The sequence below is a fragment of the Bactrocera dorsalis genome, chromosome 2 (genome assembly GCF_023373825.1).
Source record: "Bactrocera dorsalis isolate Fly_Bdor chromosome 2, ASM2337382v1, whole genome shotgun sequence".
Lineage (NCBI taxonomy): Eukaryota > Metazoa > Arthropoda > Insecta > Diptera > Tephritidae > Bactrocera > Bactrocera dorsalis.
The window spans coordinates 96,197,387-96,341,565 of NC_064304.1; the positions used below are offsets into that span (position 1 = coordinate 96,197,387).

The 144,179-nt window shown below is 36.5% G+C and overlaps 2 protein-coding genes and 1 long non-coding RNA gene across 6 annotated transcripts in view; all 3 read right to left on the reverse strand.

The window, feature by feature from the left end:
- LOC105231697 (fibrinogen C domain-containing protein 1) overlaps positions 1-796 on the reverse strand; it is a 1,241-nt gene extending 445 nt beyond the window's left edge. The window contains exons 1-2 of the mRNA XM_049449808.1: positions 520-796; positions 1-463 (exon numbers count right to left, since the gene is read on the reverse strand). The exon at positions 1-463 is cut by the window's left edge and continues 74 nt beyond it. Of these exons, the coding sequence (XP_049305765.1) occupies positions 1-463; positions 520-734 (678 nt within the window). The 5' untranslated portion in view covers positions 735-796. The remainder of the gene's footprint in view (positions 464-519) is intronic.
- An 11,300-nt stretch (positions 797-12,096) lies between these two features.
- LOC125776448 (uncharacterized) lies at positions 12,097-59,407 on the reverse strand. The gene is made up of 2 exons (XR_007421720.1): positions 59,007-59,407; positions 12,097-12,912 (listed from the first exon to the last, which is right to left on the reverse strand). It is a non-coding gene; the product is annotated as an uncharacterized LOC125776448 (long non-coding RNA).
- A 33,227-nt stretch (positions 59,408-92,634) lies between these two features.
- On the reverse strand, positions 92,635-110,046 carry LOC105231667 (V-set and immunoglobulin domain-containing protein 10). 4 transcript variants are annotated; one of them, XM_011213086.4, is made up of 6 exons: positions 108,192-110,046; positions 96,608-97,165; positions 94,974-95,231; positions 94,543-94,661; positions 93,610-93,823; positions 92,635-93,145 (listed from the first exon to the last, which is right to left on the reverse strand). In XM_011213086.4, exons 1-5 carry the CDS (start codon positions 108,268-108,270, stop codon positions 93,800-93,802), a joined length of 1,038 nt encoding a protein of 345 aa, XP_011211388.2. In that variant the 5' UTR covers positions 108,271-110,046; the 3' UTR covers positions 92,635-93,145; positions 93,610-93,799. The 4 variants fall into 4 exon arrangements, with proteins under 4 accessions (XP_011211388.2, XP_011211389.2, XP_011211390.2 ...); XM_011213087.4 differs by having other exon boundaries at positions 92,635-93,233; XM_011213088.4 differs by having other exon boundaries at positions 94,534-94,661.
- Positions 110,047-144,179: the final 34,133 nt, after the last annotated feature.

Below are 144,179 nucleotides of genomic sequence, written 5' to 3' on the forward strand. Positions count from 1 at the left end.
ATCATGATCACGAGTGGTGAACTTCATACCCACGTGCTCTTTCAAGCTATCGCTAGCAGTGCCTGCGTAAGTACCCAATATTTTAAGAGGATAGCCCTCCGATTCACTGCCGACTACAAATTCCGAGTAGCGCGCATAATAACTTTCACCACTATATCTCTGCAATTCAATATAGAGCTCATGCTGACAACTACTGGTGAGGGCATGTAGTTTTTCCAAACCAATCCAATAATTTTCATCCAGCACCCCGAAACCGTTCTTATACTCCCGCCAATCTCTATTAAAGTCCACAGCATCACTGACACGTCGTTGTATAACCAACCAACCACCATAGTCCACCTCTTCGTTACAGTATACGGCAAACGGTGTGCCACTAAACTTCTCCAATGTTATATTGTAAACACCACTTTTGAAGCTCTCAGCTGCTGCTTCCAAACAGCTTGAAGACACAGACTTTCGAACACTAGAATTTTACCAAAAATAGTAAAAATAATATTTACTATTAATAGATCGTAATACCTTTGCTGTTCCTCAACCGATTGCAGTTTGGTATCAATGACAGATATTTGCTTTTGCACAGCTTCCAATTTCTGAATGAACGTTTTAACGACATCTATTTGCACATCACAATTATAGTCATAAATCGTGCTTGAATCTAGCGCTTCACTGCAAACGTTCTTAGTGGGAAACCATAATAAATAATGTAGTAACAGGAACAATATGTAGCGGAGCATTGTAATTCATGCGATGTGCTCTAAGCGACTGTTTCGTTAAAACTAAGCTGGCGTACTCACTACTTTTCAATATTATCACCGTATTATACATGGGTGGGTATTACCTACATCTGTGATAACCTCCGAACTTCTTGGTTATCAATTCCTGCTCACAGCAAATCAAACACATTTTTGTGAAGCTCAGATCGTTGCTTCGTTTGAAAATATTTCCAGTGTTCAGCAAAGTTCAGACTGTTTATGCTTTACGCTTATCTTCGTCAAGGGCAAAACCAATAAGTAAAAACGGAAAAAAACTAAAAAAAAAAAACGATTAGAAATGTAGCATAAGCATAGTATATATCTCTGTTAATTTTTAATATACTTATATATCGCATTGGAAGTTAAGTAATTATTGATCGCGGTTAAGGCAACAAGTGGAATTACCACTCTAGTATAATACTTTCATATGTAGTTGATCTGTTGCAAGCCATTTCGAAAGTGCATCATATATTGATTTTTAGCAAATTATACTTCCAATCAATTTCAAGGGTTGCTTCTTATTTTTCGAGTCTCGAGAACAAAAATAGATTTTAATAATGGAAAATCGCTTTTGTCTTTTTCTATATATTCTGCATTAAGATCTATGTACCTTTACATGCGCTGGAACCAATTTTCGAAACACTTTTGCCACTTTGATTGAGGTGTCTCCAAAACAAGTGTTCTAAACTCATCAACCGCCGCTTCATTTTTCAAAAAACGTCTTAGTTTACTTTTCATGTACGGGAAACAAAAGAAATCATTCGGTGCCAAGGCAGTACTACAAGGCAGGCGCATCAAATCGTTGTTTTAAGTGCACAAAAATGCAACTTTGGAATCGATCGAGCTCGCATTGTCATCTTGAAGAATGATCCGTCTTCGGTGGTTGGTCTTCCCAATTTCTTTATAGGCAACTGTCATGCAAATGGTTTAAAATATTTTTACTGAAATAGCATTATAATAACATAAAATCAGCTTAAATCATAAGTTCAGATTTGGGACTTTCCATTTGACTTGCTATGATTAAGAAAATTTATTAAGCGGTTGTATGAAGGCTCAGTACATTTTTGATTTAGCTTTAACTGCATACTCGTATAGCTTTTAAGGAAATATTTTTGAAAATTAATAAAGCCTGGATACATATTTTAGTACAAAAATTGACCCTTTTCTTGGAGCTATTACAAAAAATACAACTAAGACTATGTAGAAAATTTTTTGTGAGGCAAAAGGAAAATTTTGCTGGGAACTGCTGAGAAGCGAAAAATGGAAGTATGTTGACATTGGCATTTTAAATTACCACTAATTTTCAGAACCAATTTCTGGCACCTTGTTCATCGGCACACGCTTGGAGTAATTGGATATGCTTGTATGTATCTGAGGAATTGCAAAATACTTCATAAATTCATTTGAATTTATTTTGAAACATTTAAGTAATACATTTGTACTTAATGTATTTCCTTTGTATAAGCCAAATTTCGCCAATAAACAAATTTAATTTAATTGTTTTAATAAAAGAAAATAAATCACATACGCTTAAGAGCTACCCGTACGTAGTTACACACATATATGTACATTCTAACATACAAAAACAAAGCAATGGTATTAGTAAAAAGCTGTAGACAGAACCTACTTGTACTCCTCGCGTCCCTTTCTAGCGCCCAACATTACATCCGTCCAAGCGCAAGAACAGCAGCAAAACAAGAATGCCGGATATGCGAGCAGCAGGAAACGGGAAACGGGTGCGCATTTAATTAGCAGCATTTACACCATAATTTTTTCATCCAACACTTTTTTTCGCTTCTTAGGAGGTTTTTTAATTTGCATTCCTCGGTTTGTTTGGCGCTTTCCGTTTGCTATTTTTTAACCAGCTTTGTTGCGGCATACAATTTGTTCCAGCAAAATAGGAAAGGGGCACATATAAAATGTCTGCGGAAATAGGATAATAAAATGCATTACAACTGTTGACACATTAGCAGCAGATGTGGACATGCCACCACCACAAAACGCTCGCCACAAACGCTGCGCACATTTGTCTCTAATGTTTATGCTTTTTTTGTGTTGCAGCTGACTAAAACATTTAATTGGGCGTAACTTTAGCGTTTGTGTTTTGTACCGAAATAACGCTTAGTTATTCACTAAATTGCTTTGCTGCAATGAAAATCGAGATTCAACAGAATTTCATATATGTATAGGCGTTTTTGTGCGATTTGTTGGTATAGCGCTTTGAATAACATATTTTAAGTTAATATATCAAGGGAATTGCCCAAAACAACTAAAAGTCTAAACTTCACCAAAAATATTTAATTATACTGCGAATACTCAGAGCCAAATTTGGATGTAACCCATAGTTGAATTCAGAAAGGTCTTTAATAATATTGGGGTAGCAATCCATTCTTTCTAAGCTATTGAAATGGATTAGTCTTCTTTAACAAAGCTGAAGCATCACTCTAACAACTCTGATTGACACTCCAGTGCATATTTAAGGGGCTCAAGGTATAGTCTATCATATTGAAGATATCATGACAAATCCATTCTTCCTAAGTTATTGAAATGGATTAGTGTTCTTTAACAAACCTGAAGCATCACTCTAACAACTCTGATTGACACTCCAGTGCATATTTAAGGGGCTCAAGGTATGGTCTATCATATTGAAGATATCATGACAAATTGGTTTCTTCCCTGTTGCCAATTTCACATATGTTTAAATAGATGACATATACATATTAAACATATTTATATGCATCATACCTTTCCCTTCCTTCTACTGAAAAGTTTTTGTTCAGCGACCTCTACTGATTGATAGCGCTTAACAGGAAATGTTTTATGGAAATTAAAAGCTGAAAAATATTGTTTAATCAGAATTGGAACTTTGATTACAAATTGTGAAATTTAACGCTTAGAAATTTCAAAGCGGTTCACTGTACAGAAATTGTAGCTTTGCAAAGCTCAAAAAATAGAACTTTTAAAAACAGGAATAACGAAGTTTTTCGCAACTCGCGTGGAACTTGAAATACGGAGCTTTTCGAAACTGAAAAGACTGAGCTTTTATAGCGCGAGGTTTCCATAATATACATGTATTCCCAATTATGTACATATGCCATGTTTAAGCATCATATTTAAACGTGGCAAGCTTAAAAAACCTTAAATGTAGTATATTTTACATCCGCTGAACCGCTGAAAGCATATATCGTTCTGTTTTCGTGAAAAAAATTTAAAAGACAGACATTTCTCGGTAGTGATTTTACCTATATGAATGCATTCAGCGACATCATACGAACAGTTTTATGGGTTCTACATATTTATACCACACCTTTCCCTTCCCTCTATTACAGAATTGTATATTCAGCGCCCTCTGCGGGTTAGTAGCGGTTCTCTACAGCAATGACGCCTTAATACCATTATACGGAAATTAAAGCAGAAGTAGTTATTGAAAGAGAGTTGGAAATTTGATTACACAAATCGTGAAAATAATGCTGATAAGGTAAAAAGAGCTAAAGTGAAAGTTTTTTCGCTAAACGGTATTTGTAGTTTGGCTAAGCTCAAAAGGTAGAACTTTTAAAATTTCGAAAAATCGAGCTTAGCTGGACTTTGCTTTTCACAGCTGGAAATACTGAGCTTTGCGAAGTTCGAAAAATTGAGCTTTTATAGCAGGACAGTTTCCATAATACATATGCATTCCGAATTATGTACATATGCAAGCTTCGAGCGTCATATTTAATGATGGCAACCTTTACCCTTTATATTTTACAACTACACTGAAAGCATACAGCGTTCTGTATTCGTGACATGAAGCTTTTAACTCAATTTTTGTAATAAATTTACAGATAATGCGACATATGAAACTTTACCGGTCAGAATTTCAAATTCGTACACGATTCGATTTCAAGTAACCTTAACTTTGTATTAAACTTAATCGAAAACTTAATCGTGGAACACGGTACCAATAAAGCTGGTTTTATGTAATGTCCCACAGTGACTGAAGCGTTGGCAAAGATATAAAATTCGATAATCTTGGAATAAGGACTTTTCCGTAAGCTCTGTAAAGCGAAGGCTTTAGTTTTAGAAAATGTACCTAAGGATTAAATGACACTTTTGGTTTATACATCAGTACAAATCAGAACCGAAAAATAGTTGCAAAAAACTTACTGAATACAGTTAACAATAAATTTTTATAATCATAATATGCAAGTACATATTTATGTGTATGCGAACACCATTATTGAAACGCAAAAATATACTTCTGATTAAAATAATTCAAAATATGATTGTTTTTGCTCGTCTTCTGTCAACACTTTTAGTGTTTTTGTTCATCCTTAATCACTTCTACGTAAAAAGCTATTGACTTTCGCAATTTAGTGCTATGCAATTTACTGTTATGTGTCTTGAAGCAAATTAGCAAAATAACATTTACATTGTGCATGTGTTGTCTTGACTTTCGAATGAGGTAGGCAGCTTCCACAGAGTTCAAGAATTCTATAAAAACTTTACTTGACAAAAATGAGAAATATGAACTGAGATCATGGTGAATCACTATTCCATGAAAAAACAATTTACTGTTATGTGTCTTGAAGCTTTCTTCAAGCGAAAATTAGCAGAATAACAAGCAGATTCCACAAAGTTTCCATAGTTCAAGACAGAGCTTCCACAGAGTTCAAGATTTTTTAAAAACTTGATTTTATCAGAAATATGAACTGAGGTTCACCATGCAATACGTAGTAATAGTTCCCTGAACCACTATTCCACGGAAAATGCGCTTGGTTAGCACATTTCACACTTTCAAATGCATATATGTATGTATGTGATTCATTATACGCAACGACGCACCACCAGTACTGGCCCTTGTTCGAAAGCATGCCATATTTATGCTTGTACTTTGTTACTGCAAGCGCGCATTCTCGCCAAGAAGAGAATGGGGCTTATTGAGCCGTGCACATTCTCCTGCACAACAACAACAATAATCATGACCCAACAGAAAAGCAGAACGTTCGTGGCAAATACATATTTACACTGTCGTTATAAACCTGCGCTGCTCGCCCTTTAATTCGTAAAGTTGGACTAGGGAGCCATAAAACTTCCGCACTGACCCTAAATGTGGCTTTAGTGCAGTCCTTACCGGGATTTATCACTTTACGGCTATTTCCTTTTGGCTGAAACAACTGCAACGCGTAAAAACTCACAGCAGCGAGTGAAGCATGGATTGCATTATCGCAAATCAGGAAGCTAATTCGATAGTTGACTTCAGCAAAGAGAAAGCTAGTTTTCCAGCACCCTTTAAGCCTTTACTTAAGCGTTTGCCGTTAGCAAAAACATCTCTTTACTTGCAGTTAACATTCAATTGAATTAATTGAACTTAGTTTTTCAAAATAAATGGAAATATAAGTACAAATACAAATACAAATACAAATACAAATAGAAATACAAATATAATTACAAATACAATTACAAATATAATTACAAATACAATTACAAATACAAATACAAATACAAATACGAATACAAATACAATTACAATTACAATTAAAAGTACAATTACAAATACAAATACAAATACAATTACAATTACAAATACAATTACGAATACAAATACAAATACAAATACAAATACAAATACAAATACAAATACAAATACAAATACAAATACAAATACAAATACAAATACAAATACAAATACAAATACAAATACAAATACAAATACAAATACAAATACAAATACAAATACAAATACAAATACAAGTACAAATACAAATACAAATACAATTACAATTACAAATACAATTACAATTACGAATACAAATTTCTATTTCTTTTCCAAAGTCTTAGTGCGATGATTTTTAACAATACTTATGTGAGGCTCGGTTCAATTATTACTCTTTGCATTTCTGCAGAAGACGAGCTTCTTTTTATTCGGTAGCTTAAACACTTAGTTGAGATTACTTCTCAATATGGTCACATCATTGCATAATTGCGTTAAGAACCACCCCATAAGATTCGTTACACCCCAAACCGGTTATATTAACTTTGCCACGAAGTGTCATCTGTTTTTCATTCTCTGCTTTTCTATACTTGCATAAATGTGACCTGGTCTCTCAGTTTTGAGACATCGCACTGGAATTTATCATATGACCTTTTCTTCCGAAGAAACTGCTTACTTAACGGAACCGCCGATATTGCACGTATTCACCATGAAACATTCATACAAACTGACTGATCAAAATGAAGTTCTTATATGGAAAACTTGTTTGATTGTAAAGACACCCTTTTGAAATTTCACGTCATGGCAACTTTACAATCCTCAAATACATTATTCAGATCGAACTGCTATAGCATACAGCTCATACAAACTAATCGAACAAAATCACATTAAAAATCTTCTTACACCCTTTTACGCTATATATACATATATAACTAATAGACTTGTGTGAGGCACTTTTCCTTCTTCACTATTCTTTGCAACCGAAGCTAACTATTTTTCTGTTTTTTTTTAGTATTTCTGTTAAAGGTATACTCTCTTTATACCAATTTCAGCCTGCTGAAAAGGGTCAGCCAGCAATTAGGTATATTCACTGCTACGGCCAATGTTTATTTACATACTTATTTCTGAAAGCAAGATTGTTATTTACCCACTCACTCAAAAGACCGACGCATACGAATCTACAGTAAAAGCTGCCACAGCAAAAGGACAAGTGACGGCGTAAAATAAATATTTTTAAACGAATCAAAGACAGTAAACGTAACCAGAGCTGTTAAAAAGGGATTAAAATTAATAATCAATTGAATTAATATATTTTTTAATTAATTCGATTATTAATTTTTTTCGAAATTCGTTGATTAATTAATGATTGAAAATTAATTTAATCAAAATTTAATCATGATTAAAGGGAATTAATTTAGTTTGAAAAATTTATTTACAGATTAAAAAAATTTAATCAAAAACTTAGTTAGATTAAAAATTTTGATTAATTTGGATTAAAGTGGATTAAATGGCAATTAATATTCCATTAATTTTTAAATTTATTGTTATTTATAAATCATATGGTGAATTTAATAATACAATAAATAAATAAATAATAACAAAATATAGTCATTACAATAATTCAACAAAAATTTAAACAAACAAATTTAACATTGTTTCAATAATTTCAACCATAAAGATAAAAAAGATTCAATTATTTGCTTTTAACAATACTAATTTTTCAAATGAAAAATCGTTCAAAGCATTTCTTCTGGCGCTATTGATAATTCCTGCGAAAGAGAACAATCTCTCCACAGGCGCTGAGGATGTCAGAGGCGTATTAAAATAGAGCGAAGCTTGTTTTAACAAGTCATACTTCTGCCATACTGCGCAATTTTTTATTGGGTCCGCAAGATATGAGTACAACTGCTCCCTGATAATGCTTTCAAGCTCTACTTTACTATAGCCCAAGCTCTGTGAAGTTGTCGTTTCCTCGTCTGCATCTATAATAATAGAAACTAGTAATTTTTAACGAAAGTAACTAATTTATATAAATTTACTAATCTCTTCCAAATCAAAAACACACGTGTATAAATAAGCAATATCCATTGGCGAACATATGTTTACTACTAGTAAACAAACAACAGTAGAGTTGCTAAATATTATTAATATTGCTTAGACTCATAATATAAGATATAATAACACATGAAATAATTTAATAAACTATTATTTTTTAATTAATGCAATATTAATTGGCATTTAATCCACTTTAATCCAAATTAATCAAAATTTTTAATCAAACTAAATTTTTGATTAAATTTTTTTAATCTGTAAAATAATTCTTAAAACTAAATTAATTCCCTTTAATCATGATTAAATTTTGATTAAATTTAATTTTAATCATTAATTAAAAAGGAAATAGCATTTAATCTTAATTTAATCAGTTAATCAAGTTATGAAAATACTTTAATCAAATTATTAATGATTAAGATTATTAATCGATTATTAACAGCTCTGAACGTAACTACAACAATATGCCAAGTTTTTATTATACTCGTACATACATACATACGCATATGTGTGTACTACATGTCGGGAGTCACAAATCAAATTAATGTGTTTTTAGGACGACATACAGTGTGACATATGCACGTGAAGCTTTTTGAGTAGTGCTTGTGTGAGATGCTTATAAAAGGGATTTGTCTGCTCAAGCAAGCGTGTTCATATGAATTGTTTGACCCAGACTGCGTCTGGCGATTTACATAAAACATGTTTTACAGTGTAGATCTACTAGTTGGAGATAAATAGCTTTGGAGTGAAACTTTGTGTGTTTTATAAATTAAACCGTGACAATAAGGTATACTGCGCAGCACTTGTGTGCTGATTTTATTGACGATGAAAAGTGTTTGCATGGAAGTGGCACGTGTAGCTGCAGGAAGATAAGATGATACAACCGCTGATATGAAGAACCTAAATAAATTATATATAAGTGCTAGTTCTCTTAAACATTTTTGCCTTTTTTGTTTTATATATCAAGTCCTCCGTTTTATTATGTGTCACACGTGATTTTACCATCTACGCCTGGAGAGTTGACTTGTTGTTCATTAAAGATTCACGTGATCAACTTTTCATGGCACCAAACTATTCGAAATTATATCACTCTTATTGGAAAACCCTGTATTCTCTAAGCTGGAGCACTGAGTAAAACCACACGCTGTTGTTTTAGCACAGGCCACGCTTCGGCCAGCGGGAAGACCAAATTGTAGTTAGCTTTATTTGTTGCTTCGTGTACTCGTAAAATATTTGCACAGTGTAGGACGGGATCCGCTTCAATTCAAAGCACTGTGCAGATATTGTATTTAAGTTCTGATAAATGCAAATATCTGTTAGTATATGTATTCAAGGCATTTATAGATAAGAATATGATTAACATCAGCATTTAATTGCCGTAATACTGTAAGACGGAATATACTTTGTTGTTGCATAACAAATTGCATATGCGATAAATGTGGACTACTCTATGCAAGTGAAGGTTGAATTTCGTTTTCGTGAAATTGTCATTCTGAGAGTGAGTTCAATTTATGTATGCTAGCTAGCTGCATAGCAAGCAATGGCTTATCAAGCAGACAATCGCAGTAGCGCCTGGAGTATTCTGTCTCTTTTATGCAAGTAGAGCAAAGCGGTTCGATGGGCAAATTTAAATATTTGATTGTTTTTATCTCAAAGCTGTTATTGTCGTAATCGTAGCGACTGAAGTGATTATTTTTATTTGAGCTCAGTTTTCAACAATTTGAACTCATAATAATTCGAAAAAATTGTTCGAAGATTATACTGTTGCCACAGAGAATAATTAATGTAAAATTTTGTCAAAATATTTCGTCAACAATATCAGTCTGTATGGCAACTACATGCTACAGTAGTCCGCTCAGATGTTATATTTTAAAAAATAATAAAAAAAAGTTTACCATATAAGAATCTGTCTTGCATAGTTCAGTTTTATGAGCAGTTATATGCTATAAAGTTCCTATCGGAAAAAATTATCGATAATAATTGCTATCGAATTTTGTGAACATGCATCGTCTAATAAGAAACTTTTCCACCCAAGGACTTGATTAACATCGGTCAGCTTGTATGACAGCTATGAGCTATAGTAATCCAATATTGACGATTCCGACTAATAAGCAGCACCTTAGGAAGATAAGACTGTGTGTGTGCCAATTTCAGATCAACATCTCAAAAAAAAAAGGAGTTTCTGACATTTCTATTTGGGTGCTACAAAATTTGTGGCGAATTGCATATATACTTCTCAGGATTCAGTGTTATAACTTTCTTTGATTGTTTTCAAATGTTTTTATCACCCAATCAAGCAAATATTGTCTACTAAAACTGCCTAAAGTAATGCCGAGAATTTGCATAACGTTTCCAATTACATTCCTGGATTGTGTTTATTTATTTTGTTTTTCATTTATTTGCATATAATAATAAAGCCGTAAAACAATAAAAGTAATATACGTGAAATATATAAGCACATGTAAATACCCCATGATGAAGCGAAGAAGTCCAAACTGCTGTACAACTGGTATGAAAGGAAGTTCGACTGTTCGGACGGCTTTTTGTTTGCAATACAAGCATCTGGAATTTTTCGTTTGTTGCTATTTTATGAGATAAGAGATTACTACAGAAAATGCGAATATAAATATAATAACAACAAATTTATTTGACTAGTTAATAACTAGTTATTTTGTGACTACTTCGGTTGCAGTTTGGATTATTTTTGGTTATTTTATATGTAGTAGAAAATTTATTTGAATGTATTGAAAAATCAGCCGAAACTAGTTGCCAACTAGTCTTTTTATGGCCACTTCGAAAGCAGTTCGATTTTTTTTTTCAAAACTTAGTAATCACATTTATTGACTGTATTAAGGAATACAAAAACACGCCAACACTAGTTACCAACTAGTCTTTTTATGACCACTTCGATTGCACTCCGAACCTTTTTTTCGAAATAAAGTAACAACAAATTTATTTTGCTGTATTAAAATATACAAAACTACTTCAAAACTAGTATTTTTCTGGCCACTTCGATACCAGTTCGAATTTTTTTTTTTCAAAATTTATTAACCACAAATTTATTGATAGCATTAAAGAATACAAAGATACGCCAAAACTAGTTACCAACTAGTCTTTTTATGACCACTTCGATTGCAGTTTGAAACTTTTTTTTAAATATAGTAATAAAAAATTTATTTCACTGTATTGAAAAATCTGCCGAAACTAGTTAATAACTAGAGCTTTTCTACCCACTTTGAGTGCACTTCGAACCTTTTTTTTTTCAAAATATAATTACTCCGAAACTCTTTTTCGAAATAAAGTAGAACCAAAAAAAATATTTGACTGCGTTAAAAATTCTCCGAAACTAGTTAATGACTAGTTTCTTTCTGACTACTTCGTGTTTTTTTTTTCAAAATTTAGTAACAACAATTTTCTTTGACTCTTTAAAAAATACGACGAAACTAATTACCAACTAGTTACCAACGAGTTTTTTTCTGCCCACTTTGACTACGGCTCGGCACTCCCTCTTATACCAGCATTTCAACGATTAGTATCAAAGTTTACTGCGGTGAACTCATACGCTGTAATTTAATGCTTTCATGGTATATATACATATATGTATATACACACGCTCAACCATTTACAAAGAGATATTTCAATGAATAATTGAGTACTTTTATTTTATTGCTCAACACAACTTTAACAGGCAATAAACATGAGTAGCATTGTTCTCGGCGGTGCGATAAAAAATTTACAAATATTTGTAATTCAATAAATGTGCAACAATTGCTTTCGGCTTTTATTACTTACCTTAATGATCAAAAACTTTTGAAAGCTGTGAACTGTTTTTAAGGTGAGCGCTTTATTCAAATGAAAAGGTAATTTTCCCTTTTATTTGTTTTATACATACATATTTACATACAGCAATAAATACAATAAAAAACGGGGTTTCCCTCACAAAAACAATTATTGCTTCCATAGCAAATGCCATAGCATAGTGATGTGCATGTATGTGTGTCTGCGCATACGCAAATTTTGCCCCAATGTTGGCATGCAAATGGGGCGTTCTGCTCTTGACACCCTTGCTGCGGTAACTTACGGCGAATGCCTGGAATTTGTCACAACAAAGTAAATTGCGCTTGACAATTATGCCTACATTGGTGCAAATTAACTAAGCTGCACTCGACAATCTCGGCATTCGCCACTGGACTGAATGCTAATTGACTGTACTATAGCCCTCAAGGGGCAACACCTTGAATCGCCTTGTTTATGCGCCACATAGAGTGTTTGCGACAGTCACGCCCCCACACAAATGCACATAGCGTTGCACACACTTAGCCCAGATTACCTTGGGTTGCATAGCTATGCTGCTAAATGGTCCACTGCCAGTTGTTGTGCGCACAAAAGAGGCGCTACGGCGAAACGTATTAATCAATGATGATAGATCGGCTGGCCTCCCGTTAGCAAAGATGCCGGGAATGTTCGACGCAGGCACTGCAGCACCGCATGATGAATGCGCTGTTCAATATGTTGACCACAGAGTCATGCTAATATGTTTGGCCTTCGTGACACTATTGTTATTGGTATTGCTGTTGTTTCTGTTGTGGAAGGTGATGAATACAAGCAATTTGATGCTTGCTTTATTGCTGTGCAAATCTCCTGAAAAGAGAAATTCAAATTTATTACAATCGAACATTCAATTGCAGTTGTATTTTAATACAATACATATGTATGTGTGTGTGTGTGTGTGGTCTTAAAGCAAGTTCGTATAACGTATTATCGCTATATTTGTATACAATAGAATAATTGGGTATTCTTAATACTAAGCTGTCTCTTTCAGACAATATAAATAAATGTAATTGGAGAAAGTTAGTAGGCTTATAAATAATTGTGCTGACAATAAACGTTTTGCACATACTATACATAGATATGTAAGACCGTACGCTTCAGTCTACCCCTACAAATGATACACACGCTCAGCGCACTCACACAACGAGTGCGGTTGCAAACAATGAAGCTTAATTCCGGCCAGTAATTTTGTCTTCTCTGCGTTAAGTCGGCAATTACTATATTTTTGACTCGGGCTTTCAGGTGGCCTACAATACACTTACCCTAGCGTCACACGAACAAAGGCATAACGCAGCTAAAGCAACGCCCAGTGCCGCTTTACATTGTTGTTGCTGACGCTGTCGGCTTAATTGCAGGCGTCGCCACTTCATTTGGCCGACGGCGACACAGAAGGAGCTTTTGTTGTCACTTAAGTTGCCAACACTGACGAAGCCGGCCGGGAGGTGTGAAGCGGCTGCTAAGGCGACAGCAACTGACAGGGCAGCGCAACTTTCCCGGGCATTCATTCATTCGCATTCCGTGCGCAGATCACGGATCTTTGTAAAGCAGTGGATGAGTGTGTAGAGAAGCAGCAAAAAAAAAAGAGTAAGCTTCCGTTGTACGGAAGTGCAACGAATGAAGTGTAAAACTTGTGCATTTCTTAATGAAACTGTTTTCTGTGGAAGGAAGAAGAGCGCAAACCAAAGTAAATAATTGTATTTTTTAATGAGAAAGAGAATATTGCGCACAATTACAATAATAATAAAGAAGCAAAGGTTACGTGTATCTAGGCGAGACGCATTGCCTTAATCTTGCAGCTTTCAAAGCAATGGAGAGATGAGCCTGCTGTTTGCAGTGTAAGATAGTTACGTACGGTTATAACTGTAAAGCGTAACACTAAACTGGCGTTAAGCTATAATTTTGAAGATCGACACATTCATTTGATTATTGTGTGTGGCCGCCAGCAAGATTATATTTTTGTTATTTCGAAAGTACGACTGAAATATCGAAAAGGCACTCATTGGATTGCCATCAGATAAAGGCTTTATAATCGTGCCATAAGTCGGCCCAGAAATTTGCTTCATACATTTATTCTTAAAGACACAGAGCTTTAAAAATGTTAAAAATTGAATTTGTTTAAGAACCATATAATGCAAAACTTTAAAACTGTGTAGGACTTTCGAAATGCTTGTTGCCGTCTCAATTTCATCTTTTCACCAAAACTGAGTGTAAATTGAATTTTCTGGCTTGACTGCTGGAATTTCGCTCACACAGCCATACATATGTATGTATATTTGCACACACATTTGCTTTTAAAATTTCTTCTATTTTATTTGTTTTGCAGTTTGTTTGTTTTCAAAGACGCGCCAAAGCAATGGAGCAGGTGCAGGTGCACATTGGCGTATGAGTGACATTAATTCAATGAAAACAAATATATGTGTGTAGAGACATATAAACGCTAATGCAAAATTGTATATAGGTATGCTGTGAAAAAAATAAAGAATTTTGTATTGCTATTCGTGTCTATGGCTCTTCTCAGACTTTTTAAATTTAATTCATTTAAATGCTTACGACTAAATTCAAATATCTTGAGTTTGCAACTCGAAACGAACACGTATAAATATACTACGTGTATGCAATTATATCGATTGTTGAGCAGAAATACGTGGTTGAACTCATTCGTTCAGAAATAATACTACAGGGTACACCCATTTAGACAGCAATCAAATACAAACAATAAAAACTATAGATACGTTTTTAAAAATTTAGAGGTGTATTTATGCATATTTACGAAAATATACAATAATATTAAAAAAAAATTAAAAATCAAATATTTGGAAAAAAATATTGAAAAAGAAAAATTTTGAAAAAAAAAATTAAAAAAAATAAATGTTTGAAAAAGAAAAATTAAAAAGAATAAATTGAAAAAAAAAGATTTTGAAAAACAAAATGTTTGAAAAAAAAAAATGTTGGAAAAAATGTTGAAACAAAATTTTTAAGAAAAGACTGAAAAAAAATGTTGAAAAAAAATTGATAAATAAAATTTTATATTTGAAGTTACGCGCGATCTCCTTTGACGTAAAAAATAAACAAGACGTTTTTTTTATTCCGTTCATCTTCATAGATGAAAGCTTAAAACTCCCTCCTAAGGGATACAGTCCATACAAAAGCCAACGGTAGAGAAATCAATCAAAGATTCAAAAACTAGCTACGTTAAAAAAAATAACTTAAATCTTAACCAAAATTTTTCTGGTTTTTGGTCTGCCTAAATTCGAATTTTAACCAGATGAAAAAATTGCTAGATCGTTTCATACAGAGCCATGCGTGGAACATGCATATAAAATTTATAGTGATTACTTAAGCAAATTTGCAAATTTGAATTATGTAATTTTCAAAAAAACATATAAAGATAAACAGATGTAGCAGGTTGAACTGAGCGGCTACACTTTCGAAATAAAAACAAATTTTAAATATTTGTTTGAAAATTTAGTTATGGTACTTTCGAAGGTATAGATTATTGAAATATGCAAAAAAATCTAATATTTTCATCATAATTTTACCAACGCCTCCAATGGAGAAAATTTGTATACCCTGAATTGAGTGTATTAAGTTTTCAACACTCAGAAGAGAACACCGGATACCCTACAGCGTCACGATAAGAGTTGATTAAACTCTATTCGACTTTCTGTCTGTATATCCGTGAACTAGTCACATCTAATAGATTCTTACATCTCTTATGGATCAACTCAAACATTATACCATGGACAGGGTTAATCAGTGTTTTTAATACTCTAGAAACAGCTTGACGAGCTAAGTCATCTATATGCATACGAACCAGTTCCATATTTTTTGAAATATCGTGATGAAACTTTGCATCAGCTCTTTTATTTCCACGAGGCTGTTAATTCGACGGAATGGACGATATCGGGCCTTTTTACCGTATACTTGTATGGAAAACTTTTTAATTTGATTAAATATCTTCAAGAAATTTGACATGAGATATTGTCTAAGACAATGATGCATTTTCCGAAGAAACTACATAGTTAAATCGGATCACTATAGCGTATAACTGTCATACAAAGTGAACGATCAAAATCATGTCTTTCTGTAGGATTTTTCTTTTTATTTTATGAGATGTATTTACGTTATTTCACTGGAGTTGTTTTCCAAGGCAATGGTACAACCTCCGAAAATATTGTTCGGACTATTGTAGTATATAGCTGTCACACAAGTTGACCAACCAAAATCAAGCTTTGGTTTGAGTGAATGTTATTATAGCTTCAGTGCAACCGAAATTAATGTTTTTTCTTACAGAGTATGAATATGATTATCATGCAGTTGTCATTTGCTCTTTCATATCATCTCTCTCAATCTCTTTTTTACATTTCAACCAAACTTATGTGGAATTTAATCTTCGCTATCTCTTTTGACTTAAAAAATAAAATAAGCCACGCGCACTTCTCTTTTGATTGTAGAAAATTTCAGGTGAAAATTCATAAATTGTTCATCAACAATGCAAATATTCAAGCGCTCTTCTCCAAACGCTTCCAGGCGCATAGCATGAATGACAAGGTATAAATTTATCTCTGTGATATAGCAGTTAAAGCATGAATACCGGCATTAACTCAACTATTGATCCGCATTATGTAAGGAGTCCTTGGCAAGAATCGCGTTACATGCTACACTGACTCGCGTGTTTTTCATGTTGCATGCAACTGCTGCTCGCGTGTTAATGTGTGTAAAACGGCAGACAGACAGTCGTCGCAATAGCAACGAATTGCAAATGCACAGAAATAACAAAAGCAGTTGGCGCTGGAAAATAAAGCTGCGCGAAGAGAAAACAAAGAGACTCGCAGACAATAACGGATAATAATAAACAAGCCACGGGACATAGAAACATCAATAAAAGTGACAAGTGTTGTTAGCGCTGCCGTTGCCCTGACTGACACTGTGTCACGGCTGTCGCTTGTCAGTGGCATGTCGCATTTCATACACACACGCCACATGTGCGGCACCAGCAAGTCGCCTGCTTGCCACCATTGCATATAATAATTGACGTAGCGTTCGCTATGACACTCGCCGTGTATTATGAAGTCACCTGTTTTGCTGTTTATTATACGAATAATACCAATACAAATAGTATGAAAATAATTCACGCAGGACGGCACACAGCTGCTATGGAGGCGATGTGTCATATTTGTAGCGGAAGTCACGGCATGCATAATAAAAATAAGTAAAATCGTATAAATCCAATTTATAAGCCATATGTGCAAATTTCGTATGAAATTAAAGGAGTTTTCTCCACTGTTGTCCTCAAAGCAAACAACAAGGAGGTTTGGTTGACTTTGACATACAATAGAATTTCAATTTAGTCGTGTATGCCGAATTAAAATTCTATTGTACATTAAAGAAATATTGGCATTTGGCAGCCTTGTCGCAAAGTACACGCGATTTGCTCGATGAGTGGCTATAAAGAAATTAATCACCTGTTTTATGTAGCTTATAAGCTACACTCGTCACGAAACAATTATGGCGGCAATTACTAAAATATACATAATAGCCAGCTAATTCCAACTATTAGTCACTTACTCTTTAAAAAGCAAAAATAAAGATATTTATTTATTAATTTGTAACTTGTACACATTTTATTGTGTGGAAATGTTATTCAATGCATCTGTGTATGGTACAAAACAGGTCAATTGGAAAGTCCCTCTGACACATAAATAGTATTACTAGAATCTAATCCGTATGACTTTTACTTAACCCTAACCCTCCGAAGGCCTGTGTATAAATTTGACAGCTGTCGCATATTTAGTTTGTGAATTATATCATTTTCAGTGAAGGAAATTTTGTTGTTCTGAAAAAATGGATAAAGTGGTATTACGCGTATTGATAAAATATTGTTTTTGATAGGAGAAACATGGAGTTGAAATAAATATTTGGCTTAACGACAAGTTTCCAGACCCTGTCCCAGAAAATCAACCATCAAGATTTGGTATGCTAAGTACAGACGTTGTGAAATGAGCACCGAAAGCGGTATAGGTAGTGGGCTTCCAAAAAATGTTGTCACCGCCGAAATCATCAAAAAAATCCAGAAACTAATAATGTATGACACTAAAGTAAAGATGTCCGAGATAGCAGGCACTCCAAAGGTATCAACTGAAAGTGTAGACAATATGATTCACGAATTTTGGATATGAGAAGGGTCAGTGAAAAGTGAGAGCCACACCGACTCACGTTTGACAAAAACTAAAAACCAGTTGATGATTCGTAGCATAATAAACAAAAGTTTTTGCATCGATATGTCACAATGGATGAAGCATGGCTTAGTTTTTTCCCTCTAAACTCCAATCGACAGTTATATAAGTAGATTGCACATGAAAAACGCACTTCAAAGTATGGAGAATCACAACAGTAGGCTGACAAGTTTAAGGAGTCGGTATTTTGAGATGCGCGAGGAATAATTTTTGCTGACTACCTTAAAAAAAATGCATTCAAGGGCGACTACTATTAACATAATTGGAGTGCAATTGAAAGAAAAGAAAGTACTGGCCCTTCCACCAAGACAATACGCAGTGTCAAAAGTCAGTGAAAACGATGTCAAAAGTACATAAATTATGCTTAGTATTGATTCCGCATACATTGTATTCTCCAGATATGATTCTTAACGACTATTTGCTGCCCTCAGATTTTAAAGAAAAGCTCGCTGGGAAAAAATTTTCTACGAATTATTTTATTTTATTTTATTTTATTTTATTTTATTTTATTCAGTTGATACTAGTCGGTCAAGATGCGAGTGAAATGCTGTAATCAATCGATAAAAACAAGGCCAACAAATAAGAGACCAACTGCAATTCAAAAGTGAAGTTCAACTTTAATTAACAAGAAACTATTCAAAGCTTACCAAAAAGGTAAAATAAATCAGAGAAACGTGTATTCGAAGTGGCAACAGAAATTTAACTTTTGCCACTTTGCGGAAACTTGCTTACAATTTGCCGCTGCAGAGACTCAACAGTCGGTTACATAACATGAAATAAGTCTGGTCGAACGCACACATTGACATTTCCCATAGCGTCGTCATTGATTACCGCATATTCTCCACTTCAAGCAATTAAGTTGTAGCAATTTCTGTGAAAAGTTGGTAGAGTTGAGAGAAAATATTAGATTCTCCCAATAAAACTGAAATAAGTCAATTTAAGGGAGAGCGTTGGTGTAGCGCTTGCTTCTCATATTATGTATACAAGTATGTATATGTATATATTTATATGTCAAACATTATAATTGCTTTGATTTTTAAGCAAAACTAATTCATTAAACATGCTCAAAAATGTACAATTATGCGCTTTTGGCTACAAAATTGCTTAAATGCTAAAAACAAAGTGTTGGTAATCAATCATTAAAAATTAAAAAAAAAAAACTTAAAAAAAAGTTTTGATCTGGACAGTATCTTCAGATATTGTGGTGATGCTATGGATAATAGTAAGTGCCAAATTTTGTACAGATATCTCGTCGGACAAAAAATGTTCAATACAAACGCTTTATTCAAGGCATGCTATTATATATAATGATTTGATCAGCGGTTCCGACGAATGACCAGCGTTTTGGGGAGAAAAGGATGTGTGTAAAATTATAGATTGATATCTCAATAAGTAAGGCAGGGCAAAGTTCGGGCATAACCAAAAATTACAATGATGTCTTTAAGTGTGGAAAAAGTTTACTCTAAAAATCTTGCGAAAAAATTCAAAATTCATGATTCGACAAAATCGTTAAGGAATAACAATCAAATTTGGTATTTTATTATAGAAAAAAATGTTTATATTGGGTAGTCGAAAAAGTTATTTTGTATTTCTTTTAACATTTTAACTACTTTTTTTATATTTATAATAATAAATAATATAGCTTCACATACCTTTGACGTTAAACTAAGGTACATCTAATATTATAAGTTCAGTTAATTCTGCCAAGTTATCTTACATATTGACCTAAAGGTAGTTTGGAAATTTTATATTAGGTATATGGGAAATAGTTGTAGTGTTGACACGATTTTAACTATTTTTGGCATTACTATATATTTTTAACAGAAACAGATACCGTCTAAGTTCTATTAAAGTATCTCAAATACCATCAACAATATATACGAAGTTAAGTAACCGGATAATTAATATATAGTTTTAACTAAAATATGTATTTTTTCACCTTAGATGATCCTATAAGGAACTTCCTGCTAACGTGGGCGCATCTTTTTTCACCGGGATCACCGAAAATGGCCCCTCAATGACCGAGTTCAAAAAATTTTTCCAAAAAAATTCTGAAAGTTGCATTATTCCAAAGTATGTTCCGTTTTTAATTAAAACAATGCAAATATTTCGTCTAATCTGCTGACAGCCTCAACGTGTTTTGTCGAAATTTATACGCCTTCTTCTGCCGCTTGCAACTCCTTGCTTTATAGTGTGCTAATTTCGTCATTCGGTGAAAGCTTACAAGCAGCTGATGTGCGATTAAGCGCTGGCAAAATAGCGGTGTATTAAAAATCTCTCATTAAATTACGGTGAACGGTAATTGACATTTATGTAAGTGTTATGGCTGACGGCGATAACAAAATGAAACCACCAACTGGAAGCAGCAAATATAAGCAGAGTTTTGCTTTTTCCTAGAACTAAACCGGGCGATGATGGGCAATTGTGTACAGCGCTTAGGCGGCGCACGTGGCGTATGAGTAATGGCCGGATGAGCTCAATTTTAGTGGCACTCAGGCGCGGAAGTTGTGCGAGTTTAGCTGTTTGTTGTGGGCGCTGCGCAACAAGGACACTCGCAAACTGTGTTGCGAGGGCACCGAGTGACACCAACAAGCAAAAGTAAATTATTTTAAAATTATATGCTTGGAAGAAAGAGCACTCTTCACTAGTGAAAAGATAATTTAAAAGCCTGCCGTAAAAATATAGTTATATGCTTTAGCTTAAAGGTCGAGTTTACAAGGAAACATATAAAGGCAAATATTTATTTAAAAAAGTGTAACTACATAAGAGACTGAGATGTTTTTATAAATAATATACTTTGTGAAAACTAATTCGCACTCTAAATATAAACTTTTCCCACATATAGTATACTATATATGCACAAGTGTATTAAATGCATACTCGTATATTTCTTCACTGCTGTCTATTACGTAGAACGCGTTTCGAACATAGGTAGTCATAAATAACACATATGATGAGAAAGTACAAAATATTTCTGGTCCAAAAGCAGAACTATATTTTCGTGAGTTTGGTTGCGATAAAAAATAGGTAATCATTACTTTAAGAATAGTCTCCCACACAACTCTATTAGGAAAAGCAAGAGTAGGCGCTTGGCATTTCTCTAATAGTCCAAGCTTAATCAGGCTGAAGAGAATTTCTGATGAGCGTGATCTCTTACGTAAAAAGCAATAATTATTGAAAGGCATCGCTAGTTAATTAACCCAATAAATCGCGTGTTACAAGCCTCATCTATCACTTGTTAACGCACAAATGTACAGTTAATTAAGTCATTCAAATTATTTGAATACAAAGCTGCCACACAAATATCCACCTTTACGTGTGCATATGTACTATATAAGTAGAAATATTCACTGGTTAATTCCTGCAACAGCGGTTGCAAGTAATTTGCATTTCGTTTCTGTTGAACCTACTCACTACTCACCCACTAACCATCATACGCATATTCAGGTGAATGACTAGTATTAATACTAGTATAGCACCTTTGAATTCAATATCACACCATATAACATGGTAGTTTGCAAATTAGCAGTTGTTGCATTTCCGGTAACTGAATAAATTAAATTCTCTGCACCAATTAGTTATAAATTACAAATCGGTTGAAGGTGGTTCACAATACTGAGAAAGTGTAACATAATGGTAACTGCAAATTGAACGTAAGTGCGAACTTCGTGTGAATTTTATTGGGCGTCCTTTCAATTAGAACTCCATGGCACATGGGTCTATAACGAAACGGTAATTGATTGTTTAACAAGAATCAAACGTTAAACTTAAATATAATAAGCACTTAACTAATTTAACTATAAATTTATTTCAATATAAGAAACTTTAAGAAAATTGCTTTTAATATATTCACCGAAGGCTTAAATTTACGAAGAAATTTTTAGAGTTGAAAACTACTAAAAGTGTGAAAATTATGATATATAGTATAACCCCGGCACCTATAGTTGACTTTTTACCGAAAATATCAATCAATGTGTGACATATATAATTTAAATTTAGAAATATATATGTATGTGTATAAAAAATAGTTTGAATCGACTTGATACTTCGTTCAACTCCCAAATATGTAGTTAATACAACGGTTTTCGAACTTCCGATTGAACTACATATGACTTGAGCTGGTATGTAAGGTACCTTAATGAAATTCAGGGAACCTTTTGTTAGAATGTGGCATTATAATAGTATGTGGTACTGCCAAAAATAGATAAAATCGGGTCGATACTACCCTCCACTACCAAATACTACATATAATAATTTTCGTTTATCTAATAAAGCTTATTCCGAATATTTCGGACATTGTATGAGTTATACACTCACGTGTATATATGTATAAATAATTTCTAGAATTCCGTTCCTCTGGTTGACGTTTAGCAAGGTATTTCCTTGGCTTTGATTCTTGCAAAGTTAAAAGAGTATACTACGCTCGATTGCACCCGAAATTAGTCCTTTCTTACTTGTTATATAATTTAACTGCTGTATATCCGCTTGAGTGCCCCATATTTCTCAAGTTTTTTTTTTTTTGAGGTTTGCCCTACAAAAATTATCTTATCGCTATAAGTCATTAAGTTCTTACCGGTCGTGCCTTAATCATTTCATTTTTTCCATGTACAAGTATTTGACATAGGGTTTTTTGATCTTTGGAATCAACTTTTAATTTCCAAAGCAAATAACCCCATAATTTTGCTTGGCAAATATTATTATAACATATTACGACCTAATAAAGAAATAAAAAATATGTTTATACCATGAACAGTTTGAATTAAATTTACACGAAGTTTTTAGCACCAAGAAAAAAATATCAGAGACCATGTAAGATATTAAGTTAAATGATAAACATGGCGAGCGTAGTCGATGCAGTCATGTCCGTCTAACTATCCGACCGTTTGCCCGTCTGTCTGTTTATACGCGAACTAGTCACTCAGTTTTTGAGATATCGGTCTGAAATTTTGTTCATGTTTTTTTCTCTCAAAGAGGTTGCTCACTTGTCGAAACTGCGAATATCAGGCCACTATAGCATATGGCTGTCAGGGAAACTGAACGATCGAAATCACGTTCTTGTACATCATCATTGTACTTGTATGTAATTTTTGGTTTTTGGGTTTTGGTTTTAAAAATATGCCTTTAAAAGCTATACGCAGTTGAATGTTTTCAGCATACACACAAGTGATGTTAACATTACATGTTGCTCATACGACATGGTGTACTGTGAGAGTAAGTATTATACATTCGGTATATAAGTTTAAATACCCAAAACTTTTTTAAAGCGCGGAAAATCTTGTATTAGAGAATTGTTTTTCCAATACTACATATTTGCTCGTGATATGAACATGGGAAAAGAAACATTATTTCGACGGTTAAAATTGAAAATAATGCGCTTGTTTACTTAAGTTTCTCTTGACCGAATCGCAAAAAGTAGATTACTGTTCCCTCCAAGTAAAGTGAGTTAAAAAACCTGGTTTTTATTTTATGAATATTTTGTTCCATTATAAATGCTTTTAAGCAGCGCTTTAACAAAAACAAAGATATGAAAACTAAAGTGACACTATTTTTATGGAATAATCTATGATCCTTACTATTGCAATCAAAATATAATACACTCTCGACTGCCTTGTAAATATGTAAATTATTATTGGCAAGAGAACTTCAATTCACTCTACCTAATTTAAGGCAATCGTTAGGGAAACATGCTACAAGCATATTTGCCAAACACAGCGAGCACAACACGTACGATTACCAATTTAGCTGCTATGGTAGAGCTGTCCATCAGCGGTTAATTAGTTCACCAAGGTAAGCAACGCTGCTTCGCGCACTGTTTGTTAACGCATACAGAGTAAAGTCACTGTCATTTTTGATGGCGAATGCGAGATTTTCCAACATTTTTGCTTGGCCACTAGTTTACCTGCTGTAGATGGATACCAGAGTGGCAAGCGAATGCGAAACAAGTAAAGATGAACCAATTAATCTTTGCATTAATCGCTGGTAGATTTGAAAGTTAATTTTCTTGCACGAAAATTTAAAACTTCAATATTCAACATGCACTAAGAATTTTATTTTAAAGTCAAAGCCATTTAATCTTTGCAAGCGCAGAGATGTTTTTCAGCAATTATTATATACACGGTATGCATTACCCCACAGACACTTTCATCAAATGCAGTCATGTAATGCATCTGTTTTTTAATACAATACTCGTAATTTAATTCAACTGACAAAGGATAACCGACGCGCCCGGACATACGAAAAGGGCTCCCACTCAGGACAAGCGTACGAGCAGGGAAACATCTGGCAACCGCAAGCCGAAGAGAAATTGGGTTTTCCAACTTAGCATGGCGCAGCGGGCAGGTCAAGCAAACTGTCACCCCACATTGCGCACCGTAACATGCACATGAAGTGAAGTGGAAGTGGTGAAAGTGTCAAATGTGCAGCAACATACACTTCATGCGCACTTACATGCTGACACAATATTTACCCTCGTTTTTCGAATGCCAACCAGACAATATAAGCATATGTAGGTATATGTGGGTATAAACAAACGTATATCCTGGGGCAGACAAAAACACGCATTTGTGGCACCAACTAAACGATTTAACCGCAATGCAACGTCTACCCTTAAAGTAAAAAATGTGATCTTATATGAGAAGGGTCCATGCTGCAATTTCTCTTATCTTTCACTATTCTCCAGCAACTTTCTTAATGCGTTATTTTCTTGTTTCTAAGCATAATATCCTTTGGCAGTTTACACTTGTTCAAACGTTTTTCGTTGCATTTTCTCTCCAATAAGCAGCAACTGATATTGCGTTTTTCGTTTCGCTTTGCTCTGTGACAGTGCAGCAAATAGTTTCTTTAAATGGTTCAAAGCAACACAATGCAACCGGAGGGTTGCATGCCAATCGATACAGTTTCGTACATGTATAGACCCTGCAGAGAAAGGCAATGGCTCACGCGTCTGTTTTCTTGCATGTCGTAGCTCAAGACTTGGGCATACGATTTCTGCTAGCTGCAAATGCAAGCTTTCTGTATGTTAGACTAGGCAATTGGTTGAGAATTATGCAAAATTGCCACAGTGCTGAGCGTCGAAATTTTTTAAACTTTTCAAGCTTTCTTGCGGGGTATGTACCGCACGCATTTGCAACTCCTCGGTGTAGCATGAGAAACTAGGAAGCCATAGCATGCTTCTGCTGAAAAATGGTAAGAGTTTGGCAGCATGCAATGGAGTATGTGGAAGATTTTATTTAGATAAGAAAATAATAAATTTTCAAAGACGGCATCAAACACATTCAAGTTATATATTTCGTGTTCAATATGGTTTCAAATTTAAATTAAATTATTTAAAATATAATAATTTATGTATATATCGGTCTGTGAAGCAAGTCTGACTGCCTGTTTTCAATAGATGATGAATTTGGTTATAAAATTTTTCATTGCTTTGTACAACTTATTGATTGGCAATAAAAATTTAAATATAAAATTAAATTTGGAAGCCAATATTCGCAAATCGACTGAAAATAGTTATTTGTAAGTTAATTTTGGATAGATGTATAACTTATTTAAGATCAAAGTAGCTTAAGTAAAACGAAGACTAAATGAAATCAGAGTAATTTTGAGTTCTATGATCTAAGAAAGAATTTACTGACTTTTGCGAGATTTTTGCTTGCATCGCATATCTCAAATGTCCTCTTCAGGAGCCACTCGTTGGTGTAGAGAACTGGTCTGATGTCCCCAAGATATGGAAGCAAAGAACCATACAACCAATGAAGATATGCCAACTGATGTAGTAAAAAGTCAATTAGCGTTGAGTACATTGAGGATATCGTGAAAGGAATAAAAGGTGTTCATTATATACTTGAAAACAAAGGGATCTTCATAATGAATAATAAACTTACCGGACGTTGAATGAGGTTTGTTGCGATTCGAGCACTGTTAACTTGTCACCATGAGGTGGTTCAGTAAGTGGAGTGCACCTGAGAGCGATGCCGTCGTTAGCTGGGATACTGGCAAGGTCTCTATAGCGGGTAAGGCTAGTAAGGTAGTCATAATAGACAAAAATCATAAAAAACACATACTTTTTCGACGATAAACGAAAGCTAAACATAAATTATTTCGCACTTAAAATTTTACTAGAGCAACGCTAGCGTATAAAACCTTAAATTTCAGCGGCAGATAGTAAAAATGCCAATGTTTGCCGATACTAGCTTGACTATATGTATATTAAGTACATAATTCGATTTAACGCCTTTCTTGAGCAGCCATAATTTTGCTCATGCTCTGGTAACGATGGCGTTTATTTATGGTGCCGCCGCCCGGCAACGCCTCGTGTGTATGGCATTAGTCCATAATAAAATTTTATGCCCAAACTGTGGCGCAGTGTCATTACACAAATGCTGTCGGCTATATTGTGTGTATGTGTGTATGGATGTATATGTGGTGTGTAGTGGTATTGGTGGCAATCTTCTGCTTGTCAGTTAAGTTTGTATATCTCGCTCTGCCTGGGCATATCTTGGCCTTTATTGTTTTGCTTGGTAATGAATATCATTAGGCATCGATGAAACCAAAGCGAATGACATAAAAGTCGAATACGATTCGACAAAATCGAAGGACACACCGCAAATAATAGCACTATGCTAGCTATGCACAGATCGTTTTCGTATGTAAATCTTTATTTATATGCACACAAAGTGGGCACGCCTTAAAGTATGCCGCAATAATTTCCATATCCAACTGTCCGCAGCAGCAGGCCGAAATAAATGGAAAAGCAGAGTGTGAATTAAACGGAAGACCCTGAATAACTGAATGCCAAATTGTCACAAAATCGAAATCAAATACTATAATAGCAACAACAACGAGCACTTTAATCAAAGCAAGGAAATGAAATCAACGAGAATTCAATGAATAATTTTCGCTTCTGCAAAATCTGCAAATAACACAATACAACTAAATGGCGACGACATTGTCGTTGAAAAGTTTCGATGTCATTTGGCGGCTGCCAATGCCCGGCGGCACTTTGCGCACTCAATTGTTTTATTTTTATGTTGTGTTGGCACTTGTTTTCCACTTTCGCTTTCCCTTTTACTTTCACTTTCGCCATGTACTTTGCTCCAGTTGGTCTTCAAGGCTTGATAGCAACGCATACAGTTAACTCGGCCGCGTTCGTTGCTGTTGTGCTAACCACTCTTGCCCCTCAGTACACTTATAAGCGGTGTGTGGTTGTTGGCGACTGTGTTGAAGTAAGTCGGCCAGCAGCGAAATCAGATTACCGCTGACAGCTGGCTGGCTGTTCCCGTTGGCTTTGACCCACAGAACCACATAAGTGAATTTGTGTGTTGCCGGAACAGTTACCGTTCATTGCTCATTTACTAATAAACTTCATATACGAATCGATATAAAGGAGAGTTGTCGTTGCAAAGTTGGGGTGTTGAGTTATGAGAGCCTGTGCCTTTGCTTTAATATAGTTGTCAGCATTTTCTATTTAAACTCAATGCAGAAATATTTGCAGTACACATCACGAGTAATTAAACGAATATTCATTACATTACAGTTTAATAACTTTAACTAAAATCTCTGAGTTTCCGCTTTACTATCTACTCTTTGACCAAGAAACATCAAAATTTGAAAGCCTGCATACTGTTAGAGATACCGATCAAGTTAAAGGATAAAAGCCAAAATTCATTGCTGGCAAAGCCAAAATATTTTAATTATGTAAATGTAAAATTTTGCAGATTCCATTAAGCAAGCAATAAAATGCAGTTCACACACACACACTTGCAAATATGTAAACAAAACTGACATGCTGAGCAAATATTAGTAATTCATTAAGCCGCATCAAATTGTGAGAGCAGTTAGTATACGTAAGTTAGTTGATATGCTCAGTTTAATTGTCCGTCTTGCTTGTAGAATATGTTGAAAATTTACAACTTTGTGTTTATCAGTCGGCATTATTTCCATTCCATCGGGCTGCTCTGCGTCATAAGTTTGCAATGTTAAATATAGAAAATATATCAGTAAATTGGAAAGCAAACATTGCAAACGTAACGGGCGATCATAATAGCATTGATTTTAGTTTGTTCAGTCGAATTGTGAAATTCAGTGGTACATACATATGTATGTAGTCGAGAACAAAGTTGAGCTATCGCTGTTTAGCAAATTGACTGCGAAACAAATTTCACGAAGTTCATGAACTGTAGTATTTAAATTCACACAGATTGTGCTGAAACATATTTTTGATTTTTAAGTCTAAACATTTTTCATTGGTTTCCACATTTGATTTCGTATTTTCCGTTACTCGCGCAGTTAGGTGCGCAAAACCATATTTCACGATTTACACAGACGGACTAAAAGCATTTGCATGCACACATACAAATACTGTTCGCAAAGTACCTTAAGTCTCAATTACCGTTATTTAGTAATTTTTTCGGCAAACAAAAATATATTTGAAAGTTGCTGGGTTCATTATTTTAAGTTCAATTTGAACACAGGTTAAATAGAAACCATTATTTGAATAGACAAATGAGCCTGGGTTATTGTTGCTAAGTCTTATTTCCAGCGTTGTTACTACTTTTTCTTTTGATGTGCTAGAAAATAAAATCAGCAGAGTTTACTTATTAATTATGCTTCCTGATATACGTGGTTTGACAATTAAGTAATGAGACTGATTTTATTGCCGCGCTTGTGGTAAACCTGTGACCTTGAAATTCCCTTTATCTTTTTCCGGTATCCCTCCCCTTTTCAATGATATATGCACGATCGCTCTTGCTTGTTTAGTTCGCCTGCTGTGTCAAGTTGAGTAGACGTGTGTTTGTAGTGCTCGTCACGAAAATGGAAAAACGAAATCAAGAGCAACGCGTCGAGATAAAATTTTGCGCCAAATTGGACGAAACAGCTTCGGAAACGTACGCTAAATTGTAAGAGGATCCTTCATCAAGATAACGCGCCGTGCCACACCGCCCTAAGCGTGTCCCAGTATTTGGCCTCTAAAGGGATCGCTATGTTGCAACAGCCGCCTTATTCGCCCCACATGTCACCCTGTGACTTTTTTTGTTTCCTAAAACAAAATCGGTGGTCAAAGGAACCTATTTGGGGTCGATTACGGACATCCAGGCGGCCGTGACTAGAGTACTCGCGGACAACCCAGTTCCAGAAATGTTACGACGCATGGAAAACGCGCTGGAATCATTGTATAGCTGCCCAAGGGGACTACTTTGAAGGGGATTGCAGAGTTGTAGAATAATTTTCAAATAAACGGTTTTTATGGAATCAGTCTCATTACTTAATTGTCATATCTCGTACACACGATTGGTTCGATTTTATCCATTTTCAGCACAACGGCTTGCTGTCATCACAAGCATATTCTCCCAGTTTCAAAACTAGAACTCACAGAGTGACCGATATGTTCGATGAAAAATCAAGAATGTGCCCTTGGGTCCACATATTTGGTATTATGATTTTTTCGTCAAACTTTCAACCAATATCGTGCAGAGTTTAAATGTGAAATCGTTACACGCACTAATGGCTATTTTGGAAATTGACTTTAACAACTTTTTCGAGGCTTGGAAAAAACGTTGGCAAAAGTGCACTGGTTAGTTAGTGTTACTTTGAGGGGACAACATATATTTTGAAGAAAAAATTACTATGGCGCACTCAGAGTATGCCAGGTTGTTCAAGAACTTTTGCCGTATGATAAGAAAAACACTATTTTATGATTCAAAATAGGCTTTATGCTTCAATATAATCTCCATGAACATTAATGCACTTGCTTCAACGATCCTCCAATCTGTGGATCCCATGCCTGAAGTGAGAATCCGTAAGGTCTGCAAAATACGCTTCAACAGCCGTTATGATCTCTGCATTTGATGAAAAACGCTTGCCACGCGTACATTTTTTGAGTTCTGGAAACAAATAGAAGTCGCTGGGGCCAAATCTGGTGAATACGGTGGATATTCCAACAATTTGAACTTTAATTCATGGAATTTAGTTATTGTCAAAATGCTTTTATGAAACGGTGCATTGTCCTGATGAAAAATCATTTTTTCTTCTGCAAATCGGGTCTTTTTTCACGAATCTTTTCCTTTCAATTGGTCCAAAAGGTAACAATAGTATTTATAATTAATTGGTTTACCATTCTGCAAGTAATCCACAAACAAAATTCCTCTCGCATCCCAAAAAACTGTTGCCATAACCTTTTTGTCCGATTTCCGGACACGAACTCGTTTCGAAGCCGAACAAACAGGTTCACACCACGCTTGGCCTCTTGTTTTGATTCAGGATCATGGTGATAGACCCTAGTCTTGTCTGTAGTGATGAAAAATTTACTTTGTCCTTCTTAAAACGCTCCAAATGCTACTGAGAAAGTCGCTTTCGAATACGCTTATGTTCCATTGTTAGCGAATGTGGCACCCATTGTGCACGCAGCTTTCTAAACCCAAAATTTCACTTGAAATATAGCTCACACTGCCTAATGAGATGTGTAGAGTCTCTCTTAAATCTCTCTCAATCAATCGACGATCTTCCAAAACCATACCCTGCATTTTGGCTATAATTTCTGTTGTTGATGCGCTTTTTTGACGTCCTTCACGTGGATCGCCTTCAAAGACATGTATGACCACGTTTAAAATTCAGCAACCCATCTGTTTACTGTTCTAATTGTAAATGAACTATCATTATACACTTTTAACATTCGTTCGTGATGTTCCACCTACCAAAAGTAAGAATTTTATCACTGCACGATATTCAATTGTTTCCATTGTAAAAAAAAATACTGTGACACGGCGACACTAAACGGCTTGTAAACAAAGAATGGATTGATAGATTGAAAAGAAACTTCACATACGTTCATATGAAGAATGTACCAAAATTTTGGCCCTCTCTTATCGAACGACAAAACTTATTGAACAATCTGGTAGATATATTCATATACATTTATATTCTGCTGAATTCTTTGCATCTATCTAGTTCAAAAGAGTTTGCATTCTTAGTAAAGCACTTATGCATAACGGAAACTAAACTGCTATTGAAAATCCGCATAAATTAATTAAGTGAAGATATAAAGGCGTTGTAAAGGCTGCTCAGTGCGGGAATTTCGTTTTCATTTGCGAAAAACTTTGAGTTTGCGGCTTTGGCTTGAGATAAATGCCACAATGAAGCGGTTAAAACTGATTCGTTTCGTTTTATTTGCTTTTGCTGTCATGTTGGCGTCTTTCACAACCACCCATGACGGTGAAGAAATATAGCAAACTTTAATGGATGTATGAAGTTTAAAGCGAGTAAAGCAGTGTTTCAAATACATATGTAAGAGCAAATTATTCGCTGCTTTTAAAAAATGATTCAGTAGTTCTTAAAATTTCGTATTTTTGGACATTATTAAAGTACAAATATGAATTTATATGTTTATACATACTTTATGAGGAAAACTACCATATGTATATGAAGGTGTGTAAGGAATCAAAATGTCAAAATATATTTTGATTTATTATTAACTTCAAGGCAAAGTGCAAATAAGTTCAACTCTTCTTATATGCCCCTCAACTTTTTGATTTATGCCTCTTCCAGTTATTTTGGCCAGCAAAAGCTCACAGTTTGCTTACTCATGTATAATATTCATGCCTTAAGCTTGGTGTCAAGACATCGGTTTTGTGGGAAAAAATGTTGCATAACAGACATTGTGCTTACAAAGTTGTATGTGGTTGAAGGCGCAAACATGGCTGGAAAATAAAATAAAATCGATTTTTTTCTTTATGATATTTCGACAGTTTATGTCTTAAATAATTGAATCGAAAAATTGATCTCAAATAGTATTTGAGTTATATAGTTCCTCACTTTTCGAGATATTGTTCGAAAATTTCCCAATTTCCCTTTTCTCCCAAAGAAGCTGCTCAATTGTGGAAGCCGTCCATAGCAGACCAATATACATAGATTATAGCTGACATAGCAACTGAACGAGAAAAATCACTCCGTCGTAAGCAAAGCTTTTTTATTCGAAGACTTATTTTCATGAAATTAAGCACACTGATTATGACTCGAAGCAGCGATGCAATCTCCAACGAACTTCACTTTAATTCCGCCATTTTGTCAATTTCGACGTAGCTAATAAATACGAAGAAATGTTACTTTTACATACGAGTACTCTTGTTGCTAACTATCTACAAGAAAAACTTTTGGAAATCATACGACTTTGACTTCCGCCGTTGCTGTGATTTTTGTTTCCGCTCCGTCAAAGAAATCTCGAATTTTTTCGAGGAAACAAGTTCGTACATCGAATTATGTGCAACCAGCAATGAGGCTTCAAAGCATTTCTTGCACTCACAGCACGCACACACGAACTCAATGTGCACAAGTGTAGCATATACAAGCACATTCAAGAAAAGAAAGGAACCGGAGAATTAGCGCAATATAATTGCTGCCGCTGCCGAGAGCATTGCAAAACGAGTAAAGTGCTGCGAATGAGATGCCTGCAATCGACGCACAAGAGGGCGCCGCTGAGGCATTTGAGTTGCGGTTGACCGCCTCAAATGCTTTATTACCATCAATTTGTTTTTGCGCTCGCTTTGCCCTACCAATGCAATTCCACTACAGGCAGAGCGTGTTCGGCGTGAAGCCAAGAGTTATGCCGTGTAAGCAATTGCAATAAAAATCGCGCGCACAAATGTATTTGTGTCGGCCAGTTTGCTATTTAATTGCGGTTACGAGGCGCAGTCGTTGGATTTTCATTGCAATTTTAATGCTCGCTATGATTTAATTTGATTCAATCTGGCGCTTTGAGAATGCGCACGAAAGCCAACTTTTTTTTCACAAAGCAGTTGTGCAAGAAAATGTAATAAATCGTCGTTGAAGCCACGCGCTGTTATATGTATGTGTGAAGACCTAGCGGCTAAGAGGCGTGATCGGCGCCGGTACGCAATTAAATACCGTTCGCATTTTGTACGAAGTATTTTTGCTTTCACAACCGTCAAAGGAAATATTCCAGTCATGATTGGCAAGTAACGGTTAGTTGTTGTACTATATATTATAGGAGTACATAATTATGGCTTTAAGTTGTATGAGTGTTTACAAATGTCCTTAAAATAATTGAAAACATCAACTTATGAGGTGTGGAGAGTTGGAGTTATTAACGAGGCTTTTCACCAATACGAAAATAATTTAGAAAATCCTTTTAGAGGTAATAAGAAATAATTTTAGATTTTTTTTTGAATTTCTAAACTAAATACCGCCTTCCACAGCTCTCAATATATACATATTTATATACTATAGTACTATAAAGCATACATATTGCATATTTTTTTTACTTCTTTTTTCTTTTCAGAAAATGTTCCATATTAATGGGCAAGCCAAAACTTCACATTTTAATTTCACAAATTACGCATGTTTAGTAAAAAAAAAATCCGCAAGTTTAGTATTAAATCTAAGTAAAACTTCTTTGTTGAATTTCTTGTTGGTTATGATTATTGCCTAATGAGATAAATGTAAGGAAATTATGACAATTAAGAGAGAAATTACCAATTCAGGGCGTCTGTACTCTAAGTCATCAGATAAGTTTGTACTAGATTCACAAAAATAAATCAAAAAACAAAAAAAAAAACACATTTTCATGTATTTTATTAAAAATCTTTATTATCGCCTTCAGAATAAGTAGTCATCTGATCCAATATAAACATGCTAACGTTTGATCCCATTTTCTAAATACTTGTTATAAGTTACGGCAGGGATGGCCAACAATGCCTTTAAAAAATTTATATTTGTATGGTTTCGACTGATTTTTGGGGAGTCATTCACTAGATTGTTGTCATAACTAATGTTGCTTTTGCTGTATCTCTTTTGTCACCTCTCCTGAACGTCGTTTATAAACTAAAGTTTCAGACCTTTTGAAACGAGTCAAAGTATGAATGGTGTTCATACCCACAACATTAACCAAAATGTATAGAGTCTATCCATAAGAGTTATTAAGATCCTATGCTGTCTCTTTAATGCCAACACCAAGATTTTCTAACTAACACGATGATCTTAAGCAATGCTTCTTCAACTAGTTCATTAACAGAGGTTGCCGACCCGCGGCTGGCACTTTTGACAATCTCATTTGCTATTTCATTTCCGAAGTTTCTTGTAGCCTGGAATCCGAAATATATGCAACCGCTTTCCTGCAGCCACTGCGTCTAATAATTCATAATGCTTGTAAGGACATTTCTGACATAATGTGATATGAGATTGTTGCTGTTATTGCTGCCTGGCTATCCGTATATATTATATTATTTTTAGTTGTATGATGTTTCTTGCGTTAGCTACCACGACCGCTTTCCCAACTGCAAAGACTTCTACCTGAAAGATACTGCAGTATTCTGAAAGCTTGAAAGATCGCCTGAGATCCAGCTCCGAGCAATAGATTCCGACTCCTATTTCATTAACCATTTTAAATACATCGTGAAATAGATGTTGTAAACTTCACTGGTGTGTTTCAGGCTTCTGCGCCATCTACCCTCCTTTAGTGTGACTTTAAATCTTCTCTCGCAAATAAAGCGTGTGAATATGTGGCCTAATAAGTCTACCTGTAAGTCATCTTCTTCTACCTACTACGACGGTGCACAAGCGTAGTAGACGAAAGACTTCAATTTACTCCGAGACACTTGCGTGCATGTCAGCTGTCCGCAATGTTATTATTGTTATCGCTATTCCACATGTCAGCGTTTCAGTCAGCTGTCTCGCGCTCGTTAGCATGTCACTTTAGTTGTTGTCGCATTTTGGCGAACACTTTAAAGGCTTTCACTTCTCCGATTACAACACTGAGCCGAAAGCTACGCAACTGTATTGTCTGAGTCTTCAGTTTGAGTTTCCTACAAACTTCTTCAGAAGAAATCGCACACCCTTTGCGAAGGTGCTTCCAATTTGCCTCAAGTTTGTTCGTGCAACAGGTGGCGAACAATGTGTAACACGCACCCATAGATAAGGGTGTGTGTATATTGCAACGAGGGGCGCCGCAATTTCCTTAGGCGTCGTGTATGACTAAATAGCACGTTAAAGCGAGCAAAATTACTTTGTTGTAATCAGAGTCATGACAGCCGTTACGGTAAGTACGTTGGCTGCCTTTATTATTTTATTTCAGTAATAGGTAAAAAAAAAAACAATTATCTTTATTGTTTTTAAAAGTATACTCCGCATTAAGATATTTTCTAAAAATGATCACTCGAAAGTATTCGCGTTATCATTCCTCTTTTTGGCCGATAAGAATATTTTAAGTTACTATAAACAACACAAATAGTGCTCGTATATCAAAACGTTCTGAGAAAGTGTAGTAGCAAAAATGTTAAACTTTACGATACACTTGCGAGTTGCCAAATTGCAACACCAGGGTTGCCAAATCCCGATATACAAAAAGCAGCCTACGTAAAGATGTTGTCAAATGTTGCATGAACCACAGTCAAGAGAGCCACATACGTGACATTCGGAAATTGGTTTGGCAACTTGATGAAAAAACGCCACAATTTCATAAGCAAAATATAAATTTCTACATTTTTTTACAAATTTTATAATTGCTTTCTGGTTATTTCTTACATTGTCATAAATAAGCCAGAGAACCTTTCTTTGCTAACGCACACAGCGAGCTGAGATAGATTAAACAGCCTGTTGCGAGTAACAATTAGCAACAAAAGGTACAAAAGAGAACATCGTCAAGAGCATGAAAAAATATTGAAACCCCCTAGAGTAAATGTTAATGGTAAAAGCAGGTAAAATTTGCGAAGCACGCAGCTCATCAGCTTAATAGCAGCAGTACTTGTGCTGGCAACAGTGGCGCCGTAAGTCAGCAGACAGTGAAGCAGTAAAATGTCAACAAAATCCCACAAAAAGAGCAACTAACATGGCTTGCATGACGCATCCTCTGCCTCACAGCTACAGCGCTATTCATACGTGCAGTGATGCATTTGCATCAGGATGTGTTGCCAGCAAACTTTTGACAACAATTGTATTCAGCAAACAGTTCAGAAGTTTCCGCATCAATATGCAGCTGGTGTCATGGCATTTGCTAGTCCAATGCAAAAGAACCAGGCTTTTAGAGACAAGGCGCACACATCACCTACCAACGCCTGTTGCATGCGCACATCGCACACCGCACACCACTCATATGCTAATGCGCTCGTAAAGTAAAGCAACTTATCGGCAAAGTTTGCAAGCGTCAAGCAATTTTCGCTTTTCCCTCTACGATTTTGCTTTTCAACCTTTTTACACACGCCCACACACGCACGTGCTCGACCAGCAAAGCAAACTGCAGCACCATTGACTGACACTCTACACCAATCTCTAACTTATGCTTAAGCGTATGTATGTATGTGTATGAGTGAAGGTGTCGGTGTCGGTGTGGATGTGAGTGTGCTTGGGCACTATTGGTTACATTTGAGTATGTTAACACGGGATTACATGCACGCAACGAGCATGTATTATTTGTACTTGTATACTCACATGCTCACATGTGCTTGCCCATTAGGGTGTCCTAATGAATGTGTGGTTTCTAAAAAATTGCTCTTTTGTTTTTGTAAGAAGAAACCTGATGTCTCAATTTTTTCTTCAAAAAATTATTCAATCTAAAAAAGCTTTTTATTTTCAATTTAACCCATGCCTGGGTTAGGTTATATTACTCTGGTTCGCTTCCATGTCTTATATAGACCTACAGGTATTTGTAATATCAGATGGACTAAAGTTGAAAAGTACGTCTTGCAGAATGCCAACGCATTTTGTGAAGTTTAAAAAGACTTGATGTCTAATTCCGAGACATTCTCCAGTGCGTTGACTGCGAAGCTCCTTGATATCTAACTCCAGTTCAAGATGAGGCCAGACATAAGCAGACGAAGTGTTCCATCGTCTCTATTATGCCTATCTCATGGCCCTGATCCGTGTGCTAGCCTTTTCGAAAATGTCATTGTATTTCGCTGGTTGGCTAGACAAGCGTTTAGATATATGTTAAGAGTTCCGCTGGTTACCTTCATTTAGCGTCATTTCAAAAGTCTTATCTCCCAGATATACTATAGCATAAGGGTATGTGGTAAACTTATCATTCGATCCGCTGCTTACTGAGCTATGTCCGAATATTCCTGTAGAAAATTCACCTCGCGCTGCTAATCATGAAGCTGATTTCGCTGCCGGGATTTCCAATTCTTAGTGCTCACGTTTTTCGGTGAGCTCCAAGTCGTTGTATTCGCTTCAAAGGTTTCCTGTAAAAGTTTTACAGGCAGCGGTCCACTGTACCAAACCACCGTAAAGTACGATTGGCTTGACTACCGATGTGTAACTTCAATGCATGAGAACAGGTGAAAAGGGCCGTATTGATCTAAAATCTCCTTGCATGCGTAGAGGCCTCTTCTGGCCTTTTCCCGCTTTCCTCCATTGGTAGTTTTATCTTCCCCGTTGATCCTCGAGTGTTTTCGTGACTGGATTATTTATCAGCTTATAAAGATCCGTCTTATCGAAATTTACCTCTTACTCAAACCAATTGAATCTTGTCCCTAATGTAGGTATGGCTGGGAAAATACCATTCATATCAGGGGACTCAAACGGTTCGAAGTCGGTGAGTGCCAAAAGTAATATCTCCTTAGTTTTTTTATCTGAGAAAACGTATTCCACCCCATTTTCTATAGATTGGAAGCTAGTAGCGTCCATACAGCCTGTAAAATGCATTGACTAAGTCTGCTGGTGATACCTCATTGCATCTAATTCACTGTCCACATTTTTGACGTATTAGACAAAGAGTAGTTGTGGGCTTGGATAGTAATTTCCTAAGCCTAGCTACCTCGGTTGTCATTACTAACTTGCAGCAGAAGCTCTTACATGACTCCTTTTTAGCTATGCGAATTTCTTTTTAATTATTATTGAATACATCTTTATATTCTCAGCAGCAAAACTCCTCATCTTGACCAGTTTGAAAAGTTATTGCACACTTTGTCTAGCGTTACGAGTTCCTTGTTTCACCAAGATGGCTTAGACCACGCTTTGCATGTGATGAAGTGCACGTGATGTGATATCTTCCAATTCCCTATTACTATCTTTCTATGCAAATTTCAGTTAGGATTCTTATTTTTGGTATAACTAGATACTGATGCAGAGGCTTGGACGATGACAACAACCGATGAGTGGGCGTTGCGAGTTTTCGAGAGAAAAGTTCTGCGAAAGATTTATGGTCCTTTGCGCGTTGGCCACGGCGAATATCGCATTCGATGGAACGATGAGCTGTACGAGATATACGACGACATTGACATAGTTCAGCGAATTAAAAGACAGCGGCTACGCTGGCTAAGTCATGTTGTCCGAATGGATGAAAAAACTCCAGCTCTGAAAGTATTCGACGCAGTACCCGCCGCGGGAAGCAGAGGAAGAGGAAGACCTACACTCCGGTGGAAAGACCAAGTGGAGAAGGACCTGGCCTGCTCGGAATATCCAATTGGCGCCACGTAGCGAAGAGAAGAAACGACTGGCGCGCTGTTGTTGACTCGGCTATAATCGCGTAAGCGGTGTCCACGCCAGTAAAAAAGAAGAAGATACTGATGTTTAGTACATCATCGTCTGTAGCCCAGATATCTTAATTTCCAAAGCTTTCTACTAAATCCGCCGGTTGAGAAAGAGCTCGCCAGATTTCATCTAGCTTTTACGCGGATTTATCTGAAAAACCTTCAATGATTCACTTTTTCAATGAAAATATTCCTTTAAAATTTTACATCAATTGAAAGAGAGTTCACATAGTACACCATGTCGTATAAGCAACGCAGAATTTATAGGAAACTTGTAACGGGTGATTTTTTTGAGGTTAGGATTTTCATGCATTAGTATTTGACAGATCACGTGGGATTTCAGACATGGTGTCAAAGAGAAATATGCTCAGTATGCTTTGACATTTCATCATGAATAGACTTACTAACGAGCAACGCTTGCAAATCATTGAATTTTATTACCAAAATCAGTGTTCGGTTCGAAATGTGTTTTATCGACAAATTTTGTTCAGCGATGAGGCTCATTTCTGGTTGAATGGCTACGTAAATAAGCAAAATTGCCGCATTTGGGGTGAAGAGCAACCAGAAGCCGTTCAAGAACTGCCCATGCATCCCGAAAAATGCACTGTTTGGTGTGGTTTGTACGCTGGTGGAATCATTGGACCGTATTTTTTCAAAGATGCTGTTGGACGCAACGTTACGGTGAATGGCGATCGCTATCGTTCGATGCTAACAAACTTTTTGTTGCCAAAAATGGAAGAACTGAACTTGGTTGACATGTGGTTTCAACAAGATGGCGCTACATGCCACACAGCTCGCGATTCTATGGCCATTTTGAGGGAAAACTTCGGACAACAATTCATCTCAAGAAATGGACCCGTAAGTTGGCCACCAAGATCATGCGATTTAACGCCTTTAGACTATTTTTTGTGGGGCTACGTCAAGTCTAAAGTCTACAGAAATAAGCCAGCAACTATTCCAGCTTTGGAAGACAACATTTCCGAAGAAATTCGGGCTATTCCGGCCGAAATGCTCGAAAAAGTTGCCCAAAATTGGACTTTCCGAATGGACCACCTAAGACGCAGCCGCGGTCAACATTTAAATGAAATTATCTTCAAAAAGTAAATGTCATGAACCAATCTAACGTTTCAAATAAAGAACCGATGAGATTTTGCAAATTTTATGCGTTTTTTTTTTTAAAAAAGTTATCAAGCTCTTAAAAAATCACCCTTTAGTAAGGCACAGAACATTTGATGCATACATTTAACTTTTGAAAACAGGGTTTTATAAAAAAAAAATTAAGAACTCTTTTGTATTTGTTTTAGAATACTATTTTCTCAAGGTTGTAGATTTACCTCATTAATATTAATACAAGATATCAGAAAATCCCACATAAAGTACATGGTCAAAGTATTAAAAAATAATCATTTATGAATAGAGTAATTGTTTTAAGTGTAAAACTAAAACTTGAGTTGCCGTCAAGCAACGACAATCAATTTTGAAAATAACGTGCACCCTAATGGTCATATGAATGTCACCAAATAACTTGCGTACGCATGTCCAAATCTAGCTGACTGCGCTTGTGCGTTGCATATGACAAACTTTTGCAATTATTACTTCTCTAATTATTAATTAAAGTTTGTTTGTTACTTCTTTCTCTGTTCAAATTTGCTGTTTGCTGTCCGCTGTTGTATTATTGCTCTGCAATAGCGCATAATGTCAAAAATTTTTGTGCACAGAGAGTTTAAATTATGCATCTGAGGCCATAATTGATTTCAAAATAAAATGTGCATTAACAATAGAAATCCTTCACTAAGCAATAGCAAGTTTACTAAGTACAAGCATTTAGTTAAAAGTTTCATAAACAGTACCAAACTTTCGACTCTAATCAAATCGATGCACAGACTCTTTAACAGAGAGAAGCGCACTGGAGATTCGTAAGTCTATGGAGCAGGCCTTACTATACTCATACATATACACAGCTAGGAGGTACGGTACGCCGAGAAAGACAACTTCAGCAAGTTCTGCAAGATTTTATTAACAATCCCAGCGGCTTCGGGATACAAACGGCCCCAGTCAAAGCAACTGAAGAGTCAAAGCTGTCAATATGGCGGCCGAATGGCCCGTTTATAACCAGCATTTCTAAGAATCTTAGTGCTCAATATCCTTTAATCCTTATAATGTATTGGTATACAGACGAAACGTCAGACTGAATTGGACTACTTACTAAACTGTCAGTGCTCAGGGGTAGGTTTCAATGCATTTTTGAAGCTGAGGTCTATGTCATTAGTTGATATGTAGTGAGGAACTATCACAAGGAACGAATTTTCATACTCAGTGATATTCAAGCGGCACTTTAGGCAATTTGATCCGTTGAATTCAAATCAACAATGGTTGTGGGGTGCATCAAAGTGCTTAACGGGGTTTTCACTTGAAACAGTAATCTAATTGAATGGATTCCCGTGCAGAAACCAATCAGTGGAAATAAGTTGGGCGAATTTCTGAAACCCTTCTTCGCTGAGGGTCCACATTTTAAGAAAAGAGCTACGGAAAAAGGTAAGAAGAAGGGCCTGTTGAAGTTGACATTGGCAACAAGTGCCTGGGTTTCGACAGGCGAGGTTGTTTCATGGTTCAAGAAACTTATCGTCATTCCCGGAGACAAAATAAAGTAGCTTGTGGGTCACTGTTGTCAGGCTATCGGGCAGTTGCATTGGGTTTGAGAGCGTATTGCAACCATTAAACCTCTTTTATTTGAGTGCGTCAAGGGATGTATTGTAAAAACAAGAGACAACACAGTAGACAGACGTTCGCCGTGAAATCCCATAAATTTTATCTAATCTAACCAGCTCTTTACATATAATATTTAAAATTTAAAGCAATTACTTGCTTAATTGTTTGAAATTGTGGAACAAATATTAAATACGAAGCGCTTCTATATAAATCGACCAATTTTACGTTTAAATCAATCGCAATTTTGGCGCTTAAAGTTGCTCATACGCCATGCGCAACGCTTCCTCTCCCAACGGATATGGCCAGCAATAAAACATGCAGTAAAACGCTCTTATATTTACTTATATTTAATATAACAGTGAAATTGATAACTTTCACTACAACATAGAAAAGAGAAGTACACGAGCGAGTGCTGGCATTCTGGCTACGGTTTCAAGCAGCTGGCGAGCAATGACTGGAAGACTCTCACAGAAAAATACGCAAAAATGCAAGTACGCCCGAACAAGGAAAATAGCCTTCAGACGCATATTTTATTGCTGATTCTGGTTACGGGGTGGTAAAATTCCAAAAACAACTACCGCAAACTTCGATTTAAAGTGAGCAACTGAATAAATATACAGTTATATCGAACCTGCGGAAATACATAGACATATTTTAATTTCCTTTTTCTATAAACACTAAAAATTATCTCTAGTACTACCTAGACTGTATGTTATGCCTTACAAAGCTATAAAAGCAAGGAAATATTATAAAAAAAAACCAAATTCAGGTAGAACAGTGCATTCTAAGCTCATGGAAGGTGACACAACGAGTTCTGCATTTGAGTTCGTAGACTTATTATATCGTGCCACTTATTACCAAAATCAAACTCTACAAGTACCTCATATTTTCCGTCCTGTTGTATGGTGCGAAGGTATGAACAATAACAACAATGCCATCGATGACATGTGCTAAAAAGTAAACCCCTACTACTCAGACCTTTCTCGCTTCTTTGCAAGAAGTCTAACACTCTCCACCACTAAATATCCACAACGACGTTATTCCCAAACTGAAGGAAATATACAGACCCGACTTTAATATTGCAGTCGATGACGTTTAAATTCCAACTGACAATAATCCTAAAATGAAAATGAAGGTGTGTCATAGGACAGTCTATGCCATATCACTTGTCAAACAACTGCGATAATTTTCAAAGTACCGTCTCAAGATGGGTGATGGTGTTGCGAATAGTATGCTCAGTAGGCCGTTTATCTTGACCTGAAGTTGAGGACAGCACGCGAAACACATTCTTTGCAGAACGTGAATTTTCGTAATAAATTTGAACGATTTTTAGATTTTTTTCAGGCGTAAGTCTTCCATAATGAAATGCCAAACAATACTAAACAAAAATAACATGACAATTTGCCACGTCTAACCCGTCAGCTGACAAAAAAAAACTATTGAAAAAAGTGACTCTAAAGGATCACCGGTTAGAATATTTTTAAACAATATTTACTACCTTACATATAGATTCAACGATAACTTCTTTAAATACGCATAAGGTTAATGGGTAAGGTGGAGAAGATGACGTTTTGACGAGAAAATAGAGGGAGGATATCAACTCAGCGCCAAATTCTTATATTAGCTTATTGAAGACTCCCTAAACAAAATTGATAGTCAAAAGGTAATCAAAGACCTTTAAATTTTCACAGACGTCGTTGATTTGAAAAAATATGGATAATGCTAGTAGCAGACGGGTTATTCTAGCTTAGAGAGTTCCTTTAAATCTTCAATAGCAGCAACATTTGCCAATCACATTGACGCGAACCTTAGAAAAAAAGTAATAAAGTATGTCATTGGCCACAGTGTGACTGTGTTCACCTTTTTGACTATAAAGACCTTTTCTGTGCTTCTGGTTAACGGCGGGAGAAAATTCGTGTCAAGCCTCTTTGTATTTTGTTATGCTTTGAGCATTTTTTTGGGCTTTGTAATGTAATGTTTTTATTGACCGGATCTTTCGGCAGCACTCATTTTTGCTTTATGCATTAAAACAGTGTTAAAAAATTCTTTAGCTTTAGTACATATTTCACCGTTGCATTGGCGTCAGCGGTCGCAAAGTCAAGCAAGCTTTTCAGCAGTAAAGGAAAGGAATGTCAGTGGTATATATGTATGTATGTATAGAAAACATCTGAAAATGTGGAAACTTAAATAAAGAGAAACTCAAATGTAACTGAATCACTATTTTGTGACGACTTGCAACACCTGCGTTGTATTCAATTAGCGAAATTAGATTTTTGAAGGAAATCACAAGATTTGTGTAGGAAATGGCATCAGCTTCGTAGATCGTACCAGCGGTAAATACAATCGCACAACATGCTATATTTTGTTCCGGAACATAGCAGCAACGAATACAATCGACTTTAATAATAAACTAAGATTTTTAAGAAAATTAAAAAGTACTTTAAAAGGCGAGATAATAAACGCAAACCACCGCAAGAGTAATCGTAATTTTACACTGTTATTTTCAAAGTCATCAATTATCTTAATTTGCCTAAAATGAGCCCCGAGCTGCCAGCGACACAGTACCGTGACGCGCAACACTCTGAGCGCAAACAAACACTTAGCAAGTAATTAGTGTAAGACATTTAAGTAAACAGCTCCAAAATCTATTAGAAAACGCGTTGTACAAAGCGTCTCAATATTTGACTGGCGTTGCATGCCGCCAACATATGAGCGCGCCACTGAAGCGGAACAAAAGTTATTAACTTGCGTCAACAGCGACATTAACGACGCCTGCCGAGCATATTTACATACACAGTTTTGTGCCGAAAGGTCGCCAACGAAACTTGTTAAGTGAAGCGTAACTATATAAAGGAAGTGGAAGGTCAGAAATCAACACGTTTGTGTGTGTGCATGTGTGTATGTGTGAACATGAAAACTTTAACTTCACTTCACGGTGAACTTGCCAGTTAAGTCACTCACTTTCAACGGCAGACATGTTAGGCCGCAGACTTTCGAAGAAAATACATGCTGTTAAGAGCACTTGGCGTTCACCGTTAATGTTGCATATAAACTAACCTTTATCAATGTCGGTTGGAACAAAACGGTCTAACGTGACGTGCACAATAGCGCTTAGGGTACTTATACTTATGTATACGCAAGCACATCCATACATATGCACACGTAAGGGACGAAGTCAGGAGTTCACGCGGTGCGATGGCATATATTAAAGTTACGTAACTATTTAATGCGCACATACTGAACTCTTGAATACCTGTGCACTTGTGGGTGAGTTGTTGTTGCCGTAACACTTTGTGCCTTTGTCTGTCAATAAACCGCCAATGGCTTGTGGGCCGCGTAGGTAGGGTAATGACAGGCACAAAAGATTTTCGAATCATACTTGCCGACGCTTTCCTTTATTATATATAACTGTTGTAATACAGGGTTTGTTGTTGGGTTTGTCAGTGTGCGGCGTGTATGCACAATTGCCCACAGTGTTTGTGGTTCGCATTTAATTACATATCACAAACTTAAGATTAAAATGTACTGAGTTTCGTAATAGTTTGACATTAATCCCCTCTTTGTGTTAAACACCATGATATCGAGCCGCAGCATAAGCTTTAATAGTTTCATATCATATACCGCGTACTGACACACAAATATTAAATAGTGGGCACCGAATTTAGCAAAAATTTAATTTATTTAGTTATGCAGAAGGAAGCGTGAGAGATGCTATAAAATTTAACAGAACTGTGTCGAGAATATTGCTGCCGTTGGCGCACCAATTGAGGGAGACACAAATCAGTCTCTCACACGTCGTTCTCAAGCGTTGGACATCTCTGTGGCGTCATTGTGGCGAATTTTGCGAAAATATTGAAGCCAATTGACCAAGAATCGTCATATGTTCGTGAATTGGGCTAAGCAACAACTTGAAAAGGATCCGGATTTTCATCGCAAAATCATCTTCAGCGATGATCATTTCTGGCTGGAATGGCTTCGTCAATAAGCAAATAATGCATTATTGGTCAGGCAGCAATCCACACGTACTCCATGAGTGACCATTGTGTCCAGAAAAAATGACGGTTTGGTGTGGTTTATGGGCCGATGCTGTCATTGCGCCGCACTGATTTCATGATGATGAAGACCAGCACCTTACTGCAAATGGGAATCGTTAACGCTCAAAGATAACCTAATATTTTTGGCTCGAATTTGATTTCGATTATGTGTGGTTTCAACAGCACAGCGTCACAACTCACACATAGAATGTCGCAATCGATTTGATGAAAACCAAGTTTGGTGAATGTGTTATCTTACTAAATGGTCCGGTCAATTGGCCGCCTCGGTTGTGCGACTTAAAGCCGTTAGACTGTGGGGCTACGTCAAGTCTATGGTCTATGCCAACAAGCCAGCAACGATTGACTTCGTACGAATATCGAACGTGAAATTGCAGCAGCATAGGTCGATTTATGCTTGAAAACCGTCGGAAATTGGGTTCATCGCCTGGACTTCAGTAAGCGTGTCCATGGTGGCCATACAAAAGTAATTTCGTTTTTCTAACAGTTATGCCGGATATATTGGTCAGTGTATGAGTTATATATAATATTTCTTTATATTATATTGCTTGGATTTTGATCGCCCCAGAGGATAATTTACACCTTAAAGAATTTCTCTGTGTCTGATTCCTGCATATTGCAAGAGTATAAAATGTTCGGTTGTGCCCGAACTTAGCTCTTTCTTACTTGTTTATACATTATGTTTTCCACAATAAGCTGCTCTTTTGTCGGAATCGTCAATACCGAACGACAATAGATACAATATGTAGTTCCGATACAATCTGAATGATAAATATTGTTCCCTTATATGGAAAGACTTCTTACTTAAAGAAATAGCTTCCCGAAAATTTGGTACGGATTATTTTTTAAATCAGTGAGATGGGGACATTTTACATATTACATTGGAACATTCTAGCTTCGGTTCATTTTCCATTATTTTGCGTAATTTACTTTAACTTAATTACATGAAGACTACTGAACAAAAAAAAGAATTGTTTACAAGGAAATGTTGCAACTAAATACAATTGAAATAAATTACATTGTTTCACCCTCCATTATTTACCTTGACCATACACAATGCTTTAGAATACACCAGCCTCGGCCTCACACTCTCCAATTCCGTTGCTTATTTTCTTTTATCTTCGTGAAAATGTCAATTAAGTCATCAAACGAAAGGGAGGGTGCTATGAAACATGTCGTACAATGATCTGGTAAAAGTTTTCAGTGTTGCACCCTCCTTTCATCTGAAGCACAATTTCATAGCCTTAGAACTTGCGCTGTGACCGTATATAGTAGTCTAACGTTAGATAAAAATTATGCAAATAAACGAGAATATGAAATTTATGCTCTTGAACGTACTTAAAATCAAGAAAAATAAAACCGGAGTCAAAAGCATAAAAAATGTGTTATTTGCCTTAGCATATTTGTTGTAGCAGCAAACAATTCCATGCGACATAGCAAACAAAGTAACAATGTGCACCCGGCATTTTGAGAGCTCGTCAATGGCAGTTTGTGAAAGTACTCAAAAATGCCAGAGCAAAAGACTACATATGAATATAATGAATACATTGAAAATGGGGTCTAACCTCCTATTAGACCAAGCCATACACACCCCCACACACACATAATTATATAGAAACAATGCGAGGACAGGACCTGTGAAAGCTTTAAGCTTATGAAATTTACACGTGTGTGCCGTCGGCGTTATTTCGAGATCCCATAGGTGTGTCTTAAGCATATTGCTGAAACGCCATGCGACTCGTTATACAACCACTAACACACACACACACACACTTTTACACATGATTTACTACACTCGAAAGATTGACAAAATATCCATGGCATTTGCGGGTCACACAACGGCATGCTCATATTTGACCTGACCTACAAATTGCCGTTGCCAGGATTCATTACACGCACTGCAAAGTGAGAGGCAAACGCCTGCCCAAACGCCCACTCGCACATTCACTCGCTAATATACTCGTGCTTCATATGTATGTATGTCTACCCCTCATTCACTCAGCAAATGCCCTTGATACTCGCTGATCCTTGGCACTGTGCGCCTTTGCTGCCGCCTGTTTGCACTTGGCAGGCGTCGTTGCTCAGCTCATGCTTTGCATATTTTACTCAATAACTAACTAACGTCGGTTTTATGCGATTATTATTGGCCCCGCAGCGATGCTCGAAGCTCAAATCTATTGCGAAACGTCTGCTTTATACATATGTACACAGAAGCTGTAATGTAATGGCAGACGTAGGTAACAAAAGCCGACGACGACGGCAACAGACGAATTGAGGCAGGAATTCGGCAGAGCACTTCTTCTCTTACCAAACTGTTCACATAAATTGCGACGAATGCTTTCGTTTTATTGTTGTCTTTACGTTTAGACGCGTATACGTCAAGGGCAAACGCACGTGCTTGAATGTTGCTCGGCGTCTGTAAAGGACAAGGTGGCAACATTTAAATAAAATTGAAAATAAAATTAAGGCATATATTTCTTTAAGAGTAGAATTTCAGCGCAAAGGCAAAAGTGATGTATTAAAATACAGCTCGAAATAAGAGGTCCTCAGGGAAGACTGTGTAAATGATTAATAGTTATTGCGTTGCATAATTAAAAGGAATTTATTTCAGCTTTTACAGCAATATTTCTTTTTTATGTTCCATTTCAAAGAACAACAACAGGTTTAAAGTTTTCAACAAAGATTTACTAGCTTGAAGTCGAGGACGACAGTTTTTTGTATATTTTCTAAAAATATTTTTGAGACTGTACATTAAACACAAAGCGCTCATTTGCAGCTACATATGTATGGCGGATGTCTGTTAAAGTGGTGCATGGTACGGGACCCACAAGTTTTCAGAAGTCTCTAAAATATTATTGGGTAGTCGAAAAATCCTTTCGTATTTTTGATCAAAATTCAACATAATTTTTTTTATTTATAATGAACTTTAATGAACCAAATTTGCACCATTTTGCTCGACTGCTTTTTGCCATTTACCGCTAGAGACATTATTTCGTCAGTGTAAAACTTTTATGGTTTCTCGGCGAAAAACTGCGACAGGTAATTTTCACAGGCTTATATTGTAGGCAATTTTACTCCATTAAGTCCCTACTAAAACTAAAGAATATCTCATTTAGCACTTTCGCACAACACTTTGCGGATCATTTGAGCAACGCTAAAAATTGTGATGCTTTCTCAAAGTTTTGACCCCTTTCAAAAGGTCAGATATAAATATAAATTTTGTATGATGTAGCAAATGTAAACAGTTCCCGAGCAAGCGACCCACAATCCTATAATAGCGGCAACAAGTGTTGCATAATCAGAATACATTGTTGATATGAACATATGGCAACCTTCATAATCCAACAAGAGTCACGAATGCAGCATATTTTATCACCAAAAAGGGACATTGGCTAGAAAGTGAATTGCTAAGCTATGGTATTCTGCCTCTTTTCATATTTTAGCGCAAATCAAAAGAGCTAAATTTATATAAACACCTCTTCTGTAAACATATACATATGCATATGTATATTTTTTACTGTAAAATAAGTGGGTTTATAGTCTCGAAGGGCTTTACAAACGAATGGCCATCTCATAATATCATGGCAATGAAAGAAGTCTCACATTAGAATGGAAATGAAATTCGCTGTTTAGCCAATAGTTTACCCTCTCAAAAACATGGAATTGTGGAGTGAGCAAGTTCTTTCGCTTAAGAAAAATATACTCAAACGAGGTTTTGTATTTGGCTAAATAATTGACTGATTTTCTAAAAGCGCACAGAGGTACAGGTATGACAGTCAAGAAAACCAGAAAATATATTACAATAATAGTCTGACATTTAGCGTCGATATACCCTTAATGTGATGAAAACATTGAGGATTAGTACTTTTATGAAGTTGAAAATATCTTTACCATGCCGCCAAACCCTTTGAAACCACTTTCAGTGCAATATTTCTTACATATGCACCTGTCGTTATGACCACATCATTTGCTGCAAACATCCTGGCTTTCAAGCCTTTCTAGTTGGTTTTGTTCGATACCGAGAACTAGTTAAGCAATTTTATTGTGCAGCAATTAGTGCAATTACGTCGAAAATACATCTCTCAGTATGAGTCGAACAAGACAATGAACTGAACCATTTTCAAGCTAAAGCATTTTTCTACGGAAATTGGTTGCACAAATATGCAAATGAATTTAGATCGACGTCTATGCACACGCAGGAGCTGTTGTTCTTGACAACGTAGCTACATACGAAAACATAATTGCTTCGTCCGCACGCATCTCGGCTGCCTAAATGAGGTATCAAATCCATCAGAGCAATGCCAAAATACATGAGTGCTGTATTGTTTTGCAAATGTGATGGATTTTGAGACAGATCAAGGTCGACGTTTACATTTCGGTAATTGCGGTAAGCAATTAAATAGATTCCTGCGAATTTTACTCAAGGAAGTGTGGAAAAACAATATTGTAGGACAATTAATGCATTAGTCATACAAGAACGTTTTGTGTTTTCTGCTTATCGATAATTATGTAAAACCATTATTATGAAAATTACTAACTAAAAATAATAATAACTAAAAATTAATGTTTTTTTGTAATTAAGAATGGTGAACATATAATATTTGACTAAGCAGGCCCACAAAGACATAGACAGCATACAGATAGTAGGCGACCTATTACTGAAATCCTGCATTACAGCCACCTAAGACAATGTTGGCGAACTATCAGTGTGACAAAATGGCTTCAAAACAATCAGGACCAGCTGTTGAACACGTCATCTGCAACGTGGAAGAAACTCTTCAAAAGAAGAACTTTTCGAGGTCAATAGATCTTAAGGGGTTACACGGGTTCCCTCGGGTAAAAAACAGCATTTTTTTCCCTAATACATAAATATATATTTTTTTCTAATATAAAAATAGAAATATTTAATTAAAATTTTTTATTGTTACAAACATACACTATTATCACAGAACATCTGAAATATTTAGAAAAAACAAAAATTTAATCTCGGCCATTGCGACGCCATTTCTGGTGACCCCTGGGAAAGAAGATACGTCCGCGTTGGCAGGATAACTTCTTACAGGATCATCTGAAGTAAAAAATACATTCTTTAGTCAAAGTCTTAACTTAGAACCTGGACGAAGGAAAAACATTGAAAATTAGATTTTTAGCAGACATTTATACAAAAAAAAATAAAATTTCAGTGAAAATTCTGAGATATATATTTTTCAAATAGTTGTAATCGAAAAAAATCCTTCATCCAAGTCTTTAAGAATTTTATCGCAAAGGCATGTGTAAAATGCCATGAAGATCGCTTCTTCAAAAACACAGTTTCTCGAGACCACAAGTTCTCAAGGCTAAGTAGGCTTAATATACTCTGTTCGGGATATATAAAGTAAAAAATAAAGGCGTGTGAAAAAACTTGACTAAGTTGTCTTATATTGTCAAAAGTTGTCTTCTTTTTGTAAGTTAAATATATTGCTGAAAACAAAGAGTTCGCAGCTCTCTCCGCACTGACAGTAAACATGCCATTTACATGCCATTTACATGCGTCTGCTTCAGCTTATTTATGTCTTGACATTCGCAAGGTAAATAACCGACATGTGTCAGTGCCTTTCTCATGCTTGTCGGGCTTAAAATAAAAACATTTCAATTACTTTCGCATACCCGATGCTTGTGTGTGCACAAAGCTCGTATTTTATGCATGCATATCGCTTAATTGACCCAGAGCTTATCCCCTTGAGCACTTCTATTTCATAGTCACGTGCTTGGTAGCTGGTCAGAGGCTAGAAAATATTTGAAATTTTAAAGACTTCTGTAAGCCTTAACACGCCGCTACGCTAAGTGCTATGAGCAAAATATAAGACTTTTTAGAGAAATTCTTAATTTATTTTTCAAAATCTGCGTAATCTCCCGCTTGGCCGGACCTGTGTTAAAGTTTGTTTAAGTCTTTGAAACAGTTGTTAAAGTCAATTTCAAAAATAGGCTTCAATGCGGATAGCGATTCGTGTTTAATGCCTTCAATTGACTCGGTCTTGGTTTCCCTGGAGCGGTCGTTTGAATTCGCTGAATAGCCAGAAGTCACACGGAGCTAAATCAGGCGGACACAATAGTTGCGGTACAATATTGATTGAAAATTTTTCGAAAAACTCACGAAGAACCATTATCGTGGTGAAAAAAACCAAGGGTTGTCGGCTCATAATAATGGCATCTGTTTACGAATCCTTTTCCTTGTGAACAGTTTGGCCTGTCGGAAAGAGCTCACAGTTCACCTTATCTCGATAATCGAAGAAAACTGTCACCTTAAGCTTGAATTTTGAGTTGCTTTGACGTCGGTTTTTCGGTTTCGGCTCACCTTTTCCACAATATTGGGCCGACTGATCGTCTGTTTCCGGGTCGTATGCATAAGTCCAAAACTCATCGCCAGTAATAATACGTTTTATGACATTCTGGTAGTCGGAAAGCATTGTTTCAGACAGACGTTAATACAACCTTCTTTTCGATAAAACTCAGTCATTTTGGAGCCAATCGTGCTCTCAATTTTCTAAAGCCGAAATAATCCTTCAAAATGGGTTTCATTGATATTTCCGATATTCCAACTTCTTTGCTGAATAATTGCACTCAACATAAAAATCGCGGAATTCACTTTATGAACTTCTAAAAGACAAGCATATACTAAATAGTAATGACTGTTTTGCTATGGCAGTTGGCACATATATCACTGACACTCATACAAACTTAAAACAAAAAGAATATTTCGATGAATAGCTTTTCGCACGCAGCTTAAATTAAAAAGTCTTTCTTTTTTTTGCCCACAATTTTTTTTCTTTGTAAAAACAGTTTTTCATAAATCCTTAAATTATATTTAAAGCCGCTTCACATGAATATTGGAAAATTTTAATTAATTTAAGAGCTTTTGGTGCTTCAAACTAAACGTGTATTCATATGAAATCTGTGCTTAAAGTTTGTTTAACAAAGCATTTGCTGGCAAATGAAATAAAATGCTAATCTACTTTCATTGCTTTAGTATTTTTTGAATATTCATAAATAATATTTGCAAATACATTTTGAATGGTTGTCAGGCTAAGCAGATTTTCGTTATATTCAACTATGAAATCCGATAAATTTACGAATTTGAGTTGGAATAAATACTAGCTATTGACTTTGGACTTAATTGAATAATTGATACTTGAATCGAAGTAACTTACAGCACGGATTCGATATACTTAGAACGTTTGATATTAAAGCTTGACAAATTTAGAGGATAATTTTCAAATCGCTTTAAATATAGCTATATTAATATTGACAAAATATCTATCTAAATATATACATTTGTATAACAGATAAATAAAGTCAGTATCTGCTTACAGTACATGCTTTCTGTTTGTAACACCCCGCCCTGCCACATAATGCTGTTCCACGTGGTATAGCAAATATTGAATGAATCTGTTATTGTTTGTGATTTATTTATAGTCGCAAGTTCGGAAGTATAATTTAAAACAACATCGCATCAAATTTGCATTATTTTCATTTTTTAGAAAGTTCAGTTCTTCTTTTGTTTTGTTGATTGTTTACAACAGCACTATGAAGGTGAAGTGGCAAAGCAACAGCGTCCCACAGGCGCCGCTTTTAAGTGGCTGTCACCGAAGACATGCCGCTGTAGGGGATGGCGACCACCAACGCACACATCTACAAACTTATGAAGGACTTTGAGAAACGCTTGTGCGGCATTCAAATGAGGTTATAACTATTCAAGCATGTCGTGGTAACTGAGAAGCGTTTGGATAAAAGCGCTGGCGCCGTCAACATGCTTCTTAAAGCAATTTGTTTTGGATTTTGCCATTATTCAATCAGTTTATTAAGAATTCTTGTTAGAAAGGAAAATTTAAGTGGAAATGAATAAAAAAATTTAAATTTGTAGTAGTTGCTAGAATATTAGATTTTTTTTTGAATATTTGTACCTTTTCCTTCTTACTAGTGAGGGAAGTACGTGTAGCAAGTTGGTTTTTGATCATTTTAATTAGCGTATTTTTGGTTTTTATTTGACTAAACTTTAATTATAGCCTTTATAAGCTAGCTATATTTTATAGCAGCCTGATTAGATTATATCGTTGCTTTGGACAGTAATCCATGACACAGTTCGTGAGGATGCATAGTCAATTAAAAAAGTTTTCCATAGAAAGATTTGATTTTGATCCTTAAGTTTGTTTGACAGCTACATGCTGTAGTGATCCGATTTGACAATTTTTTTCAGAATTATAGCTTTGCCTTAGATAATATTCTTTACCAAATTTCGTGGAGATATCTCATCAGATAAAAAAGTTTTCCCTACAAGAACTTGATTTTGATTTTTCAGCTTGTATGACAGCTATATACTATAGTGATCAGATTTGAACAATTATCTCTGAGATTGTATCGTTGCTTCAAGCAATGATTCATACCGAATTTCGTTAAGATATCTCGTCAATTAAAAAAGTTTCTCATACAAGCACTGCATTTTATTTGATCAGTTTGTATAACAGCTACAAGGTGTGTCCGGTCAATAGATGTTGTAGTCGCAATATATGTTTAAATATTATTTGCGTTTCATTTCAACTTTGATTTCCGAAAAAATATAACTTTAAATCTTTAAATTTGCCACCAATCAGCTGAAGGGACTAATTACGTACTAAGTAAGGACACAATGAGCGCAAAAATAGTAGATCCACCAAGTAATGCTTGCTCGGAACAGCAGCGCTTAGCTAAATAGCGGTTACGAATTGTTGCCTATTTTATTTGCTTTTATTATATACATACATATAGTCACCTGAAATGCAAAATAACATAACATCACTTTTCATGAGTTTACAGGTTAAGAAAAAAACTAATAATAACGAATAGAAATCACCCAAATTGAAACAAAATTTGAGTTTTGGTTATAAAACGGTTATATTGGTTAACAATATAATTAATGAAACAAAACTTTAGTTTTCGTAATAAAATGGTTATACATATATTGGTTATTATATCTGACAGCGATTTTTGATTTTTTTTTTTTTTTTGATGATACGCTGTTTTGCATTTTAGGTGACATTTTTATTTATTTCACATACATACATGTATGTGTCTACCTACATGCATATGTATACACTTGGTAAATACACTTTGATGAATTTCAAATGCGCGAGTACGAACACATTCAGCTAGTTTCATTTTCAAATGTTTCCATTTAGTTTTCAAGTACACAAGCAAGCGGTTACAGTTTTTCAAAACATACTACCCCCGGATATGTGCTTTCAGCTACTCTCGGATGTGTAAGTCTGTGAACACGTTCTAATGTGGCCTTTGTCTGTATTTATGAGCAAAACAAATCTACTTGTCTGGTCGCAAGGATTTAAAAATTTATTTGCTATGCTGCCGACGTAGTAAAACGAAGACTGCAAAAATAACAACAAAACACAGTCGGTTGAGATTTCATGCAGGGGCGCACGCTTGCGGCACTGCTTGATTTGGCTCGAGAGTTATTTTAAAGGGTGGAAGCAATTCTCTACGTACAAGTATTATTATGACCTTGGGGAATTCAAGTAATGTAAACATGAAAGTCGATTTATTAATTTAGTATGTTATAAGATACTGTTAGTTAATACCAAATACGCGTAAATGTTGAAGTCTTGTCTTGTCTCAGCCGCCCCAAACTCATACAAGTCCAACACCGCCTTAAATAATATATGTATATCTACAACCAGGTATTAATGTACATGTTTTAGGAATACACTATAAAATTTGTTACGAAAATTTTAAATCTTTTTCGAGTTACAAGCGTTCTCCGATGGCTCTAAACAAATCTGGTCTTCTCCGTTGATGAAAAAAAACCTTTAACTTCGATTGCAGCGAAACTGTAATACCCATCACAAATACATACAAAAGGTTTCTCAGAAGAACTTGATTCCGCTCATTTGGTTTGTGTGGTAGCTGTGTGCCACAGTGATCCAGTATCGGCCCTTCCGACAAATGAGCAGTTTTTTGGTGAGAAAAGAACAGATGCAAATTTCGGATCAATAACTCAAAACTAGGAACTAGACAGTGTAAGAACAGACATCAAGCTGATTGATGGTGATTGAATGATTTGTTTCCAAGTAATCATTACAGTAAATTCGAAAATTATCTTTCGAAAAGCATTATCATAAATGCGGATGAAACTTATTGAACTGAATGGGTACAATTTGGAAAGCCATAACTCATAAACTTTTTGAGCTATCAACTTACAATTTTAGTATGTTGTTTTTACATGTTTGGCCCATGGAAATATGAAAGAAAATGTGATTATATGAAATATCACATAAGGTGTGGCCCGTAATTCTTAGTACACTACAAGCACTCCACTTTAGGTTTCAACAGCAGACCTGTAATGCTTACTAAGCAAGGCAACTGTTGTCCTCAAAGAGGGTGATCTCACCTGCCACTACCGCCACCGCCGCTCCATCAACCCCAAGCAACGCAATTTCAACAGCAGCCCGGCTTCTCGCTGAGCCTCTTGTAGGATTTGCATAATTCCTTATGTAATACAGTACATACGCTGCCGCCGACGCGGGCTCCTATACTGGCGATGGCATACTATGCTAAACGATTTTGTTCTTGTTGTGCTTTGGCGCTGGATGCATTTGCACATATGCCACTCGCCTGCCTATTTGTCTAAGGATTCACGCATTTTTCACCGTCTCGTTTGCCATTAGTCACGTCACTCAGCTGCTGCGCTCAGCACAAAGCCAGCCAAACAGCGATATGCGTGCGCTGTGGCGAGGGACGGAATACGGAATATGTTGCGCGGTTATTGTGACTAATATCGCCGCATTTGTAATGCCAAGCAGGCTTACTCACACTGAAGCTCAAGCTTTTGTGTAGCGTGTGGCTTTGTTGTATTTGTCTGCTCTTACATGCCCGCATTGCATCATAAATATTCTGCAAGACGTGTAAATTTCCGCACTTAGCGCTTGCGCTCGCGTTGATGACGATATTGTTTTACTGGAGTTATTGGCTTGCATTGTCTGTCACTGATTTCCATTTCACAATTTTCAATTTGCGCGCACAGTTATGCGTTCTGTCTCTTGGATTACGCCTCGATTTGCTTGGCAAATTGATTTGTGAATGGTGTGTGTGTGTGTGTTGTTTGAAACAACAATCGCAACCTCTTATGTTGACGCACTTCGATTTGCTCCTGAGCGCAAGTTTTTTGTTGTATGCCATCAGCCTTGCTTGGTACTTACTGCCGATATAAGACCGCAGTCGCACTCTTGTCACGCCTTCGTTGTTGCGCTTACTGATTGCTACTTGTTGATGTTGAAAGGCAAAGCACTGAGAGTGGAATTTATTATGCTTTGTCTACAAATTGCATAGAAGGCGCGTAAAACGGGCAAAATACGAGGTATTGATTATTTTATAGTAGTCTCTTTAGCATAAGGAGCGCCATTGCAAATTGATGAACACATATTCATTACCGGGGAATTATACGAACGCAGCATATGGATGGCGCTGCTTCTTACTTTAGATTTGTGTGAAGAAAAGAAAGAAAGTACCAGCGTCTATCTCATAATGGATATACGAGGGCTGCTATATATATTTCTGCCTAATAATGAAAATATGCGTATTTATCAATGAAAATGGTTTTTTTTTTTTTCGTTGGATTTGGCTCGTCTTGGAAGACCCACACGGTCGATTGCTGTTTTGTTTCTGGCTCATACGCATAGATCCATGATTCGTCACCTGTGACGATTTTATAAACGTCTTTTGAAGCACCGCGATCGTTTTTCTTTTCGTTTCGTTTTCGTTTTCATTTTTTTACACCAATCCACACGAGCCTTTTTTTGAGCGATTGTCAAATTGTGCGGGATCCAACGAGAACGAACCTTTTTTACGGCCAGGTGTTCATGCAATATCGAATGCATGCTGGTGTTTTTCAAAACGGCTTCCACTCTCAAAGGGAGAGTTTTGAAGATACTTACTTCCAATTTGTAGAGAATATTTCTAAAGTTATTCGCTTTCGTTTTTTTAACTTCCTTTTTTTTCTATAAAAAAGGGCCAAATTCGATATATTTTGTTCAAGTCGCCGCAATTGTGTCAAAATTCAAAAACAAAAACTCTCCATAGCGCGATAGCGAGTTTCCTACAGATTAATAATCTTTTTTAAAAATTTTCTATATCGAAATTGCGGCCGCAATCGCGGATATCGAACAGTATCTTTTTTCTACGTGTCATTTCAACAATTTAATAACCCAATAAATAAATATAAAAAATAAAAATTTTGTATTTGCCATTAATGTATTTATTTATAAAAAAAGCAGACTGATTGGTTAATTTCATAAATAAAAAAAAATCGCGAAAATCGGTAATTTTCGGAGGGTCACACTGAGACGATCACTTAATACTAAAGTCATAGATTGTTTTATTGTAAACACCTTTTATCTACAACACTCGAAGTTTTTACGGAAATCGTGTTAATCCATTTTAATGCTTAGAAAACCCTCTTCCCGAACTCAGATCGCTCGTAAAATAATTTCCTTTAGTTTTTGTTATTTAATTTTTCATTTGCAACGGCTCTGAGTCGACAATGATTTGTTTTTCTTCTTTCAAAAATTATCTTACCTGATCTAGTATAAATGTCTCCAAACTGAATATCTATGAGTATATTTTATGAACTTTATCTAACCAAGTATACCTATTGTATACCTATTAAACGCCATTTATTCGTTTCTATAAGTTATATTATAGTTTATTTATTTTCTTAACAATGCAACTGGAGATATTAGAGATTTTGTGCTGCAACACAATCGGAAAAACGAGAAATCTATATACATATATTGGCAAAATCGGAAATTAGCAGCTGATTTAACAAAACCTTAAGGTTACTACTTCAATTTGCCACTGTCTGGTACTTGGGATAATACAAATTGCAACAAACTTCAAAATACATAGATTTTAGAATATACTTGTAGTTTCACAAAAACCAGAATTAAAAGATAACTATTTTTGGTTCAACTTTTTGCAAATTTAAAAAGGAAAGCTTTCCAATATTAATATGGCAGATTGGCGCAGCATTGTTACAATATATCAGAAGAAGAGTTGCGAACGGAAAATGAATCTTAAATAATTTTAAATAGGCACAAAAGCATTGCCTCACTTAGTATTGTAATCTCCCAGATATTCATAAATATACATACATACTATACGTATGTAACATAAAACATTGGCATGAACCAAAAAAATTTAATTTTGAACAACATATTAAGCACCGCTTAGAAAGGTACTAAAGAGTAAGAGTAGGCAACGCCCCATTTTATGACTCTCCTTCGCCAAACACTCCACATGAGCTATACACAATTTGTATAGGCATTAATTATTCAATGATTTACATATGTATTTATAGATACGTATACTCAAATATATTATATATAAACATATTCATATATAAATATGATGCTTACGAGTCAAGTGTTCCCTATGGGCTGTCGAAGAGTTGTAGCCATGGAACATTTCTTACTAAACTTTTCCGTTTAGTATTCATCGAAACTGTAGCCGATACCGACTCCTATGTATAGTGATGTATTTGTAGAGATTAATTTAATTTCAAAATGTTTAGATTTTTAGTGTAGGCTGCCAAAAAAATCCGTCTCAAAATTTAAACATTAAATTTAATCTGCGAAAGACTTTTAAGACACAGTTTGACATTTGCCTCTCGACACAAATTTCGTCTATTTAATGTCACAAACCATTCATTAAACTATGACTACACGTTTAAATTTGAATATCTTCGCACGATGACCTACGCGGAAGAACTAAATTGCCGGCGAGAGCATTCTGCGGAAGGCGCAACAACAAAATAGAAGACAAATCTTATCGGCCGCAGCTTACAGAGAATGTAGCAAATGCACTGAGAGCATTCACTGCTTTCGAATAATGTTGCTAAGGTTCAACAAATTAAATGTTGCTATAGGTAGCGTCGTGCCAGAGAGACTAACGAGAGCGGCGAGAACACATTTTATTTTCTCTGACGACGAGAGAATAGCGAAATATTGCCGCTACATTTCGGAGTAATATTACTGCAACAATTCGGAAAAATTTATCCAAAAGCAACATGTTGCTGAAGGAAGATTATGGGCTATTCCTATTGGTAAGCATACGATATACGAGTACATAAGCTGAGCATAATTTTTTTATGAGCATCATGGAGCATGCAAGTATTTTTCATATACATAAATGTTCCATAGCCTAGAGTGATCGATTTAAGGGGTTATGTACAGTTAGAAAGACGAAATAGTGAAAACCGAATAAAATAAGAGAATTAAGAAGCGTATTGTCACCTAAAATGCAATATAACGTATTATCAAAAAAACTGTAATTGAGTTTTTTATTTCATAAAATTTTCAGCTTCCACTGTCACATATAACCCATATTTAACCAATACATAACCAATATATAACCAATATATAACCAATATAGTAACCAATATATAACCATTTTATAACCAAAACTCAAATTTTGTTTGAAAATTAGTAATTTCTAGTATAATATTTTTCCTTCGCCTGCAAACTTAGGAAAAGTGCTGTTACGTTATTTTGCATTTTAGGAGACGATATACCTGGGCATAGAGTGGGCATTTGCTTAGCGTATGAAGAAATTCTAATCCTAGAGGGCGAGCCTTCATGACTTTTAAAAAAGTTTAATGGAATGAAAATCCTGATACACCTTGAACCAGGATTTTATTGCGACAAATCTAAACTCTACTTCGTTTTATGACAATCTTCGTATTTTTGGCTCACTTAGTATGTACCATACATATCCTTTAATCATATATATATGTCAAAATATCCGTACCATATCCGTACTCTGTATTCACATAGTTATTATACATAAATATAACACACATGAGTGCCACAGTGATGAGTCAAACATTACCAATTAGAATTAGTTTCTTATCAGTATGCGCTCTTCACCATCCACAATCGTATATGTTTCCTTTGAAAACAAATGAAAGAAACTTATAGCTATGCGCTTAAAATAAATGTGACAAATATTGAAAACTCAATTTGCTCCTTATCTCGATTTATATGAAGGTTAATGAGGCTTTCAAGCTTAATTTAGTAATTTGCAATTACAAAAACACTTTTGTATATAATAGATATAGATATGTATGTTTGTGCATGTGTACTTAATAAAAAACTCTGCAAATATACTCATAGAAATATGCAAATCGCATTATTGGGTATTACGAGTTCTGGAATTATTATTGGTACTTCAACCACACGTGTGCAAAGCCGCGCACGCCATCATCCGCATTTTCATGCGTGCTACTTTATGTATGCATGCTTTCGTGTGTTTGTTATATTCACACTTGAATCGCACATAAGCAGTGCGTGCGTATTAGCCCCACAATGTGTTTGCACTTTTCTTTCAGTGGCATTTTAAACACACACTCACACAAGCACTCACATCTTCAGCCGCCTACAAATATTCGCGTGCATGCTTTCACATTTCTCTCTACCCGCAACGATTGGCCTGTTTACCTTTATTTATTCATGCCTCCGTATGATGAGATACCATTTCAAAACGGTTGTTATGGAGGTGGATTCAAAGTACACAACATTTGGTGGATATATACATATATACATATATATATATAATGTATATTGAAATGAACGTGTGTAATCATTGTGTGTTGCTTACTTATGCCCTTCCTGACATGCGAAGAACACACTCCAAAATGGCTTGATCATGTCAGTTTACTGAATCAGTAATTTACTGTGTTAAAGTTCTCCGTTTCAAATGAGCTTTCAGTCCTTGCATGCGACTAAAAAAATTTGAAAAAATTAACTTAAGTACTTACGGCAATTCAAAAATTTAAATTTATAAGCAATGTATTCAGAACTCTCTGTTTGCCGAATTATAGTATATAGGCTTTACTGTTATTTAAAAGCAAGACTAAATGTTAATTTAGCTATAAAACACTTCAAAATAAAAAAAGTTTTCATACAAGAATTTGAGTTTGACCACTCATTCCACTCCACAATACTGATTTCGGGAAGACTTATTGTCAAATAAAAAAGTGTTTCATACAAAAACTTGATTTTATCGGTCAGTTGTTTTGGCATATATTTGTTATAGTGGTTCGACAGCGGCAGTTTCGACAAATGAGCAGTTTCTTGGGGAGAAAAGGACTTATAAAAACTTTCAAATTAATATCTCTAAAACTAAGCGACTATTTCGCGTATATAGAGACATTCGAATAGACGGACTCAGCTCGTTATAAACTTCTCATTTACTGTGAGATTGACTCAACCTGGACCATCATTATCACTTTGTATTAAACTGTGTGTTGCAGTAAGTTATGCTAAGAGAATATTGGAATTAGGAGATAGGAGCCGGAAAGATTTTGGACATCGCGCTATTCTGAACCAGCTAAACCCAAGGAAAACTATCTCCTCTCAAGTTTAGATAATAGACGTTTTCGCGTAAGGTTACCTTCTATCCATGATTGGAGAAGAGGTTTAGTAGAGGAGAAGTGTACTACCTCTCTCTTTAACGATGGGTGAAAAATGGACTACGGAGCAGAGGCTGAGGTATGCACAAATGATCTTCACATCTCTTATCTTTCAATCTAAATTCAGGTGGCAGCTTTCGAGCGAAAGTACAAGGCATAGAAAAGGCCTGTAGAGTTCCATAGAATAACTAGCGGAGAATGCACAAAATAACCACCTACATGAATTGTTGACGACACAGGTTAATTCCAGCGTTTGCAGGAAGACTTTAAGCTCACAGGCAGGTCAACTCCACTTGTCCATAATTTGGATCTAACAGCGGACAGGACGTAGAATTTGCCCGTGGTAAGGTATGCGGTCGTAAGAGGCGACTAAAATCCATATGCACTAAGCCTGTATTTTTGGCTTGCCTAGAAACTTTTGCAAAGTCTTTGTCAGAAGTGATGCTAAAATATTCAACTTGAAATGATATTATAGACTTTGGATGGGATGACTTTTAATTAAAAGACATTTGAAGTTCAAGCGACTAATATCACCAGTCATTGAGTTTGTGGGTTGCTCAACTGGCAGTAGCAAAAGCTACAAAGTCTGACAGGAGACTTAAGTCTGATACCACGGGGAGCAGTCAGCCCTTGGAGTTCGCACCAATCTACTCATTAGGCTTGACCCTTTGGAGAGAGTCGTAGGCTTGAAAAATTCAATCCAGTGTGAAGTCGTACTGCGGCCGGGTGCCGAACTCACAGCTTGACGGATATAAAGTAAATAGTTTCATTGAAATAGCAAGATGAAAATATCCAAAAGGATTCTGGATCAAAATGGCGCATCCAGTGCTAAATGAGCCCTTGGTGGCAGCTCACCTACTTTCCTATCTATAAAGTTTTTGGTTCGAAAGCTATGTATAAGATTTCTACTAAAGGGATCAGGGGTTGTTTTATTATCTATTTCGGCTGCTCAAAATTCAGCAAAATTGAACGAAGTAGAATACTACCTTCATTTTAAGAAATCAATCTAAGAAACATGCGATGAACTCGAACTCAAGTTATCGCGGTACTTTATACCCAAACTCAAATTATTGGATCATGAAACATGCTTGATTATGTATAGTATATAAGTATGCAGAAAAATATGTAAGTTTACGAGATGAGCTTGTGTGTTCTAAAAGTCGCTTAACCTTATTTGATGTTCCTTATTTCAGAACACAGGACTACTAACAAGACAAGCATTTTACTTTTCAAACTGAAATTATCAACACACACAAGCAAGCATGAAATGAGCACAAATTTAATAATATAACGGAAAAACGCTTAAATTTGAATCACTAAATTATGTGTTGTTTTTGTAACCGCAATTGTATTCCTCATTGTTAAGCCAACAACTGTCCTTTCGTCAGTTTGAATTAGCAGCACAGTAGCGGTATAAAATAATCGCAGCGCAAAGCTCATTTTAATAAATTTGCCGATTTTAATTACAAACAAACTTTGTTGTTTCTTTTCCCAGTTGCTGTTGCTGGTTTAGCAGCATTTACCGTACATACTTGTACATTAGCTCGCCCAGCAGCACCCAAAATAAACGAAATGACGGCGCAAACAAAAACAAATTCAACCACAACAAAAGAACAGACATCCACTGACAACATGAATGGAGCTCCATTTCGCCAAGCCAGTTTCCTACTCTCTCCACGTTTTTAGACTCTTTACAAAGCGCGGCCTCTACAAATACGCCGCGACTGCTAAAAACCTCAAAGACAAACGACGACGACGCTGCCAGCAACAATAGCACAGCAATCATTGTAAAAGGATTAAACACTTAATCCCCAGCAGTCAGCGCCGCGGTACGTGGGTTCTTAGGCATCCATCTACTTACGACTGCGGCACTTGAATACGTTTTGTCTTGTTGTTGGCACCAACAGGACCTTTTTTGGGCGCTGCGTATGCGGTGAATGCTTTGTTGCGCTGGCATCTCTCTGCACCGTGACTTTCCAAAGCTGGCAAAGAAGTGGTTTGTCTTTTGTTTTTCCAAATTATTTCACTCCCGACGAGCGCCGCTGGATGACTAAATATTTTAATGCCGACTTTGTTGTTGACTGGTTACATTAAAAAATCAAATTTGAAAAAGTCAACCGAAACGCACACTTGCCTTCAGCTGCCACGCCATCTGTCGCGACAAAGCCACAGCCACAGCGAACATTGTCATTAAAATTCCGCCAGCAAGCGTCAAAGAACAAGAATAAAAAGATACCGTGACTTTGCAGAAGCAAACGCGCCAATTGTTTTGCAGCACAATCGCTTTTTGCCATTTTCCCCGACCAGTACAATGGCAGTGATGTCAGCATTTCTAAATCCAATCGCAGAAGCAGGTTTGGACTTGTTGGCTGCTTAAGTACACGCGCACAACTTCTTTACCCTTGCTACTCACGCACAGCTTCTTTACCCTTGCTATTCACGCCTCAAGTTCGCCCATGCTAGCGTGTCAATCAGCCATTGTCTTCAAGGTCCTTGAAGTGTCACATGGCTAATATTTGAGCAGCGTGCGGGTGTTGCCTCAATTTTCCACAAAGTTTCAAGTTGATTTTGGATATATTATTACAGTCAGATTTCGGTTAGACAAACAAGATAGATGACGGATTTGGTTTCGCATTGCCTTTGTATGCAAGATTTGGCAGTACTTGGAATTGTTTTGCATTTCTATCAGTCATCACATTGCAAGTAGCATTAATTAAGTTTATGATTAACCCTTCAAGTACTCGCTTTAATTGTATTTGAATTATAATTATATTGTTTGAAGTAGCTAAGCGACTGCTCGGATATCCAATATAGATAACACATTATGCAATGCTCAACACACCGGATACAAAATGAGTCGGTGGTAAGAGAAATGCGTACTGTTGAGAGGTTGGTACTGCATAATGGCGACAGCGGAAGTAATAATTGGCTAAAACAACTCAAAATTGGCCTCAAAAGATCATAGCCAATAGAGACAGAACTCTTTAAAATTAACTCTTTCAATTTTGATATGTGGTAGTCTGTTACCAAAGCGAGTTGAGCGGTCGATACCTTTCTCCAAGAGTATATTTTATTGACTTGGAACCATAAAAATGCTCAAAGAGCGGCACATCTCATTAAATTTAGGCGATACTACCTCGCTAAAAACGAGTGAAGCGGTACCAAACTGAGTGATGTCGAACATTGTGAAAAAATGATAGGAAAATTAGTCCAATTTTATATTTATTTAGAAGCAATCTAATGCTCGATGAATTTTGTACATCCTTGTCACCTCCATTTCACACACAAAATTGAACTAATAATTCTAAGGGCAAGAAAAAACACTAACTTTGGTTGTTCCCTATCTATAATTCCCCTCACAAATTCAAAATTTTCCTTACAGGACTTTGATTATGATCGTTCAGTTTGTATGACAGCTATATGCTATAGTAATCCGATCTTAGCAATTTTTCCGGAGTTTACATCATTGTCTTAGACAATAACTCGTGCCTGATTTCGTGATGATATCTTATCAAATGAAAAAGTTTTCCATACAAGCTTTTGACTCCGCTCATTCAGTTTGTATGGCAGCTATATGCTATAGTAACCCGATTTAAGCAATTGCTAAAGGAAATCGCATCATTGTTATAGGCAATAAATCATGCTGAATTTCGTGAAGATATCTCGTCAAATAAGAAAGTTTTCCATAGAAAAACCTTGATTCCGATCGGTCGGTTTGTATGGCAACTATAGCGTATAGCATTTCAATATCGGCAGTTCCGATACATTAGCAGCTTCTAGTAAAGAAAAGTAGGTCTGCTAAATTTTCTATCGATAACTTTAAAATTGTGCGACTAGTTCGCGTATATGCAGGCAGACAGTACACCTTGTCGTATGAGCAACACATAATTTACAGTAGACTTGTATAAGGGCTCAGTACAACAGTTGTATAACTTTACTCCCTATAACCTTTAAAGAAATGTTTTTTTTTTTTTTAAAATTTTGAAATTCTTTTTGGTAGAGACAAGAATTTGTTTTAGAATATGCTTTCTTCGAGGTTGTAGACATATTTTTAATACCAACACAAGAAATATAAAGAAATAACATTTTGGCACGATGTAAAATGAAAATAAAGAGATTAATACATGCATATTTTATACACATCAAATTTGAACGATTGTGCTCAGGCTTGTACACTTTGACTGGAAGCAGAATTCAATACAAAATACTTTGCTGTCTAATAAATTGAAAATCACTGCAAAGAAACCTTAAAAAGTTATAATTTAAAAGTTAAAATAGTCAAGAGAGAGATACTAAAATGTTCACAACAATTTAAATAGAAAATACCAATTTGAGTTTTTGCCAAAAGTTTATTTCCTTTTACAATTTTATTAAAATAACCGAATTTATAAATATGAAATCAAATAGCTCGGTATCACTGCACATATTTAGAATCCAAACGTGCTGCAGGACAGATATTTTCGAACTCAGCAACTAAGAAGAGAAACAAATTTAAATGTCAGCTTCTTCTTCTGAAATTCTGAATAGAATAATTGCATGTATGAGCCAACCACACAAGTGTTGCATGACTAAGTGCGTAGTTGAGGCAAAGAAAAACAAACAGGAAAGAGTAAACCAACAGCATATATATGTACAAAAGAGCAACGAAAACGGGTGAACAGTTACAATTATTGTTGTTATAATCTTCCAGCTTGCCACTTACACCACGAGATTGCATTTCTTGCTGTGTTGCTTGGAAGCTCTTGAGCAGAAAGCCATATAAGCAAAAAAAGACAAGCTAATGCGAAAATAACACAATTCATGTATATACAAGTATGAGTGTCGTGTTTATGTGTGTGTGTGTGAGCGTCTGAATTTGGCGTGTCTTTAACAATGTCGCTGCACCTGTGCACATGCATGTGGGCGTCGTTATGTGTAACGGTAAAGAAACTTGTATGCCATTCTTGAGCCACATGCTTGTAGTCTTCTTTGTCGTCTGCTATCCTTTGTCGAGCACTAAGGCCAAATGGTGTGTGAGTGCGCACTTGAGTGGCCATTTTATGACAGTGCAAAGTTGAGATTTTACTACGCCGTTGCTATATAATTACAGTTATGCTCATTGCAAACACTTTATATACATTATATATTTATTATATGGTGAAAGTCTGCAGTGTCATCCAGATAATTAAGAAAATATTTCAAAAACATGTACAATTCCTGAATGCCTAAAAAATTTGGATTTCAAAAAAGATGGATTTCGATTATTTTTAATAATTATCATTCTATGTGCTTTCAACTAATAATTCGTAGGATCAACATATAGTTAGGTTAGGTTATATTAATAGGCAAAGGCGAATAATATCACTTAGACGGAGGAGACGATTCAGTTTTTCAAAATCTGGGCAGTGGAAGCGAAAGTGTGTAAATATATCCAACTCATTTTTTTCATTGCAACTTTGACAAGTTTCGTCCTTCAAAATCATAAGCCTCATCACCAATGAGACAGTGTCTGGTTTAGACACCTATCATTGCGGCGACGTGAGCCATGATAAGAGCTATAAGTTCAATATATTCTGAGCGAGAAGACTTTTACGATCCCATAAGCAATAGCTGAGCTCGATGGATAGCTCTTACACACCTTAACTAGCAATTAAGTTCACTGTCTGTTAACACAAGGCCTGTATAGCAGTTCTGGTATCGAAGTGGCTGCTACCTACCAAAAAGAAACCGTACTTCGGAGAAATACATCGGTTGTTATCCTGATGGTTGTCACTGCTGACTGAAAGACACTAAAGTCGTCTGGCAGTCTGAAGTTGATTGAAAGAGTTGATTGGAAGCTTCCGACAGAAAATCCCCATCTCTCTCAATCATAACCCTTGAGCCTCGATCTATACATAGAAAAGCTCACAGCGCCTCTTTTTCATTGACTTCAACACCAAAATATCTCTCGGTAGTAAAAACATGGAGAAGATGCCGCTGAGACTAAGTTCCGTGGCGCAGTAGTGCAAATACTTTGAGTTGCAGCCGCAGTTAGGGAGGATTTCGCAACATCCCTCCCTGGCACACTTAATGTGACCTGTTACCCGAGTCTGATACCAACCTTCGCAGCAATGCATCTGCCGGCAATGATCTCATTTACAACAATATAAGGTAACCAATACTTTTCTCACTCTTACCTCAATATTGGTCCTTCTTGCAAGCTTTCTATCAAGGATGAGGCTCAATTATGAAGGAAAGAGTACCTTCCGGATTTTTTGCCTTCTGGTGAATAACTTCAGTTCTGTTTTATTGAATTGACTGTTTAGCCGCTCCTTTCCGCTCATGTAGATACCACATTGGTATACCCTTATGTTAATCCGTTGACGGTAACAAAAGATTTTCCTTTAATCATGTGAAGAATATTATCTTCATATCACGCGATAGCCTCGTCTTGTGGAGTTCTGAGGTCATTTACCACTACGATTCAGCATTAATAAAATTATCAAACTCTAAGCATTCATTCGGGTGGACTCCAGTTTCGTTTTCAGCACCAAGTATTAAAATGCTCATTTGAAAATACATGTATATCTAAAGCTGCAAGATTTAAGACTCTATATCGTCATCTAAAATGCAAAACAACGTATCATTAAAAACAAGATAGAAAATCGTTGTCAGATATAATAACCAATATCTAACCATTTTAAATCCAATATTCAAATTTTGTTTCAATATTAGTGGTTTCTATTATATCGTATTTCCTTTGCCTGTAAACTTTTGAAAAGTGATGTTACATTATTTTCGGATTGTAGGTGGTGATATATTCTAAATTCTGCCGTCAATGTCTTCCAAGAAACCATATCAACAATGAAATGGATTGCTTTTTATTCTCCTGGTAAATGTATCACAATATGAAATGACGGCCACTAATATTTGCTCGTATAATAATAACAGAATGTCGTACTTAATATATATGAATTAAGCTATTTTAAAATTTTCCCCGAAGTCGTAAAGAAATTCAACTAAGAGAGCATATGTATGTAATCTATGACGGTGGAATTTGTATTCATAAAACCGTTAAAGCCTGATGGCTTTTATATTTGGAGTTTGCTTTCACTTTTGCCTGCCACGCAGCATTCACATTGTGGTAAAAGACAAAGTGGTTGACTTTTACCACAATATGAAGCCTATTTCAGCATTGCGACAAGCTGAATTTTAAAAGCATTATACATTTTAGATATGCCTGTCTGTCGCTGCTAGGAGTAAATATAGCCAAATATGCATGCGTAATTGAGATTTTTCTTTTGCCGTCTTCCCAACGTATTTTATTGTCAACATGAAAGCTGCCAACACAAAAATAGCGTGGGCATAGCGAAGCCGCAGAAAAATGTGCAAAAACAAAGAGACTATAAAAAGTGGCAAATGGCAGCCAAACCGTTAAGTAGACAGCAAAAGTCAAGCGAAATTTGGGTGCACAGCATAGAAGTCATACGAATTAGGCAAAGCAGGAAGCACAACGCATGACGCACGCACACACCAATACCAAACGGGCAGAAGCTCTTAAGCATGTAGGTGTGTACACTCATACATACTAAAGTGTTGCGGTAGCGGCTGCTCGCAGAACGAATGTATATGCTCCTCAAATATCCGCTGCAAGTGCAAAGCTTGCGGTGCGCGGGAGCGGCACTCAAACTGACTGACTTTTACAGGCAGCGGCTTGAAGTTACTTAGACCATCACTTATTCACTTACCAGCACCGATTTTTTGGCTGTTACGGCGAGCTTTCACCACACCCCTACAACAGCCGTACTGATTGACTCGCTGCTTTATGGCCGGGTCGTTTGTAGTTTCTCTTTGTTATCTCTGTCTGCGCTGTTGCTGCTTTTTTTGCTCCGTTCTAGATATGGTACATATTGCAGGCATCTCTTCTTATGCTTTTCCTACGAATTTTTTATTGCCTACATTGTTGTGTACTTACGTACTTATCTTTACACAAATACGCTTATTTATAAGCCATGGCGTTGACATCACCACATACAAGCAATTTATGTGCACCACAATGTATTTCCATATAAACGCACATTAACTCCACCACCTAAGTACACATACGTACAAAGAAGTATGTAGATATTTGCGTGTGCACGCCGTATTATGTTTGTATGCAAGCGCTGCTAAGTTGTGCCTGCTAAAAATAGGTATTTTCGTATATGTATAATGGTATATTTTCCCACATGCTGCTATTTGCTGCTGATTCCAGCATTAAATGCCGTAGCATACATTAAGGCTATGAAGATAACTTACGACACACTGCATTTATTCTCATTTAAGTTCGTACGCTGGCTGCTTAGCTCTGCTCCATGTTCACACCTACTTACCTACGCACACTCAGCTGCCGGTGCCTGCTTCATCTTAGATTTAGTGGCATTGGAGGCCCAGCGTACCAGTCTGTGAGGCACACAACGGCGCCCTCATTAAGGTCAGTCTATCTCACACGCGTGTAGTTAAATTAGACATATCTAGGTTTGAGTACATGTACGTAGATATGTGTCCGTCAATGTCGTACCATATACATTTACATATAGTACATATATGTCGCCATGCCATTAACAGTAAGCAGATATGCAGAAGAGCATCTCCGTAACTTCCAGTGTTTTTGACATAATTTAATATTTCTGTTTAGGAATTGAAGTTGCAGACGTCCTGCGTGTAAATAATGCACATCATTCATGAATGTTATATCTGAAACAGTAAGCCTAATGAGGACAGATAATGTTTTCGTAATAAGTACCATCTGCCTGATTGTGGTCGGACATGCACAACGTCTTTCCTTAGCTGCCTGTCTTCAATATTTCGGAATTCCACAAAACTAATGTTTGACAATATGGTGGACAAATGCAAAAACAACTTTACCGGAAATTTTCACTTTTTTGACTATTTGTGTCGTTTACAGTAACTTAAAACATTCATCTCGGCCGGATTTTATAATGATTTTCTAAAATCAATTGTTGTTCCGGAAACTATTGATGATAAGATTAGTGTTTAGTATGCGCGAGAACGCGTTAACGACGAACCATGCCCAGGCTGGCCATCAACAACAACTGAAGATCAACACCTCAGGAAGAAAATAAGGGAAGGAAAATAAGGGAATTGGTGCTTGAGAATCGACAACTAAAAATGGAGAAACATACATGTTGTGCGAGTAGCATAATATATAGTAAAAAGCTTTGATGACTGAAGACTTTAATTATTCTTCAAATCTCCTTGCCAAACTCAATCTCACCTAGCACTAACACCGCGTCAATTCGTAGCGATTGCAAAGAAATTTAATATTGACTAAAGATAGTCGCTTTGCAGCAGTGTATGTTCTCAAACGAACACTCAGAGAAAAGAGTGAATGCTATGAAACACGCACACAAGCATATCACTTTGCATTGAGACTGCCTGCTTGGGCATCACTAATACGCACTGCCCCTCGCAATTACCGCTTCAAGCTGCAATTTCACTGCTGCGTAATCCTACTTTTCACAACTCTACTACAATAAAAGCAAAAGAAATTGATGTTTTGAGCGCAAACAAAATGAAAGTGGTACAACAACAACAAACTTGTAGACTAAAAGAAATTCACTTAGCGCTGAAGGAATATGCAATTGCATTTCACTGGCAGGTCCGACGTGAACACATACATACGATTACGTATGACGGCGCCGAAAAATTTTCTAGACACTCTAACGGTAAAAAACTAACTGAGCAAGGGGACGTATGCTCATGTGTGCATACACACACATACAGCATGCACAAAGATACATAGATTATATGTATGTAGGCGGAAGCAAACACGCCAAATACGTTTACGTTATACAAAATAGGAAGCGTAGGTGAATCGTTTCCGCTTTTTGCCTTTTGCGCGACAGACAGCTTTCGCAGTCCGTGCTAGTGCTGGTGAGAGAAGAGAGCATTTGTTGTCATAGCAACAGAAATAACGAAAACTCAATGGAAACCATTTGCCAGCAAAAGCGTAAGTGCTTCTTCACGTGCACTTTCCATTGCTGCACAAATACAAAATCCATGGAAAGGAAAATTGATTGGAAAAGTTGCAGATAAACCGACACATTAGTTGAACGTTCGACAACAAGTTTTGGCAGCTGTCAGCAGAAATGGCTCAGTAGGCGGATTTGTATCACTTTTATCGAACACTTTAAGTTTTTCAAGTTAAGTCACAGAACTCGAATGCTTCCCATGACGATTGGCTAGAAAAAGACTTGCAAACAGAATATGCACGTAGGAGTTCTTCGCTTATATGTGTCTCATAGATTTATGCATTTATGAACGTGAGTTCTTTGAATTCACAGATAGAACAAAATGCAAAGCTTGCAGTGGCGGCGAAAAAATTCAATTCACATTTTGAGCAAAAAATACGTAGCCGAGCAGAGTAATTGGTTTTACTAAGTACTGTTATGTGTTGCAGCACTTTTGATCTACACAGCATTCAATCATCACCTTTGCTTTGACATATAAAATCTTCAAATCCTTTTGACTCCGTTTGTGCTCAGATTATTTGAATAGTTTCACAAAGCACTCAATTCTCCGAAGGATCAACAAGACAAGTAAATTTAATGCTTGAACGGACCGTTTTCCAGCTGACGTATGTATGTGTGCATGTGTGTTTGTAATGTTGAAATGCTTTGTTATAAACTGCCGCTACTTTTGCTATCCAGCACATCAAAGCCTCAATAACTGAAATTAGTTTGCGAGAAACACTAGATCGAAAAGAAGTGCTATTTAAACAATTTCTGTAAATATTTAATGTTGCATATTGTGCAAACTTAAAGTAAGTAAACAGCTAACAATAAAAGGATATTAAAGTTATCAAAAATATTTAAATATGGAAAAATATGTCAACTTTGGTCGCACCGAAGCTGGAATGCCCTTCACAAATTCATGAAATTCACATTTTCTTACAAAAACTTGATTCAGAACGTTCAGTTTGTATGGCGCCAGTATGTTATAGTTATCCGATCTGAAAAATTTCTTCAGATATTGTAACTTTGTCCAAAAAAGTAATCTGTAGCAAATTTTGTAACGATATCTTCGCAAATGCAGAAGATTTTCATACAAAACCTTGGTTTTAAATATTCGGTTTGTATGGCAGCTATATGCTATAATGTTCCGATCACAACAATTTCTTCGGTAACTAATTTGTTCTTTTGGAAAATAATACATGCCGAATTTCATGAAGATATCTCGTCAAATAAAAAAGTTATCCATACAAACACTTGATTCCGATCACTCAGTTCGTATGGCAGCTATGTGTTATAGGAATCCGATCTGAATTATTTCTTCAGATATTGTAGCGTTGTCTTGGAAAATAATCCATTGCAAAATTCATGAAGATAGCTCATCAATTAAAAAAGTTATTTGTAAAAGCTTTTGATTCCGAACAAAATACCCTGTTTAGATTATAAAAATCGCCTAATTAATGCAAACCACATTGTGTCATCAGAGCTGACAGCTAAAATTTAGTGTTATTGCACACATTCACATACACGTTCACCGTTTTTGACCACACACACTAATTTGTGGTGACTAAGTGACATTTGCATTCACACAAAATCCTTCTGAACTATTTCACATTTGAGGAGCATTAAAGAAACTTGTAGGAAATTTCAATGCGATTTACTTAATTCAACAACAGCTATGCAAGTACTGCATATAATTGGTGTCTCAAAATTAAAGCAAAATTTAAATTTGCCGCCATTCCAATTAATCCTCATAGTTGACGAAGCTAAAAAAACTATTCCGCCCATATTTTGTCTACAGTAGTGACAAACAAATAAAGGATGGCTGGTGTAATTGAAGTCCGCATGACTCACCGAATAATACTCTGTGAATACTGAGTGTATACTTTAGTCTCATATAGTTCCGAGATATTTATATTAGGATGTTATCAAAATGGCACATCAAGTGCTAATTGAGCCCGATAGGTCTGCCCTCCTATCTATATTAGGATGTCCCTTGTTTCACAAGATGATTCTGCTTTTGTTTTTCCTGAAAAAAAAACTTTCCTTTTATAATTATATGCAGTTACTGCTTTTCCTCAAATATACACATCATATATCGTATATAATAAGTGATGTCTGCATGCTATGTTGCTCATACGACATGGTGTACCGTATGAATTGACCATTAATATTTAAATTTAACTTTTAAAGGCATGTTTTTATGGGTAAAAATGGGAAAAAATTAAGTTTATTTGTAGAATTAGAATAGCTTGATTTCAATGTTTTTGATTTATTAGCATTAGAGATCAAAATTCCATGCTGCACACGTCAGGAAAGTGAAATGATTTAAGCACGCTGTAAATTGAAAATAAAATTCTTTGGATAATATATTCTACCTAAAAATATGAAACCTTAGGGGCATCTGCAGAAAAGCAAGAAACAAAGTTAACTTCGGTTAAACGGAAGCTGGAATAACCCTGACAAATACAATAGATTCCTAACAAGAACTTGATTTTGAGCGGTCCGTTTGTATGGCAGCTATATGCTATAGCCATCCGATTTAAACAATTTCTTCGGATATAGCATATATACCGTAGAAAACAATCCGTGCCAAATTTTGAACAGATATCTGGTCAAATAAAAAAGTTTTCCATACAAGCGCTTGAGTACAATAGTTGAGTTTGTATGGCAGCTATATGCTATAGTGAGCCGATCTAAACAATTTCTTCGGATATAGCATATATACCGTAGAAAACAATCCATGCCAAATTTTGAACAGACATCTGGTCAAATAAAAAAGTTTTCTATACAAGCGCTTGAGTACAATAGTTGAGTTTGTATGGCAGCTATATGCTATAGTGAGCCGATCTAAACAATTTCTTCGGATATAGCATATATAGTATACCGCAGACAATAATCTATGCTAAATTTATTGAAAATAACCAGTTAAATCAATGTGTTTTTCATACAGGAGCTTGATTCCGATGCTTGAATTTGTATGGCAGCTATATGCTATAATGGCCCAATTTCGGCGGTTCTGCTAAATTAGCAACTTCTTGAAAGAAAAAATACGTAAGTAACATTTCAATTTGATATCTCAAAAACTGAGACACTTGTACGCATATACACAGGCAGACGAACAAACTTTCAGCCGGGCCGACGGTCATGACCAAATCAACGCAGCTCGAGCATTACAAATTCAACTCACAGAATTAGCAAACAAATAATTTTTGCTGCCGGTGCTGCTATGGACTTATTTACTTACACACTGGTTGCACATACTCACACAGGTTGCTAGATGAATAAGCCAATTTTTGGTACAATACTATATATTTATGTGCTGCAACTTTACTATTCTTTATCTGATTTGCAAGAAATTGTCCAACTATTGTCTCCTTGTCATAATTGTATTATGCAAAAACCGCAACCCGGTGGTGAAACTGGCAACCAATCTAAGCGCCGTAAAGGAAACGCTGCTGAGCAAGGAACCAGGTGAAGAGGGCAGCGGTGTCACACAAAATCCTTCGCTCCGAATGCGCAAGGACTCTTAGTTCTAGCTAATGTGGTTTTATTGTGCAATGCTTTGCTACTTCACCGTAGAGCAGTTGTTGTTGGTTGATGTGATTTTTTTTACCTTCAACTGCAACGAAAACAATAAGCGAGTATAAATGCAAATACTTGATGGCGCACAACAACAAAAGTTTATGGGAGAATTTTGAAAATTTCATTACAAATTGCGGCCGCCAAAGAAAACATTACCACCACAAGCGCCAACAACAATAACAGCAGCGGCAGGCGCAATAAAAGCACAATTGCCCGGATCCGACGCAGTTTTCGCTCAGAATAGTAAACAAAAACCCCATACACGATTGACACACACATATACACACACATGCACACGCATATAAGAGTGTATGTCGCTTGGTTGCCTCTGCACGCTGTTTGCATTGTGCTGTAACTGCAGCGCCTTCGGCTGAAACAGAATTGTTTTGCTTCTGTGTACTTTATGTTTGTGCGAACAAAAAGAATGTTGCAACAAGAACACTGCAGCACAGCCATTAAATGTACAAGCGCCAGCGTCCAACAAGCACCAGCAACAATTTGTGAACATGCGAGTATGGCAACAACAACAATTAGTTGAATGCGATGCCGATTGCGGTGACAGGGGCGCGGCAGTTGGCCAGAGCACGTCTGTTGGTCGTTAACGCAGCAGGACACCTGTGCTCCGATTCTCACGCAGCGCAGCGTGGCGGAACGGGCGCTGGCTTAATTTGTTGATGTTGCAGTTAGGTCTGTCTGTTTAATAAGCACAGCTATCGGCGAAACAATGACTTTAGCACAATTTACGCAGCCACATACGTAGCTGGCCATAGCGCAGACATAAAATTCGGAGACTGCAGGCCAAATGTTAATTCAGTAATTTAATTCAGGCGAAGCGCTCCAATTGCTGCTCGTGAACACGGCTCGACATTTGGTTTCAGCTTGAGCATGCTTAGTTTTGCGACGGCAACTTTTGTTTGTGATTTTTCTTGTTGTACACCTAAGTCGCTGTCAGTTGAGCGCTCATGTGTGAGATTTTCAGTTCATATTTGCAGCTGATAGCGTGAATCGCGTGTGGGTTATATTTATACAAGCTTTTAGTGGTGTTGTTCTATATTTTGTGCTTATATGTACGAGCCAGTAAGTTCATTTCCTTAGGCTAGATTAAGTTAGTCTGACAACCGAATGAGTCAGTTTTGCTTTTTTCCGATACCAAATGGAGTTTCGTTGTGAAGTCTATGAGAAGTAGTTTGACGTTGTTAGACTATGTGGTTTCACTAACGATCCTCTTCCAGTGTCTCATCCCAAAGTGCCCACAAATGGTAACTTTGCAAATGTAGAACAACAGAAATGCTCCATAGTTTCTCCAGTGCCTTGCTTTTGACATTTTCTGCACTATTCGCCATCTGCCAGCTCTACTCTGTGGACATGTATTGCCGCCATTGTGTCACCAGTATGTATTTCCGTCATGTTCCAACAGCCTCTTTGATCAATTGCCCGGAGAAAATTTGTATGCATGTTTCCTATCTACCGTTTTGCAAATAACTTTTGCAGTTATGTACCCAAGCAGATCATTTCATCACATTTGGATTTCCCTCACCATGCTCCTATCCAGAACTAAATCTCCTACCATCAGGTAAAGCTCCCGTCAAGTATTACATTGGGGGTATTTTTCAGCAATACTCATATGTTTCTAATGGTGAAAATGCATTCAGTGTCAACTTGGATGTACTTGACCGCATCACTGTTGATCTCTGATCCCGCCTCGTACAATGTTCCCCGCCAAATCCTTTCCGTATGCTCTATGCGTGTTGATATGTGTTTGTTAGTTTATTAAATTTTAGAGTTCTTTTCACCGCTAGGGTTCTCTGATGCTTTGTGTTTTTAGCTTGGTTTTAAGGCGTACAGTGAACACAGACATGACAACTTATAATACGGATGTTAGCTCGTGGCAAGCATAGCATTTAAAGTTATTTCAAATGGTATGCTTCTGGTTTAGTCATTTTTTTATTCAATGCTATTTGTTGATGCTACTCAGCTAAGCTTACGTTGTAGCACCGTTGACGCAGCAATATATTAAATTTTGATATTTTCCGTTTCCCCTTTTCAATTCCAGGAAAGCGTTTGTCGTTAAGCACACTTGCTCACAGTATTATAGATATGCCGTGTTCGCTTTCCGCTTCCTACAATTGTGTTCAAATTGGTACTTGTCATACTTTGTAGTTGATAGCATGCTGTTGTTACTAATAAGAGTATTGTTGTCATTCCATCGATTTTGTCATCATTGCAAAACATATCCAGCATTTCTGCATAATCGGTTCTTCTGTTCAAAGCTTTTGTTTCACCGTAAAATATTTTATTATTAAAATCATAGAAAGATTCAGTATTTATAACCAATTAGTAACGAGTGTATGTGGTGCTAACTTTTGCCATTCACCGAATTTTATTTAGTACGAGTAAGCATCAATTCCTCCGAAATTTTGTTGAATATATTCTGGCATTTTTCAAAATTCCAGAAACAAAATAATAGTTTGCCAGTCGCAGGTGTATTTTTTTCGCCAATACAAAAAAATTTCCGACACGAGTGCTCCAGGCACGAATATTAACAACGAACAACGAAAATATGAGTTCTAATTTGTGACTTTCACTTAGGAAATTCTGTTTATTTCATTGAGATATGAATATACAAGGTGTGTTCCAAAGTAAACCGGACTTAAAAAGAAAAAAAAAAGAACAAATAGTTTTTCGGCAAACTCAATTTATTTTATTCAAAATAGTCTCCCTCTGCTTCAATATAGCTTTTTGCACGGTCCAAAAGCATACCGATCGAGTGTTTTAGCTCGTTGGCCGGTATGGCCGCCAGTATGCCGGTGCAAGCCTTTTGAATGGCTTCTACGTCTGTATAACGCTTGTCTTTCATGGGCAAATGCATTTTTCTGAATTTTTCCGAAAAGGAAGAAGTCACACGGTACCACAACAGGTGAATACGGGTAGTAGTTAATGGTTAAAATGGGATTTTTGGTCAAATAATCGGTCACAAGCGTCGATTGATGAGGCGGTGCAAACGCCAACTTTCCTCCTCGTGATATTTGGGCCGAACACGTCGAATGCGGCACACCAAACGCTTCAAAACTCCAAGGTAGAATACCGCATTAACGTTTTGGTCGGGCGGAACAAATTCTTTGTAGACAATACCCTTGGAATCATAAAAAAAATCAGCATTGTCTTAACTTTTGACTTCTTCATGCGCGATTTTTTGGGTTTCGGATCGTCAGATGCCTTCCATTCAGCACTCTGGCGTTTCGTTTAAGGATCATATTGGAAACACCACGTTTCGTCATCAGTTACAGTATGGTAAAGGAAGTTTTTATACTTTTTGACCACTTCTGAGAAATTTTTGGTCGCCAGTCAATTTGTGCGGAGCAAACCGTGCATACACCTTTCGTAAGACCAAATGTTCGGTCAAAATGCGATAAATTGATGTTTTAGAGATGTTCAAAACCATTTCCATGAATTTCAATGATGATTTCGGCTGATTTTTGATGATTTAGCGCACAGTTTCGATAAAATCTCCAGGTGATCACGGATTTTGATTCGCCGACATATTGATCGTCATTTATGTCCTCACGACCACTTTGAAAACTTTGAAACCACTCGTGCACTCTGCTGCGGGATAGGCAATCATCGCCAAAACTTCAATCAAACAATCAAACTCGTTTCATCAATTGAAACGTTTCGGTAAAATTTTTACCAATTTTAACACAAAATTTAATGTTGGCTCTTTGTTCCAAGCTCATTTTCGCACCGATAACACAAACATACTGACACTGAAACGCAATAACTTCACTTCCAATCTTCCAATCAATCAATCAATGAAATGTCATAAAATTCTCACTGAAAAATTGATAAAGATAGCAGATTCTAACGCACCAGTCGACATATAGATGGCGCCACCAGGGGCGCTAGCTTCAAAAAGTCCTCTTTACTTTGGAAAGCACCTTGTATATCTACATACTTTTGTTCGAAACGCGTGTTCCATCTACATGTGGTTTAAATTTGCATTCGATTTTGAGTTAAATTTAAGCTTTACCCTACTGCTTAAAGCACAGCTCTTCTAAGCTGTTATGGATTAAAATCCACGATAACTGTGAAGTGTTGTAAACAACAACAACACAATGTATTCTAAGTCGTTTATAATAAATGAGTTTATTCTAGTAATGTAATTATAACTGCACACCAATGGAAATACAAAATTACGTCAGTATGCATGTAGGAGTATGTTGGCCGAACGAAGCTTCTACGGATGCGCTTAAGTACTAGAATTTAAAGAGAAGAAACTTGGCTATAAACAACACTGGCAAATAAATTGGAAATTTATACAAACACTCTTAAAAGGCATAGATGATTTATTGTTTGGTCTTTTAATGCTCCATGGCATGCAAGCCAAATGCAGCCAAAGCACTGGTGCACGAAACTATGTAGAGGGCTGTGTGCACGAGTGTTGCAACGTAGTGCATTGGCGAACAGAAATGTGCGCTACAGCATGTCCAAAGTGAATTCAGAAAGTGGCGCACTTTCAACCACATTTTATACTGGAAAAGCACTACTAAGTAGAAGCTTGAGCTTGAGTTAATAAATATATTGCCAATAACGAAGTGCGATTAAAATAAAATAAATTTGCTTACCTTGTGGCACTGAATACCCGATTTCTTTGGTTTTTCTGCCACGTTAATATATCTTCATACTTTTCGACTACGCGTAGGGTGCCATCGTAGCTTTAATTTGCTCTGCTCGCCTCGGAGCGCATCTGCCAAGTTAAGTGCAAACAATTACCAGCCTGAAGGCGTTATACCTCGCCGCAATTCCTTAATAACGAACGTGTCTGTCCTCGATACGGTATCAGGCTTTAAAACCTGATTTATGGCACATCACATACTACGTACTTGTGAGTGAGTGTTTGTGTATGCGTGCCAGTGGAATTACAGATGCGCTTATAAATAATAAAAGCTAATGGCTGGGGCTGGTATGTTATATTGAAATATTTAGGTCAATCTCGTTGGGAAGAGTCTTTAGTTGTCCGTAAAAGCAGAAAAGCACACACATTTGATTCTACGCCGCTTTCGCTAGCAGCAAGTAGAAGTCATGCGGCTTTCAACCTTAGCCAGAGCTCTCGCTGTGCAACACATTGAAATAATTGCAAATCACTGAACCTTTTTAGTCGGCTTTCAAAGCTTAATTTTCCAATTATCATCACTGCATTTTACCACAAACAGTGAACATAATTTGTAAACAATGTGTGACAACTACAACATGCATTATAATTAAATTTGTGTCAACAGCATTCTAAGTAAATTATTGAACAGTCAATTAGCACATGTAAGCGCAAATATTCGATATGTTATTCAACTTTGTTAAGGTCTCAATAAATATACGTAGGCAGTTACATTTCATACAGATTAATGATTATCCAAATGCAAATCAGGAAAACATGTTTTGTAGCGATTTTTTTTTAAATATAAAAAAAACTGTAACGACGATTAATTTTGAACAAAAAAAATTAATAAAATTATCTCAAATTGAAAAATCAAAGATATAGATCGATAAAAGTAATGGGTGAAGAACTAGTTTTAGTGAAAACAATTTACACTACAGAATGATTTAAAAAATCGGTCTTATTATAACAAATTTTATTACTTCAATTATTATCTGACAAATGTATCTAGAAAGCCCGTGTTAAAATTTCAAGTCTATAATAATTGACAAAAGGCTGATTCAAATATGGTTAGATATTTGCTTTTAATTCAGACATATAAGAGCAAGAAATATTGCAAGAGCAAGAGTGCCACAGAAAGACATTCCCGACTTTCGAAAGCATATGCATTAGATAGCCAGATAAAGTAAAATTTTCTTAATCTCAATCTTTTCTATTATTGAAATAAAGCTTGCTACTGCTTTGAGTTAACTTGCAGGAAAAAACACCGAAATTTCGCTTGCAAGAAGTACCGTGAGTAGAGTTTTTAATGTAATGCTAAATGTTTTACAAAAATTGTTTAACTTAGAAATGTGTGACGAAGAAACTAGAATGCCTAAAGCACTTTCACTACTTTCAGTTTTCGCCGGATAAACGGTTGTGTAGATGGGACACACGTAAATATAACGAAGCTCCAACAAAATGGCAAACAATTTCTTTCATGCAAGCATGCGAGCGGAGAGCATAGCTCTTGGCTACTAAGGGATTCAGGATATGGCTTGGAACCATATTTACTTAACCCTTATCGTGATGCAAACGCTGGGTCACAGAACAAATTCAGTTTAGAACACTTTAGGGCAAGAAATATCGTTGAGAGAGTAATCGGAGTCCTCAAGAGCCATTTTAAAGGTCTTCAAACAATAATGCCATATGTCCCAGAGCAAGCTGAAAAATCATAATCATAAATCTTTGCACAACATTTGTCACCATTATAACCTGGATGACTTTGCTACAGATGTAGTGGACGATTTTTTGACCGAAGACCTTGGTAAATATAGCAGTCATCTGCAAACTACCGTTATATACATATATTCGAGATGAAATCGGAAATGAAAGTTGAAATGAAGTTTAATTTTCATATTTTGTTCATTCAATAAAAACAATAACATTTAAGTAAAACTTGTTGACTCTATGAGATGATTTAGCATTTGGTTTGAAATATATATCCATTTGAACTCTCATTTCTTTGATTTCTAGCATCTTCAGCTTAATTACATTTTCAGTGGCTAACCTCTCCTGGTTGGCTAGATAATATGATTCTGGTTTTGTTCGGCAATTACCTGGTTTTATCGCGCCACTAAGTTGGTCAACTTATTCACACTTTCAAGAAAAAGCAGCAAGGTATCAGATATATTTTCAACTGCACCTGCCTCTGTCATGAATTTTTTTACGCAATCTTGCACCGTGTCTTCACACCGTCTTTTTCGTTGTGTGGACTTTGCTCCGTCGCTAGCAATTTCATCAGTATTTGAAAGCATGGCTTCCAAAGAATCACTGGCGACATGAACAATGTTAATGTTAACCCCAAATAAAGAGCTATTTGCGATGCTTTTCCTGGCCGTATACAAGTATATTCCGGAAACTTGAACTACTTCTTCCTCACTGTTAAAAAAACGTTAGTGCAGTTCACATATTTATAAATATGTGTTAAAACTAAGTGAAATTTTGTTCACTTTTTTACAGGCGTTAAATCCTAAATGAAAGCTAAATTTATATTAGAAGAGAAAAGTATTAATTTTTATGAAGAAATCCAAATAATTGTTAAGTTCTTAAAGCAAATTAAATAATTTTACGCACTTTTTTCTCACTGATAAGAAAAGGCCAAACAAATTGCGAAAACGATTTCTAGAACATGCCATATCGCACCGATTTCATGTCGAAAAATAAGTATTCGTAATCGCAAAGTGCACCTTCTCACGGTTTTCATAATCATTATCATGCAAAAACGATTTCTGGCATATTTTTCATTGTATTTGTAGCGTTTTTTTTTGTATAGATATTCTTATATATAATATTCATGTAAAGCTCTATCAACCAATCAGTTATGCCCGTCAGGTTTCTCCCGTTGCTACTGCTCAACCAACAAACATCTCACTCTCTATTAAGGTTATTTTGAAAAATAAATAAGGTATATGGCAAAACAATCGTTACTAGGGCAGCTGGTATATTTATACAATTCTCATATTAAAAAATGTAATGTGAGTGTTGAAATATCGCAATTCAACTCAGGTATTTGGCATCAAGGTGGTATTTAACAATCGATTAAGCTAAGAATGACAATCAGTCAGAATCGCTGGTCTTTGAGTTTTGATGACAAAGATATATCAAATGCATTACTTCTTTATTATTGTTATTTTCAAACAAGAGTACACATGTACCTTTTAGTTGCGCTGAAGTCTGAGTGATACAAGAGTATTATAGAGAAGTAGGAGCTGCAGCAAAGCTCTCATAGAAAAAGGTGACGCTTTGCCGCAAACCAGTAGCGGTTGCCAGTTACGGTGCTTATTTAGTAACAATTCCGATTTTAATGCCCAACTTTGACTGATTTTTGCTCTTGCGGAAAATGATTTTCGAACCCCGAGCAGGAAATTGCCATTAGCTTCACTAAGCCACGAATGTGCAGAGAACCACTGCTGGTATTTGGTGAGCTGATTGTGTTTCGAAGTTCGAATACAATGCCAGCGGCAGCAATTAAGCTAAGCGGCGCGTCAAATTCGAGAATGGAATGGAGCTGCAGCAGCCTGCGGAGTTTACGAAGACAACCAACACAAGCAGCGAGCTAAGTTCAAACAGAATAGCTGACTGTTTTTAGACGCTGTCCTGTTTATTGCCATTATCATGAGGCGGCTTTGAGCGCAGGAAGCATTTGAGCGCATACAACGCACAACGCAAGCGTCATCAACTAGAGTGAAGAAAGGAATACCAATTACAGTTTTGATGCTGTAATTTTGAGACAACGCGCACTTAGCCAGCATATTTTGTAAATGTGTTGGTATATGTTGCTATTGTAAATGCCAAGAACATGCATGTGGACAACTGCGCAAAAATCTAAATAATTTGTACAAATGGACTTCGTCCCAACTACAATTTGCAGCTGTAAAGCGTCACTTGGTTTTTTGTTGTTGTTATTGTTGTGCTGTTTCCTTAAACAATTCGTTAACAAAATAATTGCACATTGCACATGCAATCAAAGCAAGCTTGTGGTAAAGAAGTATACGTATGCCCAGTGTACTGACGTGGCCGACAGTGCGTATGAGTAACATCTGAAATGATACACAATGCACTGTGTCGACGCACACGAGAAGGCAGCAGCAGCGACTGCTCTGCACAAGCGACAAATCAATTAAATTATTTTGTATAAATGCTGTCACAGTTTCAAAACGATTTCACAGCCATCTCTCTGCACTGCTGCGCCCTTCGCGCCTTCAGCGCTGTGCCCAGCTTTTGAATTTATGTGCTGTAAAGTGTTTGTTGCTTTTATTATTCAAAATTACAGCACTTGTTCGTTGGCTGTCGACTTACTCGCATTACGTACAAGCAACTCCATGAAATTTTAGTTATTTTGGCAAACAGCGTTTGTGTTGCTGCGTTGTGTTTTTGTTGTTGCCTCCATTGTTTTTAGCATTTCTGCACACAGTCGCGCACTGCACGCCATGTTGCTGGCTTTCTCTCGTTACACTCATAAATCGCTGCAGCATTTAAGCATAAATCACACAACAAACTGCTTATTATGGTTGTTGTTGTTATTGCTGTTAATATTGGCGCAGCATGAACGTTTCTCTCGACAGCAAGCCTTTCGGGTCCGCAATTACTTTTCGTATGATTGCCTTAATTCTGGCGAGCTTGCGTCACAGCAACAGCAACAAATTGCGTTACGGAATGCTGTCTGCCGGCGTAAATCTACGGGGAGCTTTACATTTTTTACCCCTCGGTTGCTGCGTAAATTTTGCCATATTTTTTTGCGCTTAAACTTACGGCGATTTAAAGTGATAATAAAAGCGAAGTTATTAAGCAATTTCAACATAATTAAGTAGCAACAAAATGCGCTATGCGGAAGGCTTGGCTTAAGCCGTTGCGAATGTGCTAGTTAAAATATATTCGTGTATTTTTTTCAGAATTGTTGTAGTCATTACTTTTGCCCGAAGAGCTACTGCAATATAAGCCGTTTGTGTTCCCTTACTTTCGCAAGTGATATCTTTTATTCGTCAACATTTTTTAAAGCGGTTTTTAGCCGTCTAAGGCAGATCCTCGTTCTCTTTTTCGAAATATTTATGATAAAAATAACGACAAAAATTTCCAGGACCAAATTTCCATTCAGAAATCAGTGCTGAATGACAGCAAAATCGATCGATACCTGGAGTGTATGGTTAGGATAGGTTCGTTGGCAGATCTTTCAGTTAAACTACTATTTATTGATTTGTGAAGCTTTGTGATCAATGCTCCACCATTTACCAGCTCAGTGGGATATTTATAATTTTAAGCCCCCAGCCTTTATATCGGAAACGTGAAACTATCAAAAAGAAGGTGTTACCATCTAGTCGTCTTCCATACAGCTATTGCAGTTGCCATCCGTTAAGATTCTCAACATTACAGCGTGGGCGCTGCTAGACCAATGACCAGTTATAACCCCCACGCCTTGAAAGAGGTTAGACTACTATCAACCTTGGTCTAAAAAGAACTTTAGACAGCATTAAAACCTAAGAGGTCAGCCAAGATTTGAATAAATCAACATAATAAGACTCTGCAATACGAAAATCAAGCATTTGCTAAGTTTGAATGTGGCGAAATGAGTATCGAAGACAATCATTGTGGTGGATGTCATATTGATGTTGTTACCGACGAAAACATCCTCCAAGTAGTTTGGAATGACCGCAAAGTATAAATATGCGTGAAATCAGGCATTCCTAAGATACTAAATGGAAGTGTATATCCTATAATCCTATAATTTGGGCATTAGAAATCTCTGTGCATGATGCGCGAGCTCACTTTTGTCCAAAAATTATGATTGTGAGCAGTGTTTCGAGATGTTTGGACGAGAAAAACCCGAGTTTTTGCATCGATATGTGATAAGGGTTACAATGTAGCTCATCAATTCACTTCAAAGTTCAATCGACACTCATCCGAGGGGACTTCAGATGATGAACTCGTTCTAAATCATAAAAAAATGCAACAATCGGGAGAGAATATTATGGGGTCTGTCTAGGATGCACATGGAATAATTATTCTCGACTACATTAAAAAGGGAAGGCGTATCAACAGCGACTATTACAGAGCAATACCGGATCATTTGAAGGGCGGAATATCCTAAAAGCGGCCGCGTTTTAAGAAAAAAAAAATAGTATGTTATTACAAGTCAGTGAAAATGATAGTAAAAGTCCTTGAATTGGGCTTCGAAGTGTTTCCACATCCACATTATTTTCCAAATCGCTCTTTTTCCTTTTATCAGTTCTTAAAGGAATATTCGCTGGGAAGAAGTTTTCGTCGAATGAAGAGCTGATCGATGAAATTGAGGCCTAGTTTGAAGCAAAGTATAAATATAGTATACTACAAAAAGTTGTTATAATCACTACATCGTCCATAGGAGGTAGTATGGCATGCCGGCGACTTTTCAATCGACCTCTTATAGCAGAGCAGAATTGGCCAAGCTAATGCAAATCTCAGCTATCCAATAGCAGAACAAAAGGAAAGTGAAGCACCGACTCGTTTCCATTCTACTGTTAGCGGTACTAGGTTGCTTTCGTTGCCAGATCATCAGGTTTTCAGTTATATACATCGACGCCATTGACAAAGAGGTTAGACATACGGCAGTTAGGCAGTTTTGAACGCATAGTTAGTGAGCACAAGGCTGGTAAACCCGCTATGCTATCGAACTGTATATTCACTTCTCTGCAAAAGACTGAACTCTGGAGTAGTTAACGAGTAACTGGTGAAAATAATAGGTCACTTACGACAACGCAATGCGAAACCAGTTCTGGTTAAATCGGCATAACCGGCGGTCTAGCCAAGATTTTCAGTCTCCCTAACCGTTTTTCTGTTTGTTTGATGGTAATGGTAGGGAATTTTCTACTATGAACTGCACCACTACGGAAAGCTTTTAATGTGGAGCTATAGATAGAATAAAAATTTGAGGTTCTGCACCGCGACCTAGGATCTATTATGCCCACTGCCAAAATTTGGATCGTCTGAAGGAATCAAATACACAGATGAGGCCAGCTTTGGCCCATAGAATATGAATCCTTCAGAAACTCGGGGTGCTTTGTTGGACAGTTGTTTTTACTACTTCTTACTGTCTATGTCGAATGATTTTTATAGTGAAAATAGACTTTCCAAAAATTTTTTAATAGGGCTTAGAGAGTTCCATTGTGACACTGCTATTCAGTTTCAGAAAAGTCATCGAACATAACCGTAACAACTTGAATTAATTAATGATAAGTAAGATCTTTCAGAAGCGAGGACTCGCATTCCAATTTCGCCCATTTTCGACACCACACTACGAATTTTCCTCCAAAAAATAGTACGCATATTAATTATTATTAAGTAATTTCAAATATAAGAGACTCTATTTTTAAACTTATTTCATACTTTCATGCGGTCAAACAATATTACATCCTTAACAAAAAGTAAAAGCGATAAGACCGGATAGTTTTCACGGCATGACATCGAATTAATTCCCTGAGGGCGAAACACAAAAGCATATAACAGAAGATATCCTGACATAATTGTATTAAACATTTGCATTGGGAATGGTTAATAACGCGCTAGGATGAAGGGAAAAGAAAAGAGCCTTACTCCACCGTCTGCCGTACATATAAACACGCTCAAAAGCCAATAATGCTTGATTTTGCCTGGAACTGTTGATTTCCTGCACGACAAATATTAATAATTGTGCACAACACACACATACATATGTACATATATGTCTTTTGTGCTGCCACACGATTTCATCTTTCAGCTGCGGAATTCAATTCGCAATTAAATTAACAGCGTGCTCCGCGTTCTGCTTTTCTGGTTTCCGCTTCATTTCACCAGGTTCTCAACAAGCTTCACATACATATAACAAAATTACATGTGTATGTAATTCTGTAATTCGAAGAAAACATTTCCACCCAACCATGTGGTGGGCGCACGTCCGCGTCAATTATAACGTGAACGTAGAAACAACAGCAACATCTGTGTTAATGATATAACAGTGTGGCGGACAAATAAATAATTACATCAAATTCTCATTAATCACTGGCATTTATTACCTAATTTCCGTCGACGCTATCCATAAATTTTGTTGCGCTAGACCAAAGGGTTAAGCCGGAGTCAAACTAAGTAATAAAGCCCACAGCGAAATATCAATCATATTTGTGTAAATGTTTGGGTATAGGAGCATACTCTATAGATATTTTCGTTGTGTAAGATTACAGGTGAAATATTCATTGAATTGATTGATAGATTGTGCGCGTTTTTTATTTTTGTTGGCCTGAGTGGCAGCATGTTTGCAAACTAATCAACTTGCCACAGAAGTGTAGAAGCAATTCGAAGCCCAATTCATGAAGCTTTGCCATAGTTTTTACTGATTTGTGCCACGGTGCATTGTTTGCGTGAAACTGTACTTTCTTTTTCTTTAAATTGTCCGTTTTTTATGATTTCGATCTTTCGACGATACAATAACGCTATGTAATAGTCGCTGTTGATGCTCCTTTCTTCTTTATATTTTTTTAAGATCTGAAAAACGAAAATAGTCGCTGGTGACCAGATTGGAGAGCACGGTCTTTCTTCGGAAGCAATTCGAAGCACAATTCATGAAACTTTATCATCGTTTTTACTGATTTGTGACACCGTGCGTTGTTTGCGTGAAACTGCACTTTCTTTTCTCTTTAAAACTCGCGTCGACTCATCAGTTGTTGACATCGTCCAAGTCTGCACCACATAGCAGGACGGGAATTATGAGCGACATATATAGTCGCTGTTGATGATCCTTTATTTTTCAATGTAATCACTAAAAGTTATTCCAAGTGCATTCCAAAATATAGAACATTTCCTTGCCAGTCGATTGTCGCAGTTTCCCACACTTTGGAGCAGTTCAACGTGTGCAGTCCACACGGATAAAGCCATGTATCACATCGATGCAAAAACTCCGGTTTATTACGCTTTAACATCTCTAAACACTACTTCGAATCATCAACTTGTCGTTGTTTTTGGTCAAAAGTAAGCTTGCACGGCACCCACTTTGCACAGAGCTTTCTCCTATTAAAATATTAATGAATGATATGATGTCTTTATTTATTTGATATCTTTAGAGTCCCTGCTATCCATAACTTCACTTTATGGTCATTCATAATTATTTTCTGGACTTATTTGATGTTTTCATTGCTAAAAATCTCGTTTGGGCATCCACTACGTTCACTGACTTCAATACTCATTTCATCACGGCTAAGCTTAGCATACCATTCCTTGATGGTTGATTTTGCAGGAGGAGTGCCCGGAAACTTATCATCAAGCCAATGGTTTGTTTCAACTGTATTTTTTCTCTTTAAAAAGTTGCTTTACTTAAAGTGGTATAATTCACAAACTAATGATCCGATGGCTGTCAACTTAAAGGCTAACAAAAAATCATATGGATTTAATTCTAGCGACGCCAACTATACGTTAGGCCGGGTGAATTGACCTGAAAATCGACCTGATAATAAGTATATCACACCTGAAGGGAGCTATGTTGAATAAAAAACCGAATTTTGCCAAAAAATTATGTTTACCGGAGGAGTTTTCAGATAGATCTGGTATTTTGGTAGCAAAAGAAGACGCAGTGATATCACAATTCCGAAATTTTTTTCATCAATAATATTACTTGTACATGCAGCTTCTCATATTCGATATAGGGTAGCTGTAGGCAGGCACACACCGATTGATTGAAAGACACCCCTTATCCATCTACTAATTAATCTTAAGCCAAAAAATCAAAAATGTGCGTATGAACCATTACCACAGACCTTCAATACTATTCACTTATACCAAAGTGTATTAATTTACCGCTATTTACATTAACTCGATGCTGGCGGATTTTCGCATCCGCTGTTTCGCTGTTTCTGTTTTATAGCGCTTCTTGCTCGAAGTTGCTTGTCCCCTTCCGTTACACGGTAATGTGCAACTTTTCCGTTCGGTGGTAATAATTTGTCTTTATATTGCTTTAAAATAATTTACAATAATTAAAAACAGGAGTATGTGTGCTTTGCAATGTTGACAACGATGTCAAGTGACTTTAATGGCTTTGGGGATGGGCGACTTCATTTTAAAAAGCTCTACAAAGCTTACGCGTTTTTCCCAGTTGTGTGCTGGCGAATATTTGTATAGCACTCATTGCTGCTGGCGTGGCGCTGCCGCGTTTGTGTCCCACGGCGCGTCTTCCTTCTTCCATCTTTCCGTTGGCGTGTGCTCTCCTTGGCTTTTCCCGTGCGCAACGCACAATCACAGTCAATTAAAATTATGGTTCACAAAATTATTGTTATTACAGTTATGTCGGCGTCAGGCGTGGTATTGCCATTAACCAAACTCGGGTAAAGGAGAATCACAAAAGGTGACAGCGGCCGCGAGGCATTTGTGAAAAACACCAAAAGCCGCTGTGGGTGTGTGTAGTTGTATGGCGCACCACAACCAAGTAGATATGCGCGCAGTTGGGTTATTTGCACCGTTATGTGGTTAACCACGTACATAATTGACATGTCGCTCTGTGTTCGCTATTATGTTTGAGGATTTTGCTTTTGTTTATGCCACATTACAAACGATTACATGCAGATATTTACGTGGCTAAACATTTATGCAAATATATGCGTTTACAATGTTGTTGTTGCAAATTGCTCTGAATGTAACACGTGTGTAAATATGTTTTCGGGTGGGGGGAAATTAAATTACAACTCAGCGTAACAGGTTCTCGACGTAATTTAGCAGACGAATTTTATTAAGAAATTATTTATAATTAAGCTTGCGCTGAGAATTGTTGCACACCCAGCTTTGTAATATTGACTACGTATGTAGTTGTGAAAAAAAACTGGAAAAAATTTAAACTGCGTAAGCGTATAAGCCATATAAAAATATAAATATATTATTATCCGTTAATTCCGTAGGTCATTTTTATACCGTGAACAGGGTATAACAAGTTGGCCACGAAGCTTATAACACCTAAACCTAAATGTCGTATAGCCTATAAAATATATAAAAAAATGATCACCATGAGGAGCGGTGTCGTTTCAATCATGCTCGTATGTCCTACTGTCTGTATATGTAGGTATATGCAAACTAGTTCCTTAGTTTTTGAGATATCGATATGAAATTTTGCACAAGCCCTTTTCTCTTTAAGCAGCTGCTCATTTGTCGAAACCATTGATATTGGACAACTATAGCATGTAGCTGCCATACAAACTGAACCATCAAAATTAAGTGCTTGTAGGAAAAACTTTTTTATTTGACGAGATATCTTCACGAAATTTGGCGTGCCTTATTGCCTTAAGCAGTAATGTAATTTTTGAAGAAATTTCTTACATCGGATAATTATAGCACGTAGCTGTCATACAAACTGAACCATTGAACTCAAGTGCTTGTATGGAAAACTTTTGTAATTGACGAGATTTCTTCATGGAATTTGGCATAAATTATTTTCTAAAGTAATAATGCAATCTTTGAAGAAATTGTTTAGATCGGATCACTTTAGCATATAGCTGCCATACAAATTGAACTATAGGATTGAAGTGCTTGTATGGGAAACTTTTGTATTTGACGACATATATTCACAAATATTGGCATAGCTTATTGTTCAAGGCAATAATAAAGTCTTCGAAGACTCTGTCCAGATCGGATCACTATAGCAAATAGTTGCTGTACAAACTGAACAACCGAAAACAAGCTAATTTTATATTTGTGCGGGATATTATAGCTTCGGAAGCCGCAGTTAAAGTTTTTTCTTGTGTTTTCTATGTAGACACTTGAAGTTTAAATTTTCCATAAAAATTAACCAACATAAAATCCATATTTTCATTTTAAACGGTGCCTGATTTAAAAATTTTCCACATTGATATTTTACACAAAAATTTTTGCTCAAGAGTAAGAATCCTACAACTTTGATGGTAATATATTCTAATATAGAATTTAGCACTCTACAAAAAAGATCGTGTTAGTTTTTTCCATAAAATGATGCCTTTAAAAGTCATACGCATTTATATGGTAGTTATTCATCATTAGCATGCAAGCAGTACACCGTGTCGTATGAGCAACATAGTATGTGGGCTGCTGTGGATTAAAAATGTCGATAAGAAACATAAAATATTTAATTTGAGTATTTTGAACACCTTAATAGTGAAAAACGTGCTACAGCCAATTTTTATTTAATTTTATTTTTCTTGTGGGAGTAAAAGTCGCGTACAAATAATTGCGTCACACTTTCCATAGCCAGAGCAACAAAAGGGTATTAAGCTCAATAAAAAAATAACTGTAGTTGCAATTCTTATATACACATATACATACTATTACTTACTTACGCTTGCATTGTAGTCATCAATGATATCTAAGCCATGGGTTTAATAATAATATTTATTGTTTCATATTTTTTTATATATACACATTGAATTCTTGAGTTACACTTTTGATTTGCTGTCAATTTCAACTCCCTCGCACACACATACACATTCACTTAAAATCCTTAACTTATCAGCTATTATTAAGTACAAAAATACTTACAAATAATGTTTAATTAACTACATTTACAAGTGAAATATAACGCTTCAGAATATACATACATACATAACAAAATAGCGCATTAAAGCTAAGAAACGCAAATACCAAATAATGGAAAATCGTGAATTAACAGCAAGTAAAGGATTAGTTACAGCTATCAGACAGCTATATGTAAAAACAACTAACAATTATCAAGTCTCTTGTGCACACAAATGTACGCAAATTGAGCTGCAGCAGCGGCGCGTCCTTCCCTCAACGTATAACTCAACGCACATTCGTTGTCTTGGTTACTTTGGTTCTTTGGTTCTGCAATTGTGCTGACGCAAGCGTGCTGAGTGGTGAGCGCAGTGACTAGTTTACGCAATTAAACAACAGTTAGTTCAATACAAAGCGCAGAATTCTGCAGAATTTAGTATGGTATACACTTGCATATCGTCACCTAAAATGCAAAATAATGTATCATCACTTTTCATAATTTACAGGCAAAGGAATCGATATAGTAGAAGCCACTAATTTTCAAACAAAATTTGAGTTTCGGTTATAAAATGCTTAAATATTGGTTATATATTGGTTGTATTGGTTATATTGGTTAAATATTGGTTATATATTGGTTATGTATTGGTTAAATATTGGTTATATATTGGTTAAATATGGGTTATATATTGGTTATATATTAGTTATATATTGGTCAACTATGGGTTATACCTGACAGCGGAAGCTGACAATTTTATGAAATAAAAAACTTAATTTCGATTTTTTGATGATACGTTATTTTGCATTTTAGATGACGATATGTAGTTTGTGGGGCAACTTACCTTCACGTGCGCAACTCCATTGTGACCTCCTCACGGCATATGCGCTTCGAACAGCTAAGCTGTTGCAACTGTAAGACTTATTTAGTAGTATTATTTTCTGCTGCTTATTCAATAGTTTCAAGTATCTTATTGTTTTTGTTGCTAATCCTTAATTTAAATTACACTAACTCATAGCGCAACCGTACTCCATTCATTTAATTGCGCGCTCGAATAACTGTGAATTGTGGAAGGTAATAAGGAGAAAATAAAAATTAGCCCACAAGCGGTTGTTATGGCTCAACTGCATACATTAAGAGTGGCGAGTAGAAAAGTGTAGCTTGGAATGTGCATTCATATTAGGGTGGGTCAAAAAACCCAATGTTTTTTTTGTTTTCACTTGGTACTCTGAAATTCTAGTGCAGTGAATTTGCTACAAAACTATTCGTTTTGCAATTTAATTTTTTTTCATTGGGTTATAAAATTTATGAACAGAAAAAATTGCCTTAAAATAAGCCAAATTCAACCGTTAGTATCTTTTAAACAGTTAAGTTCACAAAAAAATCGTTGAGGGCCATACTGTAAAGCTTTAATTTCTCTAGAAAATCTATGAACCCTTATACTTTTTCAAGTAAGAGCAATCGAAATATGGTTTCCTTTTATGATTATCTGATAACAAAAAAGCAAAGATATACTTCAAGCAGAGAATCTTCTCGTCAAAACTAGGAACTCATGCTTGCAGAGCTTTTCATAGAGATGTCTTAGAACCCATTTCTCATAGTACCAAGCGAGAAAAATTTTTTTTTTTTTGACCCACCCTAATAAGTATGTATCGCATTACATATAAATAATTAATATTTTAGTGACATGCTCACCCTTGCAAATATATACAATCACACTTGCAAGTGTGTGTGTGTGCGTTAGTAAATATGTATTTGCGAAACTCACTCAACTCACATAGAAAAATGCCAGTAATACCAGCATCAGTCGCGGCGTCTGCATGCGCGTGGCAAGCTCATGTTGCATGGCCGCATGCTGCTCACTCTTGATGATATGCACTAACACACTATCCGAATCTGTAAGTGTTAATCAAACATATTAATATGCTACTGCAATCGAAATTATATGAAAATCAACGCCAAACTACAGCCTACAACCCCCCGACACATTCCACGTTTGCTAATAAGAATTCCAATTGCAATAATACCGACATAATGAGCATCCACGTGCATACACGACCCACTCATGTGTGCGCCGTACAGCCAATCGTATGCATGGTACCATGCTGTGTATGCCAAACGCAGAACAAAACAGTTGCAAATGCAAGTAAAATTCAAACTGTGTGCCGACAGGTGTGCAGGTGGGGGCACACATTGGACGGTACTTACTTGAATTATCTGCTGCACATGTGTAATTCCCCGAGTCCCGGTGCAGCACCCGCGATATCACCAAATTGCTCGTCTTCATTTGCTGCTCCGATACGACGCGTATACCACCACGCGTTGAGTCGTTAATTAATTCGCTGTCCTTGTACCACATCATATGCGTGTACGGGCCGGGCGCTTGCGGTGCAATGCACGTCAGATTTATATCGCTGCCGCTTTGTATGTAAAGCTCACGATTCGACAGTATCTGCGCTTTCGATGCTGCAGTTGAAACGGTCCGAACATCATCATCGTCATCATCATCAACAGTGCCAGCCAACCGAACAAATAGTACAGCGCACGACGAGTCCGTGTGTTGCATTCGGTGGATTTATTTAATGTGAGTGCCAGTCGAGTTGATGTTTTTGTGTGGCAGTGTTATTGGTTCCACGATTATGCGTTGGGTTTGGTATTGATATCGACGTGTATGGCGAAAGCGGCAGCGTCACCAGGGCGTTTACATTGCCATTGCATTTCATTGCCGTAATCAGCGTTAATTGCGAAAAAAGCAAAATGGAATATCAAGCAGCGGCGTCAGCACGAGTAGGCCCATTGAAAAAGCGAGAGAAAAAAGCATAGTTTGCGATTAGTCAAAAGGGAGGCCATAAGCGAGCAGTGATAGAGTGCAAGAAATTGTCATAATCAATGGCTATAACAGGTATTGGTGATGCCGTAATGGCGCATTGTAAGGTGAGGGTGATTGCTGGTACAAATTCATATATATTTACAGTGTGATATATGCGTAAGTGTGTAATTTATTTTAAAATTTCATATGAATTTATTTTCCTCAAATCTATGAGAGATTTAGTTCATTATTTATACTCCATAGATACGAGAGATCAAAATTTGATACGCATTGCTCCATATAAACTGCACGAGCAAACCGAACCAATAATTTTTTTCCTTGATTGGTACAACCTTCTTCCAAATATAGAGCCAAAATACTCCTAGTGCGTTGCGCGAAGCTGATTTTTGAGTTTCGAAAACAGAAAAAAGTCATGGGAAGTAAAATTTGGTGAATATGAAGACTAAGCGATGACTCTTGTTCCGTCTTTCCATACCCTTTGGGACGATGCCTTCGTCATTAATAAAGTTCTAGGGATGACTCATATAAAGAAAGAAAGTTGATGTTTTCGATAACTTCATGACCTTCTTCAAATGCTTTGTGTCACTTAAATATCTGTGTTCATTAAAAAATATACTTTCCAATCTTCTTTCACTTCTTCCATATCTTCAACGATTCCGAAGCCGGTAAATAACCTATGCAGACCAAACTTCACACGAACACAAAAAAGTGTACCAATCTAGAAAAAAAAAAATTACTAACTGAGTCAAATTCGAACTTGAGTGTCCAAATATGACCAAATGCAATATTTTTGTTAAATTTTTCTGGTATTTTCAACTTTTTCGTAAAACGTACGAGATTTGCTTTCAATATGCAATAAATTCGCATTTTTATTGATCAATAACATTAAATATTGGATAACGAATACGCGCACCGACGCCAGCATTGAAATAATTTGTTATAATAACCACTTGCATTGATTTTATGCATATTTGTGTGTGTGTGTTGTACTAAACATATTTGCGATACTCACTCACAACCATCAGCTTGTACGCCTGACTAATTTTCGGCTCTGTCGACACCTGACACTCGTAAACGCCAGCATCGCGTGGCTGCACCGACACCACCTTCAACACCCATTCGTCCGAGTTGTCGGTGTGACGCGCCAGAAAACGCTGATCGTTCGTGTATGTCATGATGCCGATGGTGAGAATATGTAGGTCACGCTTACGTATCCATGAGACAGCTCGATCTCCCAGATTTCGCACACGACAGTGCAACCGTGCGGTCGTACCGACAGCCGCAATCACCTCACGTTCGGTGGTATTTTCAAATTGCGGCTCACCGCCGCCACCTCCTATACCACCCACACCTTCGAAACTGTCCACAATGACATTGGACAGCTCGAGCTGTGATAATGATGCGAGCGATGGCGATGAGGACGACACAAGTGACGAGGCTGCTAGGTGGCCTGCTAGCGATATTGAGTCGAAATGATGTTGTTGTGGGTGATGGTGTCCACTTGAAGTGAGCGCATTTTGGGGCGGCGGGCGATGGTGATGTGGTGGATATCTGGTTGTACCTTCGAATGCTGAAACGAGAAAAAGGATTTATGTGTAGTAGAATATTGAAACTGTTCGCGCCGCTTGTGAGATTACTTTGCACAATCACACAAAGCCGTTAGTCTACTTCACACACAAACAACATTCATTCTAATCACAAAGTATCCAATTTGTACATTTTAAGTATATACTAAGTAGTGGCATAGCTAAATCGTCTCATTGCAGCCATTATCTCTAATTTCAGCAAATTAACCGAAAACCATTATTTGGCTTACTCAGCTGTGTGCAGGCAATCTGAAACATACGTGCTCTGCTTGCAAATTCTCAATTTTGGCGCTTATCACTGTCCAGTAAACAGTCGGAGTTACATTTCGATTGCTGTTTGCACACGCGCCGCGTTATAAGATCAACTGTCTTCACCCTATTTTCTGCTCAGAAATTTACTTTTTTACACACAGGCAACATGTTGCTGCAGAGTATACTTGTTTTGCTCATCTGAAAAAATTTCCAACATTTGCAAGTTGCAGGAGTATAAATTGTTTGGTCAGACCCTTAGACCCTTAGCCCTTCCTTACTTATTTCATCATAAGATTTATATTTGTCAATTCTTTGTGCTGTGGCAACAAAACCGAAGCGAAAGTCTAGTAATATTCTGTGATGTACGTTGTTTTTGCCATTTGCAAAAGCAAATATACGATATAAAGGAAAGACAAAAGTAAACAATCACTATAAACAGCGGAAATACTAATAAACGGTACGGTAAGCCATATGGAAAACATACAAATAGCAGCTGGTATATGCCTCAGTTGGGCTCTTAGTACAACCTCAAACCAGGCACCTTTGACAATTTTTGCCAACAGAATTGTTGTGTTAGCAGCTGGCAGCAAAATCAGTTCTTAGACTGAGATAATCCTCGCTGTTAGTCATCAGTAACAAGTAGCATTATAAGATACTTAATAAATACCGGTTTCGACGTAATACCACGTATTCTCGAAACCTTGCAAAATTCAACTTAAAAACTCAACTTAAAATTGGTTCATATTATTGCACACTCCACCAGAACAGACTGATAAAGAGGCTGGGTGGGCAAAGACACAGGGATAAGCATCAAAGCACTTGGGTCCAACCTAGATAATTGAGTAGAAGGTGATGCGTTTTCAACAAAATTAGATACCAAAATACACTTATCTATAGTGATAGCCAGACGACTATGAAATCAATAAAGTTTCTAAGTTCTTCGTCAACGATATTGATAGAATGCCTTGATAACTTAGTGGACATAGCATCCTGTTTTACGAAAAACCTGCATTGTGTTATATAACATAGTGATATTCCTGTTATTTGTGAAGTAGTTGAACTAACCAGAATAGGCACCATCCTATAACTAGATTAAGTAAAAAAGAATTGATATGGCATTGGCACCTGATAGATTTTTAATGACAAACATGTATTAAATATAACTGATTTTCGTTGGAGTCAATTTTGAACTTGCTCAATAACAAGGCAATCGTGGCATGAAAGGAATATGTGACGCAAATGACGAGTATTCACATTCGAAAGGAATGACATGAGAACTCGAATAGAAGTGCTAACAGGTCACTATCTTATCTATAGACATCGGTAGATTAGGAGACTATAAAACATTTCTATCCAAATTCTTTTTATAGGCAAATAATCGCAATCATCGATCAAGGGTGTTTTAACAATGTAAAGGTGTCACAGATAAAACCTTTTTTATAGTTGAACTGTTCATCCGGACAATAGCCGATGCCTGTTGATTCGCTAAACTATGTCAATGTCACTGTACATACATCTCGAGTAGTTCATCATTCCATCGACTGCGATATTTGGCGTTGCCAATGCGCAAAGGAGCATACATTTTTCACATAACCTTTCACTCGAACACTGCTAAGACCGACTCAGCCATGATGTCATTGTTCATGCCTGCGCACTATAAATCAGAATGGGAGTAATGAGGAACTTATAGAGTTTAGTCTTTGTTATTCGATAGAGAACTCTACTTCTCAATTGCGTACTCAGTCCGAAGTCGCACCCGTTGTATAAAGTGAATTTGAATATTGGATGTCAAGGCGGATATTATTGTTGATGTTAAAACTGGGCGATGACTGTTTGTTTGATGACAGGAGATATTTCCTCTTGTCCTCGTTCACAACGATATCCATACGCTTGATTATGCGTGCGTTAAAATATTCACTTAAGCCTGGGTCTACGAACCCAATCGCAAAATGCAATCGAATAATGGAATCTTATATGTACAAACTGACCTAAATAATATTGCTTATTGTTGTAAACTGAATATATTAAATCGAAAAATTATTAAATGTTCAATAACATGCCTATCGCAAAGAAGCGATTAATACGAGTATACCCTGAAATAGGTAGTCAATTTAGTTAGACTTGGCATAACAAACAAATGGTATGATTTTTCTGGTATTTGTAAAGCGTTGATGAAAATAATTTGGTTTTATTTCTGTCAATAAGTTATAATTTCCAAGAAAAGTTATATTTAAAATAAATTAATTTAGAAATAGTAAACTATTAATTTGGAAATACCAAGTTTATTAATCAATAGTTTAGTGCTGACGCCAACTACTCGTATTAGATAGATAGAGAAACGGACAGATGCATATAAGCAGTCAGTAAAATTTTATCTGCTCTATTTAGCCTTATATCATCAACAGCAACAAAAGCAAATATAATATTATATTTTAATATTATACGCCCTGCAGCATCTTGCAACAAATACGAAAATGTGGCTGAAAAGTATCATTTTACTATTATTATTGAATGCCTTTCGATCTTAATATGCAGATAATTTATAGCCACAAGCAATCGTTGGCACATTTAGCCTTAGCATTATTAGCTCATTAGTTCATTAATTATTGCCTAATTACAGCCTTGAAAATAATGAATATTTTCTTTATTTGAATATTCCAGTGTACTTATATACAAAACAATTTGACATGCGGTTAAAGATTGCACTATTATATTTCACTAATACAAGTATAAACCATTATTTCATACAACCTTTCATTATTTGCACCAATGCACGTTTAATCAAAATATTGGGATAGCTCTGCCGGTGCAAAAATGTCTCAAAGCGCAGATGCTATGTTTTAATTACATTTGCATACACAAGCCACAAACAAGTTTAACCGAATTTTAATCCTGCTTGAAGATTTCATCTTACATTTGCAGGTTTTTGTATTTACAAAGCGCAATAAATATTTTATAGTATGTATGAGTGTGTGTGTGTATTTAGACTACATTAGTACAGTGGCACAAAATAGTTAAAAACTTAAAATGTCAGGTAATTTTTAAACACTGTTTGGGTTTATACACACTAGTGATTCGAGTTTTGTTTTAATTTACAAATATCTAACCTATATATAGGTTAGTCAGAAAAGTCTTTCGTACTTCCAATCAAATTTCAACATATTAATTTTTATATTTATAATGAACTTTAATAAACCAAATAAGTGCCATTTTGGTCGACCGCTTCTTGCCATTTTTCTGCTAGAAATATTATTCCACCAGTGAAAAACTTGTCTGGTTTCTCGGCGAAAAACTGCGACAAGTAATTTTCACAGACTTCTCTTGAAGCCAACTTTACTCCATTAAGGCAGTTCTGCATTGATCGAAACAAATGATAGTCCAATTGTGCAAGGTCAGAGCTATATGGTGAATGCATCAAAACTTCGCAGCCAAGCTCTCCCAGTTTTTGTTATCGAAGATGTGTGTGGTCTAGCATTGTCCTGATGAAAGACGAAGCCCTTTCTGTTGATTAATTCTGGCCGTTTTTTCAATTACTTGCTTCAATCTCATCAGCTGTTGACAGTAAAATGTAGAATCAACAGAACATAGTGGATGATTCCTTTTCAACCCCACCAAACATTCAGCATAACCTTTCGAGGTATCAATCCTGGCTTTGCGACCATTTGTTGAGCCTCATCACGCTTGGACCATGGTCTTATTCGCACATTATTTTCATATTTGATCCACTTTTCGTCTCCTGTGACCGTTCGCTTCACGAATGATTCGATTTGATTTAATTTCAACAAAGAATCGCTGTGAAGGAGCTGAAGGCCATTCCAAAAACTGCTCATGAAAATGTTTCGAGGGCTGAAAAAATCGTTGGCAGTATAGTTTGGTCTCCTAATGGAGACATATATATTTACTAGCTGACCCGGCGAACTTCGCCCCGCCCAATTTTTATTTTTTTTTGGAAGTCATAGACTCGTATAACTTTGCCACAAATAATATAAACTTCAAACAACGCATTTTCATTTAATGTTTTTAATGTTTGTAGCGCCATCTACTGTAACATAGCGCACTCAATACCGCTGTTAGCGCCACCAACTGGTGGATAGCTCTTTGCTAATAATAAACAAATAATTTGCAATAAATAAATAATGCGGCTATAAGGAGAGTTATAAACTATCCTATCTTTCAAGTTGGACCAAACTGCACACAGTGTTAAAAATTTCATTAAAATCGGTTCAGTAGTTTAGGAGTCCATCGCAAACAAACAATGTGACACGTGATTTTTATATATTAAGATACATATATCATATAAAATATGTGTCGAAAAGACAGCTTATGGCAATTTTGACAGAAGACTGACAATTTTTCTAAGGAACTGAATATCTTAAATTGTATTCTCGGTCAACTGCCGTTTCCGGGATTAGAAATTAAAACAAAGATTAGAAAATAAAATAAAATATGCGAACACCAGTTGAAGTGTAACACATTCACAAGTATTACAGTTGCGATGTGCTGCTTTCGTTGCACACCACTGTACGAATGTTTAAGTGTAGTAGTAAAAGCTTATTCATCGAAACGCTGTGGTGCTCCTTTGCTGGCAGTCGTTTATAAGTTTTGTTGACTTTACTGATCACACACGATTACATGTGTTATAAATGATTTACGAGTGTCAGCAGTATATGTGTATTGCGGATTATTGATCAGATTATTATGCCTTTATGAACTAAAACACAGTTGCGAATTGATTAATGTGACATGTATGCTTAATAACGGAAAATATCGATTTGCCATTTGTATTTATTATATGCATTGAAAAGGAATCCTAGTCCAACGTAAGTTTACCAAGATTAAAGTAATGTGATTTTCTGATAGTTTGTGGCAGTCGATGAATTTTTGGGTACATTTAGTATGTCTTAGTGCTCTTTTAATATAGCTTTTGTAGTGTTATACAAACCGTTACATGTTATATCAGCTCAGTATAGTTTGCTGCTTGTTATTTTCCCCTTATTTGCCCTGACGGCTCACTATACTACGATTGTAGCAGAAAATTTCGAAGAAACCTTAGTAATCAGAACCATAAAAAATTCATTTTTTATATTGAAAACAACTATGATTGTCTGCGAAAATTTCCCCACATCACCATAGAGAGCACTCTGAGTACTTAATTTGGATTCAATTTGAAAATTGATGAGAAACTTATAAGTCCTGTGGCTCAAATATTCGTAATCTGCATATTCTAAATACACCTTCACATTTAATATTACTTTAAAAATGATGTGCAAATGTACATGGAGGCATATTTGCTGCGGTTCAGAGTGTATTATTCGTCAATGCCGTAAGAAACAATTCCACTTATTTGAACTTTTGCTCGCCAAATTCCAACACTACAGCGGCAGCATGCCACTTGCAGAAAGTTTTCTAATTCTTTCTCTTGAAACTGAAGAAGAATATTTGAGCAAACTGGCATTGTAGCCTACTCACACTGTGCGCCAGTTCCGTAGGGAAATTCTTGCAAGCAACCGAATGCGGTGAGTGCGGAATTGTACGATTACTGAGCAGTACATAAATATACTTTTAAGAGTATATTTGTGTACAAAGACAGCGCTTAAATTTCTAGGAAACTTGTTAAACATTCAATATTTATAAAGCCATTTGAAAGTTCTACTCCCAACACGGTGGAAATCGGTTGTAGTAACATTTCCTTAATGGAAAATAAATTCAACAGCAAAAAGTAATTGCAAAATTGTTGCTACAAGTTTTGGCAGTAAATGGAAAATTAATTTGAATTTTGAATACATAAACTGTAGTTTCCGGCAGTGAGCAAATTTCTGGTGAAAAAATTGTGGAGACTTAAGAGCATGAGAAATAAAAACAGCTGTCTGCAACACTGTTACTAATAAATTGCTTACTTTGAGTAGTCGAAAAAGTCTTTTCGTATTTCTCATCAAACTTCAACTTATTTTTTAATGTTTATGCTAATAATTACATTAACAATTACATACCATTCTTCACTTTTTATATAAAAATTTCAAAATATAGCGAATTTCTTCATTATTTTCACTCATTTTTGAACAGCTGTAACTTTTTTTTCGATTTTCCCGAATTTAATTTCGATTAAATGAAGCCTGAAATCTCACCTTTCGAACACTTTATGGTAGCACTGAAGACATATGACTACAATGACATCTATTGACAAAATACGAAAAGACTTTTTCGACTACCCAATATATGAAATACATATTTATATAATATTTGGAATTGACTAGCCATATCGGTATTCATTACATAGCATAAGTGCTGGCTCTGCGTTAAGGACTTAACAACTTATACTATCGAATCGAAGAATGCTTAGCGAAACATGATTGACACAGCGAGATATTTTAGTACAGAGAGTCTACCAAAGAGTCGCACTTCGCTGTATTGGTTATACTAAGAGCTAAAAGAGCAGGGTAATCAGTTAGTAACTAAGTTATAGCACGAAATTCGATTAAAGTCGTTTTAAGGCCGTGACATTATTGCATGCTGTGTAGCATGCTGCCAGAGTCAGCAATCAAAGTGGCAGCCTACCATAAGTGGCAGTCCACCATAGTAACGAAAACAATATTTTTTTTGCAAAATGCGTTTTGTTATTCAACATAGTTTGGCTTCAAGAGTGATGCACTGATTATAGCTATCCTTCAACTTTCGATACCATTTTTGTAGTACGATTTGTTCTTTGCTGCAAAATAGATCTGAGCATCGGAGAACATCTCTTCATTCGACAATATTTTCATCCCAGCGAGCTTCCTTTTGAATTCTGAGAACAGAAAATAGTCACTGTGGACCAGATGTGGAAAATGCAATGGATTCGGAAACAAGTCGAAGCTCAATTCACAGATTTTTTTCAATCGATTTCACTGACTTCTGACACGTTGCTGTGTTCACTGTCTTCGGTGCTCATTTCTTCACATCTAAACTATAATCCAAACCCTTGATCGTAGATTTTTTTGGGGTAGTGTCCGGAAATTTCTTTTTATCCACTTTATTTCAATAACAAAAGTTGCTTTACCCAAAGTCATATTATATAATTCTCTAAGTAATGCTCCGACAGCTGCCTTTTGAAGGTTAGCGCTAACTGCCATTGATGTGTCATTTGACTTGTTAAAGCTACGAAATTAATTATTCAGAGTAATGGTACCACGCCATCGTATTTAGTATGCATCACAAACGCGGATTTTAACCGTGATCCATAAATTTTTCACTTTGCCAAGATTAAATGAGGCCTCAGCTGTGACACGTTGAGCAACCGCAGAATATTCTAAATTTTATTTGGTATATACATACACACTCATGTTGTATATGTGTGGAAGTGTAGCTTTAATTATCATCAAATACATCTCTTCGAAACAGGGTGTTTCAAGTGGAATTCATATAATAATACTTTATGTTTATGTAATATATGGTATTTTTTTCAGGTTTTGAGAGCATAATATATCGGAAACCCTTTTTATTTGTGTTGTGTATTACAGCTTCTGTGCAGCTGAAGTTAACGTTTTTTTTCCTTTTCGAAGATTTAACATACATCAATCACATGTTTCGATACATTCTTTTTGAAATAACTTTGAACTTGTACATCTTATTCGAACATCGAAAAGCGACACATGATTGAGCAACGTCTGCTCGCAAGTGTAGGCATGAAGCAAGCATTAGGCACCGCGAAGGGAAGCCACACTGAGTAATGGCAAATACTAAATGAAAAGACCTGGTGTTATGCTTTTGTGCTGACGTTGAGCCTGTACTACGTAAAATAATTTTCTCAGATAAGTAGACTCTAAATTGATGTATGCGTTTTTTTTTTTTTTGTTGTCAATTATTGGATAATGATGTTTTACATGCGTATATCTTCCCAAGTAAATGTTCTTTTAATACAATATTAATTTATTATAGCTGCATGTAAAGCGTGTACCGAATTGTGAACGATGCGGTAAAGTGTGTCGAACTTAAGCGCTTCAAATGCTTACAAAACCTAAATGAAACGCTGCAACTTGCTTTGATGTTCTCGTTTGCACACAAAATTATATATTTATAACTAATGAGTTCTAAGAATTGTGTGTGAATGTGAATAAATAATATTTTAACCTTCCTTAAGTGGCGTATACGCATTTCTACGCATATGGAGTTTTGTGCTATTATCTCAATATCAGCGCGTTATGAGATTAGCATTAGGCGGAGAATGTGTGCTTGATGTTAAATGCCTTCCATAATATTTTTAATATACCTTACTAACATACTTTAAACATTGAAATGGAAATTTTGAAATTTCGATTTATGTACACTGATGCAATAATGTCTCTAGCGGAAAAATGGCAAAAAGTGATCCACCAAATTAATACTTGTACATGTTTGTTCATTTATTTATTGGTCCAAATATAAAAAAATTAATTTGAAGTTTGCTTAGAAATACGAAAAGACTTTTTCGACCAACCAATATATGTAAATCCAACGATTTAAGAGCAGTATATATATGTCTAACTAGAAAGTTTTGAAATAAACAAAAACAATAAACATCTGTGTCAAAAAAGCGCCACAGGCGGCCACTGGATTCTCACTCACTCAATACCGCAAAGTTGTAGCAATACTTACCCGCCATTGATATTGTACACATTTTGCTGGCAGTCAGTATGAAGGTACACACTGCGCAGATACATATATATTTATTACCTACATATGAAAATATGTATGTATATTTGCGCAAAGTCTAAAACAAAATTTGCTCCCAACTATTCCACCGCTTGCCAAGCAAATTATTTTGGGAATTTTGGTAAATTGCTCAAACAGTTTAAATATTTCCAATTACTGGCCGAATAATATTTAAAGTCTCTTACGGTAAACAAGTGGGTACTCATTTCAATTGAATGCGCATATGAAATATTTTCTGATTTCATAGATTAGATATGCATATATGTATGTATGTAAATGTAATGTAAGGAAGTTTAAAGTTAGAGTTTCGTTAACAATTCTAACTTACACAAATATTTTTGTAGATTTACACTTACAGAGAATAAATTAGTTATACCTTGAGCAGGATATATCAAGTTTACCACGAAGCTTGTAATGGCTTGTAAGGAAAAGGAGATCTTATAAATAATGTAATATAAATAATCAGCGTAATGAGATGCGATGATTTAGGCAGGTAAGTCTGTTCGTCTCTATATGCGTGCAATAATTCCTAAGTTTTTGAGATATCGATCTGAAATTTTGCATACGTTCTTTTCTCACTAAAAAGCAGCTAATTTGTTGGAACCCTTGATAACATTGCGCTATATCACAAAGCTGTCATACGAACTGTTCGATAAAAATTCAGTCCTTGTAGGGACCACTTTTTTTATTTGAGGAGGTTTCTTTACGAATTTCGGCATACGTTATTTTCCACATTAGAGTTACAATCTCCGAACAAATTGTTGAGATCGCACTGCTATAGCGTGTGGCTGCCATATAAATTGAACGTTCAAAAGCGAGATAAATATAATTTTATACCGTTAATGTTACTAGAAACGTACCCGTTAAACGTGTTAATGATTTCATGCAGTAGAAGTTAACATTTTTCCTGTTTCATTAATGTAGCAGTTACCTTATAAGACCTACAAAAATTAGATATTTCACTCTTTATTCCTTTACCACAGTTTATTACTGCGTGTATTTTATTAATAACCAATTAAATAACCAACTAATAACCCATTAATAACCAATTAAATACCCAATTAGTAACCAATTAAATAACCAATTAGTAACCAATTAAATAACCAATTGGTAACCAGTTGGAAATATGGTAAAGATATAGCGCTCTTTTGTTACATTAAATGCCTTTGTGGAATTAGATCCTAAATACAATATATTACTCCATATCAACATCTTGTGTTCATTTAATATATACCCAAATTTTACTGACACATATGACTACATATTTAAAAAAAAAACAATTTAAGTAACCAAACAATAGGAATTAGTGGAATCGGCTATAAAACCAACTATCCATTGGTTGTAAAGACAAAACGTTTAATTATGCTAACTTTCCACTTGACTAACCGCTGATGGAGTATTTAGTATGCACCTACATCAAGTACCGCTTTGCCTTGTTAAGCAAACAACAGTTATTCCTTTGTTTTCGTTAAAGCAAATGCGATTTGTTGTAAGTGCAAAAAGCAGTGACAAACTGAATTTGGCTTTTAATGATAATTTTATTTCATCAAGCTGATTGCTGAAGGTAAGGCGAATATTTTAATTTTTTAGATACTACAAACTTCAGCATAGAAAAAATGTATGTCCTAGTACCATATATAGAAGTCGATGTTTACTTCGTGCTATGCATGACACGTCTAAACCGCCAGCAACCTGGAAAAATTTGTCATTTTGTTTTGCATGTCATTAAGTATAAAGCAGGAATTAATTTGTGAAAGTCAGTGAATTTTTTCAGCATAGCTTACATGCGCCTCTAATACACAAACAAGTTTCCCACTTTAATAATGAGAGCATATACTTGGCGTATGTGCGTATGGAGTATATGTGTGTGTATGATGTTAGATGTAAACTGATAAACAGGTACATGACGACAACCGCGAAAACAAGTTGGTGCCACAAAGCTGGCGGTCGCCTTAACTTCACTCAAAAAAGCACAAATTTCTCATATAAACCAAAACACACATACAAATGTATACATATCTATACTTATACATATATATGTTTATATATACAGACATAGACCTTCATGGACATACTTATAGCTATGCTTACCGTATGCGTTGCTTTGACTTCGCTCAACGTTTGTGGTTAATCCGAACACAAGCAGCATCATTACGTATTCCAGCAACATTTCATGTGAAATTCCGTTATATGCAATATTTTTTTACTTGTTTACTTGCGCTTGCTCGCTTGTCTGCCACTACTGCTACGATGTCTGCGAAAGGCTGTCGCAATTACCAAAATGACGACACCCACGACGACAGCGCGGACCAACAAGGCGACAGTCGAAAGCTCAGCGCCGCGACGTCGATAGCCAAAGAAGATTTGCGAAAATTAATAAAAAAAAAAATCGTCTGACGAAAAACAGCACACTAACGTTGCCACTTGCAGCGTTGTTGCTGCTATTGTTATTAGCGATGACAACTGCTGTCAGAAATGACTTGTTGTTTTCGACAATGATGGCGCTTGAAGGACGTTACCCAACTTAGCCGCAACCGCGATTGGCGGCGGATAGTTGACGCCCGTTCTCGTTGTCGTTGTTGCTGTTGTTGCTGCTGCTGTTGTTGTTGCTGTCGTTGCTGTTGTTGTTGTTGTTGTTGTTGTTGTTGTTACTGTTGTAGCTGAGCCCTTCGAAGGCTTTGCACGAACGCGTTCTTACGCAGCTTCACTGTCGTTGACACGAATCGCAGCTCGCTGCAATGGCCTTCAACACACGCACATACACGCACACATGCACAAGCACTGTGGTTTCCTTTTCACATGCACATGCAAGCACTTGCCGTTTCGATGAAGCGATAACAAACTTGCGTTGCGCTGCCTGTGCGGCATACAACAAACAAACACAGGCTGTTTACAAGCGCTGACTTAACTGTATAAGAGCGTGCTTATATATATTTATATATATGTATGTATTTATGTGTGTATTTGCGTATAAATATATATTGTTTACTAATTGCGTTTGGTCGAATCGCCCGTCTGTGTTTTGTTTGTGCAACAATTATGGCGGCTTTGAGCTCACTTCACCCACAACAATTAAAACTGCATTTGCTTAGGCATATCTGCGTTAGACCACGCTTGGTCAGCGCACGTGGCGCACACGATTCGCACACGTTTAATGGAATCGGTAATTTGTTGAACTGTGCCAATTGCGCTTGGCTCGCTTGCTGTGTGCCTTACTGAAGGTTTTTTATTTACTTTTGGCTCAAACACTGCACTGCGATTAACAGCCAACTTGCTCCAAGCGCGCTGATATTTTTTTTTTACTTTTTATTTTATTAAACACTGCTTGTTGGGTTCAAAAGCTAGATGAACGTGTACTATTTGCCCACACTGCAATTGCTTTGCCACTTGCGCTTGCCTTTATTTAACGCCCTTTTTTACGTTTTTTCACTTTCAATACAGACGGCGCTGGCACAAACTGACACACTTCACTTGCAATAATATTGACGGAAGTATATTTATAACTTTGGTAGTTCCGCGGCACATTTCACTTGAAACTTATGACTTCCGCTTAAAGGAAATAGCATTAAGCCGAGCATTTCCTTGACAAGTGCAGAGTTACTAACAGCAGCTGACACTTTCACAATTTGTACAGCGTATAATTTCATTGCGACACCTTTAGCATAATTTGTGCCAGCATGACGGCTTAAATTTCACATCAATTCAATTTAATCGCCCCACACACACACACACCCGCATAAACACTTGTCAGCAATGAGTTAGCAGACACAGTCACGGCTAGCCACTGAACTCACATCTCGTGTAGCCAACAAAACATTACCTTTGGCTTCATTTTAAATAGCACTCTCCCTTTTGTGTGAACGCACGGCGGCTAATAAACATGAACTTTCCGCGCTGGAAACACTTGACCGTCCTTTTGCGAGCACTTACACCAGACTACTGAATATATTGGTGCTGCAAAAGAGGGATTTAAGTGCAGTCGACGACGGAAAGGCCGAGCGTAGCACGACACAACGCTGACAGCAACGGCACAACTTAACAGTAAAGCAAGCAAGCAATCGTGTCGCTGAGCGGTCGTGTACATTGCGGAGCATGCTTTGTGGCGCAGGCGCTTTGTATGCCCAGCTGAGCGTTTCGGTGCAAAAATGAGCAATAAATGGAGTGCTCAGAGCAGTGAAATGTTGCCGCAGCAAATGCTTTTTATAACAAGTTGCTCAGCATCAACAAAAACTAACACGTGGATTTTATGCATTTATTTAACAACATAGTTATTTTCAATGCGTAGTGACGACAACAAGTTATGTGGCACAAGTGGCAAATTGAATTATGACAAAAAAACTGCCGCTTTACATATATACATATATGGTGTATATACATAACTCAATTACGAAAGCAATGTTTGAAATAGGCTTAAGCAGCACATAGAAATATCAGATGCCTATAAGTTACCACAATTCTCCTCATTTACAGAAAAATACTTTCGTCGGTTAGAAAAAAAGGATATGCTGGAAAAACCCACATGTTCACAAAAAACATTCATGCCCACTCACTATATGAAAAGTAGTTGCTAGTAACAACGTGTTCAACGAATTCGTGAAATAAAATTTTAGCAGAAATGAAATGTTTCCAAAAACACAGGTAATAAATACCCATTAAATGCAGAAACCCAATAACATCAATGCGTATTAGAGAATGGTGATCAAGTGCAATCAGAGGCCACCCAATGCACGCCCTACACACTGCTCTAACTCAGGTGGTCATACTGGATTGCTATGAATGTGAAATAAAGATGCAACCAGCCAAAAGCAATTCTTGGAAACAAAACTTGATTTGCATTCATTCATATTCAACTTTGGTATTTTTAAAAAATGAGAATTTCGTTCAAAGTCAAAACTATTGCTTCGCCGAATGAGGTACTATTCGCTTTTTTCTTAATATTTTTGCATTTCATTGAAGCAGTAACAATTGGAAATATTTTCTATGTAAAAAATGTCGGCAAGTTAGTAATAGAAATTTTGAAATATTAGTATCCGGAGTTTAATATACTCGTACTACAGTGGCTTCGTTGGAAAATGTATTGATTTCACTGCTTCAGCCTAAATATTGAAATTGATGATTTAATTTTAGAACCGTAAAGTTTTTTTTTAGTTCTACATATTTGGCATTTTTGTTAAAATTTCCACTGAAATTTTCATTTTTATAAAAATTTCTGCCAAAAATCCTATTTTCGTTTTTTTTTCCTTCGTACTAGTTCTAAAATAAGATTTTAACTAAAATAGGTATCTTTTCACTTCAGATGATGCTGTAAGGAGTTATGCTGCCAACGTGAGCGCATCTTTTTTCTAAGGAGTCAACGGAAATGGCGTCGCAATGGCCGAGTTTAAAATATTTTTTTCCAAAAATATCAGCCTTTCTTTGTTAATAGTGTAGGAGGTGCTTTCAATAGTAAACAGGAATTTTTGAAGCTAGCGGCCCCTGGTGGCGCCATCTATATGTCGAAGAATCTGCTATCTTTATCGATTTTCCAGTGAGAATTTCATGACATTTCATTGATTGAAAGTGAAGTTAATGCGTTTCAGGGTCAGTATGTTTGTGTTATCGGTGCGAAAATGAGCTTCGAACAAAGAGCCAACATTAAATTCGGTTTTAAAATTGACAAAACTTTTACCGAAACATTTCAATTGATGTAACAAGTTTACAGCGATGATTGCCTATCCCGCAGCAGAATGCACGAGTGGTTTCTACGTTTTCAAAATGATCGTGAGGACATAAATGACGATCAACATGTGGGCCAATCAAAATCCCTGATCACCAGAAATTCCATCGAAGCTGTGCGCGAATTCATCAAAAATCAGCCGAAATCAACATTGAAGTTCATGGAAATGATTTTGAACATCTCTAAAACATCGATTTTTTGCATTTTGACCGGAAATTTGAGCTTACGAAAGGTGTGTGCACGGTTTGTTCCGCACGAATTGACTGGCGACCAAAAATTGCTCAGAATCCGAATTTCGAAGGACGATGATTCGACTTAAACTCACAATTTAACCATTAACCACTCCTCGTATTCACCTGATATGGCACCGTGCGACTTTATCCTTTTCGGCATACTGGCGGCCATACCGGCCAACGAGCTAAAACACTCGTTCGACATGCTTTTGGACCGTGCAAAAAGCTGTATTGAAGCAGAAGGAGACTATTTTGAATAAAATAAATTGATTTTGCCAAAAAAAAAACAAATGTTTTAAGTCCTGTTTACTTTGGAATACACCTTGTATGTCTATAATATATATAAGCCAATCCATCCTTCAAGTTAGTAAAGTTACAGTGAAAGAAGTAACACAGCTGATATCTTCGACTTAAGCGCAACTGCCGTGGTAGTACTTACACAATAATGGCTCAGCATTGCTACAGCTTTGATACAATAAGCACACTTTAAAAGTCAGTGTTACGCTTACTGCTTCATTCTATGGAAATATGAAGCACTCAACGGCATTATTGGGAAATATGAGCGGTAAACGAAGTACTTGCTTGCCTCCACGAGCACAAATGTGAGTTGATGTTTTGCAGATCAGCAAAAATAGCGTTGGCTGATGAGCATATTCGCATCGTCGCAGAAAAGTCATGCCACGTGATGCCAACCTCCAACTCCACCCACACACACTTACATACAATGTTATCGAATTCAAATGCTTGCAAAATTCAATTTAACGCGACTACAGTTATGCTACCCGTTGCTTTGGAGACTGTTTAGCGTATCCGCAGAACTAAAGTTATTACGCGTGCCTCAATGCACAACCACACACACACACTCAGGCACACACAAATGTTTGTATTTACATACGTTGGAATGCGTGTCTTATTTACATCATATTCATATTTGTAGCGTGAAACGTGTATAAAAACAACAACAAAAATTGAAAGTGGCGTTTCCATTACAACAACAGGCGTCGCAAATTGAATTTGAGAATTCAATAACATCGATACGGTGCCGTTAACCCTAATATGCAGGAAATCAAGCGTAAAAATGTGTTCGTAGCACGCTCTTAGGCGCACGAAACACACATAAATCTGTACGGAAGCGTGAAAACGTTGCTATGAGTCTATCGCAAAATAACACCAAAATAATAGAATAAGTATTGAAAAGCGCCAAAGCTGCCACGCAAACAAACAAACAATAATGGAGTGTATAACAAACATTTATGTGAAACAAGCTAGTATATACATATATAGTATATATATATATAACTTTATATATTATAAATATTCAGGCGCGCACACGTGCATGCTTACAACAGTGTAAGGGAAGAGCAGTGCAACCAGCTGAAAAGTTTTTATGAAATCTATTGAATATTTACTGTTTGTATGGTAGCTGCACATACCAGCTATACAGGGTGGTTGCAGCAAACTTCCACAGAAGGCAAGTACAAGCTCAGTGATGTCTAAAGCGAAAAGAGAATATTTAAAATTTTATACTCTAAGCATATAAAGGCAGAGAAAATTCTGAAAATAATATATTTAAAAGTCTATAGCCTAAAAATAAAGAAAGCCATAGAAAACAGTTATAGAAGGGCCAAGTTCGGCTGCATATGAACATTTTATACTCGTGCAACCTGCAGGAATTAAATGCAAGCACAAGATGTATGTAAGTGATCAATCAGAGGATCGGAATCCAAGCAATTATATAAAGGGTGATTTTTTAAGAGCTTGATAACTTTTTTTAAAAAAAAAACGCATAAAATTTGCAAAATCTCATCGGTTCTTTATTTGAAACGTTAGATTGGTTCATGACATTTACTTTTTGAAGATAATTTCATTTAAATGTTGACCGCGGCTGCGTCTTAGGTGGTCCATTCGGAAAGTCCAATTTTGGGCAACTTTTTCGAGCATTTCGGCCGGAATAGCCAGAATTTCTTCGGAAATGTTGTCTTCCAAAGCTGGAATAGTTGCTGGCTTATTTCTGTAGACTTTAGACTTGACGTAGCCCCACAAAAAATAGTCTAAAGGCGTTAAATCGCATGATCTTGGTGGCCAACTTACGGGTCCATTTCTTGAGATGAATTGTTGTCCGAAGTTTTCCCTCAAAATGGCCATAGAATCGCGAGCTGTGTGGCATGTAGCGCCATCTTGTTGAAACCACATGTCAACCAAGTTCAGTTCTTCCATTTTTGGCAACAAAAAGTTTGTTAGCATCGAACGATAGCGATCGCCATTCACCGTAACGTTGCGTCCAACAGCATCTTTGAAAAAATACGGTCCAATGATTCCACCAGCGTACAAACCACACCAAACAGTGCATTTTTCGGGATGCATGGGCAGTTCTTGAACGGCTTCTGGTTGCTCTTCACCCCAAATGCGGCAATTTTGCTTATTTACGTAGCCATTCAACCAGAAATGAGCCTCATCGCTGAACAAAATTTGTCGATAAAACACATTTCGAACCGAACACTGATTTTGGTAATAAAATTCAATGATTTGCAAGCGTTGCTCGTTAGTAAGTCTATTCATGATGAAATGTCAAAGCATACTGAGCATCTTTCTCTTTGACACCATGTCTGAAATCCCACGTGATCTGTCAAATACTAATGCATGAAAATCCTAACCTCAAAAAAATCACCCGTTAGAAGGGCCAAGTTCGGCTGCAAATGAACATTTTATACTCGTGCAACCTGCAGGAATTAAATGCAAGCACAAGATGTATGTAAGTGATCAATCAGAGGATCGGAATCCAAGCAATTATATATATATATTATGTACATATATATATACATATATAATAATCACACTCGGCACTAAATATTCGGCATAAGGTTAAAATGATATAAATTCAAAAAAATCGAAATTGAGTTTTTTTTTATTATTTATGGTTCATTACGTCAGATATAACATATATGTATGTAGCTTAAAATTTTCACGTTCCGCTGTCAGATATAACTTATATATAACCAATATATAACTTTTTTATAATCAAAACTCAAAATTTGTCTCAATATGAGTGATTTCTATTATATTGATTTCCGTCGCCTAGAAATTTATGAAAAGTAATGTTAAGTTATTTCGCATTTTAGGTGACGAAATCTAGGGTATATGGAAGGGTCAGCAGTCACATGGAAGTGTCACCAGTCACATGCAGTAAAATCCGCCGGATGTTCGAAAATGCTTTTATTGCTTATATGGGAGCCAGGGCAAACTTTCCTCCAATTTTATCTATTTTTGATACAAAAATACACTATTATGAGTAAAACCTGCACTCTCATTTTCATTGACATAATTCACATTTTGGCCGATATATGCGGTACAAAATCACACAGAAGTTCGAAAATCTTAATATTAGGTATATGGGGGCTCAGAGTAGTATTGACCCGAATCAAACCATTTCAGTTACAGAGAGATACTATTATCAGGAAAATATTCTCTTTGAATTACATTGGTATATCCAATATATTGACCGATATTTTCAGTGAAAGGTCAAGTATAAGGGGTCCACATATTCGGTACCTAGGAGCTTGAACAATTATTTTAAGATTTGGACAATTTTTGGTCATAAGATGGGATTTTTTAAAGGAATTATTAGTGTAAAATTTTATCTCATTACATTATTCTTGATTTGTGTACTGAAAAATAAAGAAAGGGCTAATTTAGTTCGTTTAGCTTAAGTGAGTTAAAATTGTGCCACAGCGTCCATTTGCTACTTCCTTGGCCTATATCTTAATTCAGTACTTAGTTATGGTTTTTATACATTTTCGGACATACAGACAGTCAGTGATCTGGATTTCAGCTCCTCTCATCATCCTAATTATTTATATATATATATATATATATATATATATTGGCTAGATTTAGGTGATACGCACAACCATAAGTTAAACAAAACTATTACACTTTGTGGCAACAAGTTTATAGAGTATTAAAACTTAAATATTTTTATCAGTTTTTATACTCTATAAATAAAATTCAGGCTATTGAAAATAATCCAAACCACAATCATACAACTATTATACTATGCTTCAATCATGTCAGCTTTTTTATAGTTGCTATCTTTAGTTTTTTTTTCCAACAAATTACAATATTTTTATACAAAAGTGTGAAGGAAATACCGCAAATGCAATTTCGTGCTAAAAAAGAAATTTAAGTTGATAATATTATATTCAAAACCAAAAGAAAGTTGAGCTTCGTCGCATTTCTGTCATGCCAGGCAAAAATTGTATTAACTACAAAGGTAACGTAATGCCCTTGAACAACTAAAAAATATTAAATTTTTTCATTTTCTATTGAAACGTGAATTAAATAAGATTTTACTATCACTTGTTAGTTTTACACCCAACATTCCACACCAGGAAGTCCGCTATTCTTTCACGTGTTTATTTATGGATTCATTTGGATGTTATATGTGCAAAAATTTGTAACGCTTGTATAGTGGAACAATACTCAATGGGGTTACACGCGTGTTTGCAGTTGTTGCGCAAAAAATTGTAAATATTTTACAATATTTCATATGTGATATAATAACAATGGGACTGAGGTGTGCGTGCCGGAAATGCGCGCATATTTATCTCACATTTTATCTTTGTATGTACTACACATTAGGGTGTTTAATACTTGAATTTTTATTTTTTTTATTTATTTTTTGTTACGCACTTGTCAGCTAGTTTCAGTTTTTAATCCAAAATTTTATTTTTCTACGTGAACAAGCGCTTTATTTTCAACTAAACCGCTCCTAAGTACTCAGATATGTCTGCAACGACAGTTAATGACAAAATACGAAAAGACTTTTTCGACTACCCAATATTTTATTTAGAACCGACAACTTTCAAATTAGTATATTATGGTACAAAATGTACGTTCTACAAAAAATATTTTAATAGTTATTTTTGTCATAAAACCATTACCTTAAGAGTTATACGCAGTTAAAGTTATTCAGCTTGAGCATTCACACAGTACACCGTGGCGTATGAGCAACACTGATGTATAACACACTTGTATGAATGCTGAGTACATTTTTTGTATAATTTTGACAGCGTATTACTTAAAAAGAATATTTTTAAACAAAAAATTTAACTAAAAACTGTTTGTAGAGCGCAAAATTTTAATTAGAAAATAGATTTTTTGAAATTGCAGCTTTACATGTTTCATAAAAAATATATAAAAGTCCCATGTTATGTGCACGAGGAAAGAAAAATTATTTAGGCAGGCTTTAAATAGAAAATAAAGAGTTTAAATCTTGAAGATTACGTTTTTAGGGCACAAACGGCAACGGCAAAAGGAATCAGCAAAACAAAAAATCAACTCGCTGAAGAACAAACACCCTAATGTACATATGTAAGGCAGAGACATGAAGGGGTTGCCCCAGCTATGCATGGATAAGCTGAGTGTGTTGTGGGGACAGCATACGCTGCAAGGCGCTAAGGACCGATATGTAGTCTCAGGCCTTAGTTTGCTGGGAACATGCTCACTTTGCCTCACGGCGCGCGGTTTGCTGTTTGCTGATGAAATGGTTTTCGCCTCACGGTGCACTGTTTGTTGTTTGTGTGCTTGTTTGTTTGTTTGTTGTCGCAGCAGTTGGCTGGGTGATGAAGTTTCTTTCTTATGACTCTTTGATTGTCACACTTTTTGCTGCCCTGCCATATCGAACATGCCAGCGAACGATTGAATTATGCGTGTGGGCGTGCACCTTAAACACGACAAACGTGTGAACACGCACATACATACAATTACATGAGCGTACGCAAACACCGCACGGCTGCGTGACAGTGTGTGGGAGGCGTTTTAACAACATCAATAACAGCGATGCCGGTAATGCCAGTGATGCCAACGGTGACACATAGCAAAGCGCAAAGGCAATATATCAGAAACCAATTCCAAACACAACAACAACAACAAAACTATAACACTATTGCATGCGTCAATATTCACAGACACAGCAAAACACAAACACGTTGTAGCATAAATGTATATGGGCCGTTGTTGTTGTGTCGCAGCTGTTGGCTCCTGCTTCTTTTTAGTGCTATTTTAGGCGCCATTTATGGCATCAATGCTAACAGGCCAACATGAGGGCTCTTTGATTGAAAATTATTGTGGGGTCTTTGTTGTTGTTGTTATTGTTGTTGTTTACTTGTTACTTACTCCTTGCTAGTGGCAGTAGACCTGACATTGCAGCTTGATATGTGTAGCGGCGCTGCTGTCGCTGCGCTTCCTGCATATGAAATTAGACAAATTTTGTGCGAAATCAACCGTATCCGCAGATGTTGCATGCGATATTGCGCCGTTGGTCGCGTTTGCCCCCAATAATATTTGCGTATATGGCAGCATGTATCACAAATATTGACAAATACATTTGCAAGGACATTTGCATACAGAAATGTTTTTGATGATTGAATGGCGGTTGTTGTGGCATTATTGAGAACACGTGTCTAACGAGGCACGTACCGCTTGCAGGCGCAGTTTCAACAAATTGATATCCTTTTTGCCCTGCATTCGAAACACATGCACATTCAAACAGCGAAAATAATTAATTATTCGAAATTTAGTAATAATATTTTACATAATTGCTTTTACTAATTTGCTGCTTTTGAAAATTGAATAACTTGAAAGCGAATTTGTGTACGTGTAAAAGTGAAAGAAAGCACTACTACTTTTCGTTTTCAAGCAACTACCACATTATGGCCTAGTTCTTATATTTATAGTATACACTGAACAGGATATATTGAGTATGCCACGAAGTTTGTTATACTCAAATATTCTATAAATTATATATATGACGTAAAGAAAGTATAAGTTCGAATTTTTTATACTCTTGCAAATAGCAAAAGGATCAGATTAGGCAGAGTACTGGCAAATAGGTATTAGCTAAACTGATATTAAACTAGCTTGTGCAATATATGTGATGCAATTCAACTGGAAGTTCGAATATCTTTATATTAGGAACTCCAAGAAGCAATTTTATCTGGATACACTGAAAGGTTCTTGATTTGTATACTGATAATATAAAATACTCCGACCGATATGAAGCTATGGTGCACAATGCTGGGGATGTACCAACGCAAGTAATAAGAAAGTCATCCAACAATTTCAAAACAAAGTACTAAGACTAATTGTCAAAGCGCCTTGGCAAACTCGCTTAATGAATAAATACTTATTTAAAATTGTGAAAGATTGCGACAGCATTTTAACGAAGAAGTAGTAATTTTAACTTCTAGACATGTACCACCAAGACAACTCAAACGCCTCAAGCCAAGCGATCTTTCAAATTAGCCAATATTTCTTTTCTAAGTTGGTATGATCGGCGTTGACATCAATGCCAAATGTTACATGAAAATAATGACTGGTGTTTAGATTTCACTTGTCTTTCTGAAGTACATAAAGTATATTTGGCGATTTTCACGGCAAGAGAAGTTTTTCAACAAAAAAGTTCCACTAAATTTTGTGTGTGGAATGAAATTTCTGGCGCCGAAACATTCAGAATGTTGGAAAAGACCGTCGATGATTGTTTGTCGCGAGCAGAGTTTTTGATTGGTATAAAATATTCAAAGAGGGTCAAGAACACGTTGACGATGAACTAAGTATAGCCATCAACGTCAACTAATAATCGACAACTCAATAAAATAAATAAACTGCTGCTGGCGATAGACGATTAACAGTCAGAGCTCTGATTGACATCTTCGGAAAATCGAAAGTATCAGAGAAAGCCATTAGGAATATCATTTGGGTCAAAGAAAAGTTTAAGTACGATTGGCTTCAAAATCACGCGATTTTTTCAAAAACGGCGTAGCGTTAACGTCTACGAAGCAATTCTTTCCGATTACCAGGATGTCATTAAGTGTATTAAAACTGACGATGAGTCTTGGATCTATGCTTGCCGACCGGAAACAAACGACCAATGGGACGAATATCATTGCAAAGGTGAGCCGAAGCCAAAAAACCAAGTCGAAGCAGATCCATAAACAAGGTTATCTTGAAAGTTTTCTTCGATTATCGAGAAGTGTTCCACTCCAAACGCCTTCTGATCAGCCAAACTGTCAACACTGATACTACATGAGTGTTATGCGTCATTTGCGCGAAGCTATTCGTAAAAAAGGCTTGAATTATGGGTTTTTGCACTGTGACGGCTTCGGGAAATGGTTTTGGGTCAGTTGAGGCCATTAAACGAGAATCCCTATGGTCATTGAAGGCTATTCCGGAAATTGACTTTAATTATTATTTCGGATATTGCAAAAAACGTTGGCTCCACTGTATTGAATAACAAATTTAGAATTTTAAATTTATGAACAAATTTTTACTAGTTTTGGCAAATGCACCTGCAGAGGATATTACTAAAGCGTCTGTGCAGCAGAAGTTAGCGATTTTTACTTATTTTGAAAATCTTTTATGAGAGATAAAAGTATAATTTACTTATTACTTTTCAATTACCTTTAATGGGTTATATGAAATTGTGTCCACAAAATATTTTTCTTAAAGAAATATTGTGAAAAGTTTATTTTGGATAAAGCAAAGTGACATTTAACTGAATAATATGCAATGCACTGAATATGTTTATATTGTGGAATATATTCAGTGCTTCTTGTCATCTATATCTACTTGCTGTCTGTGGAGACACAGACACATTCAACACAGCCATGTTGAGCAGCACTGATGCTCATTTTAGTGATGCACTAGTATATATTGTATATGAAAGAGAGAGAGAGAGGGAAAGAGAGAGTGCGTTCAAAATGTAAATGTGCTAAGCAAATTTCATGAAATAGTTGATATGCAGCAAATCCGTGCTTGATTCTTGCACATAATATATACATTCATAAAGTACTTTGCATCTATTTCGTCAATTGACATGCTTTTAAATCCGTTTTAAGCACACTGCATACAAACTAGCAGACAGAAGCTCATCTCTACCGCTTTATTATTTGCTAATACCCTTTTCATCGGATTACAAGAAAGGCGATTCATGCGAAAAATCTGAAATTCAAATTCGCCTCACTACGGCTGAGCTCCGAATAAAGTCAACATTACTTTGTGAGCACACCCACTCATTCATTCACTCAATTCTGTATGCATATATATTTATAATGCAAAGAAAAAGTACAAACCTTTCGCCGCAATCAAATCAGCATCGAATGAGTGAAAGCCTGAACAGACAACCAACCACCCTTGCCCACGAAAAACCTTTGGGGCAACAAAGTGGCATAGAAAAACAGAATGGGTTTGTCATGCAACGCAGCAATAATAGTTGCATTTTACTTGTTTTTGCATTGGCGACATGACCGATACATTTTGCACAGTATTCCGCATATATCTATATACAGACTTGTGTGTAACGATCTGTGTGTGTGGGCGTAGTACCACCACAATGCGCCGCAATCGCACCGCCAATTTGCTTTCGAAAGCAAATCGACCAGTGTTTCATGCAATTCTCGTGTTAAGTTGGCTGGTTAGTCGGTCGTTTAGACAGCTAGTTTTCCAATTGCCCAAGCGCACAAGCTGTATTTTTGCTGTTGCGCCGACCACAATAGCACTAAAGTATAAATAAAATAAAGAAGAGCTTTGTGTAGCTTGCGGATTCAATGTTGTTTTTGCGATTTTGCTGCCACCCGCCACCGCAACTGTTGTCTGTTCCCTTGTGGCTGCCAATCGCTATATGTCTGTTAAGTCTGTATGCAAATATCAATGTGTGCGTGTAGGCGTGTGTGCCGTTTTAGACTTTAGTTGGCGTTGTTTGAGCGTTTCGTCATTTTGCTTAGTCGAGCGTCACAAAACACCGGAAATTGAACGCAATTTTAAGTCCTGTTCGAAATTTGTTCCGTTTTTCCCCTTTCACAATGCAAAAATACACCGTAAACATACATATGTACATATATGCATGTATGCACAGTTATATAGACATATATTCTATGTTGCTAGTTTTCGGTTTGAATGTGTATGTTTTTATGCCACAATTCCTTTTTTTTTATTTATAAGTTGCTTTAGCATGGATTTTCGGTATGTTTTGAGAGATAAGAGAAATTTGTGACAGGACAATATGATATTTTATTGCGCCGCTTGCCTTACTCTTCTTTCGTTTAACACAGTTGTTGTTCATAGTTGTGATGTCCGTTACGCCAAAACAGCAAGAAAGCATATCTGATGTGTATTATGATAAAATGTCACACTGAAAAATTTTTCGTAGTCATGAACGCGATTGCAACAGCGCCACTAAAAATGTAATCGCGCTGGTCATTGTGGCGTTTGGAAGTTTTTGATATTGTCTGCTCTTAATACAAATATGCAGTACTTTTTCACTACCTCTAAGTTCTGAAACAAATAAGTGTTTATATTACTAACATAATTCGGGTCGCCTCTGGTGATGGCTCTACCGTTAACAGTGTGAGTTTATTTTAGTGTCTATTTTAAATTTAGAGAATATTATGCGAAGGATACATAAAAAACATCTCAAAAGGTTAGCTTATAGGGTTTTGGAGTTTTAGTTTGACTCAATAGCCTCTTGTCCAGTTGCGAATTTCAAAAAATCGATTTTATTTTCGTTTATATTGAATGAACTATACATAACAGGTCAATTGAAAAGTCCCAGGCCCACCATTTTAAAACACATTTTTGTTTTTGCAAAAATCCCTTTTTTATTCAACACAGTTCCATTTATAGGCCATGAACTGACTACAGCGACTCTCCAATTTTTGGATAATATTTTTGTAGTTCGATTTGTTCTTTGCTTGAAAAAAGGCCTCAGTTACGGTGATGAGGAGGCGTCGCATCCTTTTGAGATCTGAGAGCAGACAATAGTCACTAGGGGCCAGGTTTGGAGTGCACGGTGTATGCGGAAGCCCAACTCATAAATTTTTTCCATCGTTTTCACTGACTTCTGACACCCGTCATTATTTTGGTGGAATAGCATTTTCATTAGCTCCAAATGTGATAATATTTTAAACGATCCAATAAGGCTATGTATGTAATAGCTGCGTTTGATGGTCCTTCCTTTTTCAGGGTAGTCCACGCCCACCCCAAAGTCCACACGGATTGCTGTTGATTAGACTTCGGAGTGAGATGATGGAGCTCTGTTTCATCCATTGTCACATATCGACAAAAAACTCGGACTTACACTGCTCCGAATGATCCACTCTTCGTTCTTTTTGCTCAAAAGCTCGCGCGGCACCCACTTTGCGCAGAGCTTTCTCGTACTTAAATATTCAATAATGATATTACGCACATGTACAGTGGATATCTTTACAGAGCCAACTATCTCGAACAACTTCACTTTAAGATCATTAAAACTTATTTTCTAGACTTTTTTGATGTTGTCGTTGGTAACAACCTTTTTGGGGTACACCGTCTTCGATGATAATTTCAGCACGTCTAAAGATCGTAGATGGTTTTTCCTAAGGTTGTGTCTGGAAACCCGATACCAAGTCAACTTTTTGCTTCAACTGTATATGTTCCCTTCAAAACGCTTCCATTTTTTTTACAATTTTGAAATAATATGGATTTAATATTTTAGGGCCATCTATGTTTTAGGCCGTGCACTCTTCAATTGACCAGTTATATTGTAGAATACTTGAAGTGAGAATTTTTCTCCGAAGCGGCTGGACTGATTGACTTAAAAAGTTAACACGACTTTCTAAGATATATTCGAGCGAAGGAATATAATTTTTTATAATCAGGCATGTTCAAAAAACAATTCAGGCGGCTAATAACAATTTCAACCGATTTGCTAAGTTTGAAAAGGTATGGCTATCAAGATGCTTCAACCTAATTTAGCAAAAGTTGAATGGTAGAAGAAAATAATCTCAGTGAAGCTGAAAATAATCTGATCTCCCAGCTCACATTTTCCCTTTACATAGCTTTGACAATTTGCGTCCTCCAAAGTCTTTATTCGCACCTTGTGAGTACCAACGTTACACAGACCAGTTAAAACTCTTATCATTACGTTGAGATGAACAAGTAATTCGATGAACCATTTAAATTCCTCTAGAATCCTCAAGAACTTTTAGTTTGGCTTAAAGTAATATTTTGAGACCTAAGAGCAACAATTTACTGCTTATTCATATGGGAAGAGCTTTAAAACTTTCATACAAGCATTTTCTAGATTGAGAATATTTTGATATTGCCACTGATAGTACTACTGCTTAAAGTCATCAGCGCCAGTAAAGGCCTCGTTAAAAAAGTTTTTTCTGAACGATGGTCCGGTAGCAGCCTATATAAAAATACACTCACTCAAAAACACATTAAAAAAAACCTAAAAGCCTGAAATTTAAATAAATTACTCCTACCCCTTTTATAAATTTTTACAGTTAACCGAGTTTGGTAAGTTTAAAACTAGCCTAATCACTTAATAAGAATAAGCTCATTAATTATTGGCATACGTAAGGACGCACTTTGTATGAACTAGGGTAAAACATGGCGTATGAGTAACGTGTGTTTAATATTTAAGACAATTTTATTCATCGTATGCTTTAAGCATTATTAAAACGTAAACGGAATATGTCTTTCCGCTCAACTTAAACCGACAAACGGCAGTACAGTGAAGGCATGTCAATGCATGTGTCAATGTGAGTTAAGCTAGTCGACATCACCACATGAATGAGCTTTCACAGTGCTAAAAAGGTTAATCGAAGTGTTCGATTTTCTGCTGTGACAAATACAATTTCACACAGCAAACAGAATGGAAAGCAAAAGTCAAAAATGCAAATTGTGCTAGGATAACATGACGGGCACCATGAAAGTGGTCATACACTTTTACAGTTGGCAATCTAATCAATGGGTCAGAGAAAGTTTTTAAACCAAAACTCACTGAACATAGCAAACAGCATGCATGTGTGTGTGTGTGTGTGTGTGCGTTTGTACATGTCAATAGCTCATCATAAATTACTGCTGCTGCTTTGAAAATAGCATTTGATTCATAAAGTCATACACTTGATTAAGCATCTCTACATGTCGTGTGTAAAAGTGATTAGGTTCTTACTTTGCTTACCGCCTGCTGCATGCTTTTCAGTATCGCAATCTCTCGCAGTGAGTGAGGCTTACACGTTACAGCTCGTAGGCCGCGATCTAACGCTTGTCAAGGTTGTTATTGCTAGCGCTGGAGTGGGATATGCTGCAGGCGCTTGAAATATAAACACAGAAGTGCATACGCGCTGTAAATTTTTAAATCAATGCACACATGAAAAAATACATTCGAGTTTGTACTTCTTCATTCACTTGTAAAGGGTGATTTTTTAAGAGCTTGATAACTTTTTAAAAAAAAAAACGCATAAAATTTGCAAAATCTCATCGGTTCTTTATTTGAAACGTTAGATTGGTTCATGACATTTACTTTTTGAAGATAATTTCATTTAAATGTTGACCGCGGCTGCGTCTTAGGTGGTCCATTCGGAAAGTCCAATTTTGGGCAACTTTTTCGAGCATTTCGGCCGGAATAGCCCGAATTTCTTCGGAAATGTTGTCTTCCAAAGCTGGAATAGTTGCTGGCTTATTTCTGTAGACTTTAGACTTGACGTAGCCCCACAAAAAATAGTCTAAAGGCGTTAAATCGCATGATCTTGGTGGCCAACTTACGGGTCCATTTCTTGAGATGAATTGTTGTCCGAAGTTTTCCCTCAAAATGGCCATAGAATCGCGAGCTGTGTGGCATGTAGCGCCATCTTGTTGAAACCACATGTCAACCAAGTTCAGTTCTTCCATTTTTGGCAACAAAAAGTTTGTTAGCATCGAACGATAGCGATCGCCATTCACCGTAACGTTGCGTCCAACAGCATCTTTGAAAAAATACGGTCCAATGATTCCACCAGCGTACAAACCACACCAAACAGTGCATTTTTCGGGATGCATGGGCAGTTCTTGAACGGCTTCTGGTTGCTCTTCACCCCAAATGCGGCAATTTTGCTTATTTACGTAGCCATTCAACCAGAAATGAGCCTCATCGCTGAACAAAACACGCGCGCGAAACACATTTCGAACCGAACACTGATTTTGGTAATAAAATTCAATGATTTGCAAGCGTTGCTCGTTAGTAAGTCTATTCATGATGAAATGTCAAAGCATACTGAGCATCTTTCTCTTTGACACCATGTCTGAAATCCCACGTGATCTGTCAAATACTAATGCATGAAAATCCTAACCTCAAAAAAATCACCCGTTATATACATACATGGTAGTTGTGTTTAGTTCTCAATCGAGTTCACACTTAATGAAAATGAATTTACTCGCCTTTTCAGTTGCTTTTTATATCGGGAACAATGTATACTACGTTTGCACGAAGTTTGTAACACTCAGCTGGTAACATCAGCGAAGCCGCTCTGCATGATGAACTGCGTTGATTTTTCCATGTCCGTCTGTCTGTATGTCCCACGGCTTTTGAGATGTCGATCAGACATTTTGCAAAAGGTCTCAAAGCTGTTCTTTGTCTGAGCCGTTAATATCGGGTCACTATAGTTTATAGCTACCATATGAACGTAACAATCGATATTAAGTGCTTGTATGAAAAACTTTTTCATATGAGGTTTTATCTCCACGAAAATTGGCATGAATCATTACCTATAGCAATAATTCAATCTCCGAAGAAATTGTTCAGATCGGATCAATATAGCGTATAGCTGTCATACAAATTGTCTGATCAAAATCAAGTTCTTGTATTAGAAACTTTTTTATTTGAGAAAATATCTTCACGAAATTGAGTATGGTTCGTTCAACGACACAAGCTCCGAAGAAATTGTTCAGATCGGATCAATTTAGCGTATAGCTGTCATACAAATTGTCTGATTAAGATCGAAGTTCTTATGTGGAATCTTTCGTATTTGTGAAGGATATTATACTTTTGATGCCAGAAAAGTTAACGTCTCTACTAAAGGCTTCAACTTCCTACATTCTTTTTCTGGAAAAATTAAAAGTAAACATTAATTTTGATATTTGAAGAAGAAAACATTTTATTGAAGAACCCATCAACTCAACACATGATGGTTAATTTAACAAAAGGGTTTCACTTCATAAGCATTGATAAAACTCTACGACTTTCGGACAAAATTTTTTTCACTTTCGCTCTCGCTTTTTTGCCACTTACAGAGATGAATAAGACCCATGAATTGAGTGAGGTTAGACACATAAATACTCGTTGTAAAAAATACATTAAGTTTTCAATAAAATAATGTTGTTCTCACCTACACTCGTGTGGCAGGAGTGTATATGCTAAACAGCAAATATTTTACTAACCTGTTTGTAAACACCTCAAGGTACCCACACATTATTTAGCCATAAAAACCAACGCAGAGAAAGATAGTTATGCATCGTATACTTTCAACCAAATATTTCAACCATATAGATAACTGACTGTTAGCTACATATTTACATGAAAATAGCCGGACATAAATTCAGAATTTATTTTCCGTGCATAAACTCTGCACAACTACGACAAGCTGCTCACAGCAAAATCCAACAGATAAAACTTTATGACATGTGTAAGGATTTAAAAAAGCAAGTACAAACGTACATACAAACATGCATACATGTATACGTGTGTTAGCAGCACTCACAGCTCGCAGCTGCCTAGGTGTGGGCCGGCAGGAAGAAAGGTACTCGTATGAGCCCTCAAGCACACGGTAGTTGGGCAAGTATTTATAGTAAATACACGATTATATAATAGTTGAAATTTAATATATGAAATATACAGCATCTGTAATGGTAAAATGAAAAATTTATTGCATAAGCAAATAGTATCCCAAAACAAAAGCTATTTTTAGTATTTTTATTATTTTATTTATTTCCAAACAACTATTTGTTAGCACTGCTTGAGGTTATATCTATGCATATGTTTAAAATACTTGCATATGCACGCTTTTGCTATTTCTCTGACATCAGACTAATGCTGTGAGCAGAAACTTGTTTGCTTTAACAAAACGTTGTCAAGTTATATGTTATTGTTGTTTTGTTTTATTTTGTATATTTTCATATGCAGTTCAAGCCATATACCACCTCCTAATCACACATACATCTCTGCTGGCTTAAAGCCACTTACTTGTTGTGGAAACAGCTTAATCGAGCGCCAGCCTGTGTTGCAGCTCGTAATAATAATCCGATAATCAAATAACATACTCATGTCTTCGTGCACGCACATTGCCTCGCCTCGCTCATTGGTGACTTTACGGGATTGCTGTATTGTATCACGGATAAACGCGTAAATCCACTTAATAGGCGAAAGTATCATTAGGCACTTGCTTAACTTAAACACCAACAACAACAACAACAGCTGAGGTTAGCACGTGGAGGAGATAATTTCGCCAGCGAGGGAACGTCTTCAAAGCCACTGGCCTTAGGACATAAACAAATGTGCGCACCGAAACTCTGTATGCGTGCCAACACATTTGTGGGAATTTATTTAGTTTCGGTTAAGGATGCACATAAAGTGCTTCATGTGCTTGTGATATTCAAATAAACGTGTTTATATGGCATAATGAACTTGTTTGCTTCAGCAATTTTAATGTGCAAATGGATAGATATGTGCTGCTAAGAACACAAATGCAGCTGCGTCCAACCATAGCAACGCTGTGGTGATGTCGGAAAGTAGTGTGTGAATACGAGTATATAGGCGCCAACAAGAAATTTTTCTGCATATTTATTGAGCTGCTGCCAGACTAGACTAGTTAGGTCTTGGAAGAAATTCAGGCCCACATGAAAAAATGACAATTAGCTCACTAGTCAGACTAGTTGAGATACTATTGAAGTTTGTTATTCAACCAAGTTCTAATGCCATTTACAAGCAGTCGTATGACTTTCCTACAGGGCAGCTTTGCTGCGTTGGATGTACGAGTGCAAATTTATTGTATATCTTCCGGGAAATGCATTCCTAACCAGGTAAACGATAAACTTCTGAACAGCCAATTATATAAGTGAATATATGCAAAAAGCAGTAAGTGAATAAGCAAACCAATGCTTAAGCCGTATTAAAATTATGCCGTAATGCATGCATTTAGTGTATACATGAGCGCATAAATGTTACACACAAAGACTTCGGTGTGCAGTGCAGCTAAATCTTCGCAGAGATTAATTTTAGACATCTTCACGTTACATTTTATCGGTATGCTTGCAAATGCACCACACTAACAAATATTGCCAACATAATTACAAGGTAACTTAATCTGCAATTAACCTCAAATACGATGCATTGATTGGTTGAAGGGAAATACTTGCTGTGAAGCGGAAAATTTTGCTCATCCTCGGCATAACTTATGACTTGAATTGTGGCACAGTTCTAGAGAGTGTTTAATCTAGACAGATGTTCTTTAATTTTTAAGCTTTAGAAATGGTCAATTTCTATTTCTGGCAATTGTAGGCTAGGTTATATGGCTGATCGATGATCGCACATGGACTGGCATATGTATGTAGTCCTTTGTGTGGCCATATAAAAGAAGAACTCCTATGTTCGAACTCACAGATTGGCTAAATACTTAGTGGCCAATACAAATTTGCAAATGCGCTTGATTTCAACTCCCGTGAGTTTGGTGGGATACCTGAAGGTATGCGCTCAGTCAAGAAGGAAGTGTTGAGTAGTTTTCACCTCATCTACTACAAAACAGCTTCTGAAAAAGGCGTCTGGTAAGATTCTCAACCTTACAGCATAAACAACCACAGAGCAATGGCATGCTAAAAGTTCCACAAGTAATGAGAGGCTAGCCTTACTGAGGGCAAAGAGAAGCGCTGGCCCAGCTTTCGCGAAGCCCAGCTATCCAGTAGTGCTAGCTCATCAGCTTTACAATTACCATATCTGCGATCTCGCTTTGGCCCGGCACCTTTACCAGTCTTATCAAAAAGATACTCGATGCTATTTATAGCGAAGTTAGGTACTTCTCTTACAACCCTAAACGCACTACAAATGAGTTTAAAACTCGTATCGCCGTTCTGCTATCTTAGTGCATGGTCGCTTTTCTAAAGGAGGTCGCACTGCGGAGCAGCAAAGGTACTGCTACCTTGATAGCAACCTTGGCCTACAGACAATACAATAGTCAGTAAGTCTGAAACTGGAGACGATAGAGAGCTCCCGACCGTAAAGCCTTTCTCCTACTTGGCGAGAAAGCTTTGACACATCCATAAAGAAGCTTAATGCTCACCTCCAATGGCTTCTTGCCACACATAGCTCTTTCGTCGGTATATGGTCAGATAAGGAGCCGCCAAAGTTCGAATTGGCGAATCCATGATCTAGATGATCCGGTATGCAGTCAAAGTGTGTGAGGATATCCGAGTCTTCAGATACGGATTCTCTTAAGAACTCATATTCTTTTAAGAACCTATGATAATTTACAATTTTAAATTTTGTATACTTATTTCTAGAAACCTCTAAATTTATGTGGACAGTACTCGCAGTAGTAAATAAGGACTAAGTTAGGGTGTAAGCGAATTTCATACTAATACCACTTGCAAATGTCAAAAGTTAAGACTAAAGTATAACGTATTAATGCAAAAAACGTTAACCAGAGGAGTGCCACAGGCTAATCAAATCTATATAGAGTAAAATCAGCCGGATTTCCGATAATCCTCATACTATTTGTATGATGTCTAGGACAACTTTTCACTTGATTTTATAATAGGCGCATGGATACACTGTTATTGTGAAAACTCACTCACTCGAAAATCCTGACATTAGAGGTTTTACTCGATTTTATCCCTACTCTCTCATTTTGAGTTACATATTGAGCTATACATCCGGTATAACGAAAACCTGTAGTTCGAAAATATTACTATTAGGTCTATGGGAGGGCTAATTAAATTATTTATACGATTAAACCCATTATTGGCATACAAACATTCTATTAAATGAAAGAGACTCTCTCCGAATTGTAATGATGTATCCCACAGATTGACAAATATTACCGGTAAAAGGTTAGCAACTGGAGAGCACTAGAGTTCCTTTACTTCGTGTCTGGAGGCTTGAACAATTATAGCCCGATCGCATATGTTAAAACCACTCAGGATTAATCCGAATATATTTATTTGTACTTGATTGGAGTCGATTAAATTCCTATTACGTCCATATCTACACCTTAACGTACAGATGTCTGAATAAACTTGTGCACCGATTTAGGTTGACCACATATTTGTAGATTAATATAATAATTATTAGCTTGCCTGACTGATGTTATCTAAGTTTTTCACTTTCTGTTATTCTGTGACGTCAAAGCGATAAGCCGTTCAAGCTTAAATTAATACGGTTAATTGACTGAACAGTATCGACCTACGCAGTTAATTTGATTTGTTTTGGGTTTTATTAAATAAAATGAATTGCCATAATGCCGCGTAATGCAGAGCATATACAATTTCATAAAGCAAAACAAAAACGAAATGGAAGCAAAACGGATTGGAAAAGTTGCAGAAATATATAATGGGCGTGAAAAACTTTAAGCAATGAAATTTTATAGCAGTTTAGCACGAGCGAGCGTTGGCCAAGCGATTCAGCGGCCTACAACTGGTGTGATACAAAGTTAGGCAACAACAGCGCTCCATTGAAAATAAAAAATAAAAAAAAAAACAAAAACAAAAAAGCAAGAAAAAATAATAACAGTAAAAAGAAATAAATAGGACAAAAGTGTAGAGTACTCAAAAAGCGAACAAAGTTTGACTTATGCAAACATTGACAGCAGAATAAGGAAAGGATGATCTAAGCATACTTGCCATAATGTTTGTACGGATCTATGTTACTATATACTCGTATGCCTACACAAAATAGAAACATAAGAAATATGTATATTTGCGACAACGTTTTATTTTCCTTTGGCTTTGGCGTTTGTCATTTCAAAAACGCCCCTTTGCGGCAATCATAACATAATGTCCATCACTTTTTCTGACAACTGTCCATCGTGCCACTTGATGTTTGCCTTTTTGCCGGCTCTTCTAATAGCTATTTGACATCGCAACAACCTTGCTGTGTACGGCTCAACGCTTGTGGCGAGTCGTGTAGACACAGCGAACGAGTGGAAGATATAATAATTTATCTAATGCTAATGCTGGAAAGCCATTATGTTCGCTTTAATAGTGGTAGTAAAATTGAATGGGTACTCTAAATAATCACCGTTAGCTATTTGTGTGGATATACAAATAGATATTATAGTATATTTGAAGCTTTATGAGTCGTTATATTCGTACGCAGGCAAACTATCTTGATTTAAAATGCTATGTGTGATGCTAGAGGCTCTACGTATGAGATAAGGAACAGTACAAGGCGGCACTAAATGTTTGATTATTTACAGAAATAACCGATACGGAAAATAAAATGGAAAATGTCTTTAACGATTTGAGGTTGGACTTCGAGCACGAATATGTTTTGAACGAGTGGACTTATGGAGCAGAAAATCAAATCCGACCTTTCGTTGATCGTTGAATTCCCTACAATAATGAGATTTCATTCACATTATATGTATGTATAATAATTTTTTCAACATTCAGAAAAAAATATGACTGAAAAAAATGTTGTCTGTGATGGAACTTCGGAGGTTAAAAGTTAAAATTTATACATTCTTTCTATCATAAGTGACACTCTGCGAAGAAAGGGACTTTGAGTTGCAATTTTTAAGCACTAAAACCATCATTTTGATGAGTCATCTTCTATACTGAAAGACAAGTTTGTATTCCCATACGAAAAAGATAAACCAAAAGGTCATGTTTTTGACTCCTGAACGTTCGGAACGGATATTTTGTAAATACCTCAGTCAGAGCAGCAAAAGTATATCGACAATTGGTATAGATGTTAATTAAGAATATTTTAAAAACAATAAAATAATTTTTTGACGATTATTATTTGTTCACTAATACCAAAATATAAAAGGCAACCTATGTATAAATAATCAGCATGACGAGCTGAGTCGAGCTGTCCGTTTTTGCTTTGCTTTTTTTCTGGCATAACTATAGCTTAACATTGCTGTACTAACTGACGGATCAATATAAAGAAAACTATTTATATACACTTTTATTCCATAAAAAAACTGTGAACCTCTGTATAGCACTGACAATACTCAAAGTGAATGAGCCACTCTCATTCCATTAATTATTACACACTTTTCTTCAACCAACCATGGTTGCCTCTCATACATATATTCCATTAATTATTGCAAACTTTTCTCCACCTAGACATGCATGTCTCTCATAAATATATGTATACCGTCCATTAAGACAGATGCGTTGGCTTTTAGCGCAATCACACAGCAACCGCAGCCTCGATTGAAGCGCACGCTTGGTTTGCCTTGCCGCGCGCATGCATAAATTTTTCACGACCAGTTTAGTTAGATCTTATAACATGTATATATACTTGCAAATATTTATTCATTTTCATGTGACGCAGGCTACGCAACAAAATTTGATTTCTGCTTTCCTTTGAATGGTGGATGTGTGCGGAATAAATAAGTGTTTGCTGTCATTGATGTTCGCCTTCTCGTGGCGTTTCGTTTCTTTTATGGTCCATATGTACGCATGTAATTTGCGACAGCAGATATGCGTACGGAATCATAAAAATTGTTGCTCATCTGAAATTAATTACCCGGAATCATGACAGATTTGCGGTTGGTTAATTAAGCTCGCGAAATCATTATTTCAACGCACGGCTGGCGTCCAACGAACCGTATGAGGAACGTCATATCCGAGAGATAACCGCAGAACGCATATGTGCGCGAAAGAAGACGGACAGCAGGTGTGCTGAGGCTTTTATTGTTACAATATTTTTTCATTCGAGTTACTCGTATGCTGGTAGGCGGAAAGTTTGAAATAATGAAAAAATTATAACAATAAATCTTCCAATTAAGGCTTGCGTCAATTTGGCAGCAACATGTGTTCGTAACTTTACTGGGGAAAAATGTGGTAAAATGGGTATGTAATGTGGACTTATTATGACATATTGACAATATTCATTTGGGCTTTCGGCGCAAGCAAAACATATAATTTATAAAGCATTACATTTATTCTTCAAGCATTGTCATCAGGCATGCTGCGAAGGGGTATGTAACGGGTGTTTTGTTAGGCGTGTGGTTATCAAGGAGACAATATTTTTTCGGGGTGGAACGTTTTGAGAGCTGTTGCTTGATTTATACTCAGTTTGGTTTATCATTTCATACTGAACTGACTTAGGTTGGGTTAGTCTAAGTAAGTACGTGGATTTCTCACCATGAAGAAAGTAAAATTGGAGAGTTAGAGACGCTTGCCCATTGTGATCCCAAAACTCTTAGATTTGCAACAAAAAGATTATCGCAAATTTACAAAACGTTCAGAGTTTGCAACAAATTTAATGAGAAGGCTAATATAGGTTCGTAAAAAGTATAGCAACCGAGATGCCGTGGAGGAAAAAGCTGTTTCCATCTCATGCTCCCCATTGTAAGTTTGATAAGCTGCGTCCTCCAAAGTCTTTGGTCTCACTGTGTAAATGCCAATCGGATAGTGTCCAGTTAAGACGCCTTTCATAGCGGCGATGTGAGCTTTGCTAAGCGATAACAGTTTAACGGAACTTTTATGTCCCACTCTGAGTCAGATGACTGTCAACACCCCAAAAGTGCGTGCTGATTGCCGATCAACGCTTCCCAAGCTCGCGGAGGCTCGTAAATCTAACGCCCAAATTCATCCTCAAAAAATCATTGTTTGTTGCGTGTTACGGAAATCGGTCTGTCATCCATATTTTCATAACTACATAAATTGGAGGATATTGATATGGATCACCTTTCGTTCCAACAAGAGGACGCTATATGCCACACAGCCAACGAAGCAATCAATTTTATGAAGGAAACTTTTAGTGAGCGTATTATCTCGCGGCGTGGCGCGCCAAACAAAATCTTGCGATTTAACACCCCTGAACTCCTTTTTGGGGGGTGTGTAAAGCTGCTTGTCTAACCAGATAAGTTCGAGGAAATTGCCGTCTTTGAAGAGAATATTATTTCTGATGTTCGGCTGCAAAAAGTGGTCGAGAATTGGGTCTCTGGGCTGGAACTCTTTCGAGTTAGCAACGGCGCTTTCCTATCTAAAATCACTTTTAAAAGGTAATAACGAACTCTTGTCTTTATAATAAAGCAAAATTCTTAGTCATAGCATTAAGTTATATTCGTCTTATTTCTTCTTGAAAACCACATGTCTAGATAAACCATCCTTTACATATATTTATATACATTTGGGCACTTTAGTTAACTATTCATGGATATGTACACAAAAAAGTCTTAAGCTACATTAATCGCAAATGCTTTGATGGATACAACTAAAATATTCCACTTAAATAAATTAAGTAATCACAGTAATGGTTTACCTCAACAGCAACAAAGCGTTCATCATCTGTGCTCTGCGAACAATAAAACCGTTTTCGTGGAGTAACCTGCGTATTAAATAAAGAACGCAAAGGGTCTTATATTAAAAAGCAATTAAGTTTAACCTATTTTCTAAAGTATTATGAGAAAGTTAGGACTAATAAGCAATTTGGAGATTGTAATTTCGTAGAGTACACTCGCTGTGGAGAGCAGTTTTACTGACTTTTTGAAATGGTATGGGTGGGTGCTTGCCGTCCGATGTCTAACTAAAATAGCAATATGTCACTTCGCTGACCATAAATGCATGATAACGCTCAAATAGTAAGTCAATCAAGTTTTTTTTACATGTCAGTAAAGCGGAGGCTTAGTAGAGCTTGGCAAATAGCTGCATATTTAACATGCGGAGGCAGCGCAGGCGACATCGATGTTTTATGATTGGTTAAAGTGAAGAAACACATTCACATACGTATTTCCTTAGAACTGATTGATATAATGAATGATCAATACAAATCTGTCCATTTCACTCAGATGCAGAATTATTATAGAAAATATAATATACAAGTATATGTTTTTGGGGGTGGTGAAAAATAGATGTGAATATTATTTTTGAATATGATTGCATTTAAACTTGAGTTATGAGCGATTATTGTATTATGTGACAAAAGTCAAACGGTAGCATTTCATCATTTATCTGGAAATTTGTGGCTTAAGACAGACTGCGAATGAACTGAAAATATATTGTAAATAACGTAAAAAAAAATAGAAGGTATCAGCATGCCGTTGAACACACAGCGCTGGTTAATGCCGCTAATGTCGCTTTTTATTGAACACTTTTCCCTATTTTTGTTTTCTGTTTTACCATTCTTTTGGTATTCTTAGAGCATTATCACATTTAAAAGGTTTCGTGGGTTTTGCAGATCGAAAAAATGTCGAATTTCTTTTTAGCATAGCAAAGTGCCAACATCTGAACAATATTTTATTTTTTTTTCATAAAAAAATTTTGCAGATTCAGCCATTGGAATCTGGTTTCTGAAAGCGCCACCAAAAACCACCATCAAAAACCGCCCCTCCCGGTGATCCGCATTACGCACGAAGGACTCATATAAAATCGAAAAATCAAATTTCATCGGTTAGTAAATGACTCTTAATTAATGGAAGAAGTTGGAAAAAATTACTTTTTGGCAGAAATTTTTGTTTTGCAAACAAAACAGTATGATTTTAGGATAAATCATGAGGACATCCTATTGAGAAAAATTCTGAAAAGTTTCTTTAAGATCGATTCACCAATTTCTGATAAAGTGTGACCACGGGCTTTGAAAACGATGTATCGAGAAAAACCCGATAGAAAATTTGAAGTAGCCGACCGATCTAGACTGACGGGTCATTTTCTCTCCTGTCCCTTCCCTACTAGCTCAAACAGTTTTATTGATTTTTTTGAAACTTTGCGAACTCTTGATTTATCAGAGTATTAAAAAAAAAAAAAAAAAAAAAAAAATTCAATTTTCATGTAACCGCTTAAAGTGAAGGAAGCAAGCAACAATGGCGCGCCCTTATTCACACCAGCAAGATTTTGTAACGAAGTATACATATTATGTATTACATAATGGCAGGGTTACTCGCAAATATTTCGAATATCTAAAGGCCTCCTATCTAATTTTGCTTGTTCAATAATCTGTTTACATATTTTTCGAGTTATAGAGGATTTGTCTGGAAAGTAATAGGACTGATTTTCTTCCGTCGCGACTGAATTCGGTAGAGAGCGTTTTTATCTAACGAACGAGCGGCTGGTCACTTGCTCCGAGCACCTGGAGAATTAGGACAAACATTTTCGCGCGACGTGTTTCTCTGAGTCGTGCAAACCGAATGTAGCGTTCGTTAAAGCAGAAGTACGCAATTAAATTCGGTGTGAAACTCGATAAAACTGCGAAAGAGGCGTTTGATATGATCAAGCAGGCTTTTCGAGATGTTGCTTTAGCAAGAAGTGGTATGTTTCGGTGACACCGGGACCGGGAGGGAGGGCCGGGAAGAGGTCGCTGATGAAGACCGTGCTGGAAGACCTGCGACTTCAACAAACATCGACAATGTGACAAGGCTATTGCGGAGAATGCCTTCCGTGACACCTTCAATGCTTAAAAATCGCGCTGGCAGCGCTGCATCGACGCAGAAGGAGCCTATTTCGAAAACTTTTAAATAATTATAATGATTGGTTTCATAAATTTTATGAAATTGACACAGTTTCGGAGATACAGTCTTGATAACTTATGCACTTGAGGCTAGGCTTAGTGTGACGTGTTTAAACACGTTTTTCTTGAACCTGTGTTTTCGAAGACGGTTGGCAAGATTTCTCGAGAACTACTCAACCAATCTGCATGAAATTTTACTCAGGTCTTTGAGATAGAATTCTTAAAGAATAGGATAAAGGATTTTACCTTTCGTCCCAGTTCTTCGTTAAGGTCTTAAGTAAAACACGTATTTATTCACTTTAGATGGATCCGTAAGGAGTTAACCTGCCAACGCGGGCGCATCTTTTTTTAAGGGGTCACCCGAAATGGCGTCGCAATGGCCGTGTTTAAAATATTTTTAGAATTTCTTTTTTAATATTGTATGTTTGTAACAATAAAAATTCTAATAAAAACTTTCATTTTTTATTGCAGAAAAATATTGTTGGAAAAGGCTATTTTTTACCACAGGAAACTTATGCCCTTAAGTGTACGGAAAACTGCTTTAGCAAAGACGTACATATACGAAAGCTTAGTGGCTGGAGCCTCAACACAAGTGGTCTCCGTATAAACTGCCTACATTTGGGATGCCTTCGTTAACGCAATACAGCCATACATTAGCCAAGATAGTTGTATGAACAGCTAGTGTTACACATGACCACACATGGAAACATACATGCCAAACCCAGTAAAAATTGCGATGAAAGTTCGTGCAACATGAAAAGCGCCAGAGGAGTGACAGAAGAGCAAAGAGTAAGCAAGAAATAAAGCGTAAATTGCGCAGAACATTTGCATGCAATTCAAAGGAGTAGAGTCGAGAAGACGCCGATAAAGTTTGCAACAAATCAAAGTAAGATTTAAGTTGGTAAAACACAAATACTCATACGGTACATTTGACTTTGTGAGTTCAGCAGCTTTGTAAGAGATTCCGTGAGGACGTTCGTTTGCGAAACTGTTACCTGCCAACCACTATCCACACCATATGTAGACTACCAACACCACGGGGTTGAGATCTGCGTCTTTTAGCAGTAAAAGGTGCGACAAGATGCAAGCGCCATCTTTAGGCCTTGGACCGTGGCGCTGCAAAGCTATAACTCTTGGCGAGCGCTTAGTGACAAAGGAAATTACCATTGTAAGCCGTTTAAACAGACGCACTCGTATGCATGTATGTATATGTAAAAGCTGAAAGTTTTACGCGTCAAAGTGCCAAAGTTAGTGCTGCAGAAATAAGCGAGAAAAACAGCGAAAGACGGCAGTATTATATACTTTTAGGCGCATAAACTTCAAACTGTCTTTAGTGCAAGAAAAGCTCCGAAAACGGCTGACAATGAAAATAAATGGCATTTGAATTGTTTAAATTGAAGGTTAGTTGTTAGTTGTAAATGCAGCAAAAGGAATGTGAACAAATCGGCAATGAGCGAATGAGAAATAGTATCAATTCAACGGGCATTCGAATAGCTATGCATGCAGCTCGGCAAAGGTGAGCAAAGCAAGGCAAGAACAGCATGAATACACACACACGCTTGCATGTTGGTAAGCTTTGCTTGCAAGTGCCGGTAATGTATGCAGCGACAAATCGTCTGACAATCGGCGAATGTAAAAACACAAAGTTTTCACCGTTAGATAATGCGAATTTATCGAAGTGCACTTGCAACTATGTTGAAATGAGTAATAAAAAAGCAAAGAAACTTGCTCCTGCCCGCCGCCAGCAAGCCAGTTGCCCATCACCAGCACACAAATACGCACGCACACATCCGCATAATGCTGCACTCAATTCAATTTAGTTGAATTCAAGGTTGATTGCAAATTTTTCTATTCAAGTGTAAACAATAACTCACCAGCAAGATTTATACCCAACGATGTGTCTACGAATTGCAACAAAATGCTTGTCAGTACTTCACATTTGCACCAACAAGCGTTAGCTGCAAGCGCATGTGGTGGAGTGTGCATGTGAGAGGTTTCAATTTCAAGTAAATAATTACCAGTTTTAATTACAATGGAATTGAAAATTTTAAGCGCTACTGTGGACAAAAAAATTTATACTTTTTAATTTAAATTTCACACGAAAACAAATTTCTCGAAATACTCTTTTTCTAAGTTGGATTGACTGTTAGTGATACCTATGCCAAATATCATATCCAAATAATCATTAGTGTTTATTATACACTTGTCTTTCTAAAATATAGAAACTGCATTCGGCGATTTCTACAATGAGTGAAATTATTCAACAAAGAAGCTCGATTAAATTTTGAGTGCGGAATCGAATTTCTAGTGCCGAAATGTTCATAATGTTGGAAAAGGCTATCGGTAATCACAATTTGTCGCGTGAAAGTGTTTCTGATTGATACAAATTCTTCTAAGAATGTCGAGAACGCGTTGACGATGAAACATGTCCAGGACGGCCATCATTATCAACTGATGATCAACATCTAAATAAAATAAAGAAACTGGTGCTCGGGAATGGACGATTAAGTCTCAGAGATCTTACTGGCATCGTTGGAATATCGGGAGGATCAGCGGAAACCATTTTGAAAGAACATTTGGACCTAAAAAAAAGTGCAAGCATGATTTATTTCAAAATCACTCAATTTTTTTGGAAAAAAGTCGCGTTAACGTCTTTGAAACAATGCTTTCCGGCGACCAAGATGTCGCGAAATGGATTATTACTGCCGATGAGTCTTGAAAATATGCATACAACGCGGAAACAGACGATCAAACGAATATAGTGGCAAAGGTATGCTGAAGCCAGAAAAAACCACATTAAGGCAGCTCAAAAATCAAAGTTATGCCGACCGTTTTCTTCGATTAACGAGATGTGGGGTACTCCGAACTCATTCCGACCGACTAAACTCTCAACAGGGAATACTATATGACTGCTGGGCGTCGCATACGCAAAGCTATTCGTAAACAGAGGCCGGAATTATGGGCCATGCAATGATTCTTCGTGAGTTTTTTCGCCAAATTGTTAACCAATTTCGTGCTGCAACCATCGTATTCGCCTGATTTAGCTCCGTGTGACTTCTGGTTATCCAGCAATCTCAAACGGCCGCTTCTTTGAAACCGTTTAGAATCAATTGAAGACATTAAACGTGAGTCGCTACGTGCATTGATGGCTATTTCGGAACTGTTCCGAGGATTAGAAAAAGCGTTGGCAAATGTGTATTGGGGCCAAGGGGATTACTTTGAGGGAGGCATCTTAAATTTGGAAGAATAAATTATGAATTTGAAACTTCGCCTTCGAATTCAAAATTAGTAATTTTTAAGCAAATTACCCAAATTAAGTGCTATGGGAAAGCGTTTTTGAAGCGAACATTTAAAACAAGTACCGACTTTCGTTCCTGCTGGTTTTTGGCAAGGCTTTCAATATCATCTCTATTAGCAAACTTTTCTCTGACTTAAGCCGCCACTTGCAATTGAAATGTCGTGAAAGTTTCTCCACAATATTTTGATGGAATTGCTGTGCTCGCCTTTTACTTCAGCAGTCTGTCTTTCTTCACCTCACACAGGCACAGGCAAGGCTGCAATTTTAATTGAACTGCAAAGTAATTTAAAACTCTCGCGCTCAGGTGCGCTGCAGCACAACGCTGAGTTGGTGTATGAAGTGATGTTTATACATGCACCTAGGCAGCATCGTCTGAGGCAAGATCTTTCCCATCTTGTTTATATTTTTATAACCTGTACAGCGTATATTGAGTTTGCTGAAAAGTTTGTAATACGCAGAAGGAAGCGTCAGAGACCGTATACGATATACAAATGATCAATGTGTGAGTCGATTTAACAATATCTATCTATCCGTCTGCATGTGCAGATGCAAACAAGTGCCTCAGTTTTTCAGATCAGATACGATCTTTTCCAAGAATCTGCTAATTTTTCGGAACTGCTATTATCGAAGCTCTCTGGTATTGTAGTTATACAAACTGATCATTCATAATCAAGTTCCTGCGTGGAAAAATCTATTTATGTATTGTAAATGGTATTTTAGCTTTAATGCAACCAATGTTAACCTTTCTTCTTCTCTTTTATGCTTTTAAAATGCAATAAGAACTTTCACTGACAGCATGCGACATTTTTCTCTCAATACGCACTTGTGTGTGCGATACAGCGTCATATTTGCATACTCAGAATGCATTGCAAAATTGTAGTCATCGGCTTGCTTGAATTACTATTCATCGCATACTTCAGAAAAAATGCATAATTTGTATTTTGATTTGAAGGAAAAAATATTCGCGTAAGCTCTTAGTGGTAAAATCTCAAGGAAAATTATATTGAAAACCCACGTTGCTTATTGAGAATAACAATTTACTTTTACTTTCATTAATTATGTGTAAAATGAATTGTGTTCGCGCTGCTTTTGTGCCGGGTGAAATACAAGTATAATGACTCGCATATGCAGGCAAGAGTTCGTTTGTTTGCATGTCAAAGTGTGTGTGTGTGCCACAATAATTTGTAGCAGCAGAGGAATGAAGGCTGGATCTGCGATTGCGTAATATGTAAATGCACGCGATTGCGAGCTTATTGCATTTCTGTAAGCACCAGCGATGGCAAATGTGTGTACGTGGCGCTGATGAGGAATTAATTACGTTTCAAAGTTGCGGAAAATGCGAAAAGCTCATTGAATGTCAAATAGTTGGCTGTTGTCGCTGGTGCGCTTGCTAAATGCAGTTCGGCGTGCCACAGAATCGAATTTTGGGGTCTAAAATGTAAGGCAAGCAAACAAGCAGGATACGAATTTATATATGTATATACATACAGTCATTTAGAATGCAAAACAACGTATCGCCGAAATAAAATTGAAAATCGGTGTCAGATATACAAGCTGAGTTCCACAGTAAAGAGGACTTTTTGAATCTAGCACCCCCCGGTGGCGCCATCTATATGTCGACTGGTGCGTTAGAATCTGCTATCTTTATCGATTGTTCTGTGAGAATTTCATGACATTTCATTGTTTGGAAATGAAGTTAATGCGTTTCAGTGCCAGTATGTTTGTGTTATCGGTGTGAACATTTGGGCTTACGAAAGGTGTGTGCACGGTTTTTCCGCACAAATTGACTGATGGCCAAAAATTTCTCAGAATCCAACATTCGATCAACGCTTGTGAATGATTATTTAACCAAAAATCACATTTTAACCATTAACCACTCCCCGTATTCATCTGATATGGCACGTGCGACTTCTTCCCTTTCGGAAAAATGCATTTACATATTAAAGGATGCCGTTATGCAGACGTAGAGGTCAGCTTGCACCGGCATACTGGCGGCCATACCGGCCAACGAGCTAAACACTCGTTCGACATGCTTTTGGACCGTACAAAAAGCTGTATTGAAGCAGAAGGAAACTATTTTGAATAAAATAAATTGATTTTGCCGAAAGAACCATTCGTTCTGTTTTTTTTTTTTTTAAGTTCTGTTTACTTTGGAAAGTTCCTTGTATTAACCAAAAAATAACCATTTTATACCAAAAACTCTAATTTTGTTTCAATATTAGTGGTTTTTATTAAATCATTTTTATTTCGCCTGTAAATTTATGAAAAGTGATGTCATGTTTATTTGTATTTGAGGTAACGTTAAGTATATTTATAAATGGGACTGAGCTTGTCCTAGTCGGATCTCATGCGGTGCTGCCAGAGTTAGATATATTCTCATTATTATCACAGGCCATTTAGTGGGTTTCTACAAAGCTGATTGCGTGTTTCATGGAAAACTTCATGAATTCAGATAAAAATCATTTTAATTAGAATATATTTGTAAATATAAGTTCTTGTACCGGTTAATGTGATTTTCAAACTAGTTCCTCAGTTTTGGAGACATCAAACTGAAATTTTGCACATGTCCTTTACTCGTCAAAAGACTGCATATTACCCGAAACCGCCGATATCAGACTACTGTCATATAAACTAAACGACAAATGCTTGTAGCAAAAACCTTTTTCATTTGAAAATCAAGAAATTTGTATTGAGTTATTGTGTTAGGCAATTAAGCAATCTCCAAAGAAATTTCAGATCGGATAACTATAGCGTACAGCTGCCATATATACTGAGCAATCAAAATCAAGTTGAAGACCTTTTATACCACGCGGTTAATGAGTTTTCTCCTTTCATTATACTAAACACATTCTCAAGCGATTTTAGTTTGCCATGCTTACCTCGCTTACTCAGTACTCTACAATAGCTGAATGCCTCGCCTGTTGTGCCTGATCTGCGCACGAGTGCACATCCGTGTGTTAGCGCTCCACTGCCAAATAGTTTTAATGAATGACGGATGTGCTCGTTGCATGCCAAATCATTCGAGCTTTTCGTATAAATCGTTAATTGCATGCCGCCCCACTAGTTTTGCTGTCATCGATACAGAAAGTTCATTTGCAAATAAAGTCTGCAGCGGAATTAATAGAAAATGAAATCGTTATTCAGTAGAAATACATGCCAGTGATGAATATCTAGTACAAATAACGGTACTAATTACAGCAAACTTGATTTTAATTCATTCTCGCAACATGTTGCAAAATGTATCAGGCAACACCCATTTAACACCAAACAAATTTCGTAATTATTGATTATCGTGCTAAAAATAAATTGTAAACAGAGAAAAAGTTTCTGAAATTTCATAAAAAGTATAACTATACGTAAGCTATAC

Bases quoted from the DNA above. Each gene is read 5' to 3' on its own strand.
- LOC105231667 (XM_011213086.4), bottom strand. From the start codon at position 108,270: ATGTTGCTGGAATACGTAATGATGCTGCTTGTGTTCGGATTAACCACA. The intron at 94,662-94,973 runs GTAAGTACCGTC...TAACACTTACAG, and splicing joins ATGTGCAGCAGATAATTCAA to ATTCGGATAGTGTGTTAGTG. The intron at 93,824-94,542 runs GTGAGTTGAGTG...CACAATTCACAG, and splicing joins TATTACTGGCATTTTTCTAT to TTATTCGAGCGCGCAATTAA.